This window comes from Elephas maximus, chromosome 2, assembly GCF_024166365.1.
Source record: "Elephas maximus indicus isolate mEleMax1 chromosome 2, mEleMax1 primary haplotype, whole genome shotgun sequence".
Taxonomy (NCBI): domain Eukaryota; kingdom Metazoa; phylum Chordata; class Mammalia; order Proboscidea; family Elephantidae; genus Elephas; species Elephas maximus.
The window spans coordinates 195,276,620-195,420,798 of NC_064820.1; the positions used below are offsets into that span (position 1 = coordinate 195,276,620).

Sequence of the window (144,179 nt, forward strand, 5' to 3'; positions counted from 1 at the left end):
TCATTGTCTAAGCTTGCCTTTGATGCTCAGGCCTCCCAGCTTGTCACAAATATACTCGTTTCACTTGTTTTTTCCGGTCTTTGTTGTAAAGAGGGCTCGAGGGAAGCTTCTGATTATTCTGCCATCTTGACTCTGCCTCCACCATCAGTTCTTGATCATCTGCATCTTGATCATATGAAATGGTTGAATGTCTACAATTTTTTTTTTTTTTTTTTTGGTACAGTAAGTCTGTGCATTCCTTCCATCTTCTTTTGGTGCTTCCTGTGTGATTCAATATTTTGCCCACAGAATTCTTCAAAATTTCAACTCAAGACTGAGTTTTCTGTCTCCATGTCCTTGGCACATCTCATTATAATATTTACTTTTTCTTCTTGAGCTGCCCTTTGAAATCTTCTGCTCAGCTCTTTTATGTAATCTTTTCTTCCTTTCGCTTTAGCTACTCTGCATTCAAGAGCAACTTTCAGAGTCTCTTCTGACATCCATTTTGGTGTTTTCTTTCTTTCCTGTCTTTTTAATAACCTCTTGCTTTCTTCATTTATAATGTCCTTGATATCATTCCACAACTCATCAGCTCTTCATTCATTAGAGTGCAGTGCATCAAATATATTCTTGATATGGTCTCTAAATTCAGGTGGGATATACCCAAGATCATACACACACACACACACACACACACACACATATATATATACACTAGAGATCATACATATATATATCTTAATCTCTAGTTCAATGAAATCCAAGTTGTGTCTCCAGGTGGGAGCATTACTCCTTTGGAACTAAGACCTCTAGACCCACAGAGCATAAGGTCATGGGACAGGAAGCAAAAATTTTGCAAGTGGGTCACTAAAGGTAGTAGTGAGTGATGCCGGTCCCATCTCTACCACCTGATTCCTGGAACAGTGAATCCTGGCTATTGGAAAAGCATCACCATATATTGGATGCTGGTTTAAAGCATATACAGTCTCCTGGAGAACATTGCCACAACCCTACAAAGTGTTGCTACCTAGCAGGTGTTGCAATTGTGTCTTTAGAAGGCCATCCCATTGTTCTATCAAGCCCATTGCTTCAGAATAATGGAGAACAGGGTAAAACCAGTGATTCCATGAGCATGGATCCATTGTCATACTTCATTTGCTGTGAAGTGAGTTCCTTGATCTGAGGCAATGCTGTGTGGGATACCATGACAGTGGGTAAGACATTCCATGAGTCCTGGATGGTGGTTGTAGCAGAGGCATTGCTTGAAGGGAAGACAAATCCATATCCAGAGTAAATGTCAATTCCAGTAAGAAAGAAATGTTGCCCTTTCCATGATGGAAGCACTCCAATGTAATCAACCTGCCACCAGTTTTCTGGCCAATCACCTTGAGGAATAGTGCCATATTGGGGAGGCAGCGCCAAGATGGCAGAGTAGTCAGACACTTCCTGTGGTACCTCTTACAACAAAGACCTGAAAAAACAAGTGAATCAATTGCATATGATAAGCTAAAAGCCCTGAACATCAAAGGCAAAGTTGAGGAATCAGACTGAGTAGCATGGGGAGAGATAAGTGGTTCAGTAGCAGCTAGGAGTTGCCAGATCTGACCCAGCAGGAACCCGCACCCTGCAGGTGTGAAAGCCATGAAACAAACAGTGGCATTCAGGATGCGTTTTCCATATTGAGAAAGAACGAGCAATGGAGAATCTGCTCAACCCTCCAGAAAAAAGTGAGAAGCAACCCTCAATTGGCAAATAGATAAGTACCTGTGTTTAACCTACCTCGAGGATACAAAAATACCCCTACGGGAAAAGCCTCTCCCCTACTTATCTGCTCCCTTCCCGCTCTGCACAGGGACCCAGTTGGCTGCATCACCTGGGCAGGAAGAATGACCCTGCACTCACCCTGATCCATTCTCCCAGCCTTGGAGAGGGAACAGGTGAAAAAATAATCTGCTGGCTCCCCTAAGCCAGGAACTCAGGGCAGAAACACCTCCTTTGCCAAGGCACAGGCATGAGGGGTCCACGGACTTTGAATGCTTTTCACCCCTGCACCAGCCTGGGTAGGCCCATTTCAACAGTGTAGGCCCTCAATAGCATAGTATGACATGGTATATACCTGAAGTCTAACTTCAACTGTTTCAGCTACATGGTGGAGAGGCAGGTACGTGACATTTGACACTGCTCTGCCTATTAATCAGGATCCTCACTTACCCACTACAGGGGCCTGAGGACTGGTGGCACCATACATGACACCTGGCCACCCATGACAATAGTCCAAGAAAAAGAGGTGCCTCCCAGTCCTTACAGACAACAGCATTGGGAGCCCATAGTCCACCTGCAAAACTCACCCACTTATGCACTCTAGGGAACAGGGGCACACTTTCCTCACAGATACTCAAGGGCAGTTGTCTGTGAGGAAACAGACATGTCTTCCTCAGTGCATGAACCCCTACTCCAGCCAGATACCTGTGTCTAAATCAATCACCCATGCTTACTTAGGACTGTAGGTGAGAGCTTGCACCACACACTTGGTGACTGACTATCTGGACACCTGAGCTGAATCCATGCCAGACAAGTGAATGGACTCTTGGGCCCATATACCATAGTAACAGCTCTCACCACCTGGTGACAAAAACATTAAGCTTCAAAGGTGTCAATAATCAAACTAACTCACTCAAGCAACCTATTTGGCATATCAAAACAAAACAAAACAAGAAGCTGGGACACAGTAAGCAAACATAAAATAAATAAACATAATAATTTATAAATGGCTTGGAGACAACGGTCAATATCAAATCACATAAAGAGGCAGGCCAAAATTGCTTAAGGAAGCTCCCAAAACAGAGAATCAAGAAATCTTCCAGATGAAGACAACTTCCTGGAATTACCAGAAGTAGAATACAGAAGATTAATATACAGAACTCTTCAAGAGAACAGGAAGGAAATCAAGCAAAACACAGAACAATCCAAGCAGCACACAGACAAAATGTTAGAAGAAATTAAACAGATTAGACAGAGCATAGAGAGAGAGAGCAAACAGAAATTCAGAAGATTAACAAATAAAATTTCAGAATTAGACAATTCATTAGAAAGTCATAAGAGCAGAATTGAGGTAATGGAAGTCAGTATTAGTGAGATTGAAGATAAAGCATCAAAAAATGATGAAACACTAAGAATTATGGGGGACTCTGTCAAGAGTGATTGGAGTACCACAACAGAGGGGGATAACAGAAAATACAGAGAGAATTGTTGAAGAATTGCTGGCAGAAAACTTCCCTGATATCTTGAAAAACGAGAAGATATCTACCCAAGATGCTCTTTGAACCCCACATAAGGCAGATCCCAAAAGAAAGTCACCAAAACATATTATAATCAAATTTGCCAAAACCAAAGATAAAGAGAGAATTTTAGGAGTGGCTAGGGATAAACGAAAAGTCACCTACAAAGGAGGGTCAGTAAAACCAAGCTCAGACTACTCAGTAGATCCATGCAGGCAAGAAGGCAATGGGATGACATACATAAAGCCTTGAAGGAAAAATATTGCCAGCCAAGGATTATACATCCTGCAAAATTGTCTCTCAAATATGATGGCAAAATTAGGAAATTTCTGGACAAAAATAAAAGTTTAGGGAATTTGCATAAACCAAACCAAAATTACAAGAAATACTAAAGGGAATCCTCCAGTTAGAAAGTCAATAACATCAGATAACAACCCAAAATTACAACACAGGACAGAGCAACCAGATGTCAACACAGATAGGGAAATCACAAAAATAAATCAAAGCTTTAAAACACTCAAAACAGGAAACATAGATATCATTATGTAAAAGATGGCAACATTAAAAGAAAAAAAGGGGGAATAAAAAATGTAGTCATAGATCTTTCAGATGGAGAGGAAGTTAAGGCAATATAGATACATAAAAGATTGGTTTAAACTTAGAAAAATAGAGATAAATATTAAGGTAACCACAAAGAAGACTAACAATCCCACACATCAAAATTAAAAAAAAAGAAGAAAAACATAAAAACTCTGCAAATGCAAAATCAACAACAATGAAAAAGAGGAAAAGAAAATATATGAAGAAAAATGACTCAGCACAGAAAATTAAGTGGAACAAAGAAACTGTCAACAACACACACACACACACACAAAAAGCATCAGAATGACAGCACTAAACTCATACTTATCAATAATTACGCTGAAAGTAGATGGACTAAATGCAGCAATAAACAGAGAGTGGCAAAATGCATTAAAAAAAATGATCCATTTACACGCTGCCTACAAGAGACACACCTTAGAGTTAAAGACAAAAACAAACTAAAACTCAAATGATGGAAAAAAATATATCAAGCAAACAACAGTCAAAAAAAAAGCAGGCATGAGAATTTTAATCTCTGACAAAATAGACTTTAAAGAAAAATCCACCACAGAGGCTAAGGAAGGATCAATACACCAGGTGGACATAACCATAATAAATATTTGCCAAGAAAAGGACTCCAAAATACATAATATAAACTCTAACAGCATTGAAAAAAGAGATGACAGATCCACAATATTACGAGACTTAGACACACCACTTTCCGTGAAGGACAGAATATCCAGAAGGAAGCTCAATAAAGACATGGAAAATCAAAATGCCACGATCAAACAACTTGACCTCTTGGGCCTATACAGAACACTCCAACCAACAGCAGCCAAGTATGCTTTCTTTTCCAACATGCAAGGAACATTCTCCAGAATAGACCACATATTAGGCCATAAAGCAAACCTTAACAGAATCCAAAACATCAAAACATTACAAAGCATCTTTTCCTGACCATAAAGCCATTAAAGTAGAAATCAATAACAGAAAAAGCAAGGGAAAAAAAACAAATGCATGGAAACTGAAAAACACCTTGCTAAAAACTATTGGGTTATAGAAGAAATTAAGAACAGAATGAATAAATGCATAGACTCAAATGAGAATGAAAACACATCCTACCAGAACCTTTGGAACACAGCAAAAGCCGTGCTCAGGGGTCAATTTATAGCAATAAATGCACACATCCAAAAAGAAGAAAGGGCCAAAATCAAAGAATTAGACATATAACTCTAACAAATAGGGAACAGCAAAAGAAGCCCTTGGGCACCGGAAGAAAGCAAATAATAAATATTAGAACAGAATTAAATTAAACAGAGACTAGAAAAACAATCGAAAGAGTTAACAAGACCAAAAGCTGGTTCTTTAAAAAGATCAATAACATCAATAAACCATTGACCGAACTAACAAAAGAAAAACATGACAGGAAGCAAATAGCCTGAGTAAGAAATAAGATGGATGATATCACACAAACCCAACTGAAATTCAAAGAATCATAACAAAATACTATGAAAAATTGTACTCCAACAAATTTGAAAACCTAGAGGAAATGGACAAATTTGTAGAAATGCACTTCCTGTCTAAACTAACACAAACAGAGGTAGAACAACTAAATAAACCTGCAACAAAAGAAGAGATTGAAAAGGTAATTTTAAAATTACCAAAAACAAGGAAAAAAAGGCCTGGCCTGATGGCTTCACTGGAGAATTCTATGAAACTTTCAGAGAACAGCTAACAGCACAACTACTAAAGGTATTTCAGAGCATAGAAAAGGATGGCATACTCCCAAACTCATTCTATGAAGCCAGCATATCCCTGATGCCAAAACCAGGTAAAGACATCACAAAAAAAAGAAAATTACAGACCTATATCCCTCATGAACTTAGATGCAAAAATCGTCAATAAAATTGTAGCCAATAGAATTCAACAACATATCAAAAAAATAATTCACCATGACCAAGTAGGATTCATACCAGGTATGCAGGGACAGTTCAACATTAGAAAAGCAATCAAAGTAACCCATCACATAAATAAAAGACAAAAACAACATAATCTTATCAATTGATGCAGAAAAGGCATTTGACAAAGTCCAACACCCAATCATGATCAAAACTTTCAGCAAAATAGGAATGGAAGGAAAATTCCTCAACATAACACAGGGCATTTATACAAAGCCAACAGCCAACATCATCCTAAGTGGAGAGAGTCTGAAAGTATTCCCCTTGAGATTGGGAACCAGACAAGGATGCCCTTTATCACCACTCTTTTACAACACTCTGCTGGAGGTCCTAGCCAGAGCAATTAGGCTAGAAAAAGAAATAAAGGGCATCCAAATGGTAAGGAAGAAGTAAAAGTATTTCTATTTGCAGATGATATGATCTTATACACAGAAAACCCTAAAGAATCCTCAAGAAAACTACTGCAACTAATAGAAGATTTCAGCAAATTATCAGGGTACAAGGTAAACATACAAAAATTAGTTGGGACTTCCGGCCAACTTGGCACCATAAACAGAAGCACTACACTGTCCCATCCACAGCAAAGACCTGAAAATTTTAGTAAAACAGAGAAAAACATCAGGTCTGGAACCTGAAGTGTCAAATGAAAAGACAAAGAATTTGGCCAAGCAACGATTGGAATAAGAAACTGACAGAGAACAGAGAATAAGGAGAGATACATGTGGAGGCCCCATATCAACTAGCGCAAGGATTCACCAACTTGGATTCCTGTCTAAGATCAGTGCACAGGGAGCAAGGGAAAGCAGCTTCACGGACCTCCCAGCAGCAGACAGAGCATCTGGTAATCAGCAATACATGCTTTTTCACCACCCATCCTCTCCACACTGCTCTACCTCTGTGCTTCCTGGTTGTCAGCAGTGGCTTGGCCAGCCAGGAATTGCAGGTTCTGTGCCGCTTGAATTCACCTCACCCACATTGGAAATCAGTGGACAGGGAGTACAGGAAAGTAGCTTCACGAAGTCCCCAGCAGTTGACAGAGCACCCAGTAACCAGAGATATACCCTTTCCTAACCCCCAACCTTCTTCCCTCCCCTGCACTGCCACCTCTGCTTCCTTCCAGCCACAGTCTCCTGGCCAGGAGGCAACTGCTTCAGCTGGTGACTGTTTGGATTCACCCCACCCACGCTGGTGGGCTCCCTGAGTGCCATTTCTCTGTTGCTGTTATTGCTTTTTTTCCATTTCTTTTGGTTTCTTCCATGCTTGCCACCACCTCCCCCTCCTTTCTCTCCAATGCCTGGCTCCATGTGCCATCTTTACTTCCTCTTGAAAGGTCATGAAGAGCCACTCAACTGGGGAACCACTCCCCCAGCCCAAGACACCAAGCTGGTGAAATCACTGGGGCTTTTTTTTTTTTTTTGCCATGTTTTGTTCTGCTTTGTTTACTTGTTCATTTTCTTTTTCTTTTCGTGGCTTGCAAGCCCCTTCTAGCTGGGCTGCACTGCATGACTTAGGAGCCACTCCCCCAATCTGTGCAGCCACATCGGTGGGATCCCTGGGCTCATTTCTTTTTTTCTTTCTCTTTTTTCCCTTTCTATTTTTCTTCACGTCTCAGTTCGTATCTCTCTGTACTTACCTGCTTTTCCTGTCTCCTGAATAGGTGCTGCTGTGTGACATCATGTATACCACCTCTAGATAGGCTGTACGGCACAGCCTGGCAGCCACTTCTCTGATATTTGCAGCCCCATTAGTGGGATCCCTGGGGGCTTTTCTTTTTTTTTTTTCTTCAAATTTTTAACAAGTGATTGTTTTTTTTCTTTTTCCCTTTTGTTTTTCTCCATTTTTCAGTTCCTCATCTCTGCATCCCAACAGCAAGCTCCCTTAGGGCCCTTTTTTGTTTGTTTGTTTTTGGATCTTGTTTCTCTCTCCTTTCTCTCCTCTTTCCCCTACAAATATAAGCTCCACACATCACAACCTCCCCCCTCCTGCCTGCCTACATGTACCATGCACTGAACATCACACCCCCAAGCAGCACAGGCATGGCCTGCCCTTCAGTTTCCCAGCCCACTCTGTTGACCCTAGTGCATACCACAAACAACCCATCCTAGCCCCTCCCCTTCAGCTGAGCCTGCCTTGCTGCACCATAGCTGAGCAACTGGTTCTGCCCATTGGACAAGGAGGTGAAAACTATCGTGACCACAGACAAGTAAGCAACAAAGAACACACAGCCTCACTCCTCAGACATAACCAAATAAAACAAAAAAGCAGGGTGAAACAAACAGAGGTACAATGAATAAATGAAGAAAATAACTACTGAATGTCCCAAAGACAAGAAACAATATAAAAAATAAAAAATAGTATGTTTCCAGTAGGCATCCAAAATAAAACACCAGGTGACTTTCCAGTAGAAGAAAAGACACTAGAGCCACATGATAGGGAACTCAAATCTCTAATATTCAGAGCTACCCAGGAGTTGAAATAAAAATCAGACAAAAATGAGGAAAAAATAGAGAAAGTCAAGAAAAAGTCAGGAAAATTCATGGAAAATACAGACCAAAAAAAATGGAAGATTTCAGCAAAATAATGCAGGAACAAAAAGCCAAAATAAATTCACAGCTTGAAATCATACAAAAACAATAATTAGAAATCCAAAGATAAACAGCAAGATTTCAGAAATGGACAGTGTCATAGAAGGGCTGAAGAGTAGGTTTGAAATGATGGGAGACAGAATCAGCAAAACTGAAGACAAACACTTGGATACAACTCTGTTTGAGGAAAAACCAGAAAAAAAGAATGAAGAAACCCTGAGAATTTTGTGGGATACAATCAAAAGCAAAAACTTGCAAGTGATCTGAGTTCCAGGACAGGGGGAGAAAATGGAAAACACAGAGAGGATCATGGAAGAATTGTTGACAGAAAACTTCCCTAATATCAAGAAAGATGAAAAGCTGACCATCCAAGAAGCTCAACGAACCCCATATAGGATAGACCCCAAAAGAAAATCACCAAGGCATATCATAATCACACTTGCTAAAACCAAAAAACAAGAAAAACCAAAGATGAAGGAAAAAATCCTCCTGGCAGCTCAAGAAAAACAAAAACTCACAAAAGGAGGAGAAACAATAAGACTACGATTATTCAGCAGAAACCATGCAGGCAAAAAGGCAAAGGGAGGACATATATAAAACTTGGAAAGAAAAAAGTTGCCAACCATGAATAAAGTATCCTGCAAAACTCTCATTCAAATATGATTGTGAAATTAGGACATTTCCAGACAAACAAAAATTAGGAAATATGTAAAAACCAAACCAAACTTATAAGAATTATTGAAGGGAGTCCTTCGGTCAGAGAATAAACAACATCAGACCACAGCCTGAATCTAGGATGCAAGATTGTACCAGCCAGGTGCCAACATAGGAAATTAGTTCTCAAGGACTATCCAAACCAAACAAAATACAGTAAGGAACCCAAGAGGTTACTGTGTACATGACAACAACATCAGAGTAATAAAAAAAAGGAATAAACTGTGTAGGTACAGAACATTCTAATGGAGAGGAAGAAAAAGTGATACCTAGGTTCAAACCTAGGAAGATAAGGGTAAATTTCAAGGTAACCACAAAGAAAGTTAACAAACCTACTCATCAAAATAAAGAAGAAAAACATAAAGTCTCAATTTAAAAAAAAATCTACAAAAACAAAAGAAATAAAAAAGAAATCCACAAACAAAAGGAACTCAGCACAAGAGAGTACAAGGAACAAAGAAAATGTTAAACCCAGTGCCATCAAGTTGATCCCAACTCATAGCGACCCTATAAGACAGAGTAGAACTAAATGTTAGCAGTACAAAAAACAAAAGGAATACAAAATGTCAGCAATAAACGCACACCTACCAATAATTACACTGAATGTAAATGGCCTAAATGCACCCATAAGGAGACATAGAGTAACAGAATGGATTAAAAAAAAAAGAAAACAAGATCCATCAATATGCTGTCTACAAGAAACAAAGACATAAATTTTTTAAAAATCAAAAGGATAGAAAAAATATATATCAAGTAAATAACTACCAAAAAAGAGCAGGAGTGGCAATACTAATTTCAGATAGAATGGACTTTTTAAAAAATCCACCATGAAAGACAAAGAAGGGCACTATATAATGATTAAACGGATGATCAATCATGAAGACTTAACCATAATAAACAGCTACATGCCCAATGACAGGGCTCCAAGATACATAAAACAAACTCTAAGAACACTGAATAGAGAAATTGACTGTTCCACAATAACAGAAGGAGTCTTCAACACACCACTCTCAGTAAAGGATAGAATATCTGGAAAGAAACTCAAAGATACAGAAGAGCTAAGAGCACAATCAGCCAACTTGGCCTCATAGACATATATAGAACACTTCACCCAACAGCTGCAAAGTACACATTCTTTTCCAATGCACATGGAACGTTTTCCAGAATAGAACAAATCTTAGACCACAGAGCAACCTTCGACAAAATATATAACATTGAAATAATACAAAGCATCTTCTCTAACCATAATACCATTAAAGTAGAAATTAACAACAGGAAGAGTAAGGAAAAAAAAGTCAATTCCATGGAAACCAAATAACACCCTGCTTAAAAACCACTGGGTAACAGAAGAAATCAGAGATGGAATAAAAAAATTCTTAGAATCAAATAAGAATGAAATCACATTATATCAAAAGCTTTGAGACACAGCAAAGGCAGTCCTCAGAGGTCAATTTATAGCAATAGAAGCACACATCAAAAAAGAAGAGTGGGACAAAATCAAAACATTTTCTACACAACTTGAACAAATAGAAAGAGAACAGCAAAAGAAGCCCACAGCCACCAGAAGAAAGGAAATAATAAAATCAGAGCAGAAATAAATGAAAGAGAGAATAGAAAAACAATAGAATCAACAAAACCCCAAGTTAGTTCTTTGAAATGATCCACAAAATCAACCATCCATGGACCAAACTGACAAAAGAAAAACAGGAGAGGACACAAATAACCCAAATAGGAAATGAAATGAGGGACATTACAACAGGCCCAGCTGAAATAAAAAGAATCATAACAGATATTATGAAAAACTATACTCCAACAAATTTTAAAACCTAGAGGAAATGGACAAATTTTTAGAAACATGCTACCTAACCAAACTAACACAAAATGATGTTGACAATCTGAACAGACCCAAAACAAGAAGCCCTGGCCCTGATGGCTTCACTGGAGAATTCTACCAAACATTCGGAGAAGAGCTTACACCAGTACTACTCAAACTATTTCAGAACATAGAAAAGGAAGCGATACTTCTGAATTCATTCTATGAAGCCAGCATAACCCTGATACTAAAACCAGGCAAAGACACCACAAAAAAAGAATATTATAGACCAATGTCTCTCATGAATATACATGCAAAAAATTCTCAACAAAATTCTAGCCAATAGAATTCAGCATCGTATCAAAGAAATAATGAACCATGACCAAGTAGGGTTCAAACCAGGTATGCAAGGATGGTTCAATATCAGAAAATCAACCAATGTAATCCACCATATAAACAAAAGGAAAGAAAAGAATCACATGATCATCTCAATAAAGCAGAAAAGGCATTTGGCAAAGTCCAACACCCATTCCTGATTAAAAAAACTCTCAATAATATAGGTATAGAAGGGACATTTCTCAACATAATAAAGGGCATCTATGCAAAACCAACGGTCTAATCATTCTCAATGGAGAGAGGCTGAAAACATTCCCCTTGAGAACAGGAACAAGGATGCCCTTTATCACTACTCCTGTTTAACAATATGTGGAAGTCCTACCTAGAGCAATAAGGAAAGAAACAGAAATGAAGGGCATTCGAATCGGTGATGAAGAAGTTAAACTTCCCCTGTTTGCAGATGATATGATACTATATGCAGAGAACCCAAAAGACCCCATGAGAAAACTACTGGAACTAATAGATTCAGCAGAGTAGCAAGATGCAAGATAAGCATACAAAAATCATTTGGATTCCTATATACCTATAAAGAGAATGATGAAAAGGAAATCAGGAGAACAATATCATTTAAAATAACCCCTAAAAAATAAAATACTTAGGAATAAATCTAACCAGAGATATAAAAGACCTATACAAAGAAAAGTACAAAACACTACTGCAAGAAACCAAAAGAGATCTATGTAGAAAAACATGCCATGCTCATGAATAGGTAGACTCAACATTGTGAAAATGACAATTCTACCCAAAGCAATTTACAAATACAATGCAATCTCGATCCAAATACCAGCAACATTCATTCTTTAAAGAGATGGAAAATCTTATCATTAATTTTATATGGAAAGGGGAGAAGCCCTGGATAAGTAAAGCACTATTGAAGAAGAATATAGTAGGAGGACTCGCACCTGACCTCAGAACCTACTATACCGCTACAGTAGTAGAAACGGCCTGGTACTTGTACAGCGACACATACATTGACCGATGGAACAGAATTGAGAACTCAGTTGTAAACCATCCACCTATCATTACCTGATCTTTGACAACAGCCCAAAGTACAACAAATGGTGAAAAGACTTTTTTTTAACAAATGGTGCTGGCAAAACTGGATGTCTAGCTGCAAAGAAATGAAACAGGACCCATATCTTACTCCATATACAAAAACTGATTCAAAATACGTCAAAGGCCTAACTATAAAGCCAAAAACTATGAAGTTCATAGGAAAAAATAGGATCAACACTAGACACATTAACAGGATAAAAACCACAACCAACAACACACAAGCTCCAGAAGATAAGCTAGATAACTGGGATCTTCTAAAAATTAAACACTTACACTCATCAAAAGACTTCACCAAAAAAGTAAAAAGGGAACCTACAGACTTGGGAAAAATTTTGGCTATTACAAGTCAGACAGAGGTCTAATCTCTAAAATCTAAAAGAAAGTCCAACACTTCTACAACAAAAAGACAATCCAATTTTAAAAAATGGCAAAGGAAATGAACAGACACTTTACCAAAGAAGACATTCAAGCAGCTAACAGACACATGAGGAAAAGCTCGAGATCACTAGCCATTAGAGAAATGGAAATCAAAACCACAATGAGATACCATCTCACCCCGGCATTACTGGCACGAATCAAAAAAACGAGAAATAACAAATGTTGGGGAGGCTGCAGGGAGATTGGAACTCTTATACATCCATCGCTGGTGGGAAAGCAAAATGATACAACCATTTTGGAAAATGATACGGCACTTCCTTAGAAAGCTAGAAATAGAAACATCATATGATTCAGCAATCCCACTCCTAGGAATATATCCTAGAGAAGTAAGAGTTGTCACACGAATAGACAAATGCACACCCACATTCATTGCAACATTGTTCACAATAGCAAAAAAGATGGAAACAACCTAGATACTCATCAACAGATGAATGGATAAACAAACTGTGGTATATACACACAATGGAGTATTACACAATGATAACTAACAACAATGAATCTGTGAAGCATCTCATAACATGGGTGAATCTGGAGGGCATTATGCTGAGTGAAATAAGTTAATCACAAAGGGACAAATATTGCATGAGACCACTATACTGAACCAGTTTACACACAAAAAGAAATAATCTTTGATGGTTACAAGGGGGGGGAGGAGTGGGGATGGGAAAACACCAAATAGAAAATATAAATGGTAACTCTGGTAAACAGTAAGACAGTGCACAATACTGGGGAAGCCAAGGCAACTTGTACAAGGCAAAGTCATGGAAGCTCCACAGACACATCCAAACTCCCTGAGGGACCGAATCTCTCTGCTGAGGGCGGTGGGGACCATGGTCTCGGGAAACATCTAGCTCAACTGGCATAACATAGTTTACAAAGAAAATATTCTGCATTCTACTTTGGTGAGTAGTGGGGTCTTAAAAGCCTGTGCACAGCCATCTGGGATATCCCACTGCTCTCACCCTTTCGGGAGCAAGGAGAATGACGAAAACTAAAGATACAAGGCAAAGATTAGTCCAAAGGACTAATGGACCACATCTACCACGGCCTCCACCAGACTAAGCCCAGTACAACTGGATGATGCCCGGCTACCACCACTGCCTGCTCTGACAGGGATCACAATAGAGGGTCCTGGACAGAGCTGGAAAAAAATGTAGAACAAAATTATAACTCAGAAAGACAAGACTAGCTGGCCTGACAGAGACTGGAGAAACCCTGAGAGTAGGGCCCACGGGCACCCTTTCAGCTCAGTAATGAAGTCACTCCTGAGGTTCACCCTTCACCCAAAGATTGAACAGGCCCATAAAACAAAATGAGACTAAAGGTGCACACCACCCCTAGGGCAAGGACTGGAAGACTGGAGGGGACAGGAAAGTTGACAATAGGGAACCCAAGATGGAGAAGAGAGAGTGCTGACATGTCATGGGGTTATTAACCAACGTCATAAAACAATATCTGTACTAACTTTTTAATGAGAAACTAGTTCGTTCTGTAAACATTCATCTAAAGTACAATAAAAGTAAATAAATAAAAATAACTTCACCTCCATATGCCCCTACTCTGACTGGTGGGACACAATGATGTTTTGGGTCTCCTGGAATTAGTATCTGTTCAGAGCCAGTCTCCAAAAGTCCCAAAAGTCTGATTACTTCCTTTTCCCCAGTGAACAGTCACTCTCATAAAAGGCCATAGATCCTTTTGTGGAAGGCTGGGAGAAAGATTAACAGTATAAATTTTTGGCAGTGTAGTGGGATCTTTCCTCAGGGGGACTGGCCTCCCTTCATTCAAGGGGTTGTGAGCCTGTAAACTGGTTCAAGTCTGGGAATTGATTGAGTGACCACAACCCTCTATTCTGGCCATTTGAGTTAGACTGCCATTCACTTGACCTAGAATTCTCCCACTTGTGCAGATTAGGTAAACATTTAGTAGATTTCCCGTCTATTTCACTCTTAGGTACACCATGACTAAGTAGCCAACTCCATAAGTTTATGCAAATCAGCCTATTTTGATTACTGCTTTGACTCTGCTGTCCATTACAGTCACCACACCCACCTTGTCTTTGTCGATTGAGTGCAGCACTTAGCCCCTACAACCACCGGGTCAAATCAGCCCCATTGTAGGTAGGTGTCTTAATTCAGTTAGGGGAATTTCCACTGCCAAAACTGACTTTTATAAAATAGCAATCCAGCAGTCTTCCAGGATGCTGGGACTCCCTTCACAAATTTGTTCCTTGCCATCATGGTAAAAGCTGTGTCCTCCATGTGTGGGCACTCCATGTGTGGATCTGTGGGTCTAACCTGATAAATCCGCTCTTACATGCCAATTTCCCTAAGCTTTTGGATACTTTCTTCTACAGTATAAGGCAGGTCTGGTACTTCAACTTGATTTAGTGTAGGCTGTCATGTAATCCATGCTTCAGCAAACCAATGAAATAAACTATGAGATCTTTTCCTAACTTCTCAAGCTAAAACATTTAATGAAGAACCTGTGCTTAGTGGGCCCATATCAATAAATGCAGATTGATCCAACTTTATGTTCCTTGCACCATTATCCCACACCCTTAATAACCATTCTCATACTTACTTCCCAGGTTTCTGGTTGTGCTTATTAGAAAAGTTGAGCAGTTCTTTGGGAGTGTAGCGTACCTCTTCCTGGGTCACACGTTGGGGCTTGCTGGGACTCAGTCTAGTTATAGGTCTGGAAGCAATATTGGGTGTTGAAGTGGGTCCTGGCAGGATTCTGCTGTGTCTTGTAAGGTATCTGCCCCAGGCAATGCCACAGGCACCACCCCAGGGAATATCTCAAAGAATCTTTAGGCACAGCTGGGTTTATCTCATCAGATGAGGGTGGAAAGGATAATGGTTTTATCGGGGAGATTTGGCTTAGCAGACAAAGATGGAGAGATCTCTTCAGATGCGAGTAAAAGGAGTAAAAGGGTTGGTTCTGTTGGTAGGAGTGATTCAACTGAATTTAGGCGCTCAGCGTCCCCAGCTTCCTGATTATCTGCCTGTATGTCCCCAACCCAAGTTTCAGGATCCCATTTCTTCCCAATGAATGTCCTCACTTTTACTTCAGACACCATTCAAGGTTGGGGATTCAAGTGGTGTGTAATTCAGCCACCCCTAAGATAAAACTCTGGATCTGGTTTTCAGCAACATCAGCTCAGTTACTACAAGAAATAAGACTTTTTTTCAGGGCACAAGCAGTAGCTTTCAGATCTTTTATGTGGTGCTTGATCTGTGACTCTGAAGCCCTGATTTCATCTCTTTCTTTGTCTTGTGAAAGTAAGACCAGCCAACCAGATTCCCTATGCTTCTTGTTCTGACAAAACTGTAGAAAAGTATCAAACATATGAACACCTATATCCTCACCTCTCACCAATACTTGATCTATTGGTGTGATCCTTTGCATATTAATAGTGCCACTTCATGTTATAGATTAGCAGCACCTTCTTTACTACTGGAGGCAGAGTCCATCAGTGCCTTTAAGACTAGTCAGGCTCGAGGACCAACTTAGAACACTCATCCTTATGATTTTGTTTCTCTAGAACCACTCTCAGTACCTCTAGGCTAGGTTCTCCAGAGAAGCAAAACCAGTGAAACATATATAGAGAGAGAGATTTAACTCAGGAAAATGGCTCATGCAGTTGTAGAGGCTGGGTAGTCCCACGTTTGTGGTTCAGGCATCAGGCTGGAGGCTTCTCCTAACTCCAGTAGCTGCCAGGCTGAAGAATCCAAGATCAGCAGGCAATATGGCAGGCCACTGGCTTACGTGCCCAGAAACCAGATTAGATGATGACGAGCTGTATGCAGGGTCCAGAACAAGCAAGCAAGCTTTGCTAGAATGTCCATATATATTGGATGCAGGCCACACCCACAAGGAAACTTCCCTCACCACTGATTGGCTGATCACATCAGATCACATCATGGAGGGTGACTACATCATTACATAACTGCCAAACTACATCATTACATAACTGCAAACCACTGAGAATCACAGCCCAGCCAAGTTGACATACCTTAACTATCACATTACCCCTTAGGGATCCAGTGAGGATTACAGAGGATGTTTGTCAAAGTGACTAGTACATACCCAACTCACAGGAGGCACCATCTACTATTCTTCCCCCACCTCCCTGCTTCTATAAGGCTCTACTGAGATGCTGGACCCAGAATCTCCAACACTTCACCTCCCCTGAGATTAAAACACACTAAAAACATACTGCATTAAACATGCATGAGTTGATAGTGTGGCAAGATGACCCTTACCAAGTTAAGTGGCTAATGATACAGCCACTCAATGGAATGCTCTACAGGTCATTCAACTGAGAAACGGCACCTTCCTCAGAGGCCTTCCCTCACCACACTCTTGCCACCCTTCTCTGCCTTATTTATTTACAGCACTTACCGCCTTCCAGCATGCTCTATGTTTTACTTATTCATCATGTTTACTATCTGTCTTCCACTGCTAGAATGTCAGCTGCACGAGGGGAGGGAACTAAGTTTGTTCAATTCAGTGTACAATCCCCAGAACCTGGAACAATTGCTAATCTACAATCAGTGTTTAATAAATGAGTGTTGCAAACAGTTAAGTGCTCAGCTACTAACCAAAAGGTTGGTAGTTTGAATCTACCCAGAGGTGCCTCGTGAGAAAGGTGTGGTGATCTATGTATAAAAGATCACCAAAAACCCCAGACTGGCCGTTGCTGAGTCATTCTGATTCATGGCAATCCCATGTGTTTCAGAGTAGAATTGTGTTTCGTAGAGTTTTCAATGGCAGTGACCTTTTGGATGTAGATCACCAGGCTTTTCTTCTGAGGCATCTCTAGACAGACTCAAACAGCCAACCTTTTAATTAGTAGCCAACCATTTACCGTTTATGTCACCCAGGGACTCCTTCCCCAAAAAGCAGAACATAAAAGATGTGCACTATGATTCCAACAACATATTTAGCAAATAAATGTCAAGTGTCAGACATTGTGCTAGGCACTGGGAATTGAAAATCGAATAAGACAGAGTTTCTTATTTCAAAGGGTCCATGGTCTAGAGATAAGCTACTAGTTGCCAATGACTAGACTCTGACTCCTGGAGACCCCTTCTGTGTCACAGCAGAACTGTGCTCCATAGGGTTTTCAATGGCCGATTTTCTTAGCAGCCAAGCGTGTTAACCATTTGCATCACCCAGGAACTCCCTAGAGAGAAGACAGGACTGTAAAAAAACATGGTAAAATACAATGTTGTAAGCACCAGCAGAGAGATTTAGAAGTGCTATAGGACCTGGAGACTTGGTGGCACAATGGTTAAGTGCTTGGCTGCTAACCAAAAGGTCGGCAGTTCTAATCCACCAGTCGCTCCTTGAAAGCCATATGGCACAGTTCTACTCTGTCCTATAGGGTCACTATGAATCGGAATCAACTCTACGGCAACAGGTATAGGTGCTGGAATGAGCCCTGATGGTGCAAATGCTTAAGTGCTTGGCTGCTAACTGAAAGGTTGGCAGTTCAAACCTACCCAGAGGCTCTGCAAGAGAAAGGCCTGGCAATCTCCTTCCAGAAGAATTATAGCCAAGAAAAACTGATGCAGTTCTACTCTGTCACATGGAGTTTCTATGAGTTGAAATCAACTCAACAGTACCTAACAACAACATAAGAACTGGAAAGCTGGAACACTGATAATAACCCAACCAAAAAAACCAAACCCATTGCTGTCGAGTTGAATTCCAACTCAGAGTGAACCTTTAGGACAGAGTAGAAGTGCCCCATAGGGTTTCCAAGGCTGTAAATCTTTACAGAAGCAGATTGCCACATCTCTCTCCCACGGAGTGGTTAGTAGGTTTAAACTGCCAACCTTTTGGTTAGCAGTCGAGCACTTACCCGCTGTACCAATGGCTCTCCATTACTGAGGCTCGTGGAGGGCCTGGTGCTATGCTAATCTCTGTACATACATAATTTCATGTAAACTTCACAACAGCCTCTGAGATAGGAGTTATCTTTATCCACACCTTAGAGGTGAAGAAGGGAAGGCACAGAGAGGTTAAGAAATGAATCATTTGTTTAGCGTCACATAGCCAGTAAGGCAGAGATGGAATGAGAACTCAAGTTGGCCTGGCCCCAGAATCTGCCGTCTTCAGCACTGGGCCATGTACTTCCCGATCACAGTTCACAGAGAACTGAAACTCTATCCCAAGAAAAAGAGAAGTTTGATGGGGCAGAAAAGAGAAGGAAGCACTGGAAGGAAATAACAGTAAAGCTTGCAGAAGCCAGAATCTGTGTAAAATGGAATCCTGCCAGAGAAGGGAAACTCAAATATTTTCAACAAAAAGGATAGAAAAGTGGTAAGACTGAACCCCGGGCAGTGTGAAGGATCACTTTTTTTTTTTTTTTTTAATAATTTTTATTGTGCTTTAAGTGAACCTTTACAAATCCAGTCAGTCTGTCACATATAAGCTTATATACACCTTACTCCATACTCCCACTTACTCTCCCCCAATGAGTCAGCCCTCTCCCTCCTTCCAGTCTCTCCTTTCATGACAATTTTGCCAGTTTCTAACCCTCTCTACCTTCCCATCTCCCCTCCAGACAGGAGATGCCAACACAGTCTCAAGTGTCCATCTGATACTAGTAGCTCACTCTTCGTCAGCATCTCTCCAACCCATTGTCCAGTCCCTTCCATGTCTGATGAGTTGCCTTCGGGAATGGTTCCTATCCTGGGCCAACAGAAGGTTTGGGGACCGTGACCACTGGGATTCTTCTAGTCTCAGTCAGACCATTAAGTCTGGTCTTTTTATGAGAATTTGGGGACTGCATCCCACTGATCTCCTGCTCCCTCAGGGGTTCTCTGTTGCGCTCCCTGTCAGGGCAGTCATCGGTTGTGGTGGGGCGCCATCTAGTTCTTCTGGTCTCAGGATGATGTAAGTCTCGCGTTCATGGGGCCCTTTCTGTCTGTTGGGCTCATAGTTATTGTGTGACCTTGGTGTTCTTCATTCTCCTTTGATCCAGGTGGATTGAGACCAATTGATGCATCTTAGATGGCCGCTTGTTAGCATTTAAGACCTCAGATGCCACATTTCAAAGTGGGATGCAGAATGTTTTCATAATAGAATTATTTTGCCAATTGACTTAGAAGTCCATTTAAGCCATAGTCCCCAACCCCCCGCCCTTGTTCTGCTGACCTTTGAAGCATTCAGTTTATCCCAGAAACTTCTTTGCTTTTGGTCTAGTCCAGTCGAGCTGACGAAGGATCACTTTTATGTGGTCTTTCTTCCCAACTGTATCCTGAGGATTCCTGAAGGGAGTTGTAACATGTTAGTTCCCAAGTAAATCCCACAATTGTGAGTATTTTCTGTGAGTTCTGTGTGGCCATTGCATTCACTTAGGTGAGACTGTGCAAATAAGGCAACTGTGGCCCACCAAAGGGACTGGTCAGTTTTGCCCTCCCACTAGGCTTAAAAAAGAGCCAGTTTTGGGGCAGAGAGAGGATCCCATCAAGCAAGGAGAACCAAGAGTGGAGCATGTCCTTTGGACCCAGAATTCCTGCACTAAGAAGCTCCTGGAACCACAGAACCAAAAGAGAGTGAGAGCTGTAACACTGAAGACATTGACAAGTGGTGGCAGAGAAATGGCGGCAGGAGAGACTGGCAGGAGATGGCATAGTGGTCTCCCCAGCCCATGGAGAGAGAAAGCTGAGTGCCTTTGGGCATTTGGCTTGCTGGCTGCATATAGTATCTTGGGGCACTTAAAGAGCTTTGTAACACCTGCCTCAGCAGGGCAGAGGCCCAGGGCCAGAAATAGGAATGCCTGGGAGCATGGCTGGAAAGAGGCTGTCCTGATGGAAGAGCTGTATCCTGAGTGTTCCTGAACCTGAATTGTAACCTGTTACTTCCCTAATAAACCCAATAATTGTGGGTATTCTCTGTGAGTTTTGTGTGACCATTGCAAGGAATTATTGAACCCAGCAGAGAAGGAGAGTGCCGAGGGAGGACAGTTGGTGTAAGAATTGGTAAAGATGGTGGAGAGAGGAGCCATGCCTGACCTTGGCCGCCTTGGGCTGTTGATCTTGATTCTCCATCTCTCTTGTGAAGTTAGAGGAGATAAGATACCACCTCCACACCATTTTTACACCCTGTTGAAGGCAGAAAACTTGTGAGACCTGGAAAACCAAGGCAGTCCAGTTGAGTTCTGGCTCTCACAGGTTTCACTGTATACTAAAAATCTAACAGGGAGACCGGGGAGGGGTAGCTTTGAGTGAATGCATGTACTTTTCTGTACATTTCAAATTCATACAGTGATTATGCATGTCTTTTATGATCAAAAATAACTTTGCTGGTATAATCTGGAAATGTAAAGTTTTCATGAAAAAGTTAACTTAAAAGTGAAAGAAGCTAATTCCCACCAGATTTCCTGTTGCACCATGAGTATGAGCATCTTGCAATATACTCGGCAAGATCTTTCTTCAGCTCATTGGACTTGGACTATGCTCAGAAATGTCCCCCCGTCTTTGCTGACTTGAGCTTTGTTCTGTTTTTGACATGCCCAGAACAGTTCAAAGTCCATAAAATGTGAAGGTTTTGCAACCTTGGTTGATGCAAGCCTAGCAAAAATTCCCAAGCACTTGACTTCGTTATCAACAAGGCTGGAAAACAGCACTTTAGCCTCAAGGAAGCTGTTTCTGAAAGACCTTTATTTAAAATGATGCTAGAAACATAATGTAGGTACCAGCTTTCATTTTTAATTCCTCGTCTCATTTCTTCTTTCTTTGGCCACCTACTTTTTCCTGGTTTTCCATATTCAGTTGCACTCAGCTCAAATATCTTCTCCTCTGTAACCACAGAGTCCAACTCAAAAGAGCTTGATTTTTTAAGTGTGTGTGTGTATTGGGGTGGGGGGTTATTGGCTCCCATAACTGGAGAGCCAGGCAGTAGATGCAGCTTCAGGCTTGGGCTGAACCCAGGGGCTGAAATGATGTCATCTGAACTCTGACTCTCTCACATCTTTCAGCTCTGTTTTCCTTTTGCAGACTGGCAAAAAAGACTACCCTGAAAGCCACTATTCCCCATTCTCCCAGCTTAGCAACCCCAGTGGAAACAAAATAAAGCACACAATGACTTTTCTTTTCCAGTGTCTATATATAAATTCAGGGCAGGATGCCGTTTGGGCCAGCTTGGGTCATGGTATCCACGACTGTGGCAGGTACGGGAAGATAAAGTCCTGTGATTGACAATCTGACCACATCAAAAGAAGTGAGAGAGTGGCAGCTTCTCAAAAGAAATTGGGATGCTGGGCAGGCAAAAACTACAAGTGACAGAATCTTTGGAATAATCTCCTCAATTCTCCACCTCTCGGTATACGCTCACCCTTTTACAATGTCTGTTTGCCTCAAGGGGGTAGCCTGTCTCCCCATTCCCTGAATCTGGACTAGTCTTGTGACTTGCTTTGGCCAACAGGATTCAGTAAAAGAAAAGGTGTGCCAGTTCCAAACTTCTGTCTCTCTCTCCCTCCCTCCCTCCTTCCCTACTTTCCTTTGTCTTCCCTCCCTTCATTTCTTCTGCCTTTGCCACTTGAACATGCCAGGACTAGCTTGCTAGAGCAATGAGATGTGGAGCAGAGCCAAGCCAGCCCACTTGCCCCCTCTGAGCCCCAGACACCTGAGAGAGCCAAGCCAAGATCAACAAAGCCACCTCCCACCCAGGGCTGACCACAGACATGTGAGTAAGCTCTGCAGAGCCCAGCTCAGAAAAGCAGGAAACCCAGCCAACCTGTAGACTCCTGAGCAAAAATAAATGCCTATTTTTGCATGTCCCTGAGGTTTTGTGATTGTTTATGATGTATCATTATTGTGGCAGCAGATAACTGATACACTTTGTATCTGGTATACCTCCCTTGCATTCCCATTCACAAGGTAAAGCTACTCTCTTAGCACTTAGTTGTATAGCCCACATCATAGTGTTGCAATTTTTCATTGACTTGTAATTATACATTGTAATTACTTGTTTACATGTCTATGTGTCTATCTCCTCTCCTTGCCCACAAGCTCTTTGAAGGGAGTAACTTCTTTGTTTTTAATCTTTTTTGAGCCCAGCACTTAGCACAGGGCATGGTAAAGAGCAAAGGTTGGTTACGCATTCATAGGAATTCTGAGGATGAGGAGTACCACCCAAAAACTATCTGTGAAACCTGTGCTGAGTGCCAAAATTTACTAGTCAGGTTGACTATCTTTTCTTCTGCTTCTGGATGGTTTTCTGTGAATTACCTGTCTTGGATTTTGCATGTTTTTCTCTTGGGTTGTTTCTCTTATTAATTTGTAAACTTTAAAAAATAGTTTCCAGATATGTATCCTTTACCAGATAAATGTGTCGAAAACATTTTCTCCCAGTCTGTGAACTACCATTTTTACTACGGCACCATTGATGAGTGTGAGATTTGAGTTTCAGTGAGGTCTAACTTATCAATCTTTCCTTTACATTTTGTAATTTTTGTTTTTATTTAAGAACGCCTGCTCTATCCCAAAGTCACAAACATATCCTCCTATATTGTGTGCTAAAAACTTGGAAGCTTTCCCTCCCTCCCCCCCCGCCCCCCACATTTCTGTCTTTAATCCACCTACAGTTGAGTTTTGCGTATGGTATAAGGTAGGGATCCTGTTGTCCCAGTACTGATTAATGGATATATAACCTTTGTCCCTTGATCTGTGATGCCAGCTTATACCAGGTTTCTGTTTATGCAGAGATTCATATCCGGTAACTCTATTTGGTTCCATTAGGCCCTTTGTTTATTCCTGCAGAAACACACTACCTCTCTTATTTACCATTTCTTAACAAGTTTTGTGCCTTATAGGGTGAGTCATTCCACCTTGCTCTTTTTCTTCAAAATCGTTTTAACTATTTCTGGCTCTTTATTTTCCCATATACATTTTATAGTCAGCTTGTCAAGTCATGCACACAGTTTCATACACACTTGTTGTTGTTAGGAGCTATCTAGTTGCCCCCAACTCATGGCCGCCCCATGCACAGTGGAAAGAAATGCTGCCTGTTCCTGCACTACCTTCATGATCAGTTTTGGATCAGACCATTAGGAGTCATAGGGTTTTCATTATCTGACTTTTCAGAAGAAGATTGCCAGGCCTTTCCTCCTAGTCTGTCTCAGTCTAGAAGCTCCACTAAAACTTATTCAGCATTGCAGCAAATCTAAGCTTCCATTGTCAGAGAGGTGATGGCAGCACATGAAGTTCATCGGCCGGGAATGGAACCTGTGTCTGTCACATGGAAGGCGAGAATTCTAGCACCAAACCAGTGCTGTCAGAATTTCGTTTAGTCCATTACATTTATAGGTTAACCTGGGAAGGATTTGTATATTTTACAATGGAATCTTCCTATACATGAACATGGTGTGTTTCACCACTTATGAAATTTAATCTGTTTTCAAAACATACCCAAGAATCAATGCTTCTCATCACCTTCAGTGTTGCCAACCTGGTCCAAGCCACCATCAACTCTCCTCTGGTTAACGCAGTAGCCTCACTACCGGCCTCCTAGTCTCTCGTACAGTCTGTTCTCCACACAGCGGCCAGAATGGTTCTTTTTAGGACATGTATCTGAGCGCGGCACTTGCCCCCTAAAATCATCTTGCAGCACCGTGGTGCCAGTTTCCACACTCTGGGAAACACCGGTTTAAGTGAATAAATGAGTGACTGAACGAATGCTGACTCCATGCAAGGCTCTGGATAAAGAAATGATTCAATAAGGAGTAGCCCATTAGGGGAAACCAAAACGGAAACCAATGGCATTTGCCTGAACAGAGTTCCACATGACTGTGAGGATGGACTTCGGAGTTGAGGATGGAGACGCGGAGCCTGGCGACGAGTCTGAAGCAACAGCGCGGGCCCTACTGGATGCGGCCTCAACCAGCAGCGAGGCTGGGTGATGGTGCAGAGATCTGGAGGCGGGTCCGGGGCATCCCGTGCGCGGCCGCAGGCGGGGCGCAGCCAGGCCTCTTGGTTCCGGGCCCGGGGCGCGCGCACGCGGAGACCCGCGGGGACGCGCTAGGGGCGGTGGCAGCTCGGGGCCGCAGTAGCGGGAGAAGCGTTTCCGGTGGCGGCGGAGGCGGCGCAGAGCTGGACCTGCGAGAGACGCTGGCGGCGGCCCAACGAAGCAGTGAGTGGCGGGTTGAGGGCTGGCAGGGCCGGGCTGGGAACGCGCGGTGAGCCTCACGGATGCGCGGGGCTGCCAGGAGACCTCCGGGCTCAGAGGTCGCAAGCCCCCTCGCGGTGCCAGGGGCGCCCCGGACCCGGAGTCTCTACACCTTAGGGACCCCTGCCATCCCGCTGCCTGACAGCTGTCCACCGCCAGCACCCTGAAGACCCCCTTCCCTCTGCGCCCCAAGGCGGGGCGGGCCTGTCCTTAGAGGGGAGGAGAGTTCAACCCATCCACGTCCCCGCGCGCTCTGCCATGCTGTCCCTTTGGGCAGCGTGACAAAATTCGCCGAGGGGAGGATACCCAAGATGGCTGCCGCGGGGAAAGGCCACCGTGTGCACAGCGCGATTGATTGCTAGGGGTGACCGGGTGGTCCCCGACCCCTCCAGGAGCCTCAAGCTCCTTAACTCTGGAGCTGCGCTGGAAGTCAGAGAGAAGACGTCACAGCCCCTGGCCTAGAACTTCAAGTCTGATAGGGAAGAGATAGGCAAGTGAGTAGTAATCACAAGGCCTTTCGTTTTCTTGCTGTCCTCCTGATCTTTCCCCATGTGTCTCAGCTCTCTAACTTTCCCTGAATGATAACCCCAGTACCTACTAAATGTGTCCCAGGCTATGTAGTTCCATTTACTTTTCCATTCTTTGGTCCTGCCAGATACTTGATGTTATCCCCATACTCCAGATGAGAAAGTTGAGGCACACAGAGGTTAAGTTGCTGAGGATCGCACAGCTGGCCATCCACAGAGCAAGGCCATCCGAGTCTCGGCTTAAGTGTTACCTCCTCAAAGATGCCTTCTCTGCTATGCTGTCTAAAATTGCTCCCCTGGTGCTCACATCCTTTGTTACATTAACCAAAACAATTCCCTTTGATTCCACTTCAGACACATGGTGACCTGGTATGTGTCAGAATAGAGCTGTGCCCCAGTGGGTGTTCAATAGCTAGATTGCCAGACCTTTCTTCTAAGATGCCTCTAGGTGCCTTTCTGATAACAGTCTAGTGTGTTAACATTTTGTACCACCCAAGGCTCACTTCGTGTTTTTTCTTTAATAATATTTGTTGCCAGTTGAAATTAACTGCTTGTTTTATTCTCTTCATGTGAGCAGGGACTGTTTGTCTCTTCACCACCTACATATCCCCTGCACCTAGCAAGTGTCTGCACAAAGTAGGCCTTTAATAAATATTTGTTGAGTGCCTGAATGAAAAAGCCTGGCTCTGTTTAATTTCAGAGCCAGTGTACTTAGCTACTCCATGAGCAACTGTCTTCTGAGCCCCATGGCATTTAGTCTGTACTTTTCGCACAGTCCTAATCCCCTATCCTGCCTTGCCTTCTAGATTTTGACTTGGGTGCCTCTGAATTTTATCTCCGTTTGTCCGTTCACAGTTTACTGAGTTTCTTCCATGTGCTAGGCATTGTAATAGGTGCAGGGGGTATGCAGGGAATAAGGGGCTTTGCAGCCCTTATGGTGCTGGATGAAGACTTGATACATAAGATATGTAAGATGAGACAGAAGTGACTGGGAGGATGAGTGGAGGCTTTACCAAGAAGTTCTGGAACCTGTTCGAGGTATCTGCAGGTGTCACCTTGCTTGCAAAAATGATGGTGTTTGGAGAGGAGGATTTATCAATTCCCACCCATCTCAAATGTAAAATTGCTCTAAATATGTATTCGAGAGTTAGATTGAGTGCACAGGTTTTTAGATCTTATGGATCTTCAGAAGAGGACAATATGAATGGTTGCAGTTGTCAGAGAGACAACCTGTATAGCCACTGGTCGTTATAATTCAGAGTCAGTAAAGCAGAAGGAGCCCTGTTGGTACAGTGGTTAAGCACTTGGCTGCTAACCTAAAGGTTGGCGGTTTGAACCCGCTTAGTGACTCCACAGAAGAAAGACCCGGTGATCTGCTTCCATAAAGATTATAGCCAAGAAAACCCTATGGGGCAGTCCTGCTCTGTCACATGGGGTTACTGTGAGTCAGAATTAACTTGATGGCATCTGACGACAAAATGTTTAGAATGCTCTGAATATTCTGTGAAAGTTTTATGAAATTCCATAGGGATGTATAAAGAAAGGTACCAACTGAGAGGGAACATCTCTTGGCCTTCCTCAATTTCCGGAAAGAAAGCTGAGGGGAAGACCAGGTTGGGAGGGATTGGAGAGGCAGCAGTGACCCCTAGAACAGAACCACCATGCAACTTCTTTGCTTTCCAATGCCTTAGAATAAAATACACCCTACTGTGCAAGCAGTGGTGAGATGCGTTTAGCAGGGAAATAATGAGTGAGACCAAACTTGCACTTGAGGTTATAGGTAAGAAATCAGTTGTAGTAGACCATTAAAAAAAAAAAAAAGGATGATTATCGTCTTAGAAAATGAAAAGCCATTAAGTCAGAATATGTATCAAACCTACTCTTACTGATAACAAAGTCCAAAGTTATTAAGTTTTTAAGTACTTAATTTGTAAAATATTTCCATAGGTTTCGGTATGTGTCATCTGTCAGTTGATTCTTTCAAGTGGGAGGTAATATAGTCAGCTGAGTACATCCAAAACATTACAGTTTGATAGAATGTTATCATTTTTACAGGCTGATGCCACCATCTAGAGTGGAAATCAATAGATTTTGTTTTGCTATGTTTTTTTGAAATGGATAAGAGCTTCACCCACCCTAAGGTGTTGCTTAAGAAACTTAAGCCCAAAGTTCTTCTTGAGGACTAGAATAAGAGCAATGATTGTCGTTTCACATGGGTGTTTTAAAGTTAACAGGAAGGTGGATCTGTATTGGAGGAAGTGGGGGAGAAAGACAGAAGACGGTAGTTCTCCATATGTCTTCCTGATTCTAGACAGGTCCCCAGTTCTTCACACAGAATTATAGTCAGGGTTCTCTAGAGAAATAGAACCAGTAATATATATATATATATATATCACAAATGGTTAGGTCCTTGACTACTAACCAAAAGGTTGTCAGTTCAAACCCACCCAGAGGTGACTCAGAAGATAGGCCTGGCAATCTGCTGAAAGGTCACAGCCTTGGAAACCATATAGAGGGTAGTTCTACTCTGACACACATGGGGTTGCCATGAGTTGGAATGGAATGGTTGGCAACCAACAACAACATGCACGCATGGAGAGACAGACTGAGATTGATTTACTTCAAGGGAGTGGCTCAGGAGATGGTGGGGGCCTGGCAAATCCAAAATCCATTGGTCAGGCAGCAGACTTAAGACTCGCACAAGCTTGCATCCCAAGAGCCATAGGTCAGGCAAAGGGAAGAACTCAGAGTAAGTAAGTAAATATATAAAGTATTTATATTCTGGAGACAGAACACACCCTAGGGAACCTTCTCAACTGATTGACTGGTTATATTACATTAGATTGCATGATGGAAGGTAATTACATTACAGTTTATATTAGATTACATTATGGAACGCAGCTAGACTAGTGTTTGGCCAAACAGCGTGCCAAAAAAAGCTAGGCGAGCTGACAAATAAAATTAACCATCACAACCTGGAACAGAGAACGTGCCACAGAAAGCCATTGCTGAGTGGAAATGCCTTTTGAAACAGCCTAACCCTTTGCCCACATTCAACTTCCTGATCTGTAATCTGACTTCCTGTGTGGCCACAGAAACCTTGCTGGCGTAGAGGTTAAGTGCTACGGCTGCTAACCAAAAGGTCAGCAGTTCTCATCCACTAGGCGCTCCTTGGAAACTCTATGGGGCAGCTCTACTCTGTCCTGTAGGGCCACTATGAGTCAGAATTGACTCAAGGGCAATGGGTTTGTTTGTTTGTTTGTTTGTTTCTTTGGTGTGGCCACACCCATAAGAAAGGAATGCTATGTGGGGATGACCAGCCCAAATCCTAATGGAAATTAGTAAATAGATTTCATAGGCTCCTTGACTTAGTGTGATTGTCCTTTGCAGACAGATCACCTCCGGCCTTTAAAGGGTCAGGGATGTGCTCCAAAGTCAGACAGACTTACTTCCCTGCTGGGTCACTTTCGGCATGGTATTGAATTTCTCTGAGTAGCTCTACAAAACAGAGGGAAGTATCCTGGAAGGCTGTTAGCAGGGTTAATGAGCTAATAATGCATGAAAAACCCAGTGTTTGGGACATAGTGGCACCCCACACACACCCCCAAAACAAAAACAGAAAAAAAATAGTTGACCTCAAGTCAGCTCTGACTCATGATGACCACATTCAAGTCTGAGTAGAACTGCTCCATAAGGCTTTCAATGGGAGATTGCCTTTTGGAAGCGGATTGCCAGACCTTTCTTCCAAGGACCCTCTGGGCAGGTTTAAACTGCCAACTCTTCAGTTAGTAGTTGAGTGCTTAACCCTCTGCATCACCCACCCAGTACACAGCAGTGACACTGAGAAGTTGCTTAACACCTGCCCAGCCCTAACAAAACAAAGTGGGCACTTAGAGCCTTTTTGTAACTCTTTCAAATGCAACAGTTTTACCCAACACCAAATTTCCAGTTTAACAACTTAGTTATTGTCAATTTTAGTCAGGGTTAAAGGCCATTGTTACTAATTTCCGGATGAGGCACATTCCTTGCTAACCTGTTTCCTGTGAAATTTTGGAAAATCCTTTTTTCTGGCAGGTAAGCATTGTCTTAGCATGTAGCTAAAAGCTTGAAATACAGTTTATTTTGGAGGAAAAAAGAACCAGTTTCTTAGACATTTCTGATTGTCTTCTTTGGAAAGCCCAGGCAGCTCAGCTCTCCATTTCCCCCATCTCCCCCAACCACCACCACCACCACCAATGGCGTTCATGGGCAGGATTTCAGCCAAGGAGGACCAGCAGGGGCTTCCACTGGTAGAGGACTGGCTTGTTAAAAAGGATTCCTACCCAAAGGCATAGACACCAAAACTTACTAGTGGCTACCAGGCATGAGTTGGGGGTCAGGGGAAGTTACTGCTTAAGGGACACTGAGTTTCTGTTGATGAAAAAAATTGAAAACAGGTAACAGTGATGGTTGTACAACATGGTGAACATAATGTCACTGAATAAACCAAAAAAAAACAAGCCCATTGCCGTCGAGTCGATTCTAACTCATAGCAACCCTATAGGACAGAGTTGAACTGCCCCATAGAGTTCCCAAGGAGTGCCTGGTGGATTTGAACTGCTGACCTTTTGGTTAGCAGCCATAGCACTTAACCACTACACCACCAGGGTTTCCAGTGTCACTGAATAGAACACGTAAAAATGTTGAAATGGCAAATGTTTTGTTATATATATTTTTACCACAATAAAAAGAAAGATTTCCTCAGATACGCCCCCCTAAAAAAAGTCTCTACCTTTGTTTAGCACTTTACAATTATTAATAATAACCTAACCTGCCATCAAGTCAATTAGGACTCATGGCAACTCCTTGGGTTACAGAGTAGAAAAGTTCAGTTGGGTTTTCTTGGCTGTAACGTTCACAGAAGCAGATCGCCAGGTCTTTCTTCCACAGTGTTGCTGGTTGGGTTTGAACCACCAGCCTTTAGATTAGTAGTTGAGTGCAGACTGCTTGTGCCACCCCAAAAAACCAAACCCACTGCTGTCAAGTTGATTCTGACTCCTAGCGACCCTATAGCACAGAGTAGAACTGCCTGATAGAGTTTCCAAGGAGCGCCTAGAGGATTCGAACTGCCAACCTCTTGGTTAGCAGCCGTAGCACTTAACCACTATGCCACCAGGGTTTCCTAGTGCCACCCAGGGACCTTTTAATAAAGATTAACAGAGGCATTTTATATACCCCAGTTTGCTAATTCTGCCAGCTCTGAGAGCCAACTCTTGTCTCCATTTCATAGATGAAAAACTTGAGGTCCTAGAAAGGAAGTGAGAGAATCAGTACTCAAATCCAGACCGTTTTCATTCCAGTCCAGTTCTCATTCCAGAGGTTGTCAGGGTAAGCTGTCAGGAGCATGGGCCTCAGGACAGGAAGCCTCCTTCTGCAGGAACCAACCAGAAATACTTGGTCCAGCAAACTGAGTGAATAGCCATGGAGCCTTCTGAACATTTATATTGCCTCTGGCATGGGGATAAAAGCTTCCCTTAATAGTAGATCATCTGTGTACACACACAGACACACACACATACACATATATGTATATATGTATACATATTTACATTCTGCCCAACATAGCATTTCCCAAAAATACCTGACCACAGGAGGATTTTAATATACTTCCTAAAAATCTGATTCCTAGCCCCCACCTCAAATCTACTGAATCAGAGGCTCCAAAGAGAGTCTTTACATGCTCACCACCACCTCTTGAGGGAGACATTGTGGAATAGAGGTTAAAAGCAGGGGTTCTGGAGCCAGACTAGCTAGGTTCACATCCTAGCACTACCACTTACCTGAGCAAGTTAACAGTTATGCCCTGTGCCTCACTGTCCTCATCTATAAAAAGGAATGGTAACTGTCTTAGTCATCTAGTGCTGCTATAACAGAAATCCCACAAGTGGATGGCTTTAACAAACAGAAATTTATTCTTTCAGTCTACTAGGCTAGCAGTCCAAATTCAGGGGATCAGCTCTAGAGGTAGGCACTCTCTGTCTGTGGTTCTGGGGGACGGTTCTTGTCATCAATCTTCCCCTGGTCTAGGAGCTTCTCAGCACAGGAACCCCAAGTCCAAAGGATACACTGTGCTCCTGGCGCTGCTTTCCTCATGGTATGTGGTCCCCCTGTCTCTCTGCTGGCTTCTCTCTTTTATATCTCGAAAGAGATTGACTTAAAACACAATCCAATCTTATAGATTGAGTCCTGCCTCATTGATGTAACTGCCTCTAATCCTGCCTTATTAACATCATAGAGGTAGGATTTACAACACGTAGGAAAATCACATCAGATGAAAAAATGGTGGACAATCATGTAATACTGGGAGTCACAGCCTAGCCAAGTTGACACACATTTTGAGGGGACACAATTCAATCCATGTCAGTAACTGTATCTTTTTCAAAGAATTGTTATGAGAATTAGAGGAGATAATATAAGGAAAGATCTTAGAGTAAGTGATCATTAAATGTTAGTGGCCGTGATTAGGAAATATACTAATTTTATTGATAAAGAAACTTGGAGTAGTTGGATAGTGTGTACAAAGTCACACAGAGTGGTTGGCAGAGCTGGGATTTGAACTCAGGTCTGCTGCCTCCCAAAGCACATACTCATCACCACTACCCAACGGTACCTCTCCTATACACCCTCCATCCAGAGATTCTAATTTACAGAGCAGCTCACTGAGGTTAGGGGTGTACAGCTTGGAGCCAGGAATTCAAGTTTAACTAGCTAGTCCCGTGAACATCTCCGGAAACTACCCAGATTGCCCTGGTCTAACTGCAGCAGACTCTTACCCTGCCCTGACGGCTTATGTGTGGTAGGAGGTGCTCCAGGGCCTTGGAGTCAGTGGATGGTGGCCCTTGCTGACTGTGATCTCAGGCGATTTGAACAACTTTAAACAAAGGCAAAGTGAATACTGGAGTATTTCATGAGGATCCTGTAAAAGCACTTTGTAATTTATAAAATGGGTTAGGTTTGAGTTTATATTCCTATAGATTTTAATAATGACTTGAAAAGATGGAGCTAGTCAACATTTCTAGTAGACCTAGCTCTAGTGAAAGGAGCCCCGGCAGTGCAGTGATTAAAGCACTCGGCTGATCACCAAAAGGTCACCAGGCACTCCATGGGAGTTTCCTAGTGCTGCCATAACAAATTACTACAGCTTTAATAGCTTAATACAACCCACACTTATTTATTCTTTTACAGTTCTGGAGGTCAGAGTCTAAAATGAGTCAGCAGGGCTGCTTTCCTTCTGGAGGCTCCAGGGAAGAATCGGTATCCTTGCCTTTTCCAGCTTCTATAGGTGACCCCGTTCCCTGTCTGTGGCCCGCACCCCTGCTGCTGACCTTGGCTTCCGTCATCACTTCTCGTGTCTCACTCTGACCTTCCTGTCTCCCCCTTTCTCTGATTAGGTCCCTTGTGATTACACGGGGCTCATCCAGATAATCCAGGATAATCTCCCCATCTCGAGATCCTAACTTCATCTCATCTGCAAAGTCCTTTGCCGTGTGTGTACGGCAGCATATTCACAGTGTCGGGGGTTAGGATGTGGGCATCCTGGGGAGCCATTATCCTGCCCACCACCGTGCTTACAAGGCCAGCTGATACGGGCTTTCAGTGTCCGGTTCCGAGCGAGGGCTCAGCCTGGATGGAGCCTGAAGATCGACAGTTGGATTCAGAGTCCCTGTGCATTTTACAGAAAAAGAAAGTAAAAGCCTAAGATGGAACTTGTAGCCACTCCCCCTTATGTTAAGCATAAAAGAGAAATAGTGACAATGAGAAATATCCTTTAAAAGGAAGAAAATTATTTGGAATTATTACTTTGGTACTCAATTTTATAAGCAAAAAATAGGCATCAGACATCCCCCGGAAAAACCCCCCAGATGGCCTAGGCCTGAAGGAAGACACAGTCAGGACAGAGAAAGATGCAGGGAAGAAATGGCTGATGACTTCGTGTGCAGACACAGCCTGGTGCGGAGAGAGCTGGAGCTCTGTGCCAGGAGTCCCGGGTAGAATCACTGCCCGACCTTGTGCTAGACCCACTGCATCAGAGTCTCCAGAAGGGAGATAGCAGTCGTCCTGGCATAAAGCTCTTCAGGTGATTTTGATGTCTTCTTTTGGTTAAGAACCACTAATCTGCGCCAGTGGCTTTGTAGGAATAAACGGTTCCACCCGTGGGTCAGGTCGGCGGGTAGCAGCCGTAGGCTCAGGATTCTGCACAACTTCCTGCGTTTCAGGGAGTGCTCCTCGTGAAATGTTTTTGCTTCTCTTTCTCTGGAGAGTCTCTCTCTCTAGCCCCCTAGGACTAGGTCACAAGCTAGAAGGACTCAACTCTTCTTCCTCAGCAGTCTGTGCTGCCTTTCCCTATCACCCAGCCACCCAGAGCTGGGCCCGCACAAATCTATTGCCTGCACAGCCTTTGTCCGAATTAGCCGCCCCGATCTAAGTCAGAGACCCGTTGCTCTTGTGGGTTCATTAATTCTCTATGCACCTTCTCCTCACTTATCGGCTGCCCTGTTATCTGACATTTCCTGTTTACGACAATAGTAAAAAATCTACTATCCATCCAAATATTTTGTGCATTAGCAATGTACATCTGGCAGTAATGAACACCAAGGCGTGAGGCAAGAGTAGTGTTGGCTTTAATGGTCAAGATTATGTGTCAACTTGGCTGGGCCATGATTCTCAGTGGCTTGGCAGTTATGTAAGATGTAATTTGGCAATTATGTAATGATGTAGTCATCCTCCATTTTGTGCTCTGATGTGGTCACCCTCCATTTTCACATAACACCAATTTCCATTAACAACCTGGTCTTTGGAACCTAACCATGTCAATAAATGAGGACAGGGTGTAATGGCTTACAAAATTCATGGAGGCTATTACTTATGCTTACAGTTACCCATTTATTATAACGAGAAAGAATACAAGCAAAGAGATGCATCCGGCAACATCTGGGAGAGGTCATGGCACGAGTCATCTGCTGTCCCCAAAGACGTGCCACTCTCTCACATGCATGGATGTTCTCACCAACCCAGGAAGCGCTGAAAAGAGAGCTCCAAGGTCCAGGGTCCCTCAGTGCATACGTATGACTCAGTGAATTTACATGGTTGACAGCATCATCATGCCCTCTTTCCTTCTTGGGTGTGGTCCTTAGGGATCCCACTACATTTGCACATCAAGGCACCTCCATTGCTGGCAGGTTCCAAGGGTTATTTACAGGAAACCAGTCATAGGCCAAACCAAGTTCTTTGTCCCACCAGAGTCATACATTTTCTTTCTCTCGCCCCCCACGTCCAGTCATCAGAAAATCTTGTTGGTTCCATCAATAGAATATCCACAAGCCCAGTACTTCTCACCACTTTCATGCCACCACCCAGGTCTGAGCACCGTCACCGCTTGCCTAGATGACTGTAGTTGCCTCGCGATTGGTCCTTCTGCTTCCACTCTTTGCCTCCCCACAGTCTGTTCTCCACATGGCAGCCAGAGATACCCTTTTAAAGTTTCAGTCAAATTATTTTATTCCTCCAAGTAGAACCATCCAGTGACTCCCCATTTCCTTTAGAGTAGAATTCAAGGGCCTGATAGTGACATACAAGGCCCTACACAGCCCAGTTCCAACTTCAAACCTCTCCCCATGACAGTAGCAGTGATTATTTCAGAGTGGATGGAGTATGGGTGATTTTGTTTTTTATTGCTTATTTTCTATAATAAGCATATATTTTGCAGAATACTGCAATAACCATGTCTTACAATAATACAGTGCATTTTAAAATAAGTATGTATTACTCAGAAAAAGAAATTAATTACTTTTGGAAAAAAACTAATAGCTCTTAGCCAGAAAATAGAAAATTTATGATGGAAATTATATGCTACTGTGTTATACCTGAGTGTGTGGTTCATGGAGTCGTCCCTATGTACCTGGTAAGTTCAGAACATAGTTTTAAATTTTTGATTGGCAGTTAATGTCCAGAACAAGGTGGAATGAATCTGAATCTCTTTAAATGTATTATGTTTAGCATTTAAACCTCTATACCTAATTAGTCACTTATACTAGTAGGAGGAGCCCTAGTGGCACAGTGGTTAAGTACTCAACTGCTAACTGAAGGGTCAGGCATTCAAACCCACCAGCCACTCTGCAGGAAAAAGATATGGCAGCCTTCTTCCGTAAAGATTACAGCCTTAGAAACCCTATGGGGCAGTTCTACTCTGTCCTGTAAGGTCTCTATGAATCAGCATCAGTTCGATGGCAGAGAGCGCCTGGTGAGTTCAAACTGCCGACCTTTCGGTTAGCAGCCCTAGCTTTTAAACACTAGGTCACCAGGGTTTCCCCTTGAAGATTATCGTGCCTATAATGTGTAGTGACATTGCAACCTTTAGTGAACTTACCTTTTTGATCCTCCGTAGTCTCAGACGATGTCGGGAGAACTACCACTAAACATCAATATTAAGGAGCCTCGATGGGACCAAAGCACTTTTGTTGGACGAGCCAATCATTTCTTCACCGTAACTGATCCCAGGAATATCCTGTTAACCAACAAACAACTAGAGAATGCAAGGAAAATAATACATGATTACAGGTAACGTTGATCATCGTGTTAACCTGTTGCCTTTAAACCTGCACTTAGTGATTTTACAACTTGTTTTTCATTGGAATCCTTTAAAAAAGAAAGGGAGGGAAAGAAGAAGGTAGGAAGGGAGGGAGGAAGGAAAGAAGAGCAAAGGAAAGGAAAGAAAGAAGGAAGGAACACCTGTTTTCTTTCCACGTTGCTTACCTTAACGTAGGTATCCAGGGTTCATACCAGCTGCTGTTGAGTCAGCTCTGTCTCCTGGTGACCCCATGTGTGTCAGAATAGAACTGTGTGCCATATAGTTTTCAATGGCTGATTTTTCAGATGTAGGTCACCAGACCTTTCTTTCAAGGCACCTAGGAGTGGACTCGAACCTCCGACTTTTCAGTTAGCAGCTGAGCATGTTAACTGTTTGCACCATGCAGGGGCTTCATCCAGGGTTCACCTGAAAAAGAGAAAAGCATCCTTCCAACCCATAGGTACCAATCTCTGAAGTTGCCTTTCCCAGCACCCTGTCTCTTCTTCCCAATACAACCACCCTGTGCACCTGTCTATATTCAAACACAGTGTCATGCAAAAAAAAAAAAAAAAAAAGCTGGCAAGAATTAAGGGAGATTGGTTGTCTCTGAGATACAGCTCCCTTACATAAAGCTTTGCAGGTAGGAGCTCTGATGGGAAGGATGCTGGTGGCAGTGCCTGCACGGATTTATAGGTCTGAGGAGCACTCCGTGAGTTCAGAGAACCAGGCACGAGGTAACGGAAGATGCTATAGATATACCCTAAGTCAGGGGTTGGCAAACTTTTTCTCTAAAGGACTGTTTAATAAATATTTCAGGCTTTGTGGGCCATAAAGGGCATATTCCTCTTGCTTTTTACTTTGTTGTTGTTGGTTGCCATTTAGCCAGTTCCAACTGTACAACAGAACAAAACATTGCCTGATCTCATGCCATGTTCACAATCACTGGTATGCTTGAGTCCATTGTTACAGCCACTGTGTATTTTGAGCACCTTCCAACCTAATGAGCGCATCTTCCAGCACTATATCAGAACTTTCTATAAGTAGAGCACGAGACCTTTCTTCCTAGTCTGCCTTGTTCTGGAAGCCCCACCGAAACCTGTCCACCATGGGTGACCATGTTGTGTATTTGAAATACCAGTGGCATACCTTCCAGCATTAATAGCAAAATGCAAGCCGCCACCAAATACAACAAACTGGCATTCAGGTGGTGGGTTTTGTTTTACAGCCCTTTAAAAACTATAAAAAAAAAAAAACACTCTTAGGTAGCAGAACATAGAGACCATAGACAGTAGTTTGCTGACTTCTGTTCTAGGGGAAGGTCAGCTAGAAGGTGGAAATTAGGTTAATGGGAGTCCTGGGTGGTGCAAACAGTTTGCACTTTCTTCAAATACTAATTGAAAGGTTGGTGGTTTGAACCCACCCAGTGGTGCCATGGAAGAAAACCCTGGCGATCTGCTTCTGTAAAGATTACAGGCAAAAAAAAAAACCCCTATGGAGCAGTTCTACTCTGTCACCCATGGGGTTGCCATGAGTCAGAACTGACTCGACAGCAACAAGTTTGGTTTCTTGGTTTTTACCAAAAAGTCAGCAGTTTGAATTCACCAGCTGCTCCTTGGAAACCCTATGGGACAATTCTGCTCTGTACTATACTGTCACTGTGAGCCGGAATGGACTCCACAGCAACGAGTTAAATGTACCTGTTATAAATACACCTGAAAGGGGTACTTCACTGTTGTGTAGGCGATTGGAGGGACAACCAAGGACAACCTATAAACATTGTTGCCAATCACGGAGTCAGGCCAGCTATTACCCTGTGCCGATGTAAACAAAGAGGGCACATACAGACAACAGAGCGTCCTGGAGCCTTACGAAAAAGTACTGAAGAACAAGGAGAAGGAAGACTCAGCAGGAGCATGTTTTCAGGAATTAAGGAAAATGAATGTTCTTTGTGTGTCTGGAACGAAAAGCCATAAAAAGAGAAGTTGAGATGAAAGGACAGCTAGATGAGTTGTAAAAAGATGATGACATAAGGAAGAATTGCAAAGAACCTAAGAATGTAAGAGCAAAATGAAATTCTTCATTGGAGATTGGTATAGAACTAAACAGCAGAGTTGGCACAGTGCAAAAGTAGAAACAGAGATGCAGAGAATAAACCTAAGAAGCTCCCCAAGGATGTAGATCAGAGGTCAGCAAACTTTTTCTGTAAAGGTTGTTGTGGCCTTCGAGTCGATTCCAACTCATAGCGACCCTATATGACAGGGTAGAACTGCCCCACAGGGTTTCCTAGGCCGTAATCTTTATGAGAGCAGATCACCAGGTCTTTTCTCCTGTATAATACCTGGTGGGTTGGAACCACCGACCTTTCGGTTAGCAGCTGAGCACTTAACCATTGTGCCACCGGGGCACCTTTTTCTGTAAAGGACCAGATGGCAAATATTTTAGGCTTTACTGGCCACATAAGGTCATTGTCACATATTCTTCTGTGTTTGCTTGTTTAATACAAGTTGTGCTCAAGTTGACTCTGACTCATGGTGACCCTACGTATGTCAAAGCAGAACTGTGCTCCATAGGGTTTTCAGTGCGTGATTCTTCAGAAGCAGATTGCCAGGCCTTTCTTCTGAGGTGTCTCTGGGTGGACTTGAACATCCAGCCTTTCTGTTAGCAGCTGAGTGTGTAAACCACCTGCACCACTCAGAGACTCCAGCTTGTTTTATAACCCTTTAAAGGTGTAAAACCATTCTTAGCACACAGACTACTCAGAAACAGACTGTGGGCTGTAATTTGCCAACCTTTGATACAGGTGAAAAGGAGAAAGGTATGAAAAAGACTATATGTAAGGGGAAGAGAGAATGGAGAGTGAATATATAATTAATTGATACTCCTAAAGTAGAAACAAGAAAAAAAATGCAAAAGAGGCAATTTAAAATATATAACAGAGAAATTTTCCTCAAGCGAGGAAGGACCACCCTGTTTAATTCATTTTTCCAAACTTGAACACGGGCCCTTTGTTTTTTCCCTGTAACCTCTGTGAACATCCAAGGAAACGTTCCCCTGGAATTGTTGCATTATGAGCCATTCTCATTAAGGAAGGAGCAAGTCAGAGACGCTTTAATCTTCACTATTATATAGCATTGTTCCAGAAGACCTAACCAATTCAGTAAGACATAGAAAAATAAATATATTGAAAAGATAAGGCAGTATTTTCATTACTTGTAAATGATGACAGTCTCAACCATCAATTGAAAAAACAATAGAGCTAATAAGAGAATACCATAAAGTGGCTGCTTATTAGACACACAGAAAATCAGTAGTTTCCTACCAACCAGCAACAATTAGACAGTGTTTTTAAATTGTATTCATAACTGTATTCATAAAAACAATAAAAATGTTAAATACGTTGGAGTAAACTTACCCAGAAGTGTATGGCAGCTACAAACCCACTGCAAAACATTGAAAGAACCTTCTAGTAACAAGAGACAGGAGTAGTCCTGGATAACCGTAAGTATAACCCATTGCCATCGAGTCGATTCCGACTCACAGCGACCCTAAAGGACAGAGTAGAACTGCCACATAGGATTTCCAAGGAGCAACTGGTGGATTCGAACTGCTTACCCTTTGGTTAGCATCCAAGTTCTTAACCACTGTGCCACCAGGGGCTCCAGCCCTGGATAGAAAGTCCCAACATTGTAGAGGTGCCAGTTCTCTCCAGACTAATACAATTCCAGTCAAAATACTGTTGTGATTGCCTGTAAACTGCCAAAATGAGTCTAAGGTTTATCTGGAAGAATAAATTGAGTTAAGCACTTGGGAGGAAAGAAGGAAAAGAAGAGTAATGGAATGAGGAATACTGCTCCACCAAATATTAAAATAGACTGTCAAAGTGGTGGGTGTTGGCACCAGAACATAGAATTGGTTTAAATAGTGATAACTGATAATGATGAAGGTAATGATGCTGCTGATGAAAAAAAAAAAAAGACACACTCAAGTAGAGAAAACCAGCAGAAGACATAAGTCAGGTCTTAATATGAGGGTAAATGAAAAAGTATTGCTACAAAACCTTAGAAACCTTTGTTAGACAAACAGATCAAAATATGTAGCTATCGTTTCTCGACATATCCTCCATCTAGATCTATACATTTCTGAAGGCAGTGAGTCCCTCTCTCTAACCCCTCCCAAAGAATTCTGCATCCTAGATGGACTCTAATCATGTTCCTTTTAAATGTTCTTTGAGTTTTGGGAACAAAAAGAAGTCTGAAGGGGCAAGACCAGGGCTGTAGGGTAGATGGGGTAAGGTTTCCCAGTGAAATTCTCGTGCGACAGCCCTTGCTACCCTCGAAGAATGACAGGTGCTTTGTCGTGATGGAAAAAAGTTCCTCAACACAACTTTCCTGGCCTTTTCCTCGCCAATACAGTTTTCAGTTTTCTTAAAACTTCTTTGTAATAAGACCGGGTGATCATCCTGTGTCCTTCAAGAAAAGCTGTCAAGATTACCCCTTTGGAATTCCAAAAAACAGTCACCAAAACCTTCTGAGCAGTCTTCCCTCTCTTGGCTCGTCTTTGATGTCTTCCTGACCTTCTCTAAAATGCTTGATCCATCTAAAAACTATTGCTTGATGTGGGGCAGCATTCCCGTAAACTTCCTGCAAAGCTTCAATGATTTGGGCAGATGTCCACTTGAATTTTGTTTAAAATTTAATATTAGCCCTGACCTCAAAATCATTTTTTTTCTTGGCACGAAAAGTATCCTTTTTATTGAAGGCAACCCAATGAGACTAAGACAAGTGTATTACTGAGAGAACTTGTCTGCAGCCATCCACCGATCGCAGAGAAATGTTTAAACACGTTTTATTTGGAATAAACTCGTGCCTGTGTGAACCAGAACCCTGCTAGCAATACTTTTTGACTTACTCTCATATTTTACATAGCATTTGTCTTATCAAATATACTCATTTCTTTCAAAATAACCTTGGATGTGGGCAAAGATTTACTCAGGAGGGTATTTACCTCCTCATAATTTACAAATGCAAAAAAAAAAAAAAAAAATTTTACAATGTCCAGCAATAGAGGACGAGTATATTATTTTATGATCATATGGTACAATGCAATGCAGCATTTAAAAGATGATGCAGAGAAGTGTTCACAATATATTATTGAGTTTAAAACGTGATTATACAGCAGCAGGTACAGTGTGACACCTGTAAACAACCACATGGCACATAGACATAAAAGAGAAACTGAAAGTGCACTCGCCAGAACATTAACAGTGGTGATGAGGAAGTAAAGGCTTGGGTGATTTCAGTTGTTTTCATGCATTTTTGCATTAGGACAATTAAAATTTTCAAAAATTTCTAGCAATGAACATGTGTTTATTAATAAGGTGAAAAATAATAAACGTGAACCTAACTTTTTTTTTTTTTAACTCAAGTATCTAATCTAGGCTTTCAAACTATTGGGTTAAAAAGGAATTCATATTCTTGATGGCCATAACTTGTCTTATTGGTTAAAAATATTTTAGAGTTCACAGAGTTCAAAAGAGATTTTTAACTATGTAATTCAAAACAAAGACTGTTTCAGAGTTGGATACTTCTTTCTCATACAGGGCAAGTGTTCTTCCAAATCACGGGTAATTTCAGAATGGGTTTGAAATGTTCATTTTAAGAATTTGTTGGCTTTTGTGTTACTAAGATTTTACTGACTACACGTACTAGTCAGATTCGTGTTACCCCATCCAGGCACAGTTGTTTCAGAGATGTGTAAGCTTATAAAAACACAGCGGCTACCTGCGTCTAGGACACTGTGAGATATTTAAAATGAACAGCTGCCATGTTATTTTTTTTTTTTTTCCCCAGACAAGGAATTGTGCCACCAGGTCTTACAGAAAATGAGCTGTGGAGAGCAAAGTACATCTATGATTCAGCTTTTCATCCTGACACTGGTGAAAAAATGATTTTGATAGGAAGAATGTCAGCTCAGGTTCCAATGAACATGACCATCACAGGCTGCATGATGACATTTTATAAGTAAGTTGTGTTCACTTCATACTACAGAAGCTTCAGGTACATTTTATACATGTAAATAATTTTATTGAGATAATATGTCACTTCATTTTTAGCTCTGTTTTATATAAAGGTTGCAATCCTAGGGATCTGCTTTAATTTTTCCCTCTGCATTCTCTTTGTTACTCAGGGAGGCCCCAGGTGGTGCAATTAACGAGCTTGGTTGCTAACCAAAAAGTTAACAGCTCAAGTCCACCCAGAGGCACCTTGGAAGAAAAGCCTGGCATCCTACTTCTAAAAACTCAGCCATTGAAATCTCTCTATTGTGCACAGTTCTACTCAGACACACATAAAACCAAAAAACCAAACCCAATGCTGTCGAGTCAATTCCGACTCATAGCGACCCTACAGGACAGAGTAGAACTGCCCCATAGAGTTTCCAAGGAGCGCCTGGTGGATTTGAACTGCCAACCCTTTCGTTAGCAGCCATAGCACCTAACCAGGAAACCCCGCCAGGGTTTCCCAGACACACATAGGGTCCCCATAAATCAGAATGAACTTGGTGGCAGCTGGTTTTTATTGTTCGAAAGAAGGTTAAAGTTTTCCCGAAATCTTAAACCCAAAAGAAAATGAGATAGGAGAGAAAACAAAGAATCATTAAGCAATTCTTTTTAATTTATTCAAATAGGCATAGACAGAGATGATTACAGTTAGGAAGAATCAGAACCGTTTAGCCTACAAATGTCTTTTTTTGTTTTTTCCCCCAAAAGAAGGGATCTGATATTTATTGAGTGCCTACTTTGTGCCCGTATGATGCAGACAGTTAAATGTTTGGCTGCCAACTGAAAGGTTAGTGGTTTGAACCTACCCAGAGGAACCTCAGAAGAAAGGCCTGGTGATCCGCTTTCAAAAAATCACAGCGACAAAATTCCTGTGAAACAGTTCTCCTCTGCACGCACGTGGGGTTGCTGTGAGCTGGAGTCAACATCGGTTGTATTTTTTTTGTTTTTTGCTTTTTTTTTTTTTACTCTGTGCCAGGCTGTCTACAAATGCTATCTCACTTCATCCTCAGAGCCACCCTCCGAGCTTGGTGTTGCCCACATCCAGTGAACGAGGACATAGGCTCAGAGGACAGAAATCTGCTCAGCCACGATACCCTCAGTCAGGAACCTGAATGCAGTCATTTGCCCAGCATTCTCCCTTCTCCAGCACATCTCCTCTTTGGTTGCTGATATTCACCTGTTCTGTTCTGGATGGCCGTGAGGTCACAAGTGATACTGGTGACGTGACGAGTTGTTCTGTTTTAGGTCTACACCGGCAGTGTTCTTCTGGCAGTGGGTCAACCAGTCCTTCAATGCGGTTGTCAATTACACCAACAGAAGCGGAGATGCCCCTCTCAGTGTAAAGTAAGACTTCAGGGTTCAGCCGTTTCCTTCAGCTCTCCATCTTGCGTGGGATTAAGTGCTGACATTCTCCTGTTTAAAAAAGCATATTTGTACAAATTGTTTATATTGTTCAGAATATTCTGTAGCATCTTTTTGAATCAAGTGTTTCTTTTCTTCCTTTTCTATTAAGATAGCTGTTTTTTCAGCCTGCCTTCTCAGACATCAGATTCCAACTTGGGCAGGTGCCATGGAAGAAAGGCCATGGAAAACCATAAGGAGTGCAGTTCTACTCAACACATGTGGGGTCACCATGAGTGGAAATTGAGTTTGGTTTTTTGGGTTTTTTTGTTTTTCTCCGGCATTACTCGCAGGATTCAAGTGGTGCTGATAGGTTGATCCGTCTCCCACACCCTCAAGCTCACTCCCCCTGCAGAGCACACAGCAGGCAGCTCAGCCATGGCCTATGGGACATGACAAGCCATATCCCCATCAACCTTGAGCACGTGACAGCCACCAACATCAAAAGTAGCTGGGTCAACCAAAATGTATTAGTTTTTACCAGGCGTGGCACGGAAGGAAAAAGGGGGCATTAGTATTTAGGAAGCATTGAGTTTCTGTTTATGGTGATGGAAAATTTGGCGATGGATATTGGTGATGGTTGTACCATATGGTTAATGTAATTGATGTCACTAAATTGTACATGTGAAAAAAACATTAAATCGGCAAATGCTGTGATGTATATATCTTGACAACAGTAAACACAAATGTAGCTGGGTCAGCACAGCGTGGGTACTGCAGAAATTAAGGGGAGACCTTGGCAGCATGACTATTACTTTTGTTTTTTAAACAGATAATCTGTGGAGTCAAAAGGAAAGTATAAATGGTTTTGCTGTTGTTGTTGTTTTTTAATAGTATTTTATTGTGTTGTCAATGAGGGTTTACACAGCAGTTTAGGTTCCCATTCAACAATTTCTACACAAGTTGTTCAGTGACATTGGTTACGTTATTCACAATGTGTAAACATTTTCATTTCCATTCTCATTGCTTCGGTTCCATTAATCTAGTTTCCCAGCCCCCTTACATTCTCATCTTTGTTTTAAAGTAAATGTTGGCTATTTGGTCTCATATAGGTGATTTTTTAAAGGAGCACAGTACTTACAGATGATATTCATTATTTTTTTGAACCAATTTATTATTTAGCTACAAGGTAGTCTCAGGGGTTAAGTTTTGGTTCAAGGTTCAAGGAGTGACTCAGGGCAGTAGTCTCAGGGAGTCCTCTAGTCTCAATCAGTCCAGTAGGCTTGTTTTTGTTTTTGTTTTGTTCTGTTGTAGGAATTTGAGGTTCTGTTCCACATTTTTCTCCCATTCTATCAGGGTCCATCTATTGTGGCCTTGAATAGAATGGTCGGTAGTGATAGCCAGGCACCATTTAGATTTTCTGGACTCAGGGTAGATGAGGCCGTGGTTCATGTAGACTGTCCTATAGACTAGTTTCTTCTTTGAGTCTTTGGGTTCCTTCTTTCTCTTTTACTCCAGACAAATAGAGACTGATAGTCGTATCTTAGATGGCCGCTCAACAAGCTTTCAAGACCCCAGACAATACCAAACTAGGATGTAGAACATAACTTTATGAACTATATTATGCCAGTTGACCAAAATGTCCCATGAGACTATGGCACTAATCTTTTAAACCCAGAAATCCAGTCCCGCAAGGTGTTTGTTTATATCTAAGAAATACTCATAACTGTGCCCCCGATGTGCTTTATTATATGTATATGAATATATATGCATCCAGTCATGTGGGTGCATACACGTATGCATATGCCTGTATATACACATACATATACACATACCTGTATACATATATGCCTACATAATACATACATACCCACATATATATTTTTTGGTTGTTTTGCTGTTGTTTCAAAATTATATATGCCACAGCAATTACCAACAGGTCCTTTTCTCTTGTGTATTTTTTAGTGACATTGTTTACCTTCGTCAAGCTGTGTACACTTCACCCTTGTTCGGTATTACCTTTCCCTTCACCAAAAATAACAAGTGTCTACTGTGTACTACTATAAATCCGCCTCTATCCTGATTCCTTGTAACCACTAATGAACATTAGTTTCTGTGTGTTTACTTGTTCATATCATTTCATAAAAATGAGAAATTAGAATTTTTTTTTTTGATTGACTTATTTTGCTCAACATGATGTCCTCCAGGTTCATCCGTGTTCCAAGGTGTTTTGGGAACTCATTTTTCTTAATCACTGAGTAGTATTCCATTATATGTATGTTCCACATTGTACTTATCCATTCATCCATTGATGGGCACTTAGGTTGTTTTCATCTTTTTACTATTGTGAATAGTGAAAAAGTATAAATGGCTTTAAAATTTGGGTCCTGTAAGAATATTTTAGATAGGCTAGAGAGATTAGTTAACCAAAATCATAGCATAACTTACATGTCACTTGAAAGAAGAGTTTGTTTTCTCACTTAAAATTTCTTTTGATAATCCATGTTCTTTGGCTATCATCATGTGAGACTAAGGATATTGAAATCTGCCACCTAGCAGTTTTTATCACACCTTCATTTCCTCCAGACCTTGAATCTTAACTTTTCTTAAAAGATAGTTGGGTTTGCTTAATTGCATTTTGAAGATGAGACTTCTAGTATTTTTATAAAAAGCCCAGTGCCGTTGAGTCGATTCTGACTCATAGCGACTCTATAGGACTGAGTAGAACTGCCCCACAGAGTTTCCAAGGAGTGCCTGGCAGATTCGAACTGCCGACCCTTCGGTTAGCAGCCGTAGCACTTAACCACTATGCCCTCAGGGTTTCCTGTATTTTTATACAGTGAGATATAATTTTAGAATTGGCAGTGTTGTATTTTTACTTTCAGTATGTATATTAATATTTTGAGAAGTATTTTTTTTTTAATTTAAGTAAATATGCTACAAACGTCTACCCAATAGGCATATTTCTACGTTCGTAGGTGCCTACATTCCCACAGCTCCGCTCCTATCTCCACCCCGTGCACACGTATTCTATATGTCTACCTCTGTTAGGCTGTATCGAGGTTATATGTGAAGAATCACATTTTTTATGGGTACACTTGCTTTTTCCCTAGATGTCTGTACATATTGAGTGATAATGAATGTGTTTTTGTGGACTCTCCATTCTTAGTTGAGGTCGTTTACATTTCCTCCTTCCTCTCTTCAGAGCTGTTGTCCCGAAGTTTCCTCATCTACACGTTCGGTTTACATAGTGTTCTTTTTCTTTTCAGAGAATTGGGAACAGCCTATGTTTCTGCAACAACTGGTGCTGTAGCAACAGCTCTAGGACTTAATGCGCTAACCAAGGTATGCTGATTTTTATTTCCATGGTGAAGCTTCTTATTTTGTTCTCACCTGCCTGGCTCTAAATCCGTCTGTTATTTATAAACATGGCTCCAGTCATAATATAGCTATCTTCTTATAGTTATTAGAGTCCCTGGGTGGTACAAATGGTTAAGATGCTTGGCTGCCAACCAAAAGGTTGGAGATTTGAGTCTACTTAGAGGCATCTCAGAAGAAAGGCCTGGTGGTCTGCTTCCAAAAAATCTGCCATGAAAAACCCTGTGGAGCATGGTTCTACTCTAACACACATGGGGTCACCATAAGTTGGAATCGACTCGGAGGTAAATAGTTATTAAGGTACATATTTTTAATTGTATCTTCCTCTAAGCTTGCGAAGGGTTATGACCAGTAACATTGACCAAGACCCTGGTCAGTGCCTGACATTGGGTATTAAGTGCTAAATGCTCACCCAGCCTCAGAGCCCCTCTGAGGCTGTGTAGTCTCAGGTCGTGCATCTGAAGAGATGGAGGAGCCAGCATCTGAGCCCAGAACTATGAGATCCCAAAGTCCATACTCTCTGAGCCACACTGAGCTGTAAAAATGTCTTATAAGTCTGCATTATCCCAGTATGACCATGCTAGAAATATAAAAATAGCCCTAGGACACAAGTTTTGACAGTAACCAGTCTCTGAATAGAGATGGATTGATAGCTGCCGTGAAGTCAGCTCCGACTCATGGCAATCCCACATACAACAGAGTAAAACATTGCCCGGTCCTCATGATCCTCAAAATATCCAGCATTTTCAAGTCCACCATTGCGGCCGTTGTGCCAGTCCGTCTCACCAAGGGTCTCCCTTGCCCTCCTTGGCCCTCTACATCACCAGACATGATGTCCTCCTCCAGCACTTGTTCCCTCCTGATGATGTGTCCAAAGCAAGTTAGACAATGTTGTATTGTGATCCATACGGTTTTTATTGGTTTGTTTTCTGGAAGTAGATCCCCAGACCTTTTTTTCCTAGTTTGTCCCAGTCTGGAAGCTCCTCTGAAACCTGTCCACCATGGGTAACTCTGCTGGTATTTGAAATACCAATGTCATAGCTTCCAGCATCATAGCAACACACAAGCCACCACAGTACAACAAGCTGACAGGTGGGTGGTGGCTACACAGATAACATTCTGAAATCTTATCAGTTTTCATGAACATAAATAAGTGTCTCCATTCTGTAATACAGGAAAAGTAAGATAATGTTTTGTAATTATCTTTTCTGCAGCATGTCTCACCCCTGATAGGACGCTTTGTCCCCTTTGCTGCCGTGGCTGCTGCTAATTGCATTAATATTCCATTAATGAGGCAAAGGTGAGATTAATTTACACTCTGAGAAAGGACTTGTGCTTGATCGTAGAGTCTCTTTTATAATAATTAACTCTGTCGAATGCATTTAAAATTTTTATGTTAATATTTACAAATGAAATTATATGAAATATGGAATTTGCTTCAAAATAATGTGGGGATTGCTATGAGTCAGAACTGACTCGAGAGCAACAGGTTTGTGTTTTTTGGTTGGGGATGGAGAAGGGTCTCTGGATGGCATAAATGGTTTGCGCTTGGCAACTTTCAACCTACTCGGGGCATCATGGAAGAAAGACCTGGCAATCTTCTTCCATAAGGATTGCAGCCAAGAAAACCCTATGGAGCACAGTTCTACTCTGTAACACATGGGGTTGTCATGAGTTGGAATCAACTCGACAATGACAGGTTTGGCATTTTTTGTTTTTTTGGTGGTGAGGAATGGGATGGGTCCATAGATGAAACAAGATTAGCCATGAGCTGCTAATTCTTGAAGCGGGGTGATAGGTACCAGGGAGTTTAGTTTGATCTTTACTTCTGTATAATAAAAAGCTTTAAAAATATAGTTTAATTCTTCTATGTAGTTGTGTAGGACTAGGCAAAGAAGATCTGTGCAAAGAAAGCTTATTCTCTAAAATAGGTTCTTTTACATTCCCTAGAATTTTCTTTTTCGGTTTCAAGTAGTATTAATCAATATCTTTGGGAGTCTTTTTAGAGCTGGAAAAGTTAAAGGAGAAGAAAGAACAAGAAGCGGTTTTGGATTGGTTACCGAAAAACAGAGTAAAAATAGGAGTTACAGCGTTAGTAACTATGGTTCATAAACACACAACAGTGCCGTGTACTAGTGACTCCCTCTATGTCAGCATAATTAGTTTACTTACAATGCCATTTCTCATTTGGAAAGTTGCTCAAAGTTCCACACGAACATAGGAATTAGCCTTATCTTTAAGTTAGCATATTCACTCTTTAAATCATATTGTTATTGGAAAAATTCCACCTTTTTTTAAACATTTACTAGTGTTATCTTACTTTTGTGTCTATCACAAAATGCTCATGGTATTAAAAAATAGGCTTGTCAATGCCAAAAACCAACACTTCAGGGGAAGTTTGATTAAGTAGGGACTTGATCATTCCTTTAGGGTCGCTTTGAGTCGGAATTGACACTACAGCAACGGGTTTGTTTTTTTGTTTGTTTGTTTTGATCCTTCCTAACAGTAATATCTCAAGCCGTTTCATGAAGACATTTGTGAGCTTCTTTACATGTGTTTTGCTCTTCAGGGAACTCAAAGTTGGTATTCCCGTCACAGATGAAAATGGGAACCGCTTGGGAGAGTCGGCAAATGCTGCAAAACAAGCCATCGCCCAAGTCGTTGTCTCCAGGATTCTCATGGCAGCCCCTGGCATGGGTCAGTGGAACCTTGTCATTATTCGCTTATTCCATACATAGATGTCAGACAGCCTTTATGCATCAGTGAACGACAACAAGGAATCACTTCCCTGGTGGAACTTACATTCCACTGGGAGAGGCAGAAAACAAACAAAATAAATAAGTAAGACGTATAGCATGTAAGATGATGACGAGGGCTGTCTTAGTCTCCGAGTACTGCTGTAATGGAAATACCACAAGTGGCTGGCTTTAATGAACAGAAATTTATCTTCTCACAGTTCAGGGGGCTGGACGCCTGAATTCAGGGTGAGACTGTAGGGAGAGGGCCTTCTTTGTCTATTTCAGCTTCTGAATCGAACAGAACTTGTTGCCGTCGAGTCGATTCTGACTCATAGCCATCCTATAGGACAGAGCAGAACTGTCCCACAGGGTTCCTAGGGAGCAGCCAGTGGATTCAAACTGCTGACCCTTGGTTAGCAGCCAAGCTCTTAACCACTGCACCACCAGGCTCCAATCCTTGGAGTTCCTGGACTTGGAGATTCATCCTTCTTCATTAGATAGAGTCTGTCTTCCTCCATTTGTGCTTCCTTTTGTGTCTGATCTGCTCTTTTTATAACTCAGAAGTGATTAGGTTTAAGAAATGGCCTGCACTGATACGGCCTCATTAACATAATAAAGCCAACCTATCGCCAAACAGGGTTAACACCCACAGGTATTGGGATTAGGGTTCCAACACGTATTTGGGGGGTGGGGGAACATAATTCAATCCATAACAAGGGCTAAGGAGGAAAAAAGGGCTAAGGAATGTTGGGGTGGAAGTAGATAGGATGGCCAGGATGGAGGGGAGAGAATGAGCCAAGTGGCTATCAGGGGATGAATGTTCTGGACGGAAGGAACAGCAAGAGAGGTGGGGCTTGCCTTGCCTTTGAAGCAGTGCAAGGGGGCAGGTGGAGTGGAGAGAGCAAGGTGGGGAACAGCAGGAAGGGAGTCAGTGAAACCCCAGAAGGCAGAATGTGGATGTCCTGCAGGCTTTTAATCTAAGGGGTAAGAAGTCATGGAGGGCTCTGAAGAGAGGAGTGACCTAATCCAATTTTCGTTTTAACTGCTTGACTCCAGCTCCTGTGATGAGCATAGACTGGAGGACGAGAGTGTTTGGGAGGAGACGGGTTGCAGTACTCCGGGCAAGAGCTGATGATGGGTTGGGCCAACCAAGGCGGTAGCCCAGAAGGTGGCAAAAATTTGAAGGGAGAGAATTTGATCTTCATAAATCTTGAAAAGAAACTTCAAAAAGCCCTTGGATTGGAGTAATTTCTATAGAAGATTTATTTGTACCCATTGTAAATCCTTGGAACACAGACCAAGCTGGAATGATTAGAGCAGGTATTAATGAGTACCAAGCTACTACTTGGTTTTGTCCATAGGGCTTGGAGTCATTGTGAACAAAAGGAGAAAATCTACATTGTTTTTAGTTCCACTGAGAAGCTCTGGTCCCACCCCTAAGGCTCCTTAGAACTGCCTTCAGACCAGGGGCCTAGAGAAGGTTCTCAGAGTTATTCAGAAATCAGAGTACCTGGGAGTTAGAAAAAAAATAGTGTGTTTAATTTAATCATATAAACTGAATGAAAATAGCATTTGCCAATTAAAACTAAGCTTTCAAATGAAGCACACTGAATCAACCATTGACAAGTTTTCCCTCTAGCCCTGTTTGCTGTTTTTAAGTTTTTTGTCACAGTGAGTGCATGTTAGTGGGAGTTAGCACCAAAAGTTGGAGAAAAATGCATGAAGGACACCTGGAGGCACATTATGCTGGCATTCCTGCTACTAGGGAAAGACTCCCACTATCTGACTTAACAAAGGAGCCCCTCCCGGTGTGCACTGTGGAGTGGCTATGAAGCAGTCTTGGATATAGTCCTCTGAGTCCAGGACCAGCTTGTATAGTGTTTGAAGGACGTCAGAGTTAAACAAGGAAAAAGATATGACCACAAGATGGCAGTGTTGCAAAGCTATTTATTGGGGCCAACCTGTCAATAGGTTTTGCATGGGGTGGGGAGGGAGATTCCTCACAACACATTCCAAAAGGAGATGGTACAGAGTTGGGTAAAGCACCAGAAGAGAAAGAGAAGAGGACTCCCGGGGGACATGTCTAGGTGATGTCACTCAGCAGCACAATGGGAAATCTCTGGATCAGAGAGCTCCAAGGGACAGCACCAGTTTGGGGTCTTTCTAACTGCAGGGCTTTATCTTGTCTTTGCCTATGTTGGGCACAGTTTTGATGCTGGCTGGGCACAGTTTTGCAGAGTATGCAGACAGGCTCTAAATGGCGAAAATCTGCTTTTGGGGCTATTTTTTAAAGCAACTGGATATGTAAAAATTTGAATTTGGCACTAGTGGGCTTTTTTGGCTAGTACACCCCAGCCTTCTGTGAAGAAGTAAACAGCCTAGGGCCAGTCAGTACACAGAGGCTCATTGATGTAACAGCTTGTCGCTAACCTATGATAGAGGAGATGTGGAATTCCCCACAGTTGTGGCTGCTGAGCCCACATTTTTCTGGGAACGGCAGTTCTCATGTTGAGGCAGCAGTTCTAGCTCCTATCCTGGGTTTGCTCTTGGTTTTGTCTTTTTCCAGTTTTAAAGTCCTGGCTCTTGTTGGGGTTCACCCAGTACAACAGATCACTTTCCAGTAACTCAGTTATTTTAAACACTGTTTAGTTTCCAGAGAAAAAACATAATCTTCTAGTTCTAGTGAAATTTATAAAAGTAATTGAATTACTAGAATAGTTGATAACCGTTTAGCTTGATAAAAGTTGTGAGTACATGAACTAACACAGCCCACCACATATCAGACAGTTTATGTGTGTAACCGCATTTAGTCATCACAGTGTTGCCGGAAACTCTGGCTTCTGCTTGGCACAACTGGGTCTGGGGCCAAAAAGACAGAGATCGAGTTGGGGAAAATGAAAGGCAACTTTATTTTTTGGCCAAGCAAGGAGACATTTGGAGCTAAGGGCCTTCTGAGACTGCTTGTAGGCAGCTTGCTGAGACTGGTTTATATAGGCAAGATCAGTTACAAAATACAAAATGGCATGCTCACAGGTACAGAGCATTCCAAAATGAGTAAACATTTTCCTAGGGCCTGGGTTTGATTCCCCGAGCAGGAAATTAATTATTTTTGTTCATTAGCATGTTAGCTCCCCACCCAGGGGTAGAGAATTTACCATGCATGAGGCAGTTAACGAGCTAAAGGTTATCTGGAGTGCCAAGATGGAGGGCAGGACCTGTTTATGACAGTTCCAGCTAGCCAGTGGCTGTTTCTTTTCCAAGAAGTTCTGAGGAGAAAAACAACTTCCGGAAATGGGGTGGGTGAGGGGCTGTCCTGAGGAGACAACGATTTTAGGAAAATGGCTCTAGCCCTCTCTTAACAGCAAGTTTGATGCAGTTCCCCTCATTTTGTGGATGAGGAAAACAGAAGACTGAGGCTCAGAGAAGCTAGGGGACTTTTCCAGGATCACCCAGTTAGCAAGTGATCTAACCATGTCCATTTCTTCTGTGGGCCCCTCTCCTAGTTTCTGGTAGTTGCCACCAGTCCTTGGGGTTCCTTTGCTGCTTACACATGTATCTGCCTCTGTCATCACATGGCATTGGTCTTCCCGTGTATCTGTCTGTCTCTGTGTCTCTTTTCCCTTTTAATAAGGTACCACTCAGAAAGGATTAGATTTAGGACCCACCTGCTCTGATACAACTTCATTACCATAACAAAAAACCCTATTTCCAAACAGGGTCATATTTACAGGTACAAGAATAGAACTTCAAAATGACTTTTGGGGGATACAATTCAACCCATAACATCAGGGAAGTTTGCATTTGCTTATTTAATATGGAAGGGAAAAGTTCCTGATGCTTGTACTACTGCATGTTTAAAGCTAAATGTAAAATTCTCTTCAAGATTCTAAAGCTTTCTGGCTGGCAAAAGGCATTACCTTATGTCTTAGTTATCCAGTGCGGCTATAACAGAAATACCACAGGTAGGTGGCTTTAACAAACAGAAATACATTTTCTCACAGCTTAATAGGATGAAAGTCTGAATTCAGAGTGCTGGCTCTGGGGAGAACTTTCTCTCTCTGTTGGCTCTGAGGGAATGTCCTTGTCTCTTCAGCTTCTCTGCCTAGGTTCTTTGGTGATCTTCATGTGGCATGACATCTGTCTTCCCCCATCTCTGCTTGCTGAATCTGCTTCTTTTATATCTCGGAAGAGAAGACTTAAAACCACACCCTACACTAATACTGCCTTATTAACATATCAAAGAAAACCCATTCCCAAATGGAATTATAACCACAGGTATCCAAAACAAAAACAAATCAAATCCATTCCAACTCATAGCAACCCTATAGGACAGAGTAGAACTACCCCATAAGTTTCCCAGGAGTGGCTGGTGGATTCAAACTGCCGACCTTTTTGTTAGCACCCAAGCTCTTAACCACTGCACCACCAGGATTCCAATCACAAGTACACACACACACACACACAAACAAAAACCCATTGCTGTTGAGTCAATTCCAACTCATAGGGACCCTGTGGAGCACAGTAGAACTGCCCCATGAGGTTTCCAAGGAGCAGCCGGCAGATTTGAACAGTTGACCTTTTGGTTAGCAGAAGACGTTTTAACCACTACACCATCAGGGCTGTACCACAGATATAGGGGTTAGGATTGACAATGCAATTCAATCCATAACACCTTATTTTTCAAAAATCTAGGAAATGGGAACAGAGTTTTTTTTTTCTTTTCTTTTCTTTTTTTTTTAAGTATTTTAAAGAATTATTGCAAATACTTTTTACTCTGCTAGTGCAAAAGCAGCTTAGAAGCAGAATAAGTCTTTAATCAAATTATTGGGGAGGGGGGATGTGAGCTGAAAACAGACACTAAATAAAGATTTAAGTGGATCTCTCTTTGCTTCCAGCAATCCCTCCATTTATCATGAACACTTTGGAAAAGAAAGCCTTCTTAAAGGTAAGTCCCAGTTCTATTTGTCATCGTTTCAATCCTCTCGATTCCTTTTTTAGGCTTTTAACTATACAGAATATTCTCTACATAAATAGTGAGTGACAAATTTGAAGGCCAGTCTTTCTCAGACACTAAGTAAAAAAGATGTTTCCGGGAACATTTTATTTCTAATCTCAGATATTTGAAAAAGCTTTCACAAATGAAGACTGCTGCCCCCTTGTGTTTAACTAGGTTATACACTTGTCTTCATCATCAGTTGGATACCTACCAAGGTAAAAATGAGGAAATGGTGTGAATTTGGAATGATGTGTTTCTGTGATTAGAAATCACTATGTGTATGAAGTTTTTATAGGTCACTATCCATACTATAGTTCCTTATAGGAGCCCTGGTGGCACAGTGGTTAAGTGCTCGCCTACTAACCAAAAGGTCGGTGGTTCGAACCGACCAGCTGCTCTGCAGGAGAGACATGCAATAGTCTACTTCCGTAAAAATCTACAGCCTTGTAAACCCTATGGGGCCGTTCTCCTCTGTCCTATAGGGATGCTAGGAGTCGGAATTGGATTCATCGGCAATGGGTTTGAGTTTGGGGTTTATCCATAAGACTTATGGATAGAAATAATAATTTATCCATACTAGATGGAAACCCTGGTGTCGTAGTGCTTAAGTGCTGCAGCTGTTAACGAAGAGGTCGGCAGTTTGAATCCACCAGGCGCTCCTTGGAAACTCAATGGGGCAGTTCTACTCTGTCCTATAGGGTAGCTATGAGTCGGAATCGACTCGACAGCAGTGAGTTTATATATGGATAGAAATAATAGTAGCTTCATGGAACATTGAATTAGTACCCCAGTTTTTTTTTTCTAATCGTTGTAAAAATATTACCAACACCCAAACCCATTGCTGTGGAGTTGATTTCAACTCATAACGACCCTATAGGAGAGAGTAGAACTGCTCCATAGGGTTTCCAAGGAGTGGCTGGTAGATTTGAACTGCCAGCCTTCTGGTTAACAGCTGAGCTCTTAAACACTACACAATCAGGATTCCATAGATAACACAGCATTAGCCAATTCAACATTTTTTGCGTATACAATCAGTTGCATCAATCATGTTGTGCAACCATCTCCAATACCCTCTGCCAAATTTTCCAGCCCCATAAGTAAAACTCAGTGCTTCCTAAACAATATTTCTTCCCATATTTGATGATCATATCTAATACTTCATTAATCTACCAGTCACTTCCCTTCGGGGTGTGAAAATATTAGAGGATGAAATTTTAACCAAGAAATCTCATGGCACCATATACATTCTTTTTACATTGTTTTTTGTAGAATCCATGATTTAATGCCATATTATTTTTTGCTTAACCTTAGTTTTCCGATTTTTATAACAAGCAGGAGACAGTGGGATCGGGTGACTCTTTTGGCTCGTGCTGTGTTTGGAACCTGACAGGAGAAAGGGATCAGGTTCCCCTCAGTAGGAGCAGGTGCGTCATGGTGATGAGGGCAGCTCTTTGGGGTAAATTGTTTGAGGTCTTAGAAACAGAACTGTAACAATGAGGAGACACTCTACAGCTTTGAAAAGAGGACATAGTTTACAGACAAAGCACTTCTTGGATGATTTCAGTTATTAGAATTCTAAATGTCAAATTCTAATTGTTTATTGACCTGTATACTTCTTATGGGGACATTGGTGGTTCAGTGGTAGAATTCTCACCTGTCACACGGAGACCCGGGTTTGATTCCCAACCAATGTACCTCATGCTTAGCTACCACCCATCTGTCAGGTGGAGGCTTTGCGTATTGCTGTGATGCTTGAACAGACTTCAGGGGAGCGTCTAGACTAAGATGAACTAGGGAGAAAGGCTTGGTGAGCTACATCTGAAAATCAGCCAAAGAAAACCTGTGGACCACAGGGTCTAATTAGCGACCAGTCGTGGGGATGGTGCAGCACCAGGCAGTGTTTGGTTTCATCGTGCGTGGGGTCACCGTGAGTCAGGGGCCAACTCAGCAACAGTAACAACAACAACATACTGTCTATGGGTCCTAAATCGGAAAACTAAGGTAAATGCTAAGTGAGCACCTTGTCAGCCCTTTCAATGAAGCTATATTCTTAGAAAAATAAGTTAAGCAAGTTGTCATGGATTGAATTATGTCCCCCAAAAACTGTACGTATCAATTTGGGCCATGATTCCCAGTATTGTGTGATTTTCCTATATGTTGTAAATCCTGCCTCTGATGTTAATGAGGGAGGATGGGCGGCAGTTGTGTTAGTGAGGCAGGACTCAATCTACAAAACTGGATTGTGTCTTGAGGCAATCTCTTGAGATATAAAAGAGAGAAGCGAACAGAGAGACAGGGGACATCATAACACCAAGAAAGCAGTGCTGGCAATGCTGGGGAAGCCAGGACAACCTGTACAAGGGACGGCTATGGTAGCTCCATAGACACATCCAAACTCCCTGAGGGACCCAATTGTTGGGCTGAGAGCTGTGGGGACCATGGTCTCAGGGAACATCTAGCTCAATTGGCATAACAGAGTTTAGAAAGAAAAATATTCTACATTCTACTTTGGTGAGTAGCATCTGGGGTCTTAAAAGACGGTGAGCGGCCATCTAGGATACTCCACTGGTCTCACCCTCCAGGAACAAGAAAGAATAAAGAAAACTAAAGATACAAGGGAAAGATTAGTCCAAAGGACTAATGGACCACATCTACCACGGCCTCCGCCAAACTGAGTCCAGAACAACAGGGATCACAATAGAGGGTCCCGGACAAAGCTGGAGAAAAATGTAGAACAAAATCCTACCTCAAAAAGAAAGACTGGACTTGCTGGTCTGACAGAGACTGGAGAAACCCTGAGAGCGTGGCCGCCAGACACCCTTTGAGCTCAGTAATGAGCCCACCCCTGAAGTTCACCCTTCAGCCAGAGATTGAACAGGCCCATGGAACAAAACAAGACTAAAGGGGCGCACCAGCCCTGAGGCAGGGACTGAAAGGCAGGAGGGAACAGGAAAGCTGTAACAGGGAACCCAGGGTTGAGAAGGGAGAGTGTATGACATGTTAACCAATGTCATAGAACAATGTGTGTACTAACTATCTGATGAGAAACTAGTTTGTTCTGTAAACCTTCATCTAAAGTTCAATAAAAAAATTTTAGAAAGAAAGAAAGCTGGGAGCAGAGCGGATCCTTTGGACCCGGGATCCCTGTGCAAAGAAGCTCCTAGTCTGGGGAAATGTTGATGAGAAAACTGACAGAGAAAGCCTTTTCCTGGAGCTGACACCCTGAATTTGGACTTTTAGCCTACTTTACTGTGAAAAAATAATCTTCTCTTTGTTAAAGCCGTCCACTTGTGGTAGTTCTGTTATAGCAGGACTAGATAACTAAGATATAAGTATGCTATTAAGAGGCAGTAATATTGAGAACCTCATTTGAAGGATGTGTCCAGGTTGTTATATATCAGTGCCCAAACCACTGTGGGGAAAAGGGGACATTCTTTCTCCTATCCATTATGTTATTTTTATTGCATTATTTTATACTACATTACACCCCCTTTCAACTTCTTTCTTTGAACCTTTGGAGAGGTGGAGGAATTATATTCCCCGAGCTTTAGTTTTTGGAACTGCTGCCTCTAGCAATCTGACATGTCAATGTGAAATGTGGGAAAGAGTGTCCTGGTGGCTCTGTAGGGACTGATTAGTTCCTTTGCTCTTTGGGAGGGGCGAGGGGGTTCTGGGGAAATCTGCAGAGCCTTGTGCCACTCCAGGAAGCCATGTCCTTGAAAACCTTCTGATTCCCCATGTACCTTCTTTGTGTGTTTCTGCAGTCTTAATCATAGGATTAAACCAAATATACCTTTTGGGAATACAAAGCAGATACTTGTATTTAAGCAGTAAAGTTAGTGTGGGCCAGAATCTAATTGTGGCTTCATTTGTCATTTTGCCTACTTAAATATACTCTCGGTTTGAGGACTCATAAAAAAGTTTTGTCAAAGTCTCTTTCTGGTGTTGAAAAAAGACTGTTAACCATTTAAAGTTTCTAAAGGATTAGCATATGTGCTGCAACAGTGACTATACCTTAAAATTACCAGAGTATGTCATGATCTTGAATTCACCAACTTTATATTGCAGTGATTTACAGGTAAACTGAAAAAAAAAAAATTCATGGCCTTTCTCTGTCCTTCCCTGCTTGACTTACAGAAGGTGATTTAGACTTTAAGGGAGACTTATATAAGTTTAGAATGGGAACCATCAACATCCTTCTCCATAACCCTGGTAATAAGTGGCCAATCTTGTGGATCTGTGACTTTACAGACATTGAGCCGATGCCTGTATTAGTCTCTGCTGACTCTTGCTCTGCTAAGTCATTAAAAAAAAATGTCATTACGTTTATAGTATTCCCCTAGGGTATGTGTTGATCCAAGCCACTTTTTGACATACCAGGTAGTTGGCAAACTTCTTGCCTATTATAAATTCTTAAGGTTTTGGCATGGGCAACTTTGGGAGCAACGGGGCATCAGGAAACACATCTAATAAACCAAACCATCCCTTCTGCTGAATTTAAGCAAAATCGGATTTTTAAGGCAAGTCCAGATTTCTTGGTGGATGCAAGGCTTGGAAATTGTCATCTTATTATATTAGTTTGTCTGATATAAAAACGACAGTTTTGCAAGAGAGGAGTAGTAAATGCGGATTACTCAGCCAACGGTATAACAAGGTTATGATTGTCACAAATTTGCTGGTGACCATAAATGCATTGGACTTCATCTTCAGTGGCAACATCCCCAGCATTTAAGCTTTCCTGTTCCTTTCACAGTGCCTCTCAAATGCCACCTAACACCCAGTTCGCAGAAAGATCTTGGCAACTGGCTCTGGAGCAGAGGCTGGAATCTCCTGTCCACTTTCCACTGCTGGTGGTACATTGTTCCATGGAGCCTGGCCCCTGCATGTGGACACGGGCACACTGCTCTACTAACATGTGTCCTGATCCCACTTGGGATTCCAGGAAGTTCATAAGGAAGTCCTCTTTTCAGCCTACATTGATACTGAAAAGTCAGGATACCTGTGATGCGAGTTGAAAGCATGTAAAATGAAGTTGTTACTTTATCATTGTAACTTCTCTCTGCCTTGGAACTCCTCCTGGAGTTGCAGTGTTGCTACAGTTACAGCAATCATTGACAAGCACTGGACAGGAGACTGTGGGCATGTTACATAATTGTCTTGTTATGACAGACAGAAATTGCTGTAGATGTAGCCCGGCATTTTCTCATATGCAGAAACTGGCAAATGATGCAAGCAGTTAGCCCCATCTTCTATAAGATCACAGCCATTGAAAACCCTATGGAGCGCAGTTCTACTCTGATACAGGAGGGGTTGCCATGACTTGGAGTTGTCTTGATGGTTTTGTTCTTTTTTGTTGTTCTTGTTTAGCCCATCACTGCCACACTACTCCAGGCTTTTTCAGAAGAGTAAAATGAATAAGCATTGAGTTTTCCTCCCCTCTCTTAGCTTTGCTTAGTATTGTGGCCTTCTGTAATAACTTGGAAGTGAACTGCCATGCTTCCCATCTCCACAGAAGCCCTCTGCCTACCCCACTCCCCGCAGGCAGGGCTTCGCCTGGAGCAAGGAGAGGGCACCAGCTTCAGCACCCCTGTGCAGAGCTCAGGAAGGGCAGACCAATCAGCCTGAGAGCCTTACTAGCTACAGAGGGTCCAATGGAAGATTTTGCTTTGAAAAGTAATGGCTACATACTGTTTGGAGTCCCTGGGTGGTGCAAATAGCTAATGCGCTTGGCTGCTACCCAAAAAGCTGGGGGTTCAGGTCCACCCAGAAGCACCTTGGAAGAAAGGCCTGGCAATATCTATTTCTGAAAAATCAACCATTGAACATCCTATGGAGTAAAATTCTGCTGTGACACACATGAGGTCACCATGAGTCAGAAACAACTCAGTGGCAGCTAGGTTAACATACTGTCCAGGTACCCATGCCCTCTTCATACTCCCAAGTTCAGGGTTGCTGTTACATTTAGATATTTCATTTTGCCCAGGTAATGAGGACCTTAGGACTTAATTGATATGATATACCAAATATACCAGTTGTGGTCCAGTCAATTCCAACTCATGGCTACCACATGTGTTAGAATAGAACTGTGTTCCATAGGGCTTTCAATGACTGCGATGTTATGGAATTAGATTGCCAGGCTTTTCTTCTGTGGTGCATCTAGGTGGATTTGAACTGCCAACCTTTCTATTAGTAGCCAAGTGCTTAACCATTTGTTTCACCCAGGCTGCCTGTCAATAGGATAAGTACTGCTAAAAGATAGGCAACAGAAGCTTATGTTAATGCCCCTATCTTTCCATTTTCAAAGCACTTTCACATACCATTTGAAAAGGCAGACTATACTGTACCCCTTTCACAATGGCTCCTAAGATTTTTTCCTTAGCAGCTGACAGTACCCTTGTGAGTGGGTGGCGCTCTGCTGTGATGTACTTATCTGGGCTTTTATCTTGGAAATGACCAGGCTCCTCAGCAAACAAAACTAATTGAACATTCTGGGCTTTTTTAAGGGTGATGCTTGGGGAGCATTCAGCCTGACTCATCTTTCCCCCTACGCCTTATCTTTTCCCAAGTGAAGTGCTGAAAAAAAGCATCAGCTGTGGGCAGGTGACTCATGGAAATTTTTGCAGTAAACTAAAAATTCGCTGCCTAAACTCTGGTGATCCAACTCTTCCTGAAGACTAGTTCCTGTGATTTCTTTACCTTAGGTCATTCTTGCTGACACTTCTATTGGCAATGTAATTGAAAGGGTTTCAGTCAGATAATATTTGCCTCATTCCTTAACTTGCAGTTCTTTTATACTCCCGTTAACAAAGGTGGCCTTCTCTGTCCACTCAGCGGATTTCCAAGATTGCCTGCTAACTGAATGTGAAGGTAGCATTTATTTTTTTCGTTTATTTACTCATTCATTTAGCAGTCCTTTGCTGAAGTATTGCTTTTCGAGCAATGTGCTAGGCCCTGTTGTTGTTATTAGGTTCTGTCCCCATCACAAGAGGACTCCATGCTCAGAGGAGCAGAATGCTGCCCAGTCCTGTGCCATCCCCATGACTGGTTACAGATTGAACCATTGTGATCCATAGGGCTTTCAATGGCTGATTTCCAGAAGTAGATCTCTAGGCCTTTCTTCCTAGTCTGTCTTCTTCTGGAAGCTCCTCTGAAACTTGTTCAGCATCATAGCAACAAACAATCCTTCAATGACAAATGGTGGTGACTGCCCATGAAGGGTATTAGTTGGGGACTCAAACCCAGGTCTCCCACATAGAAGGTGAGAATTGAACCACTGAACCACCAAGGCCTCATGTGCTAGACCCTAAAGTCACAGAAATAGGGTGTGCACCCTACTTTCAGTGAGCATGTAGCATGGGGGGAAAGAGACATAGGAACAGGTGATGACAGTAAGTGCTAATTACAGCACCGGGCACAGCGGAGGTATCGTACCAAACGGGGGTAGGTAGGGAGAGGTTTGCAGAGAACTGACCGAGGGTACGTGTTCTGCAGAAGCTCAGAGAGGACACAGAGCATGGTTTATAGGAGGGTTTGCAGATAGTTACGTTGGCTGGGATGCAGGCTGTGTGTAGGCAATTGACTGTACCATGTATAAAAATTAACTCACAGTGAAGCATAGACCTAAATGTAAGAATCTACAACTATAAAACTTCTAGAAGAAAACATAGCAGAAGATCTTAGAGACCTTGGCAAATGTTTCTTAGCCACACTATCAAAAGCACAGTCCTAAAAAGAAAAATCGATACATTGGACTTCATCAAAGTTAAAAGTATATGTTCACCGAAAGACTCTAGGAGGAGAGTGAAAAGACAAGCTGCAGACTGGGGGAAAAAAAATTGCAAAGCATATATCTGATGTATACATTCTGCCTTGTATCCAGAATCCTCAGCACTCATTCATAAAACAACGTACTTTTAAAAACGGTCAAAAGGATACTTTACCAAAGAAGATATACAGATGTCAAATAAGCATAGGAGAAGATGCTCAATATCTTTAGCCATTAGGGAAATTGAAATTAAAACTGCAATGAGCTGCCACTACATACCCATGAGGATAAGTTAAAAGGTATTGCTCCTAGGCTTCCAGTTCATACATACCCTGGTTTATTCCAAAGAAAACGTGTTTAAGGGTGTCTATGTGATCAGAGCTGCAAACAAGCTCTCTCAGCAGTAAACTAGGTTTTAGTCTCATTAGGGTGCCTTCAAAAAAAAAGGATACTTTTTGTGCCACGGAAAAAAACAATTTTGAGGTCAGGGCTAATATCAAATTTTTAACAAAACTCAAGTGGATGTTTTCTCAAATCATGGAAGCTTTACAACAAGTTTATGGGAATGCTGCCCCAAATAAAACAACAGTTTTTAGACTGATCAAGTATTTTAAGGAAGCTGGGGAAGACCTCGAAGATGAGCCAAGAGGGGGAAGATGGCTCAGAACGTTATGGTGACCGTGTTTTGGGGATTCCCAAGGGGTAATCTTGATTGACGCTTACTGTGAAGAAGTTTTAAGAAAATTAAAAACTGCATTGGTGAGAAAAAGGCCAGGAAAGTTGCGCCAAGGAATTTTTTTCCATCATGACAATGTGCTGCTCATTCTTTGAGGGTACCAAAGGCTGCCCTATGAGAATTGCATTGGGAAACCTTACCCCATCCACCTTACAGCCCTGATCTCGTCCCTTCAGACTTCTTTTTGTTCCCAAAACTCAAAGTAGCATTATTTGAGTCCCTCAAGGATACAGAACTCTTCAGGGAAGGGTTAGAGAGATGGAAACACTGCCTTCAGAAGTGTGTAGACCTCGATGGAGGATGTGTCAAGAAACAATGGCTTCACATTTTGATCTTTTTGTTTAATAAAAGTTGCTATGATTTTGTAGCAATACTTTATGACCCAGCCTCATATTGGAATGGCTGAAATTAAAGACTGAGCATAACAAGTGTTGGCGAGGATATGGAGGACTGGAACTCTCATATCCTGCTGGTGGGAATGTTGAATGATTTATCCCCTTTAGAAAATAGTTTGGCAGTTTCTTAATAAATTAAACATATGCCTACCATATGATCCAGCCATTCCACTTCTAGGTATTTATTTAAGAAAAATGAAAGCTTATGTCCATAAAAAACACCTGCGTGTTCATAGCAGCTTTATTTGTAATAGCTAAAAATTGGGAAGGAAAAAAATGCTCTTCAGTAGAAGAACAGATAAATAAATTGTGGTACATCCGTTGGTTTTTTTCCCACACAATGGAAGACTTAACTCAGCAAGAAAAAAGAGTGATACGCACAACAACAGGAACGAATCTCAAACTAATTATACAATATAGTAGATACCATATGTAAAACTCTAGAAAGTAGAAACTAATTTCTAGTGATAGAAAGCAGATCACTGGTTGCCAGGGAATGAGGTAGGAGGCTTAGGGGATGGGGAGGGACTGCTCTGGGGCATCGGCAAGGAAAATTTTAGGGGTGATAGATATGTTCATTATCTTAATTTTGGTAATGGTTTCACAGGTGTAGACATCTATCAAAAGATGTACGCTTGAATTATATGCATTTTATTGTGTGTCATTGAAGATCATGAGGAGAAAAAGCGTTGAGTAATACCAACTTTTTCATCTTTTTACGTCATTGAATATTGAATTCAGTGAATTCACTGAATATATATTTTCTAAACTTGTAATCAGAGTCTTTAATTTTTATTTGTAACATCTTTTTTTGCACAGTTCTGTGCTAAGCAAAACCTGTCCCTACCCTGAGGAATTTTGTCAGTTTATAGTGGAAGATAAAACATACAGCTCACCAATTTAGTCTCGGACTCAGTTCTACCTAAGAAATACCAGTTTTATAGCATGGAGTCCTTGGTGATGTGAACAGTTAACAAGCTCAGCTGCTAACTGAAAGGTCTGACATTTGAGTCCACCTAGAGGCACCACAGAAGAAAGGCCTGGCTATCTATTTTCGAAAACCAGCTGTTGGAAACACAATGGAGCACGGTTCCACTCTGACACACATGGGGGCACCATGAGTCAGAACTGACTGAGGGCAGCGGTTTTTATTTTTGTTTTATTGGTTTTAAAGTGTGTAGGAGCATAAAAATGAGGGATGAATTAGGCAGGAGAGAGAGCTAGAGAAGGAGTCAGGCGAAGGGATGACAGCCAGGCTAGGCTTTGCACGTTACATTGGAATTCTCCAGGATCCTTTTCATTACCAGAGATGAGGAATGTGGAGGTTTTCCATCAGAACCCTCTGAATGAGCCAGAGTCCACACTGTGTCTGTAGACATCCGTCTTTGAGATTACATGCAGCTCTTCCCTTTGGGATACCAGGTTAGCCCTGTTGCTGTGGACAAGTGTCCTCTTGAAAGAGGAAGCTACTCTCACCTGTACAAGCTCATCGCCCTACAGGATTTCATACAGCATTTAGTTTCCCTTGCCACCCCCAGCAATACCTGGGAGAAACCTAGGGCAACAATCGACCTTTTCCTTAAGAAAATTCTTCGTCATCATCAGAGCCGGTTGCCCAAGATAAAACATTTTCCTTTCCTTTCTGTGCTTTGAGGGATGGAGCCCCTCTGCCTCACCTCATGGATCCGTCTCCTCTTGACGTCTTTTCTCCCTTCCCCCCTAGTCTGTGCCACTCTCGCCCCACACTGACCCTTGTGATATGCCTTTTTGCCAGAAGAGTATGCCTCTCATGAAAGCCTCATTGTGACCATTATCACTGAACAGCTTGTGTTGACTCTTAACTAACTTGGCTGACTTCGTTACAACCAGTTTACAACTTGATCATAGCTATTTCTGTGGCCTTATTTATATGATAGAAGTTCTTGGGTGGTACAAATGACTAAGTGCTTGGCTACTAACCAAAAAGTTGGTGGTTTGATTCCACCCAAAGGCACCTCAGAAGAAAGTCCTGGGTTAATTTTGAAAGATCTAAAGCCAAAAAAAAAAATCCATCGCCATTGAGTCCATTCTGACTCTTAGTGACCCTATAGGACAGAGTAGAACTGTCTCATAGGGTTTCCAAGGCTGTAAATCTATCCAGAAGCAGACCACCACGTCATTCTCCCGCAGAGCAGCTAGTGGATTCGCACGGCCGACCTTTCAGTTAGCAGCCAAGTGCTTAACCACTGCACCACCAGGGCTTCTCTCTGAAAGATCACAGCCACTGAAAACCCTATGGAGCGTGGGGCTGTATTCTGACACACATGGGGTCACCTTGAGTCAGATTGGCTCAACGGCAACTGGTTGGTTTTTATTAAAAAAGACTAACCAACTCACTCATTTTCATTAAAAAGAAAATGCAACTACCAAAAATGTTTTATGCCAGAAATAGTTTCAACCATGCTAACAAATGACTATGACCAAGAAAGGAAGGGAATAGGGAATGAAAAATTTGTTAGATTTCTGCTCTGTTCCAGGCACTGTACTACTGTTTTATGAATGTTATTTGGTATATCTTCACCCACACACCTTTAGGAAGCTGTTTTCATCCCCATTTTAAAGATAAGGGAGCCAAAGCTTGGAGAACTTGGGCTCTGCGTTCCCTCTCTCCACAGCAGGGAACTGGCTGGAAGGGCAAAGATTGAAATGCAAGTTGATTTGACTTCAGAGCCCTTGGGTAGTCCAAATGGTTTACACACTCAGCTGCTAACCAAAAGGTTGGAAGTTTGAGTCCACCCACAAGCATCTTAGAAGAAAGGCCTGGTGATTTACTTCCAAAAAATCAGCCACTGAAAACTCTATGGAGCACAGTTCTACTCTGACACATCTAAGTCAGAGTCAATTCCACGGAAACTGGTTTTGATTTGACTTTGAGTCTTGGCACCGGGCCATACCGTACATAAACCAGAGACTCCATCAGCCTGAGACCGGAAGAAATAGATGGTGCCCAGCTAGCACCAGTGACGGCCCTGACAGGGAACAGAACAGAGAGTCCCTGACGGAACAGGAGAAAAGTGGGATGCAGAGCTCAAATTCTAGCCAAAAGACCAGACTTAATGGCCTGACAGACTGGAGGGACCCCAGAAGACATGGCCCTGGACTCTCTGTTAGCCAAGAACTAAAACCATTTCAGAAGCCAACTCTTCAGACAAAAATTAGACTGGACTATGAGACATAAAATGATAACTTGTGAAAAGAGTGCTTCTTAGCTCAAGTATTAGATACATGAGACTAAATGGGCAGCTCCTATCCAGAGGTGAGATGAGAAGGCAAAAAGGGACAGGAGGTGGTTGAATGGACGTGGGAAATCCAGGGTGGAAAGGAGGAGTGTGCTGTCTCATAGGGAGAGCAACTAGGGTCACATAACAATGTGTGTACAAATTTTTGTATGAGAAATTAACTTGAACTGTAAATTTTCACTTAAAGCGCAGTTAAAAACAAAAAATCTTGGCACCAGGCCATACTGCTTCCCCACCTGGGAGTCAACTTATAATTAAATGAAAGCTATTTCTCCACCTCCTCTATATAGCCAAACGTCACTCAGCTTATATGTGCAATGGGAAAAAATTTCTCAAGGAACTTGATCATTGCATGTCTGTTTACTTACTCATCACGAAGCATTAAGGGAGGTCAAGACTAACGTGCTTGTGCAATGTTACCCCAAAATTTTACTAATCACATTGCATCTGGATATTGTGATGGGGAGTGTTTTCTTTTGGTTTATTGGCAGAAAAAATTGCCTCTAAAAGTCTGTATAAAACGTATTCAAAGTAACATATGTCTTAACACAGAGGTTCCCCTGGATGAGCGCGCCCATTCAAGTTGGACTGGTTGGCTTCTGGTGAGTAGTTTACTTTTATATCATTAATTGCTTTTTTAAAAGATAAATATGCAGCATATGAAAAGTAAGGGAAGGGATAGATAATATGGGACATGAGTTTTGAAAATGAGACTGGCCCAGAACAATTTGGAATTCCTGGTCCCAGTAATTAGATATAAATAGATTGTCTTTGAGAGCACTGGTGGTTCGGTGGTAGAATCCTCGCCTTCCATGAGGGAGACCTGGTTCAAATCCCAGCCACTGCAACTCATGCACAGCCGGCACCTGTCTCTCAGTGGAGGCTTGCATGTTGCTATGATGCTGAACAGGTCTCATTGGAGCTTCCAAAGATGTACTAAGAAGAAAAGCCTGGTGATCTACTTCCAAAAATCATCCAATGAAAATTCCATGGATCGCAACGGTTGGGTTGGTAACCGATCATGGGGATGGCGCAGGACCAAGCAGCATTTTGTTCCACTGTGCGTGGGATCACCCTGAGTCAGGGGCCAACTCAACAACAGCTAACAACACCATGCTGTCTTTAGAAAAACCTACAACATTTGGGACTGCTATTTCTGAGGGCCTTTTTTAAATTCCCATTATCTCGTTCTTTTTTTTTTTCCCCCTCATCATTTTGGCAGTCCTAGGTAATAAAATTATACAAACAGGACATATTCGTGCGAGGGAATATGAGCCTCTAAAGAAAGAAAGGGAATTATTACATTAATAAAGTGGGGGGAAAAAAAACCCTGAAAAGTCAACCTTTTCTAAGATGCTCTGACTTGTCTTTTTCTTTCCTTTTTTAAGTTTGGTATTTGCCACACCTCTCTGTTGTGCTCTGTTTCCCCAGAAAAGGTACGTATATGTTCCTCTTCAGAGTGATCATGATTTTTAATCCTAAAGATCAATCAGATAACAGCAGGAGCTATTATTTCATGCCACTGATAGGGAAGTTGAGACTAAAAAAGATGATCAGCAAAGCCAAGGTCTCTAAAGGAAAGGTAGAGGCAGAAATCAAACCCAAGTCTGTCTAATTTCGAAACACCTTACCAGCTTGTTTCTACTCCTTACTGTTGAATTGGAAAATGCTTTACTCTTTAGTAAGAGCCAGGTTAACTCTGGTGCAAATTTGCTCTTATAAAAATTTAAATATAGCTCACTGTGGTCCAATCCTTTGGCAAATGCGTCTGTAATGCAGATATATTAGAATTTAATTTTTGCCCCCAGGGATGGCAATTATATGCACTTAGTTTAGGTAGTTGGTATATTTGCTTCCCTTCTTCCTATTTCATTTTTTAGTCTTAAAAGCCTTAATGCGCACATGTCTTTTATCACAAGCTGCCCTTGAATCCTGCCTCTGATGTGAAAATTGGATTGACAGGCATTAAATCAGCATTATGTAAATCTAGGTCGTCTGCTTCCTCCTAATCCAGCATGAAGGCACCGGAGAAGCAGCGTCTTCTTGTTTTTGTTGTTGTTGGTTTTTTCTTTCTTTCTTTTTTAATGCTACCAGGCTCCAGCCTTTGTAATATCTTTTCCTTCATGGGCCAAATGGTCCCAAACATACAATCTTTAACGCCCTAGGCTTTCCAAGTAGGTTTGAGATGAGGTGTTCTATTCCACAGCTAACTTTATCAGTTTTCTCTCCCTGATAAAGAACCCTACCTTTCATCTGCTTTTCTATTTCTGTCTTTGACCCCCACTGTTCTTGAATGAAAAGGAGCCCTGATGGCACAGTGGTTAAAGCACTTGAACTCTAACCAAAATGTTGGTGGTTTGAAACCACCAGTGGCTCTTCGGGAGAAAGATGTGGCAGTCTGCTTCCGTAGAGATTTACAGCCTTGGAAAACCTAAGGGGTCTCTATGAATTGGAATTGACTCATCAGCAGTGAGTTTGGTTTGGTTTTGGTTTGGTTTTGAATAGAACCCTGGTGGTACAGTGGTTAAAGGGCTTGGCTGCTAGCCAAAAGATTGATGGTTCAAACCCACCAGCCACTCCATGGCAGAAAAATGTGGCAGTCTGCTTCTGTACAGATTACAGCTTTGGAAACCCTTTGGGGGCAGTTCTACTCTGTCCTATAGGGTCACTGTGAGTCAGAATCAACTAAATGGCAGTGGGTTTTTGTTCTTGAATAAGGAGTCCCTGGGTGGTACAAGGAGCCCTGGTTGCAAAGTGGTTAAGTGCTCGGCTGCTAACTAAAAGGTCAGTGGTTAGAACCCACCAGCTACTCCATGGGAGAAAGATGTGGCAGTCTGCTTCTGTAAAGATTCCATCATTAGAAACCCTATGGGGCAGTTCTACTCTGTCCTATAGGGTCGCTATGAATTGGAGTTGATGCAACAGCAATGGGCTTGGAGGTTAGAGCCTACCCAGAGCACCTTGGAAGAAAGGCCTGGAAATCTTCTTCCCAAAGGTCAGTCATGAAAACCCTATGGAGCACAGTGCTACTCTGACACACATGGGGTTGCCATATGTCGGAGTTGACTCATTGGTGACTGGTTTCACCCTTGAATAGGAATTCACATATCAGGGAAAGAGAGTTCTTCATAACCCTAATGCCTACAGACGAGCCCATGAAGAGGGCAGTACCTTCAGAATCTATTCTCTAAGCCCATCTGTAGACTGGAGAAATGATCCCTATTTAATTGTACAAACCCCAGAATCTGGTACTTAAGCTAAGGGAATTTTTAGTGAGTAACTATTGAACCCCAGGGCCCAGCAGTTGGTCTTGCACTCTGTGGTTTAGAAACAGTGTTTGTAAAATGCTGAGTAGAGTACCTGATGCTAAGTAAACTTCACTAAATGTCACTGTTGTTATTTTGAAATTAAAAGACTTTCAGATTTGAAAATCAGTAAAGAACCTCCCTGCTTAGGCCTTGGTTTCGCTTAAAGATTTTGTTTGAGAAAAACAGTATCTTCCTTTCAGCATTTATTTTTATGGTGATTTTAACTGTAGGTATGGAAACTAAAAGCTTTCTGTCACTGGAAATGTCATGAAGTCAAGTAGCCTTAAAGAATACATGCTTTTACATTTAGGAGACCAAGAATCCTCTTTTCTTTCTCTGTTTAAAAATGAAGCTCATTAGTCTGTTTTCCTTTTGTTTATCTGTGTGTTTGTATGTTTGTTTTTCTTGCAGTCTTTGTTTTTTTCTTGCTTCTCAATTGCAGGGAATAAGATTAATCATATTCCTTGATTCATAGCACACTGTCCTCATTGGTCCAAACATGATCTTATTTTATTATTTTTTTTAATTTTTAATTATTTTTATTTTATTTTAATGCTGTGGTGAACATCCATGAATCCACTGCTTAATCCATGAGAAAAATTATACCTATAAACTACATCTACTTATGGACTCCTCCCATCCTTTCTCCATGCCTCCCTTGTAGACTTAATGATGACTCTGAATTTTCTGTTTATCATGCTATTGCATTTTAAAGTTTTTATCACATATGTGTGTCTAACACATTGTTGTTGTTTAGTTTTGTTTCTTTTAGAACTTTTCAGAAAAGGGTATGATATTATATATAGTTTTCTGGCACTTGCTCTTTTTACTCAATGTCATATAATCACGATTCGTCGGCATTGTTGCTTATAGCTACAGCGCTTTCATTCATACTGCTGTGTAACAGCCCATGGCATGAATACACCATAATTATCCATTCTCCGGCATGAATGAGCGATAATGAAAACACTCCTTATCACAACTATCCAGGAAGCAACAAAAGTGTTGCTGTGAGAGAAATTTATAGCTTTAAATGCTTATAGTAGAAAGGAAGAATGGCTGAAAATCAGTGCATTAAATGTCCAACCTTAGTTAAGGAAAAAAAAGAACAAAAGAATAAACTCCAGGAAAAAAAAGCAGAAGCATGGAGATATTAAGATAAGAGCAGGAAAAAAAAAAAAAGATAATAAAAATAAAGGATTGACAAAATCAGAAGTTGGTTCTTTGAAAAAATAGCAACAAAATAGGTGATTGTCTGGTGAGATGAATCAAACAAAAAGACAGAAGGCACAAATAAATAATACTATGAATGAAGAAGGAGGCATTATTATAGATTCAGCAGGGATTAAAAGGATATTAAGAGAATATTTTCAGAATCATTATACCCATAGATCTGAAAACAGGTGAAATGTACAGATTCCTAGAAAAATGTTAGCAACACTGAAAAATTAGTAAGTCTGAATAGGCTTAGAGAAGTTGAAGCATTATTTCAACTTCCTCCCACAGAGAAAACACAAGAACTAGGTGGTTTTACAGATGGATTTTACCCAACTGTCAAACAGATTATTTCCATTTTAAACAAACTCTGCTTGAAGATAAAAAGAGAAAGCTCTCCGCCTCCCATTGAGATGGGAATAACTTTAATTCCAAAATCAGACTTGGCCTTTAGAAAATAATAATAGTTATTATAGACATGTATATACCAACAGAAAAACCAAGAAGCAGTATAGCTTGGCAGTTAAACACAGCATTGCTTTTGGACTGAGAAAGACCTGGCTTCAAATTCTGGTTACACTTCAGGTTTCCTTATCTGTAAAGTGAGGATAATACCTGGCTTTCAGGGTTTTTATAAGGATTAAAATGCGTGATGTCTGGCCCAATGAATGATCAATACATCATAACATTATTGTATCAGCAGCAGCAGGATCACTGTCACCCTTTCAAAATTACCCAAAGACCTACTACATGGAAAATAGGACCTGTTAGCAATATAGTATTTTTTTCTAGATTTGTAATTTTTCTTTTGTTTTACATAGTTCTTATGCAAATTTACAATCTGACTTTTTTTTACTTCACGTTTTACCACATCTCAACTATATTAAAAACCAAATATTTGGAAAAACTAATTACATAGCAAAGTGTAAACAATTTTTTGTGTAGGGATTCTGGACAATTTTCCTTTATAGTTTTTATAAAGCAAGTATGTATTTATAATAATAATTTTAAAAAAACCTTCCATAGGTACTCGTACAATACTTTCAAATACACTGTTTAAATGCATGTGCAAAGATTGTGGTGCACGTGGTTAACGCGTTGGCTGCTAACTGAAAGGTTGGTGGTTTGAGTCCACCCACAGATGCCTTGGAAGAAAGGCCCGGTGATCTACTTCCAAAAAATTGGGCATCGAAAACCCTATGGAGTGAAGACCTCCTCTGGCACACGTGGGGTCACCATGACTTGAAATCAACTCCATGACAATGGTTTGGGGTTTTTTGTTTTTTGTGTTTTTTTTTTTTTTTTTTTTGGTATTAGTGATAGGACTATGAGTGCTGTTTTTCTCATACATCTTAATATTTCACAAAAATTTTATAGTAAGTGTGTATAATACAATAAAAAGAGAGGCTTTACTGTAAACACATTTTTGGTGTTATGTATATAAATTCCCTTGAGCATATATGTCATTTTCTTTTTTTATTAGTGGTGAACATTTTTTATTTTTTGGGGGAGTGGTATTGCCACAGATTGCTTTCCCCACCCCAGCAGTGTCTAGGAGTATCAACCACTGACAGGAATGAGTGGTTTTTAATCTTTTAATAATATGAGAGGTGAAAAAAAGATATCTTGGTGTTGGTTTCTTAAGGTGCATTTCTTTGATTACTAGCAGCAGTTCATTTTCTAGAAGGAATGGGATCCAGTTTCCAGCCACCTGAAGCACATTTCAAACAGGACCCTGTTTCCCTGCATCCAACTTTGGGGTCCTCTCACCTGCCCCCCCGCCCCCCATGCCCTGCTCTGGTTTCCATCTCTGACCAAGTAATAACTCTTGTCATTTCTCCCTGCTCCCAGTTCCATGTCTGTGACAAGTTTGGAGGCTGATCTGCAAGCCAAGATCCGCGAGGCCCATCCAGAATTACGACGTGTGTACTTTAACAAGGGATTGTAAAGTAGGAAACGGAACCTCTGAGGCTAATCTTGCCAACCACATGCCTGGTGTAGCCGTGGTGGCGAGGAAAACATTGTTCGACCTGTGTTCTCCTAATTACCCAAACATTTCCAAGATCTACCTTAGCCTTGTAGAGGGATGCTGCTACTTGGAGCACAGAACCTGGTGCAGCTGGACACCCGACACCTGGTGGGTCCTTCCAATTGCGCTCTTCTGGTTGAATCACATAATTTACAGAAATACCCTTCCCTTAGATTTTATAGCCATTATTTTTTAAAGACAATGTCTTACCTTCACCCAGGATTTCAAAAAGCGCTGCTATGCATAGAGTAGGTGCTCAGTATATGCTCAATAAATATTTACTATCAATCAGTGAAAAGGAAATTTGTTTAAAATATTGTATGTTCATCCCACTCTTGTTTCAAATCAAGGAGATCTCAGATGTGATTTAGGAAAAGACAAAAGTTCTGAGGCCAAACTGTAAAAATTGCCCTTAAATATTGAGAGTAGTTTGCTTCCAGTTTGGGCAGTGAGCAGGTCCCAAGTAGATGACAAATTTTTTGGATTTGTAACATACAGGCTCCCTCTTAGTTAGACCTTCCAAAATCATGGTAACAGATCAGGGCAATAGGACTTCTCTGCTGCCCACAACCAAATACATCCATATTGTTGGTTAATTTCTTTGGAGGACTGTTAACTTTCTTCCGTTTTAAACTCTTATGACGATGTGGACCCTATACCTTGCAGTCATTGATTTTATACTCAATTATTCACTTCAGATAATCAAATAAGTGACATTTGCAAATGTCAAGTTTTAAAAATACATCCAACACCATCCCTGTATGACTGGGTTGAATCTGGGTGAAACTGGTCTGGCTCATTTTTTTAGATAGTTCAGCTAGCTCCATATCTTTTCTTATCATTCTCATAGATTACGTTTCAGGAAGATACAGAGACCATGTGTTTATGAATCAATAACTAAATGAATTTGACTTGAATGTTGTATATTACATTCCACCCTGTTTGAAAGTAACAAATCCATATACCACTGTTTACAGGATCTCTAGTGATTCCACATATACTATATTTTATATAATGGAGAAATTATGTTTCAAGTATATTAATGTTGAAAGTGATAATACAGGGTGGTCATTTCACTGAGTGCTGATCATTGTAACTCAGACACGAGTTAAGTGAAAAAAAAAATGTAGAAATCAATTTAGTTTGGGCAGATTTTCCAGACAATGTGACCAGACTGAATTTCTTCATAAAGAGAAAATGGTTTGCCTTGTGTCTGTGCTTCTCTTTTCTCTGAAAGGATCAATGGATCTGAAGCTTTGGATGACTTTAAGCCTTCCTTTATGCCACTAGGATTTTCTCCTTTAGAATTTCTGTCTTAAACCATTGGAAGCAAAATGGCTTCTCCATGACATGCTGGCCTTCAGTGTATTTTGTTGCCATAGATTTTTCTCTTTAAAAAGTAGTATAGGCCTGGAATTCAAGACGGATCTCCATGAGGTACTTAAAAGGTGCTTTTAGCAAAAGGCAGCATTCAAAGCACTTGAGTGTCTGCCTACTCTACTCACTGCAGCTAATCTCAGAACCCTTACACCAGTTAATTTGTAGGTGTATTTCAGAATGGTAACCATCGTCATTGAAAGATTGATGAACTAACTAAAACTGTACACACACAAGGAAGATAGGACCAAAGCATAGTTATGAGGGATACTGAAAATGGAGATGTGTCTTTTTAAAAGTTGTTTGTTGAAGCTTCAGTCTCTCAATGCTTTTATATAGAAATACTAACTGTATAGTTTAATCACAGTTTATAATTAAAAAAAAAAAAAAAGAAGAACAAATGAACCAAGATTGGCAACCTTTGCTCATCTAGACATAACCTTTCAGGGGAAGAATTCACATGAAATGCAATAAGTTTGTAAAGATTAATAGTCATTGATATTTCTCTTAACAGGATATAAAGAATTATGATTGTAAGTACTTACTGGCAGTGTTTATTTCAGTATTAGCACAATGTCTGGCCACTGTTGGAGCCAATGTGTTGTTTCAGGTCAACTTGGATGAAATGTTAAATAAACTCAGAATGAAATTAAATTCTGTCTTTTATTTGTATTTAAAGAATCATGAAATTTCTATATTGCAGTCGATGGTACCTCCCGTTCAAACTTAATACCCAGGGGTACCATCAGTAACTCCTAATAAAAAAATACTTTTGTTTTACACCTTCAGCAGGAATCGTTTCTAGTTTTGGCTACCAGTAACCCACCTTCTTGAACACAATACACACAGAGGCTCACACCCCCAGCAGCACACCAATGTCATTCAAGGAACAGTAAGTATGAGCACAGGGAAGACAGGAGGTTCTGCTTCAGATCTTGAGAACACCACTGCTCACAGTGGTGAATTCAGTTTGCTTTGGTGTAGTTTATCAGATTCTGACACGGAAATAGCATTTGCTGAGGTTAACAAAGTCTAAATTAACCCAAGATTAGGGAATGCCTCACTAATAGATTTAATAAAGAACTGAGTGTTTGGTCAGGTCTCAGCATCCATTTGCTCCTACCACTCTGTTAGTCACTTAAATGGTTTGACTCTGTTCGAGAGCATGGGTTTAGGGGTCAGAATCAGGTGCAGCCTTGGCAGTACCCACTTATAAAATGCATGCCTTTGGGCTAGTGACGTTCTCTGTAACCTGCAGTTTTTTGGGTTTTGTCTGTTTTGTTTGTGTTTGGGCGGGGGTGGGGAATAATTGAATCTACCTCATAGAGTTTTCAACATGAAGCAAGAGGATCCCTGTACACCAGTTAGCATATTGCCTGGCACACTGTAAACGTTCAGTAAATGCTTGCCTGCTGTATACTTAGCCTAGAGACACAGGACATGCAAAGTGCCAGTATGTCATCGCTAATGCTAACATTTCAAAGCCAAGCAACTTCCCTAGAGGTGACCTACAACAACGAAAAATAACGTCAGAATGGTCAAACGGAGACACTTGAATCCATCCCTTAAAAATGCCGTAACAATTAAGATTTCCCTGACTGAGACAAAGGCAGGAAAAGTCTCTGCTCACAGATCAAAAAGCTGGGGTTTCCAGGACTGAGGCGCATGCTCAAGGCTGCTCCTGATCACCTGGAAACTATCACAGACCCCAGAGCCGACACTCAACATGCAGCCTGTCCAAAATGTGGGCCACTAGAATAATAAATTCAGTTTTTCCCTTGTGTAGTCATAGTGTCTGAGTCAGAGCCAACTTAACACCACTAGCAACAACGTTCGTAGTTTCACGGCAAGTAGAGGAAAAATAAGGTTACATTTGTTGGTAGTGAAATGACAGAAGATAGATAGATCGTTGCATAGCTGGTGTCGAGTTGACTCTCACTCATGGCAGCTTTATGTACAACAGAACAAAATGTTGCCCAGTCCTGTGCCATCCTCACGATTGCCACTATGCTTGAGTCCATCCCGTTGCAGCTGTTATGTTAATCCATCTGACCAAGGGTCTCCCTTGCCCTTGCTGGCCCTCTATTTCACCCAATATGATGTTCTCCTCCAGGGATTGATCCTTCCTATTGAGGCGTTAGAAGCAAGTAGACAATGTTCTGTGATCCAAAAGGTTTTCACTGGCTGATTTTCAGAAGTAGATTATCAGGCCTTTCTTTCTAGTCTGTCTTAGTCCAGAAGCTCTGCTAAAATCTGTCTCATGGGTTACCCTGCTGGTATTTGAAATACCGGTGCCATAGCTTCCAGCATCATAGCAACACACAAGCCATCACAGTACAACAAACTGACAGACGGGTGTTGGGGTAATGATATAGGCATCGCCTAAACCCTAGATCCTCAAAGTGTGGTCCAGGACTAGCAGCATCCAAGCTTCTTAGAAACGGAAATTCTTGGACCCCAACCCAGACCCACTGAACCAGAATCTTTATAGCGACAAGAGCCCCAGGTGACCTCTGCACCCATCAGAGCTTGAGAAGTGCCACATATAACCACACCTAGGTGTTCCCAGTGGTCAGGGAGCTTCACTGGGTCAATGTGAGGTCCACTTGTGATTTTCTACAAATATGAGTACTTACTCCTCCCCAGATTCGAAGAAAGCATCAGGGTCAATTTCTGACATCCTTGGAAACACATTGTCAAAAAGTTTACTGACTTCTGCCTGTTGCCCTATCTCCAGCATCTAGAACAGCTTCCCTTAGCTAATCATCCATGTGGCCACTGGGTTCAAATTGGACTCTGTTTACAAATCTGAAGAATGTCCTCACATTCTATCTAGTTGTAGAAAAGAACCCATTTTTTGTCTCGGAGAAGACCTCACCCAGATCTGGAAAGAACAGGGAATATGAAGTTTTCCTGGGAACACAGCTGGGAATGACCATTACTCTGGGAATCTGGAGGGGAAATGGCAGTGAGCAACCAAGTAGTAAGCATTGTCCTTTCCTCACTAAGGATACCAGGGCTTCGAGAGCTTCTAGAGCGGAAAGAGGGCTAGGGACGATACACGTAGGGTTTTGTTTAAACTTCAAAGAGCCATCGTTGTTAGCTGCCCTTGAATTGGTCCCCACTCATAGCGACTCCACGCACAACAGAAAGAAGTGCTGCCCACCTGTGCCATCCCCACAATTGATTTGAATCAGACTGTTGTGATCCATAAGGTTTTCATTGGCTGATTTTCTAAAGTAGATCCCCAGGCCTTTCTTCCTAGTCTTAGTCCAGAAGCTCCACTGAAACCTGTTCACCTTCATAGCAAAATGAAAACCTCCACTGACAGATGGGTGGTGGCTGCACATGAGGTGCATTGGCAGTGAATCCATTCATGTGACAGCACAGGTGACTCGGGGCTCTCCCACATGTAAGGCAAAAATTCTACCAACTGAACCACAATTGCCCTCAAGGAAACTGTAATATTCCCTTTTTTTGTTTTGTTTTGTTTTTGCTCTCTTACTGTGCTTTAGGTAAAATTTACAGCTCTAATTAGTTAAAAAAAAAATTTTTTTTTTTAATTAGTTTCTCATAAGAAAATTTATACACACATTTTCATGTGACCCTAGGTGCTATCCCTATAATGTGACAGCACACTCCCCCTTTCCACCCTGGATTTCCCGTGTCCATTCAACCAGCTCCTATCCCTTTTTTGCCTTCTTATCTAGCCCCCAGATGGGAGCCGCCCATTTAGTCTTGTGTACCTACTTGGACTAAGAAGCAGACTTTTCACAAGTATCATTTTATGTCTTATAGGTCCAGTCTAAATTTTGTCTGAAGAGTTGGCTTCAGAAATGGTTTTAGTCCTGGGTTAACAGAGAGTCCAGGGGCCGAGTCTTCTAGGGTTCCTCCAGTCTCAGCCAGACCATTAAGTCTGGTCTTTTTACTAGAATTTGAGATCTGCACCCCACTTTTCTCTGGCTCTGTCAGGGACTCTCTGTTGTATTCCTTGTCAGGATGGTCATTGGTGGTAGCTGGGCTCCATCTAGTTCTTCTGGTCTTAGGCTGATGGAGTCTCTGATTTATGTGGCCAGTTTTTGCCTCTTGGTCTAATATTTTCCTTGCATCTTTGGTGTTCTTCATTCTCCTTTCTCCAGGTGGGTTGGGACCAACTGATGCATCTTAGTTGGACGCTGCCTAGCTTTTAAGACCCCAGACGCCCCTGGGATGCCGTGGGATGCAGAACATTTTCTTAATAAACTTTGTTATGTGAATTGACCTAGACATCTCCCAAAACCATGGTCCACAGACCCCAGCCCCTGCTACTCTGTCCCTCGAAGCATTTAGTTATGTTCAGGAAACTTCTTAGCTTTTGGTTTAGTCCAGTTGTGCTGACTTCTCCTGTACTGTATGTTTTCCTTCCCTTCACCTAAGATAATTCTTGTCTATTATCTAGTTAGTGAATTCCCCTCTCCCTGAGTCCCCACCCTTGTAACCATCAAAGAATGTTTTCTTCTGTGCTTAAACCTTTTCTTGAGTTCTTATAATAGTGGTCTCATACAATAATTGTCCTTTTGCAACTAATTTCACTCAACATAACGACTTCCAGATTCATCCATGTTATGAGGTCTTTGTTCTTTATTGTTGGGTAGTATTCCATTGTGTGAATATGCCACAATTTTTTTATTCATTCATCCTTTGATGGGCACCTAGGTTGTTTCCATCGTTTTGCAGTTGTGAACAGTGCTGCAATGAACATGGGTCTGGATATATCCATTTGTGTGATGGCTCTTACTTCTCTAGGATATATTCCGAGAAGTGGGATTGCTGTATCGTATGGTACTTCTATTTCTAGCTTTTTAAGGAAGTGTCAAATCGATTTTCAAATTAGTTGAACTTTTTTACATTCCCACCAGTAGTGAATAAGTGTTCCAGTTTCTCCTCGACCTCTCCAACATTTATTATTTTGTGTTTTCTGTATTAGTGCCAGCCTTGTTGGGGTGAGATGTTATCTGATTGTAGTCTCAATTTCCATTTCTCTAAAGGCTAATGATCGTGAGCATTTCCTCATGTATCTGTTAGCCATCCGAATGCCTGTTTAGTGAAGTGCCTGTTCATATCCTTTGCCCATTTTTTAGTTATTTGTCTTTTTGTTGTTGAAGTTTAGCAGTATCTTGTAGATTTTAGAGATTGGACACTGATTGGATATGTTGTAATAAAAAGTTTTTTCCAGTCTTTAGGTTGTCTTTTGTTAAAGTCTTTTGATGAGCATAAATGTTTGAATTTTAAGAGCTCCTAGTTATCTGGTTTCTCTTCTGTCGTTTGTGCATTGTTAATTATGGTTTGTACTCTGTTTATGCCATGTATTAGGGCTCCTAGCATTGTCCCTACATTTTTTTACCACGATCTTTATTGTTTTAGATTTAATATTTATGTCTTTGATCCATTTTGAGTCAGTTTTTGTACATGGTGTGAGGTATGGGTCTTGTTTCATTTTTTTGCAGATGGATATCCAGTTATGCCAGCATCAATTGTTAAAGAAACTGTCTTTTCCCCATTTAAAGGAATTTGGGCGTTTGTCAAATATCAGCTGCTCATAGGTGGATGAAATTACATTGGGATGCTCAATTCTGTTCCACTGGTCTATGTATCTGTTGTATGAATGCCAGGCCGTTTTGACTACCATGGAGGTATAAGTTCTAAAATCAGATAGTGTGAGGCCTCCCACTGTGTTCTTCTTTTTCAGTAAAGCTTTACTTTTCCAGGGCCTCTTCAATTTCCATATGAAGTTGGTGATTTTTTTCTCCATCTCCTTAAAAAATGTCATAGGAATTTGGATCAGGATTGCATTATATCTGTAGATTGCTTTGGGTAGAATTGACATTTTCACAATGTTGAGTCTTCCTACCCATGAGCAAGGTATGTTTTTCCACTTATGTAGGCTTCTTTTGGTTTCTTGCAGTAGTGTCTTGTAGTTTTCTTTGTGTAGGACTTTTACTCCTCTGGTTAGATTTACTCCTAAGTATTTTACCTTCTTGGGGGTTATCATAAATGGTACTGATTTGGTGATTTCCTCTTCGACATTCTCTTTGTTGGTGCAGAGGAATCCAGCTGATTTTTGTATATTTATCCTGTATCGTGATGCTTTGCTAAACTCTTCTATTAGTTCCAGTAGTTTTCTTGTGGATTCTTTGGGATTTTCTATGTATAAGATCATACCATCCACAAATAGGGGTACTTGTACTTCTTCCTTACCCATTTGGATGCCCTTTATTTCTTTTTCTTGCCTAATTCCTCTGGCTAGAATCTCCAGCACAATGTTGAGTAAGAGTGGAAATAAAGGGCATCCTTGTCTGGTTCCCAATCTCAAGGGGAATGCTTTCACACTCCTTCCATTTAGGATGATGTTGGCTGTTGGCTTTGTATAAATGTCCTTTGTTATGTGGAGGAATTTCCTTTCTATTCATATTTTGCTGAGAGTTTTTTTCATTAATAGGGTGTTGGACTTTGTCAAATGCCTTTTCTGCATCAATTGATAAGATCATGTACTTCTTGTCTTTTGTCTTATTTATGTGGTAGATTACATTGATTGTTTTTCTAATGTTGAACCATCCCTGCATACCTGGTATGAATTCCACTTGGTCGTGGTGAATTATTTTTTTGATATGTATTGAATTCTATTGGCTAGAATTTTGTTGAGGATTTTGCATCTAAGTTCTTGAGGGATTTCAGTCTGTTATATTCTTTTATTGTGGTGTCTTTACCTGGTTTTAGTGTCAGGGTTATGCTGGCTTCATAGAATGAGTTTGGGAGTATTCCATCCTTTTCTATGCTCTGAAAGACCATTAGTAGTAGTGGTGTTAACTCTTCTCTGAAAGTTTGGTGGAATTCTCCAGTGAAGCTGTCAGGGCCAGGGATTTTTTGTTGTTGTTGTTAGCAGTTTTTAAATTATCTTTTCAATCTCTTCTTTTGTTATGGGTTTATTTAGTTGTTCTACCTCTGTTTGTGTTAGTTTAGGTAGGTGATATGTTTCTAGAAATTTGTCCGTCTCCTCTAGGTTTTCAAATTTGTTACAGTACAAATTTTGTAGTATTCTGTTATGATTCTTTTAATTTCAGTTGGGTGTGTTGTGATATCACCCACTTCATTTCTTGTTCAGGTTATTTGCTTCCCCATTGTTTTTCTTTTGTCAGTTCGGCCAATGGTTTATCGATTTTGTTGATCTTTCCAAAGAAATAGCTTTTGGTCTTATTAACTCTTTCAATTGTTTTTCTATTTCTCTTAATTATGCTCTAACTTTTATTATTTGCTTTCTTCGGGTGCCCAAGGGCTTCTTTTGCTGCTGTCTTTCTATTTGTTCAAATCGTAGGGTTAATGTTTTGGTTTTGGCCCTCTATTCCTTTTGGATGTGTGCGTTTATTGCTATAAATTGATCTCTGAGCACTGCTTTTGCTGTGTACCAAAAGTTCTGGTTGTTGTTGTTGTTGATAGGTGTCGTCAAGTCAGTTCCAACTCATAGTGACCCTATGCACAACAGAACGAAACACTGGCCAGTCCTGAGCCATCCTTACAATCGTTGTTATGCTTGAGCTCATTGCGGCAGCCACTGGGTCAATCCACCTCGCTGAGGGTCTTCCTCTTTTCCGCTGACCCTGTACTCTGCCAAGCATGATGTTCTTCTCCAGGAACTGATCCCTCATAACAACATGTCCAAAGTATATAAGGTGCAGTCTTACCATCCTTGCTTCTAAGGAGCATTCAGGTTGTACTTCTTTTAAGATGTATTTGTTCGTTCTTTTGGTAGTCCATGGTATATTCAACATTGTTAGCCAACACCACAATTCAAAGGCGTCAATTCTTCTTCGGTCTTCCTTATTCATTGTCCAGCTTTCACATGCATATGACGTGACTGAAAATACCATGGCTTGGGTCAGGCACACCTTAGTCCTCAGGGTGACATCTTGTCAACACTTTAAAGAGGTCCTTGTAGCAGATTTACCCAATGCACAATGTGTCTTTTGATTTCTTGACTGCCACTTCCATGGCTGTTGATTGTGGATTCGAGTAAAATGAAATCCTTGACAACTTCGATCTTTTCTCCGTTTATCATGATGTTGCTCATTGGTCCAGTTGTGAGGATGTTTGTTTTCTTTATGTTGAGGTGCAATCCATACTGAAGGCTGTGGTCTTTGATCTTCATTAGTAAGTGCTTCAAGTCCTCTTCACTTTCAGCAAGCAAGGTTGTGTCATCTGCATAATGCAGATTATTAATGAGTCTTCCTCCAATCCTGATGCCCTGTTCTTCTTCATATGGCCCACCTTCTCGGATTATTTACTCAGCATACAGATTGAATAGGTATGGTGAAAGAATACAACCCTGACACACACCTTTCCTGGCTTTAAAACAATCAGTACCCCCTTGTTCTGTCCAAACAACTGTCTCTTGATCTATGTAAAGTTTTCTCATGAGCACAATTAAGTGTTCTGGAATTCCCATTCTTCGCAATGTTATCCATAATTTGTTGTGATCCACAGAGTTGAATGCCTTTGCAATAATACACAGGTAAACATCCTTCTGGTATTCTCTGTTTTCAGCCAGGATCCATCTGACATCAGCCGTGATATCCCTGGTTCCACGTCCTCTTCTGAAACTGGCCTGAATTTCTGGCAGTTCCCTGTCAATATACTGCTGCAGCCATTTTTGAATGATCTTCAGCAGAATTTTGCTTGCATGTGATATTAATGATATTGTTCTATAATTTCCACATTCGTTTGGTTCACCTCTGTTGGGAATCAGCATAAATATGGATCTTTTCCAGTCAGTTGGCCAGGAAACTGTCTTCCATATTTCTTGGCATAGATGAGTGAGCACCTCCAGCACTGCATCTGTTTGTTGAAACATCTCAATTGATATTCCATCAATTCCTGGAGCCTTGTTTTTCGCCAATGCCTTCAGAGCATCTTGGACTTCTTCCTTCAATACCATCGGTTCCTGATCATATGCTACCTCTTGAAATGGTTGAATATTGACTAATTCTTTTTGTTATAATGACTCTGTGTATTCCTTCCATCTTCTTTTGATGCCTCCTGCATCATTTAATATTTTCCCCATAGATCCTTTACTATTGCAACTTAAGGCTTAAATTTTTTCCTCAGTTCTTTCAGCTTGAGAAATGCCGAGGGTGTTCTTCCCTTTTGGTTTTGCATTTCCAGCTCTTTGCACATGTCATTATAATACTTTACTTTGTCTTCTCGAGATGCCTTTTGAAATCTTCTGTTCAGTTCTTTTACTTCATCAATTCTTCCTTTTGCTTAGCTGCTTGACGTTTGAGAGCAAGTTTCAGAGTTTCCTCTGACATCCATCTTGGCCTTTTCTTTCTTTCCTATCTTTTCAATCACCTCTTGCTTTCTTCATGTATGATGTCCTGATGTCATTCCACAACTCGTCTGGTCTTCAGTCACTAGTGTTCAATGCATCAAATCTATTCTTCAGATGGTCTCTAAATTCAGGTGGAATGTACTTAAGGTCATATTTTGGCTCTCGTGGACTTGCTCTGATTTTCTTCAGTTTCAGCTTGAACTTGCATATGAGCAATTGATGGTCTGTTCCACAGTTGGCCCCTGGCCTTGTTCTGACTGATGATATTGAGCTTTTCCATCGTCTCTTTCCACACATGTAGTCAATTTGATTTCTGTGTGTTCCATCTGGCGAGGTCCATGTGTATTGTCACCATTTATGTTGGTGAAAGAAGGTATTTGCAATGAAGAAGTCATTAGTCTTGCAAAATTCTATCATTCGATCTCCAGCATTGTCTCTATCACCAAGGCCATATTTTGCAACTACTGATCCTTCTTCTTTGTTTCCAACTTTCTCCTTCCAATCACCAGTAATTATCAATGCATCTTGATTGCATGTTCTATCAATTTCAGACTGCAGCAGCTGACAAAAATCTTCTATTTCTTCGTCTTTGGCTCTAGTGGTTGGTGTTTAAATTTGAATAAGAGTTGTATTAACTGGTCTTCCTTGTAGGCGTATGGATATTATCCTATCACTGACAGCGTTGTACTTCAGGATAGACCTTGAAATGTTTTTTTTGACGATGAATGCAACACCATTCCTCTTCGAGTTGTCATTCCCAGCATAGTAGACTATATGATTGTCCAACTGAAAATGGCCAATACCAGTCCATTTCAGCTCACTAATGCTTAGGATATTGATGTTTATGCATTCCATTTCATTTTTGACAGTTTCCAATTTTCCTAGATTCATACTTCATACATTCCAGGTTCCAATTGTTAATGGATGTTTGCAGCTGTTTCTTCTCATTTTGAGTCGCACCACATCAGCGAATGAAGGTCCCAAAAGCTTTACTCCACCCATGTCAGTAAGGTCGACTCTACTTTGAGGAGGCAGCTCTTCCCCAGTCATCTATTGAGTGTCTTCCAACCTGGGGGGCTCATCTTCCAGCACTATATCAGACAATGTTCTGCTGCTATTCATAAGGTTTTCACTGGCTAATGCTTTTCGGAAGTAGACTGCCGGTTCCTTCTTCTTAGTCTGTGTTAGTCTGGAAGCTCAGCTGAAACCTGTCTGCCATGGGTGACCCTGCTGGTATCTGAACACTGGTGGCAGGTATCTGAACACTGGTGGCATAGCTACCAGCATCACAGCAACACACAAGCACGCACAGTACTACAAACTGACAGACTCGTGGGGGAAAAGTTCTGGTAGGATGTGTTTTCATTCTCATTTGATTTTGTGGAATTTTTTATTCCGTCCTTAATTTTTTCTATAACCCAGTAGCTTCTGAGCAAGATTTTTTTCCATTTCTGTGTATTTGATTTTTTTTTTCCTTGATCGTTTTGTTACTGATTTCTACTTTTATGACTTTATGGTCAGAAAAGATGCTTTGTAATATTTTGATGTTTTGGATTCTTTTCAAGTTGGCTTTGTGTCCTAATATGTGCTCTATTCCGGAGAATGTTCCATGTGCATTGGAAAAGAAAGTTTCCTTGGCTGCTGTTGGGTGGAGTGTTCTGTATATGTCTATGATGTCACGTTGGTTTATTGTGGTATTTAAACCTTCCGTGTCTTTACTGAGGTTCTTTCTGGATGCTCTGGCCTTCACTGAAAGTTGTGTTTTGAAGTTATCTACTATTATTGTGGAGCTGTCTATTTCTTTTTTCAATGCTGTTAGAGTTTGCTTTATGTATTTTGGAGCACTGTCATTGGGTGCGTAAATATTTATTATGGTCATGTCCTTCCGGTGTACTGACCCTTTAATGATTACATAATGTCCTTCCGTATCTTTTGTGGTAGATTTTGCTTTAAAGTCTATTTTGTAAGAGATTAATATTGCCATTCTTGCTCTGTTTTGATTGTTGTTTGCTTGATATATTTTTTCCCATCCTTTGGGTTTTAGTTTCTTTGAGTCTAAGGTGTGTCTCTTGTAGACAGCTTATAGTTTTTTTTTGTTTCGTTTTTGTTTTTAATACATTCTGCCGCTCTCTTTCTCTGTATTGGTACGTTTAGTCCATTTACATTCAGCATAATTATTTTTTTTTATGAGTTTAGTGCTGTCATTTTGGTGTATTTTTTGCATGTGTTGTTGACAGTTTCTTTGTTCCACTTAATTTCCTGTGCTGAGTTCTTTTTCATTATGTATTTTCTTTTCATGTTTTTCATTGTTGTTGATTTTGTATTTGCTGAGTCTTTATATTTTTCTTGTGTTTTATTTTAATGTGGAGGATTATTAGTTTCCTTTCTGGTTACCTTAATATTTACCTCTATTTTTTCTAAGTTTAAACCAGTCTTTTTTCTCTTGATATCACCTTGGCATCTTCTCCAAAGGAAATATCTATGACTACATTTTTTAAAAAATTAGTCCCTCTTTTTTGTTCCAATGTTGTCATCTTTTGCGTACTGGCATCTCTGTTTCCTTATTTTCAGGGTTTTAGCTTTGATTTATTTTTGTGACTTCCCTATCTGGGTTGATATCGCATTGTTCTGTCCTGTGTTCTAGTCTTGGGTTGTTATCTGATGTTATTGATTTTCTAACCGGAGAACCCCGTTTAGAATTTCTTGTAATTTTGGTTTTGTTTTTACGAATTCCCTAAACTTCTGTTTATCTCGAAATGCCCTAATTTCGCCATCATATTTGAGAGACAGTTTTGCTGGATATATAATTCTTGGCTGGCATTTTTTTTCCTTTAAGGCTTTATGTATGTAATCTCACTGCCTTCTTGCTGGCATGATTTCTGTTTAGTAGTCAGAGTTTAGTCTTATTGGCTGTCCTTTATAGATAACTTTTTGTTTATCCCTAGGCTGCTCTTAAAATTCTCTCTTTATCTTTGGTTTTGGCAAGTTTGATTATGTTTCTTGGTGACTCTCTTTGGGGATCTACCTTGTGCCGGGTTCGATGAGCTTCCTGGATAGATATCTTCTTATCTTTCACAGTATCAGGGAAGTTTTCTACCAACAAATCTTCAACAATTCTTTCTGTATTTTCTGTTATCCCCCTCTGTTCTGGTAATGCAGTCACTCGTAGGGTGTTCCATTTTGATAGAGTCCCACATTATTCCTAGGGTTTCTTTGTTTTTTTAAAATTCTTTTAACTGATTTTTCCTCAAATATGGTGGTGTCAAGTGCTTTGCTTCAGTCTTACTAATTCTGACTTCCATTGTCTCAGTTCTGCTCCTATGACTTTCTATTGAGTTGTCTAATTCTGAAATTTCATTGTTAATCTTTTGGATTTCTTTTTGCTGTCTCTCTATGGATTTTTGCAGCCTGTTAAATTTGTCCTTATGCTCTTGTATAACCTTCTTAAGTTCCTCTATTGCGTCGTCTGTGTGTTCCTTGGCTTGTTATACATTTTGCCTGATCTCGTTCCTGATCTGACGAAGAGCTCTGTATATTAATCTTTTGAATTCTACCTCCAGTAATTCCAAGAAATTATCTTCCTTCAGAAGGTTTTTTGATTCTTTGATAGCTTGCTGAGGCCATCATGATCTGCCTTTTTATGTGATTTGATATTGACTGTTGTCTCTGAGCCATCAATAAGTTATTATATTTATTTATTTTATGTTTGCTTACTGTGTCCTAGCTTCTTGTTTTGTTTTGTTTTGATATGCCCAAATAGGCTGTTTGTGTAAGCTGATTTGATTATTGGTGTCTTTGAAGCTCTTACTTCCTATCACCAGGTGGTTAGAGCTATTACTAGGCATGTGAGCCAGGAGTCCATTTACTTTTCTTGTGTGAATTCATTTCAGATGTCCATGTTGTTGGTCACAGAGTGTGTGGTGTAGGCTCTCACCGCCAGTCTTAGATGGGCAAGGGTGATTGGAGTAGGTACAGGTCTCTGGCTGCAGTAGGGGGTTATGCGCTGAGCAAGGCAGGGGGCTCGTGGTTGCTCCTGAGTGTCTGGGTGGAAGGTGTGTCCCTGTTCCCTATAGTGGGTAGATGGGTGGGTTTTGTAGCTGGACTATGGGCACCCAATGCTGTTGGCTGTAAGGACTGGGAAAAGGACTGGGAGGCACCACTTATTCTTGGACCCCTGTTGCGGGTGTCCAGGTGGAGTGTGTGGAGCCACCAGTGGTCAGGCCCCTGATGTGGGTAGGAGAGGCCTTTGCTTAATGGGCAGGGCAGTGTCAAATGTCATGAATCAGCCACTCCCCCTTACAGCTGATGTAATTGAGAATAGGCTTCAGATATATACCCTGTTGTACTGTGCTAATGAGGGCCTACGCTGTTGAAATGGACCCACACAGTTTTGTGCAGGGGTGAAAGGCATTCAGAGTCCATGAACCCCTTATGCCTATGTGTAGGCAAAGGGGCTGTGCCTGCCCTGAGTTCCCACCTCAGGAGAGCTGGCAGATTATTTTTTCCTGTTTGTTAATTTGCTCTCTCTCCAAAGCTGGAAGAATGGCTCAGGGTGCAGGACAGGTCCTACTTCCAGCCCAGGGTGTGCAGCAATCACTGAAGCTGGACCAGGACCCAGAACAGAGCAGGGAGGGGGCAGGTAAAAGGGGGAGAGGTACTTCCCAAAAGGGAGGCTTTGATCTACACAGTAGGTTAGATGCCTGCACTTATCTTTCACCAATTGAGTGCCACTTCTTGCTGGTTCTGAAGGCTTGAGCAGACTCTCTACCACTTGGTTTCTCTCGATGTGGAGAATGCATACAGGGCACCACTACTTGCCTCGCCCTGCATGCACCTGCTGATCCAACCTGCAGGGTGCTAGTGCCAGCCAGGTCAGGCCTGGAAACTCCTCACTGCTTCTGAACTGTCTCTCCCTCCCCTGCTGCTCGGTCCAATTTTCTTAACTTTGTTTTTGATGTTCAGGCCTCCTAGATTGCCACGTATAATCAATTCATTTGTTTTTTCAGGTCTTGTTGTAAGAGGGACCACAGGAAGCAACGAACTACTCCACCATCTTGGCCCCACTTCCTCTCCATTTTTTAAGAAAAGAAATTTGAGACTCTGAGAAGTGAATGGATTTGTCTTATGTCCTGTGGTGTCCAAACCACAACCTCAGTTCAGGCCTGTCCAACTTCAAAGTGCTTTCCACTGAACCCACAACTTCTCAATCAGTAGGAGTAACTGTGACTCACTTTTATATGGCATTTTATAACTTGCAAAGTATTTTGTGCATACATTATGCCTTGTAACCCCCCAAGGGTTCACTGAGCATCATCTCCATCAAAAAGGTGGAGAAACTGAATCTCAAAGATCATTTGGCAGAGCCACGTATCTTACTTGGGGCGTTCAAAGGATTATGAAAAGGTTCTAATCAACTACCCCCCCAACACACATACACAAAGTTTGTAGGCCACATATAGTTAAAATGAAGACCCAACAAAGGTCAAAGGTACCAGGTAGGGCCCCACATTAGAGTACTAGGAACAACGGTTCTCCACAGGTAGTACTGGACCAGCAGCATCGGCATCACTGGGAACTTAGAAATGCAAATTCTGAGGGCCACCCCAGGCTTACTGCATCAGAAGCCATGGAGGGGGGCCCAGGCAACTTTTAACAAGTCATCTGAGTGATTCTGATGAACATCCAAATTTGAGAACCACTGGTTAGGAGGCTGAATGCTGGAGATGGACCTCTGGGCTTGAATTCAGCTCAGTTTTTTAAATTGAGTAGGTTAATGTCTCTTAAGATCCCAGGATGGTGCAAATGGTTTCCACTGTGTTACTAACCAAAAGGTTGGAGGTTCAAATACTCCCAGTGGTGCTGAAGAAGAAAGGCCTGGCAATCACTTCCAAAAACTCAGATATTGAAAACTCTATGGAGCACAGTTCTACTCTGACACACATAGGGTTGCAATGAGCCAGGACCAACTGGCTGGCAATGGGTTTTTTTTGTTTTTTTTTTAAATCTGTCTAAAGCTCTGTTTCCTCATCTGTAAAATGAAGATAATACTACTTCCCTTGTTCGGTTATCATGAGGATTGAATGAGTATTAATAAGTCCCTGGGTGTTATAAATAGTTAATACACTCAACTGCTACCTGGAAGATTAGAGGTTTGAATCCACCCAGAGGCAACTCAGAAGAAAGGCCTGGTGATGTCTTGTGAAATAGATGTATATATAAATAACAGTTGATCATGACAGATGTAAACTAAACTGGAAAGAAAGGCTGTGTCTAGATGATGAGATTCACAGTTTTTTAATTTTCTCTTTTATGCTTTTCTGATTTTCCAGATTGTCTTCTGCTTCTGAACTCAGGGCATAATAAATGCTATTTTTAAAAACTGTATACAGTATAATCCCAATTTTATAATAATACATGTGTTGATATGTATAAAAGACATTAGGAGGATATGAACCATAATTGTTAATAATTGGTGTCTTTAGGTTTTTTTTTTTTTTTTTAGGTTTACAGATAACCTTTATTTTCTTCACAGCTTTCTGTCTCTCAGAGTCTCTGGAATACACCTGCATTTGTTTTATAATCAGAACAAAGTCAAGTTCAGTGTTGTTTCTTAATGTTGCAGCTGACGCACCGGGTAGTCCTCCCCAGAAGTGTATGAGCGGTGTTCTCTGCTCAGGCATGGGAGCAGGCAGTCCTGGCCGAAGCCCAGCTCCCCCACTCACACGCCTGGGTTCCTGAGCCATCATCAGCCCCCTGTAGAGCCCACCTCCCCACCTGGAAGCCATGGAAGTAATACTGATTGTGAGATGTTAAGCCCTGCTCTGTGGTTCCTGAGCTCTGGGCCAGGAAAGAGGCGCAGTGCTGAGAAGCAACGCCAGGGTGCAGCATTGCCTGCAAGATCGCGAGGCTGGAGCTCTGCGCTCCTGGGAGTCCTTGGCAGGCGGCCCAAGGTTATAGACTCTGGCATATGAATGTGGATCTCTGGATTTCCTAGCAAAGTCTGGAAGGGGCTGAAGGAAGCCATGAGAAAGATGTGGTCTCTCCAGCTGCAGCAAATTGGAAAGATGCCCTGGTTGGGCGTCAGACAAGCAGGAATGGATTTATCATTTCCATATGCATTTTTGGGGGGGTATTTTTATATCATAGAGGGCACCTGGTTCAGGGATGGGAGAGGTGGGAGGGGCAGAACACAGAATATTGGCGGACCAGACCCAGCCCTACTGCTCAGTGCAATCAGTACTATGACACCAGTCAATGATATTAGGTGCTTCCAGAGCCCAGAACCCAGAGATGAGTTCTGAACCTATGGGGGAAGGGTAGTGGGAAATTGTGAGGGCTTTAGAAGTGACACCTCAGTTGACACCAGAATTACTCACTGGGAGGAGAAAACAGGCAAGAAGGAAACCAGGGCTTCCAGGTAGAGGGAACAGCCCATGCAGAGACTTGGAGGCCAGGAAAGGTGCCACTGAATATAGTATGCAGGAAAGGGGCAGTGCAGGAAGACACTGCCAGGTTGGCAGGGTGTCAAGTTGTGAGGGCCCTTCAGGATCCAGCAAAGGATCATGGACTTCATCCTGAAAGCTGAGCTAATTTGAAGAGTTTTGTGCAGGGGGGAAACAGTAGGCAAATCCTACCTCTGCCACTTAACTATTTGTATGATATGAGACAAGCCAGTTTTCCTCTCTGAGCCTCAATTTCCTCATCTGTAAAATGGACCAATGAAACCTACCTTTGCAGTCTTCTTGTGCAGTTTAAAAAGGAGAAAATGGGGTACTCTAAGTCAGTGTCCAATACACTTGACTTTCCTTCCCTTGTCCTTTTATTTCTTTGCAATGATATTCAAATTGAAAAGACAGCGAAGCAGGGCATTTCCCCGTATGGCTGCACAGTCAGCTTGGCAAAAATTAGTAGTCCAGGAGAATCCTCCCAGTTGGTTTCCAGGAGCCAGAGATCATTTTTATCATGTTCAAATGCAATCATGAACAAGGTCTGCCCTCTTAGTTCCTCTTTAAAAAAAAAAAGTGTATTTTATCCTGATTATAGACATAATATGTGCAACCTCCAGGAGAGATGGTAGCAAAAGAGAACAATTTTAAAAACAACAACTTTAAAAATAGAGAAGAAAATGTCAACTCCATCGAAATACGAAAAGACACAATCTCATGACACGAGTGCTGAATAATAATTTTGGTCCAGAATGTAGGAGGAAGGATGATGGGAACCCATTTCCCAAGCAGAGCTGTGTCAGGAGAAGGTGGAGGAGGGTCTAGACGTTGGGTGGCTTTCTGAGTGAGACAGTGGGACAGACAGGCTCTGGGAACAAACAGACTGCAGGAAAGACAGACACAGGAAGGACAGATGCAGGAAGGACAGGAAGCACTGTATCAAGACCCACATCCCATGGGCACAGCCTCAGAATGGAGAACAATGCTTCCCTAAGCAGAACTTTTTCCTCCAACCAGCCTCTAACCCAGGGGATGAGTCACATCAGGAAACCCAGCCAGGCTGATCGCATGAGGAGGAAGAAGATGCTGTAACCCAGAGAGAAACTGGGACTGCATCCCACTTCCCAGCGAACCTCAGTTTCCCAGCGCTCCTTTACGAAGCAAAATCTGGGAAATGGAGGAAAAACAAAGGGCTCCCAAGCAGCTAAATAGACCGTCACAGTAAAGAGCTGAGGTAGTAAGAAAAGGACATGGACAGAAAGCTGCCTGGACAGAGTGTCATCAGCAAATTTCTAAGTCTGGGAGTTGAGGGTGAGCAAGAAAGGGCTTGGTTGGGTGAACTCTGGGTGGTGCAAACAATTAATGCCCTTGGCTGCTAACAGAAGGGTTGGCGGTTCAAACTCACCCAAAGGCACCTTACAAGAAAGGCCTGGAGGTCTACTTCTGAAAAATCAGCCATTAAAAATGCTACAGAGCACAGTTCTCCTCTGACACACATGGGGTTTTCATGAGCCAGAGTCAACTTAACAGTAACTGCTGTGGCTTGGTTTTGGGTTGAGGGGGTAGAGGGGGAGTGTTATGGATTGAATTGCATCCCCCAAAAATGTGTGTCAACTTGGCTAGGCCATGATTCCCAGCATTGTGTGGTTGTCTTCCATTTTGTGATCTGGTGTAATTACCTATGTGTTGTAAATCCTAACTTCTAAGATATTAAAGAGGCAAAATTAGACAGGACACAATCTACAGGATTAGGTTGTATCTTGATTCAGTCTCTTCTGAGATAAAAAAAGAAACTAGCAAAGAAGAAAAGGACCTCATACCACCAAAAATGAAGCACTGGGGACAGAGTGTGTCCTTTGGACCCGGGGTCCCTGTGGTGAGAAACTCCTAGACCAGGGAAAGATTGATGACAACGAGCTTCGCCCAGAGCAGACAGGGAGAGAAAGCCTTCCCCGGGAGCTGGCACCCTGAATTCGGACCTTTAGTCTCCTAGACTGTGAGAGAATATATTTCTTTCTGATAAATCCATTCACTTGTATTTCTGTTACAGCAGCACTAGATAACTAAGACAGGGAGACACCACCTTTAAAAGCTGGCTGAGCATGGAGTTTGCACCCCCTTTTTCACCTAGAGCAGGGTTTCTCATCCCTGACTTGATCACCTGGGGAGCATTAAAAAAAAAAAAAAGCCATTGCTCAGGGGTTGCATCTGAATATCTGAGAGATGCCTGGAAATCAGCATTTTATGCTCCCCAGGATTCAGATGCAACCAGGATTGAGAGCTGGTGTTCTAGAGATTCAGTATTGCTTTGAAATACATTAATGACCTTGTGGTGCTGAACGATGTTTTTTTAATGCACTACAGTGATGCTTCGAATGCTAGCATTCACATTTAAATACAGTCTCTCTTTTAAATGTACCCAACTACCACTCAGTTGCCTTTGAGTGGATTCCAACTTTTATTTTATTTTTTACTGTGCTTAGGTGAAAGTTTACAGAGCAAACTAGTTTACCATTCAATAGTTTGTCCATAAAGTGTCTGCATGACCTTGATTGCATTCCCCTATGTACCCACAAATTATTGTTTGTTAATACTATTGTTGCAGGATTGTCTATGTTATAGTAATTACCGTAGTTGCACTTTATACTTTCATTCCTGTCAGTGTCCTCCTTTGCCCTGGTCATGTTGTGCTGACTTCTCCCATATTGCATATTGCCTTTTCTTTACAAATATTAACATACGTCTTCTATCTAGTTAGTAATTTTCCCTCCTTCCTCCTCCCATCACTAGTAACCATCAAAGAATTTTTTTTCTTGTGTGTAAATCTTTTATTTTTTTTATAATAGTGGCCTCAATATTTGTCCTTTTGTTGTTGACTTATTTCACTCAGCATAATGTCCTCCAAAGTCATCTATGTTGTGAGATGTTTTGCAGATTTGTCATTATTCTTTATCATTGCGTAGTATTTCGTTGTGTGTATATACCCCAGTTTTTTTAATACATTCATCCATTGATGGGGCACTTAAATCGTTTCCATCTTTTTGCTCTTGTGAACAATGCTGCATTGAACATGGGTGTGCGTATGTCTATTAGTGTGATGACTCTTATTTCTCTAGGGTATCTTCCTAGGAGTGGGATTGCTGGATCATGTGGTATTTCTATTTCTGGCTTTTTAAGGAAGCATCATACTGTTTTGCATAACAGGTGTATAATTTTATATTCCCATCAGCACTGCATAAGAGTTCCAATCTTCCCATAACCTCGCCAACATTTGTTCTTTTTTTTTTTTTAGTGTCATCATTGCCAGGGTGATATGGTACTTCATTGTAGTTTTGATTTTCAGCTCTCTAATTGGCTAATGGAAACCCTGGTGGTGTAGTGGTTAAGTGCTATGGCAGCTAACCAAAGGGTCAGCAGTTCGAATCTACCAGGTGCTCCTTGGAAACTCTATGGGGCAGTTCTACTCTGTCCTATAGGATCGTTATGGGTCGGAATCTACTCAACGGCACTGGTTTTTGTGTTTTTTTTTTTTTTTAATTGGCTAATGCTAGGAAACCCTGGTGGCATAGTGGTTAAGAGCTATGACTGCTAACCCAAAGGTTCACAGTTCAAGTCCACCAGACGCTCCTTGGAAACCCTATGGGGCAGTTCTACTCTGTCCTATAGGGTCGCTATGAGTTGGAATCGAATTGAGGGCAGTGGATTTGTTTGTTTTTAATGGCTAATGATTGCGAGCATTTCTTCATGTGTTTGTTAGCAGCCTGAATGTCTTCTTTGGTGAAGCTCCTGTTCATATCCTTTGCCCATTTTTTAATTGTATTGTTTGTCTTTTTGTTGTTGAGGTGTTGAAGCTTTCCATAAATTTTAGAGATTAGACGTTTTTCAGATGTCATAGCCAAAAAATTTTTCCCAGTCTGTAGGTTTCTTTTTTTAATCTCTTGGAAAAGTATTTTGGTGAACATAAAGTGTTTAATTTTTAGAAAGTCCCATTTATCTAGTTCATCATCTGGTTTTTGTATATTTTTAGTTATGTTTATTTATGCCATATATTAAGGTCCTCAGCATTGTGCCTGTTTTTTCTTCCATGATCTCTATAGTTTTAGGTTTAGATCTTTGATCCACTTTTGAGTTAGTTTTTGAGTATGGTGTGAGGCATGAATCCTGTTTCATTTTTCTACAAATAGACATCCAGTTATGCCAGCACCATTTGTTAAAGGGACCGTCTCTTCCCCATTTAATGGACTTTGGCCCTTTGTCAAAGATCAACTGTCCATTGGTGGATGGATTTACATTGGGGTTCTCAATTCTGTTCCATTGGTCTATGTGTCTGTTGTTCCACCAGTACCAAGCTCTTTTGAATACCTTGGCTGTATAGTAGGTTCTGAGATCAGGTAATGTGAGGCCTTCTGTTTCCTTCTTCTTCAATAATACTTTACTTATCCAGGGCCTCTTTCCTTTCCATATGTCTTGGTTATCTAGTGCTGCTATAACAGAAATACCACAACTGGATGACTTTAACAAAGAGAAAAATTTATTCTTTCATAGTCTATTAGGCTACAAATCCAAATTCAGGGCATCAGCTCCAGAGGGAGGCTTTCTCTGTCAGCTCTAGAGGAAGGTCTGTGTCATCAATCCTCCCTTGGCCTAGGAGCTTCTCTGAGCAGAAACCTCAGGTCCAAAGGACATGCTCTGCTCCTGGCACTAATTTCTTGGTGGTACGAGGTCCCCAAATCTCTCTTTTATATCTCAAAAGAGAAAGACTTAAGATACTATCTAATCTTGTAGATCTCATCAATATAACTGCTACTAATCCATCTCATTACATCATAGTGATAGGATTTACAACACAGTGGGAAATCACGTCAGATGACAAAATGGTAGACTATCATACGACATTGGGAATCATTACCTAGTCAAGTTGACAGATATTTTGGGGGGACACAATTCAATCTGTGACACCATATAAAGTTGATGATTAGTTTTTCCATCTCGCTAAAGAATGCTGTTGGAATCTGGATTGGGATTGCATTGTATCTATAGATTGCTTTGGGTAGTATTGACATTTTCACAGTGTTAAATCTTCCTATCCATAAGCATGGTATGTTTTTCCATTTATGTAGTTCTTTTTTGGTTTCTTTCAGTAGTGTTTTGTAGTTTTCTTTGTATAGGTCTTTTACATCCCTAGTTAGATTTATTCCTAAGTATTTTATCTTTTTGGAGAGCTATTTGTTTCCCTGATTTTCTTTTCAAAGTTCTCTATTGGTATAGAGGAATCCAACTGACTTGTGTGTTGATCTCATATCCTGCTATTCTGCTGAATCCTTCTATTAGTTCCAGTAGCTTTTTTGTGGGCTCTTTGGAATTTTCTATGTATAGGATCATTTCTTCTGTGAATAGGGATAGTTTTACTTCTTCCTTACCAATTTGAATGCTCTTTATATCCTTTTCTTGCCTTATTGCTCTAGCTAGGACTTTCAGTACAATGTTGGATTAGAGTGGCGATAAAGGGCATCTTTGTCTGGTTTCCGTTCTCAAGGGGAATTCTTTTAGTCTGTTTCTGTTGAGAATAATGTTGGCTGTTGATTCTGTATAATTGCCCTTTATTATGCTGAGGAATTTTCCTTCTGTTCCGATTTTATTTAGAGTTTTTATCAGGAATAGGTGTTGGACTTTATCGAATGTCTTTTCCATTGAGATGATTATGTGATTCTTTTGTTTTATTTATATTGGTGGATTATATTGATTGATTTTCTAATGTTGAACCATCCCTGCATACCTGATATGAATCTCACTTGGTCATGAAGTATTATTTTTTTTATATGCTTTTGAATTCTATTGGCTAGAATTTTGTTGTCTGTAAGGTGTCTGTCAGTTTTTTGTACCGTGGGGGCTTGCGTGTTGCTGTGATGCTGAAAGCTATGCCACTGGTATTCAAATACCAGCATGGTCACCCATGGTATACAGGTTTCAGTGGAGCTTCCAGACTAAGACAGACTAGACAGACTATGAAGAAGGATCCGGTGATCTACTCCTTGAAAAAAAATTAGCTAGTGAAAGCCTTATGAAAAGCAGCAGAACGCTGTCTGAAGTAGTGACAGAAGATGAGCCCCTCAGGTTGGAAGGCACGCAAAATACGACTAGGTATGGATTGACACAGTGGCTACAACAATAGACTCAAGCATAACACCAATCATGAGGATGGCGCAGGACCAGGCAATGTTTCGTTCTGTGGTACATAGGGTCACTACGAGTCAGAGCCAACTCAATGATACCTAACAACAACAGAATTTTGTTGAGAGCTTTTACATCTATATTCATGAGGGATATTTGTCTGAAATTTTCTTTTTTTTGTGGTGTCTGTGTTAGGCTTTAGTGTCATGGTTATACTGGCTTCGTGGAATGAGTTTGGGAATGTTCTTTCCTTCTCTATGCTCTAAAAATACTGTGAGTAGTATTGGTGTGAGCTGTTCTCTGAATGTATTGTAGAATTTCTCCAGTGAAGCCACTGGGCCAGGGCTTTTTATTGTTGGCAGTTTTTTTTTAATTACCTCTTCAATCTCTTCTCTTGTTATGGGTCTGTTTGGTTTTTCTACCTCTTTGTGTTAGTTTAGGTAGGTAGTGTGTTTCTAGAAATTCATTCATTTCCACTAGGTTTTCAAATTTGTTGGAGTACAATTTTTTATAGTATCCTGGTATGATCCTTTTTATTTCAGTTGTTTCTGCTGTAATGTCACCCATCTCATTTCTTATTTGGGTTTTTTGCATCTTCTCTTGCTTTTCTTTTGTTAATTTTGTCAGTAGTTTGTTGATTTTATTGATCCTTTCAGAGAACCAACTTGAGGTCTTATTGATTTTTCTATTGTTTTCTGTTCTTCGTTTCATTTATTTCTTCTCTAAACTATTATTTTCTTTCTTTTGGTGCCTGTGGACTTCTTTTGCTGCTCTTTCTATTTGTTCTAGTTGTAGGGTTAATGTTTTGATTTTGGCCCTTTGTTCTTTTTTCGGTGTGTGCATTTATTGCTATAAATTGAGCTCTGAGTGCTACTTTTGCTGCATCCCAAAGGTTTTGGTGTGTCATGTTTTCATTCTCATTTGATTCTAGGAATTTTTTTTATTTCATCTTTGATTTCTTCTGTTACCACTGGTTTTTAAGCAAGCTGTTATTCAGTTTCCATATATTTGGTTTTTTTTCCCTTTGTCTTCCTGTTATTGATTTCTACTTTTATAGCATTGTGATTGTATTTTTCAAAGTTTTGGATTTTACTGAAGCTTGCTTTGTGGCCTAAAATGTCATCTATTCTAGAGAATGATTCACGTGTGTTGCAAAAGAACGTATACTTTGCTGCTCTTAGGTGTAATGTTATATACATGTCTATGTCGTGGATTGAATTATGTCCCCTCGAAAATGTGTGTATCAACTTGGTTAGGCCATGATTCCCAGTATTGTGTGGTTGTCCTCCATTTTGTGATTGTAGTTTTATGTTAAGAGGATTAGGGTGGGATTGTAATACCACCCTTACTCAGGTCACCTCCCTGATTCAATGTGGAGGGAGTTTCCCTGCAGTGTGTCTTATACCACATTATATCTCTCAAGAGATAAAAGGAAAGGGAGGCAAGCAGAGTAGGGGACCTCATACCACCAAGAAAGCAGTGCCAGGAGCAGAGCACATCTTTGGGACCCAGGGTTCCTATACAATGAAGCTCCTAGTCTGGGGGAAAATTGATAAGAAGGCTGACAGAAAAAGAAAGCATTCTCCTGGAGCTGACACCCTGAATTTGGACTTTTAGCCATCTTTACTGTGAGAAAAATAAACTTCTCTTTGTTAAATCCATCCACCTGTGGTATTTCTGTTATAGCAGCACTAGATGACTAAGACAGTCTATGAGGTCAAGTTGGTTATTGTGGTATTTAGATCTTCTGTATCTTTTGTTGAGTTTCTTTCCAGTTGTTCTTTCCTTCACTGAAAGTGATGTGTCAAAATCTCCTGCTACTATTGTGGGACTGTCTATTTCTCTTTTCAATTGCTGTTAGAGTTTGATTTATGTATTGTGGAACCATGTAATTGCTCATGTATATATTTATTGTGGTTAATTGACAATCAAACTTGTCAAAACCAAAGACAAAGAAGAATCCAGAAAGCAGCTCAGAAAAATGAAAAATCACCTGCAAGGGGAATCCATAAGACTAAATTCTGATCACTCAGCAGAAACCATACAGGCAAGAAGTAAATGGAAGGACATGTATAAAACCCTGAAAGAAAAACTCTGCCAACCAAGAATTATATATCCAGCAATATTGTTTCGGTGAATTGATCCTTTAATCATTACATAATGTCCTTCCTTATATGTAATGGTGGATTTTGCCTCAAAGCCTATTTTATCAGAGATCGATAGTGCCACTCCTGCTCTTTTTTAGTTATTGCTTACTTGATATAATTTTTTTCCATCCTTTAGGTTTTAGTTTATTTATGTCTTTGTGTCTAAGGTGTGTTTCTTGTAGACGGTATATTGATGGGTCATGCTTTTTTAATCCATTCTGCCACTTTCTGTCTTTATTGGTGCATTTAAGCTATTTACATTCAGTGTGATTATCAGTAGGCATTAGTTTACTGCTGTCCTTTTGTTGTGGTTTTTTTGTGGTGTTGACTGTTTCTTTGTTCCCCTTAATTTTCTGTGTTGAGGTTTTTCTTTTTATTTCTTTCATTGTTGCTTATTTTGTGTCTATTGAGTCTTTAAGTTTTTCTTCTTTTTTATTTTTATGAGTAGGTTTGTTAACTTTCTTTATGGTTACCTTGAAATTTACCTTTATCTTCCTAAGTTTAATGCACTCTTTTATTTCTGTGTATCACCTTGACTTTCTCTCCACATGAAAGTTCTATAACTACACCAATTATTCCCCCCCTCCCCTTTTGTTTTGATGTTGTCATCATTTACACATTGACATCTCTGGTTCTCTGTTTTCAGTCTTTATTTCTGAGAGTTCTTTATCTGGGTTGGTATCTGGCTGATGCTGTCCTGTGTCCAAATCTCCAGTTGTTGTCTGATGTTGTTTGTTCTCTGATCAAAGGATTCCCTTTAATATTTCTTAAAAGGTTGGTATGGTTTTTACAAATTCCCTTAATTTCTATTTGGAAATGTCATTTTTTTACCATTGTATTTGAGAGACAATATTGCTGGATATACAATTTTTGGTTGGCAGAGTTTTTCTTTCAGGGTTTTATATATGTCATTCCATTTACTTCTTGCCTGTGTGGTTTCTGCTGAGTGATCAGAATTTAGTCTTATGGATTCCCCTTTGTAGGTGATTTTTCATTTTTTCTGAGCTGCTTTCTGGATTCTTCTTTGTCTTTGGTTTTGACAAGTTTGATTGTGATATGTCTTGGTCACTTTTTGCGGGGTCTGTCCTGAATGGAGTTCATTAGCTTCTTGAATGGATATCTTTTCAACTTTCATGATATTAGGGAATTTTTTTGCCAGCAAATCTGCGACAATTCTGGTCTGTTTTTTCTCCTACTGTTCTGTAATTCCCATCATGTGTAAATTTTTTCTCCTGATAGTGTCCCACGTAATTCTTAGACTTTCCTCTTTTTCTTCATCCTTTTCTCTGATTTTTCCTCAAACAAATTGGTGTCAAGGCATTTGTCCTCTATTTCACTGATTCTGTCTTCCATTGATTCAATTCTACTCCTATGCCCTTCTATTTAGTTGTCTGTTTCTGAAATTTTATTGTTAAGCTTTTGGATTTCTAGTTGCTATTTTCGTATGGTTTCTAATTATCTATTTTGTCATTGTATTCTTGTATTGTTTTCATGAATTCTTTTATTGTTTGTCTGTGTTTTCCTTGGTTTTGCCTGGGTTTTCCTTGATCTCTTACAGAAAACTATATATTGGTTTTTTTAATTCCTCATCAGGCAGTTCTATTACTATTTCTTTCTCTGGAAGGTTTTCTAGTTCTTTATTTTGTTTGCTCACTGGAGCCATCTTTTCCTGTTTCTTTATGTGATTTGATATTGTCTGTTATCTCCAAGGAAACCCTGGTGGCATAGTGGTTAAGTGCTATGGATGTTAACCAAGAGATTGGCAGTTTGAATCTGCCAGGTGCTTCTTGGAAGCTCTACGGTGCCATTCTACTCTGTCCTATACAGTCACTATGAGTCTGAATCGACTCGATGGCAGTGGGTTTGGTTTTTGGTTTTGGTTGTCTCCAAGGCATTAAGGTGTCATTTTATTTATTTATTTATCGTGTGTGTGTGTGTGTGTGTTTGCTGCATCCTGGTTTTTTGTTTTGTTTTGATATATTTAAGTAGGTGGGGCATGTTGCTACTCTGGTTGATAGTATGGCCACACTGGAGCTCTCATCACCTGTCTCCAAGTGGTTGGGACAGCGGCTCGGTGCGTGAGCATGGGCTCTGTTAGCTGGTCTTGTGGGGTGGCTGAGGTTGTAGCTGACATTGCTGGTGAGGTGATGTGTCTGTCTACCTGGTCACCTGGGTGTGAGTGCAGGGAGTATTCCCACCAGTTGATGGGCTGGGTGTTGTGTGTGAATGCTGTCAGTCGCCGTGTGGTCAGGGTGAGGGTGCCCAAATCATCAGTCACTGGGTGGGTGGTATGAAAACTCTAACCTACAGTGTCAGGTGGGCAGGGCTGCGTGGGGGTGGTTGGAGCAGGCATAAGCCCCTGGTTGCAGAGGATTGGTGGGAGGGAGAGGGAAGGGAATTCCACCAGTCCATGGATGCCCACTAAGAGAGTGTGCCACTATCTATTGAAGCATGACGTGGGAGAAGGTGTACCATTGGCCATTGGGCGCTGGCGCAAGTAGCTGGAAGGAGTAGGAGGTGCTGTTGGTATGCAGACCACCAGCACATGTGACAGGGAATAGGAGTGGGCACCTCTGGTTCACAAGTCGCAGTGCCAGTGGCTGAGTGGAGTATTGGGCACCACTTGTCCATGGGCCCCCAGTGCAAGCAGCTGGGTGTAGGAGCAGGTGCCAGTGGTTCTTGGGCCTCTGATGTAGGTGGCTGGGCAGAAGAGGGGGTGCTGCTGGTCCCCAGTCCACCAGCACCAGTGGCCAGGTGGAAAAACAGATGCTGCCACCATGTGGGCCCTGGTTCAGGAGTAGGTGTCACTGCTCCATGATCCTGCAGCAAGGGTGAGTGTGTGCAAGAGGGGACACCATCTGTCCACAGGCCACCAACACAGATGGCACAGCAGAGGAGCAGGTGCTGCTGTTCCACTGGCTCCCAGTACCAGTGGCCAGGCAGAAAGTCTGGCACTGCTGGCCCATGTGTCCCTGGCACTAATGGCTGAGCAAAGGGGCTGGCACCACCAGCTCATGGGTCCCCGACTCAGGGCACAAGATGATGGTGGGTGCAGCCAGACTGTGATCATGTGCAGGCTAGGATAGATGGTTGGGGGGGGCAGTCATCGCAGGTCCACAGGTCTCCCTCATCAGAGGCTGGGGGTTATGGTGGGTGAGGTGAGTGCACTTAACTTCTGCAGGGTGGGGAGCACTCCTGTCAGGCTCTGGACATGGGTTCAGAGTAGCTCCTGTTTAGGTACACTAGGTGATGGGGGCTTCAGCAGGGAATGCTGCTTACTTTGCTTCAATATGGCCTCACTGTGCAGGTTTGGCTGGCAGAGTATCAGTGACCCAGAATTTTTCCTGTTTGCTGTTTTTATATAGTCTGTCTTCCCACTTTGTACCCAGTCCAATTCTTCAGCCTTGCCTTTGATGCTCAGTGTTCCAAATCTGTCATCTGTATCCAATTCATTTGTTTCCTCAAGTCTTTGTCATAAGAGGTATGTTAGGAGGTATCTGACTATGCCACCATCTTGGACTGCCTCCTTGGGACTCCACCTTATGGTGACCCCCTGTGTGTCAGAGTGGAATGTGCTCCATAGGGTTTTCAGTGGCTGATTTTTTGGAAACAGATCACCAGACCTTTCTTCTTAAGCACCCCAGGGATGTCTCAAGCCTCCAAACTTTTGGTTACTGGCTAAGCTCATTAACCATTTGTACCACCCAGAGACTTCACTTAATTGTCCAATAAGCCCCAATTTACAGATAATGATGGCTAACATTCATTGAGCAGTCACTTTGCCCTAGGCATCACCTCATTTAATCTTACAACAACCTATTAAATACCTGCTATATTTGTACAGCCAGAATGCTCCTTAGAAGCAAGAATGGTGAGACTTCGTCTCACACAGTGTCATGGATTGAACCGTGCCCCCCAAAAATATGTGTATCAATTTGGCTAGGCTGTGATTCCCAGTACTGTGTGATTGTCTACCATTTTGTCATCTGATGTTATTTTCCTGTGTGTTGTAGATCCTATCACTATGATGTTAATGAGATGGACCAGTAGCAGTTATGTTGATGAAATCAACATAAGGGTTGATCTTATGTTGATTAGGGTTGTCTTAAGTCAATCTCTTTTGAGATATAAAAGAGAGAATCAAGCAGAGAGACAGGGGCACCTCATACCACCAAAAAAGCCGTGCTGGGAGCAGAGCACATCCTTTGGACCCAAGGCTCCTGCTCAGAGAAACTCCTAAAGGGGAAGACTGGTGACAAGGATCTTCCTCCAGAGCTGACAGAGAAAACCCTCCCCTGGAGCTGAATTTGGACTTCTAGCCTACTAAACTGTGAGAGAATAAACTTCTGTTTGTTGAAGCCATCCACTTGTGGTATTTCTGTTATAGTAGCACTAGGTGACTAAGACACATACTTTGGACCCATTATCAGGAGGGACTAGTCCCTGGAGAAGGACATTATACTTGGTAGAGGATCAGCAAAAAAGAGGAAGACCCTCAACAAGATGGACTGACACGGTGGCTGCAACAATGGGTTCAAACATAGCAATGACTGTGAGAATGGCGCAGGACTGGGCAGTGTTTCATTCTGTTGAGTCAGAACTGACGCAAGGTTCCGTCGTTGTGTGCCATCCAGTCAATTCTGACTCATAGCGACCCTATAGGACAGAGTGGAACTGCCCCATTGCATTTCCAAGGAGCACCTGGTGGATTCGGACTGTCTACCTTTTGGTTAGCAGTCGTAGCACTTAACCACTATGCCACCAGGGTTTTTACTCCAGCAATAGGACTCATTTCCTCACCCTCCCCAGCATAGGATTATCTTGGTTAAGTTTTGAAAATCTAAAGGTACGTCTTTTTCAGGCGACCTCCAAAGCCACCACCCTTTCTTAGGCCGTTGTCTGTCCCACTGGGACCACAGCTCCTCCTGCCAGGCTTCCACCCTCCAGTCTACACTCCACACTGCCTGAGCAGGCACAGCCTCTACTGAAGTGCTTTGATCTTGCCCCATCACTTTCAGGATAAAGTCATAGCTTATTGGTCTGATACCTGAGGCACTCCAAGACCTCACTCCTATCAGCCTATCCAGATCAGTATCTTTTCTTGGGCCCTTCTCTCCCTTTCCTGTCAGCCTTTGTAAATCATGCCTGTTGTGGATTGAATTGTATATCTATGGATGTAATATGTTTTGAGAACTGCATTTTCTCTGATATATTAATGAGGTCGTATCAGGAGAAGGCATGTCCTAAACCTAATCACTTCCGAGTTATAAGGAGCATAGAGACAAAGAAGCACAAATGGGGGAAGATAGATGTCAGACGAGGATCGCCAAGGAACCAAGGAATACAGGGGCAACGGAAGTTGAAAGAGATAAAGATCTTCCCCAGAGCCTACACAGAGAGAGCCTTCGCCTAGAACTGGTGTTCCGAATTCAGAATTCTGACCTCCTGAAGAATTTCTGTTCTTTAAATCCACTCACTTGCAAGTTCACATCGCTGTGCCTGTGCACATGCCATTTCTTCTTTCTGGGAGGCCTTTACATCTTTGCTTTGCCTGGTAAACTCCTACTTATCCTCAAGGATCAGTCCAAATGGCCCTTTTCGAAGGTGGATAAAACCAAGAAGGAGAACATCAAATTTTTAATAGTGACAATGAGACTGCAAGTGACATTTATTTCTGTGCTATACTTTTTTGTGCTTTCCAATTTTTTTTCAATGAGTTGCCATGACTTTAATCATTAGAAAAAATAAAAGGACTTTAATTTCTGAGCATCTTTCAGTTGAAATGTCTGAGTCTATGCTTTATGAAGTAGTGCTTTAGAGCCCTGACCTACATGATCCTAAATTGCTTTCTGAGAGGAATCTTGTTCTTGCCCCTTGGTTTATATCTGTGTCAAGGTAGATGTCTTCTACGAAAATTTCCAAGATGCTTGGCACATAATTGACCCTCAATACGTGGTTGCTGAATTAATTAATTAACAAAAATTCAAACTCACATACCTTGGCTGACTTCTAAAACGTAAGTTCCTCATGTGTCCAGAAGAATGGCCCCTCCCTGTTGGGATTTTATGTCTTAGAAAATTAATAGAGAGATACTCAAGTTTATATGCACAAACTCATTTAGTTTATTGCAAGGTAGTCATAGCAAGGCATGCAAATAAGACCTCATAACATTCATTTAGAACTGGAGAATCAGCACTAACAATTACAATGTTAGTTCAATGGTTAGAGTTCAAATCTTTAGACTTCAGGTTTTTACCTTTAACAAGAGGTCTCCTAACCATGGCTCTAGAACTCAGAAAAGTCTCTTGTAGATAGGGTTCAAGGGCAGTGGTGGGCAGAATATCAGTTCCATCTCAGTCTTCTCTCAGTGAGTGAGCAGAAATTTATGGTTTATATGTGAATTTGTCACCTTGGCTCCACACAACAAGAACCAGTGTGACATCAAAGACTCGTATGTCTTTTTTAAAAGGTTAAAGAGTAGCCAAATGATACATCTTTTCTTCAAGGTTAGAAACTAGGGAAGTTGTTTAGATGTATGTTATGTTGTCTTGCATGCTGGGTCAAAGTGGACTTAAAGGTTGTTGATGTACTTTACATATTCCACATGCTTCTGTGTTTCTATGTCTAAGTTCAGAAATTTTCTAAACAGCTTTCTTATGACTTACAGGTTTCTAATGATTTATAGTTAATATTAGAGAGCCTTACAAAAGTAGACATATTTCTATTTCTAAGTGCTTACACATATGTATTTTGAAAGCGTAATACTGACTTAAAGATTATCAGATTGGAGATCATTATAGAAACATACGGAACATTCCCTGTCCGACTCTCGCACAGAAACTGGGGATGGGCAGGACCTTTAAAAAACCTTATCCAGTTGCTATGGAGTGGACGCTGACTCATGTGTATTAGAGTAGAAATGTGCTCCATAGGGTTTTCAATGGCTAATTTTTCAGAAGTAGATAACCAGGTCTTTCTTTCGAGGTGACTTTGGATGGACTTGAACCTCAACATTTCAGTTGGCAACTGAGTGCATTAATCGTTTACACTACCCAGAGACCCCTAAGCAAACCCTTACATGCAGTAATCTCAGAGTTTCTCTGAGTCTTGGGCAGCTAAGCAAGCACATGTTACATAATTGGATCAGCAATCAACCTGTCTCTCATTCCTGAATTCGGGAGGCACAGCTTGAGAGCTGAGGGATGGCGCAGAGGGACTGAGGGACAGGATGTGAAATTCTGTCCTCTTGGTGTGAGGAGTTATATTTTAGAAAATTAATACATATACTCAGGTTTATATGCATAAACTCATTTAGTTTATTATAAGGTAGTCATGGCAAGGCATGAAGACCTTACAATATTCTTTTAGAGCCAGAGAATCAGAATTAACAATTCCAATGTTAATTCAGTGGTTAGAGTTCAAGTACCTTGCATACTATGCAACAGCTAGGAAACATGTCTCTTCCCCTAATGGGTTTAAATGGTAAAGTTTCAGAGAATCGTCTTTACTCCTTGGAACTATTGACACGGGTACATGGTTATCAGTTATTTGGAGTCCGTGGGTGGTGAAAATGGTTAAACACTGGACTCCTAACCCAAAGGCTGACTGTTCAAATCCACCCAAAGCATCTTAGAAGAAAGGCCTGGAGACCTAGTTCTGAAAAATCATCCATTGAAAACCCTAAGAAGCACAAATCTATTCTGATACACACTGGGTCTCTGTGAGTCAGAGTCAACTCCACTTCAACTTGTTTGGTTTGTGTAATGGTCAGTAAGCATTAGGGTAGTAACTTAAAGAACTTAAAATGGAGTCTGAACTGATGTCAGGACTAAAGATGGAGTTAGGGCTCCAGCTGTAGACCCCAGCCTTCTAAAAACCAAGTGCCTCAGAATTTAGGCTATCATACATTTCCTCCTTTTGATCAAAGATTTTACTTAAAATTCTTTGATCACACTTAAAAAAGAGAAAAAACCTGTTGCCTTGGAGTCAAATTGAACTCATATAGCAATACTATAGGCCAAAGCAGAACTGCCCCATAGGGTTCCCAAGGGGTGGCTGGTGGATTCGAACTGCTGACCTTTTGGTTAGTGGCCTGAGCTCTTAACTACCATACCCACCCAGGCTCCTTTATCACACTTAGGTTTTTGTTTTTGTATGAACTAGTTGACAGCTCATTTAGATTGCTACTCATTTTAGACAAGATTTTAAGACCCCAGACACTAACTTTTTAGATAGCTGGACACTATTTGATTTTTTTACAGTGTTTTATCATAGCACCAGTCTTCAGTGAAAGCCGTATGAGTTTAAATATGGAGCAAGACCCCACTGGAGGAACTGTTTGACCTGTGGTCAGGCTATAAGCCTTAAAGTGAGAGTGTAAGTCTAATCTGTGGAATCTATTTTGTCAGTACATACAAGTTGTTTTATGGGCAGTATGTTAGTTTTTTGAGAAATTGCATTAGAAGTAATTTTTATATAACATTTGATAGTTTAAATAATAATGACAATTACAATGACTATCATTGATCCAGTCAGTAATATAGATTTAATTTAAGAGCCCATATCTTTGGGCAATTAGCTAAAGATATTAAGGAAAGGGGACTTAGCTTGGGGAGGTATACATGCAGCCACTTTGCAGGTTTGTTTAATGTCCTGTTTCATCTCACCAGAGATATTAATTTTAATGTAGTAAGAAGTATTAGTAATGGTATAACCTCTGTCTTGTTGAGCTAAAAGGAAACCTAAGGCTATTTTGCCATCTAGTTCAACATTGGAAAGGGAATTTAAAGATTTTTCCTTGGCTGACATAACAGTAATGTCACCAGTTATCTTTTTTATAGTGCCAGACAGATTGTGGATAGCATGTTTTAAGTCTGCGTCATGGATTGAATTGTGTCCCTCCGAAAAATGTATGTCAACTTGGCTAGGTCATGATTCTCGGTATTGTGTAGTTGTCCTCCATTTTGTGATCTGATGTAATTGTCCTATGTGTTGTAAATCCTAATCTCTGCCTGTGGTTAACGAAACAAGATTAGGTTATGTTAAAGAGGATTAGGGTGGGATGCCATACACTTTCAGGTCACAGGCTGAAAGATATCAAGAGGGATAAAAACAGTGTATTGAAAGATAAGTGGGAAAGTAGGTGGGTGTCATTGTTTAATGCAAACTGCTCTTTTAACAGTGGCATTAGGGGTAATAGTGACAGGGGGCCCAAGACTGTAATCTAGTATTGGAGTTGATAAGGGGTCTGAATTCTCGTGTATAGTTTGTGGTAAGGGATGACAAATTTAACATTTAGTTAAACTGACTGTATTAACTACAGATTGTATTAATTTAACAAAAATTTTTCAAGTCAAGCATTAATGGAGATTATGAGTATTAGGAGAAGATATCTTAAGGAGAGCTTTATAATGAAGAAAGAGTGTCCAAAAATAGTATATAAGGATGAAAAGTATATAAATTATGGCTATAACAAAATAAATTGTTTCTAGTACTGGCATAAAGGAAGATATGAAAATGAATAAGAGAAATAATAAAATAGTTATTGTAATATTAAATGTAAAGAGATCTATCAAGACTTTTGTGTTTATTATAAAGTAACCCTAAGAGCTAGTGTTTAAAGTAAGAGGTTTAGAGGTACAGGGAAAGAATAAGATGTAAGGTAAGGGAAAACACTGATATAGTGTCTAGAATAGTAAGTAATATTATCATTAGAAAAAAAAGTCTAAGCACCCTGACAGGTTGTATGAAGTCTTATTCAGAAAGTCTTAGGATCAGCTGTCTACTTATGAGGTCATCTGTTTCTGGCCATCAGGGCTGCGAAAGGTGACTTTTATTTCTCTGGTGGTGCGATGGTTAAGTTTGTGTGTCAACTTGGCTGGGCTATGATTCTCAGTAGTTGGCAGTTATAGTTTGACAGCAATGTAATGATGCAATCACTTTTGTAATGAGATCTGATATAATGTAATCACCTCCATGATGAGATCTACTATGAGCAGCCAATCAGTTGAAAGGGAGTTTCCTTGGGAGTGTGTCCTGCATCCAGTATATGTGGGCTTTCTGGCAAAGCTTACAGGCTTTTGCTGTCTCTGGATCCTGCATCTGACCTCTAGTTCTTAGGTCTTAAGCTAACAGTTTACCTGCCGATTTGGGATTTGTCAGCCTCCACAACCTATGAGCCAATGGCCTGCCATCTTGCCTGAAGATCTTGGGATTCGTCAGCTTTCACAGCCTGTGAGCCAGAGGCCTGCTGTCTGACCTGCCCATCTTGGGTTCACCAGGCCTTGCAGCTACATGAGTCAGGAGAAGCCTTCAGCCTGACCACAGACTTAGGACTTTCCAACCTTTTAGGTATCTAGAGCTGCTATAACAGAAGTACCACAAGAGAATGGCTCTAACAAAGAGGATTTTATTCTCTCACAGTTTAGAAGGCTACAAGTCTGAATTCATGGTGGCAGCTCCAGAGGAAGGCTTTCTCTCTATGTCAGCTCTAGGGGATGTCCTTGTCATCAATCCTCCCCAGTTGAGGAGCTTCTCAGTGCAGGGAACCCAGGTCCAAAGGACACGTTATTCTCCTGGCTCTTTTTTATTGGTGGCATGAGGTCCCCATGTCTCTCTGCTCACTTCTCTCTTTTATATCTCAAAAGACATAGTCTTAAGACACAACCTAATCTTGTAAATTGAGTCCTGCATCATTGACATAACTGCCTCTAATCCTGCCTCTTTAACACCATAGAGGTATGATTTACAACACGCAGGAAAATTACATCAGATAACATAATGGTGGATAACCACACAATACTAAGAATCATGGCCTAGCCAAGTTCACACATTTCATGGGAGGACGCAATTCAATCCATGGCTCAGCCTGTACAACTTCATGAGCCACTTCCTTGATATATATACACATCACTATTTTTGCTTCTTTAGAAAACCCAGACTAAGACAGGTGGGCTCACTCTTCCATAGTGAAGGTGGCTGTTGAGATTTTTTAAGCTGTGAAAGGTGAACTTAAGAACTTTTTTTACTTATCAAATTTTTTTTTGTTCTTTAAGTCAAAGTTTACAATCCAAGTCAGTTTCTTATACAAAAGCTTATACACACATTGTTATGTGACCCTATTTGCTCTCCTTATCACGTGACAGCACACTCCTTCCCTCCACCCTGTATTTCCTGTTTCCATTCATCTAGCTCCAGTTCCCCCCACCTTCTCATCTCACCTCCGAACAGGAGCTGCCCACATAGTCTCATGTGCCTACTTGAGCTAAGAAGCACACTCCTCACCAGTATCCTTTTATGTCTTTTAGTCCAGCCTAATCTTTGAAGAGTTGGCTTTGAGAACAGTTCTGGTTTTGGGCTAACAGAGAGTCCAGGGACCATGTCCTCTGGGGTCCCTCCAGTCTCAGTCAGACCATTACATTTGGTCTTTTCACTAGAATTTGAGTTCTGCACCCCACTTTTCTTCTGCTCCATCAGGGACTTTCTGTTGTGTTCCCTGTCAGGGCAGTCATTGGTAGTAGCCAGGCATCATCTAGTTCTTCTGGCCTCAGAGCGATGGAGTCTCTGGTTTATGTGGCCCTTTCTGTCTGTTGGATTCATATTTTCCTTATGTCTTTGGTGTTCTTCACTCTTTGCTTCAGGTGGGTTGGGACCAATTGATGCATCTTAAGTGGTTGCCTGTTAGCTTTTAAGACCCCAGACACTATTCACCAAAGTAAAATGCAGAAGATTTTCTTAATAAACTTTGTTATGCCAATTGACCTAGATGTCCCCTGAAACCATGGTCCCCAGGCCCCCATCCCTGTTACTCTGTCCCTCGAAGTGTTTGGTTGTATTCAGGAAACTTCTTAGCTTTTGGTTTAGTCTGGTTGTGCTGACTTCCCCTGTATTGTGTGTTGTCCTTCCCTTCACCTAAAATAATTCTTGTCTACTATCTAGCGAATGCCCTTCTCCCTCCCTCCCCATCCTTGTAACCATCAAGTAAAGTTTCCTGCGTTTAAGCCTTTTCTTGAGGTCTTATAATAGTGGCCTCATGCAATATTTGTCCTTTTGCAAGTGACTAATTTCACTCAGCTTAATGCCTTCCAGATTCAGCCATGTTCTGAGAATTTCATGGACTAATCATTGGGTAGTATTCCATTGAGTGAATATACCATAATTTATCCATTCAACCATTGATGGGCACCAAGGTTGTTTCCACCCTTTTGGTATCGTAAATAGTGCTGCAATGAACATGGGTATGTATATATCTATTTGTGTGACGGCTCTTATTTCTCTAGGATATATTCCAAGAGGAAACCCTGGTTGCATAGTGGTTAAACGCTACGGCTGCTAACCAAAGGGTTGGCAGTTCAAATCTGCCAGGAGCTCCTTGGAAACTCTATAGGGGCAGTTCTACTCTGTCCTATAAGGTCACTATGAATTGGAATCGACTTGACGGCACTGGGTTTTTTGGTTTTATATTCCAAGTAGTAAGATTGCTAGGTCGTATAGTACTTTTATTTCTAGCTTTCTAAGGAAGCACCAAAACTATTTCCAAACTGGTGGTACCATTTGACATTCCCACCAGCAGTGTATAAGTGTCCCAGTGTCTCCACAACCTCTCCAAAATGTATTATTTTGTGTTTTCTGGATTAATGCTAGCCTTGATAGGGTGAGATGGTATCACATTGTAGTTTTGATTTGCATTTCTCTTATGACTAATGATGGTGAGCATTTCCTCATGTATCTGTTAGGCGCCTGAATGTCTTCTTTGGTGAAGTGCTTGTTCATAACCTTTTTTAATTCAGTTATTTGTCTTTTTGTTTTTGAGTTTTTGCAGTATCTTGTAGATTTTAGAGATTAGACACTGATCGAATTTGTCTTAGCCAAAAACTTTTTCCCAGTCTGTAGGTTCTCTTTTTACTCTTTTGGTGAAGTCTTTGGATGAGCATAAGTGTTTGATTTTTAGGAGCTCCCACTTACCTAGTTTCTCTTCTGGTGTTTGTGCATTGTTAGTAATGATTTGTATACCGTCTATGCCATGTATTAGGTGTCCTAGTGTTGTCCCTATTTTTTCTTCTATGATCTTTATCGTTTTAGATTTTATGTGTAGGTCTTTGATGAATTTTGAGTTAGTTTTTGTGCATGGCATAAGGTATGGGTCTTGTTTCATTTTTTTTTGCAGATGAATATCCAGTTATGCCAGCACCATTTGTTAAAGAGACTGTCTTTTCCCTAGTTAACAGACTTTGGGCCTTTGTCAAATATCAGCTGCTCTTATGTGGATGAATTTCCATCTGGATTCTCTGTTCTGTTCCATCGGTCTATGTGTCAGTTGTTGTACCAGTACCAGGGTGTTCTGACAAGCGTGGCAGTATAATAGGTTCTAAAATCAGGTAGCGCGAGGCCTCCTGCTTTCTTCTTCTTCAGTAATGATTTGCTCATCAAGGGCCTCTTTCCCTTCCATATGAAATAGGTGATTTGTTTCTCCGTCTCATTAAAAAATCCCATTGGAATTTGGATCAGGATTGCATTGTATCTATAGATCACTTTGGGTAGAATAGACATTTTCACAATGTTGAGTCTTCCTATCCATGAGCAAGGTGTGTTTTTCCACTGATGTAGGTCTTTTTTGGTTTCTTGTAGGAGTGTCTTGTAGTTTCATTCTATAGGTCTTTTATGTCTCTAGTTAGATTTATTTCTAAGTATTTTACCTTCCTTGGGGGCTATTATAAACTGCATTGATTTGGTAATTTCCTTTTCAAAGTTCTCTTTGTAGGTGTAGAGAAATCCAAATAATTTTTTTATGTCTATCTTGTATCCTAAGACTTTGCTGGACTCTCCTACTAGTTCCAGTAGTTTTCTTGTGGATTCTTTGGGGTTTTCTGTATATAAAATCATTTCATCTGCAAATAGAAATACTTTTACTTCCCTATCAGTTTGAATGCTCTTTATTTCTTTTTCTTGCCTAATTGTTCTGGCTAGGACCTCCAGCACAATGTTGAATAAGAGTGGTGAAAAAGGGCATCCTTCTTTGCTCCCTGATCTCAAGGGAAATGCTTTCAGACTCTCTCCATGTAGGATGATGTTAGCTGTTGGCTTTGTATGAATGCCTTTTATTATGTTGAGGAATTTCCCTTCTGTTCATATTTTGCTGAGAAGTTTTATCATGTATGGGTGTTAGACTTGTCAAATGCCTTTTCTGCATCAGTTGTCTTTTGTTTTATTTATGTGATGGACTACGTTGATTGTTTTTCTAATGTGGAACCATTCCTGCATACCTGGTATGAATATCACTTGGTCTTGGTGAATTATTTTCTTGATATGTTGTTGAATTCTATTGGCTAGAATTTTGTTGAGGATTTTTGCATCTAAATTCATGAGGGATATAGGTCTGTAATTTTCTTTGTATATGATGTCTTTACCTGGTTTTGGTATCAGGGTTATGCTGGCTTCGTAGAATGAGTTTGGTAGTATTCCATCCTTTTCTATGCTCTGAAATACTTTTAGTAGTAGTGGTGTTAACTCTTCTCTGAAAGTTTTGTAGAATTCTCCAGTGAAGATACCAGGGCCAGGACTTTTTTTTTTTTTTGGGAATTTTTTAGTTACTTTTTCAATCTCTTCCTCTGTTATAGGTTTATTTAGTTGTTCTACCTCTGTTTGTGTTGGTTTAGGTAGGTAATGTGTTTCTAGAAATTTCTCCATTTCCTCTAGGTTTTCAAATTTGTTGGAGTACAATTTTTCACAGTATTCTGTTATGATTATTTTAATTTCTGTTGGTTCTGTTGTGATATCACCCATCTCATTTTTTATTTGGGTTATTTGCTTCCTCTCCTGTTTTTCTTTTGTCAGTTTGGCCAATGGTTTTTCGATTTTCTTCATCTTTTCAAAGAATCAGCTTTTCATGTTGTTAACTCTTTCAATTGTTTTTCTATTCTCTATTTCATTTAATTCTGCTCTAATTTTTATTATTTGCTTTCTTCTGGTGCCTGAAGGCTTCTTTTGCTACTCACTTTCTATTTGTTTGAGTCATAGGATTAATGCTCTGAATTTGGCCCTTTCTTCTCTTTGGATGTTTGCATTTATTTCTGTAAATTGACCTCTAAGCACTGCTTTTGCTGTGTCTCAAAGGTTCTGGTAGGATGTTTTCATTCTCACTTGATTCTATGAATTTTTTAACTTCATCCAATATCTTCTATAATCCAGTAGTTTTTGAGCAAGATGTTTTTCAGTTTCCATGTATTCGATATTTTTTTCCTTGCTTTTTCTGTTATTGATTTCTACTTTCATGATTTTATGGTCAGAAAAGATGTTTTGTAATATTTTGATGCTTTTAATTCTGTTAAGGCTTGCTTTATGGCCTAATATGTGGTCTATTCTGGAGAATGTTCCATGTGCATTAGAAAAGAAAGCATACTTGGCTGCTGTTGGGTGGAGTATTCTGTATATGTCTATGAGGTCAAGTGGGTTGATTGTGGCATTTAGATCTTCTGTGTCTTTATTGAACTTCTTTGTGGATGTTCCGTCCTTCACCGAAAGTGGCATATTGAAGTCTCCTACTATTATTTTGGAGCTACCTCTCTTTTTAATGCTGTTATAGTTTTTTAAATGTATTTTGGAGCCCTGTCTTTGGGTGGATAAATATTTATTATGGTTATGTCCTCCTGGTGTATTGACCCTTTAACCATTATATAGTGTCCTTCCTTATCCTTTGTGGTAGGTTTTACTTTATAAAGTTTATTTTGTCAGAAATTAATATTGCCACTTCTACTCTGTTTTGATTGTTGTTTTCTTGATTTTTCTTTTTCCTTTAAGTTTTAGTTTGTGTCTTTAAGTCTAAGATGTGTCGTAGACAGCGTATATTTGGATCAGGTTTTTTTTTTAATCCTTTCAAAAAAAAAATTTTTTTTTTTTACCACTCTGTCTCTTTATTGGTGTGTTTAGTCTGTTTACATTCTGTGTAATTATGGATAGGTATGAGTTTGGTGCTATCATTTTGGTGTCTTTTTTTGCATGTTGTTGACAGTTTCTTTTTTCCACTTAATTTTCTGTGCTGAGTCATTTTGCTTTATATATTTTGTTTTCCTCTTTTTCATTGTTGTAGATTTTGTATTTGCTGAGTCTTTGTGTTTTTCTTGTTTTTTACTTTGATGTGTCGGATTGTTAGTTTCCTTTGTGGTTACCTTAATATTTATCCCTATTTTTCTAAGTTTAAACCAATTTTTTATTTCTTTATATTGCCTTGACTTCCTCTCCATATGAGAAATCCATGACTACATTTTTTAGTCCCCCTTCTTTGCTTTAATGTTTTTGTGTTTTACATAATGACATCTCTGTTTCCCTGTTCTGAGTGTTTTAGTGTTGATTCAGTTTTGTGATTTCCCTATGTGACTTAATATTCAGTTGCTCTGCCCCATGTTCCAGTCTTGGATTGTTCTCTGAAGTTACTGATTTTCTAACTGAAGGATTCCCTTTAGTATTTCTTGTAATTTTGGTTTGGTTTTTGCAAATTCCCTAAACTTCTGTTAATCTAGAAATGTCCAAATTTTGCCTTCATATTTGAGAGACAGTTTTGCTGGATATATAATCCTTGACTGGTACTTTTTTTCCTTCAAGACTTAATATATGTCATTCCATTGCTTTCTTGCCCTCATAGTTTCTGCTGAGTAAAAAAAACTGCTGAGTAGCCTGAGCTTATTCTCTTTGACTCTTCTTTGTAGGTGACTTTTTGTTTATCCCTAGCTGCTCTTAAAATTCTCTCCCTTTCTTTGGTATTGGCAAGTTTGATTATAATATGTCTTGGTGACTTTCTTTTAGGATCTACCTTGTGTGGGATTCAATGAGTATCTTGGATAGATAACTTTGCATCTTTCATGACGTTAGGGAAGTTTTCTGCAAACAAATCTTCAACAATTCTCTCTGTATTTTCTGTTACCCGCCCCCCCTTCTGGTACTGTAATCACTCTTAGCCTATTCCTCTTGATAGAGCCCCACATAATTCTTAGGATTCTTCATTTTTTTAAAGTCTTTTATCTGATTTTTCTTCAAATATGTTGGTGTCAAGTGTTTTATCTTCAGTCTCACTAATTCTCACTTCCATTGCCTAATTCTGTTCCTATGACTTTCTATTGAGTTGTCTAATCTAATTCTGAAATTTTGTTGTTAATCTTCTGGATTTTTGTTTGCTGTCTCTCTATGGATTCTTGAAGCCTATTAAATTTGTCTTTATGCTCTTGTATAACCTTTGTAAGTTCCTCTATTGCTTTGTCTGTGTGCTCCTTGGCCTGTTCTTTGTTTTGCCTGATGTCTTGAAGAGTTCCGTATATTAATCTTTTGTATTCTACCTCTCTTAATTCCAGGAAGTTCTCTTCATTAGAAGATTTATTGATTCTTTGGGAGCTTGCTGAAGCCATCACTGTCTGCCTCTTTGTGTGATTTGATATTGACTGTGTCTTCGAGCCATCAATAAGTTATTTATTTATTTATTTATTTTATGTTTGCTTACTGTGTCCTATCTTCCTTTTTTGTTTTGTTTTGACATGCCCACATAGGATGCTCAAGTGAGCTAGTTTGATTATTGGCACCTTTGAAGCTGTAATGTCCTGTCACCATGTGTTTAGAGCTGTTACTAAGTATGTGAGCCCAGGAGTCCATTTACTTTTATGGATTCAACTCAGGTGTCCAGGTGGTCGATCTCCAAGTGTGTGATGCAGGCTGTCACCTACGGTCTAGATGGGCAGGAGTGATTGGTGCAGATGCAGGTATCTCATTGCAATGGGTGGTCACACACTGAGCAAGGCAGGGGGGCTGACAACCACCCCTGAGTGTCTGTGAGGAAAGCATTTCCCTGTTTCTTACAGTGCTTAACTGGGTGGGTTTTGCAGCTGGATTATAGGCACCCAGTGCTGTTGTCTGTAAGGACTGGGAGGCACCACTTTTTCTTAGACCCCTGTCACAGGTGGCTAGGTGGCATGGTGGAGCCACCAGTCCTCAGGCCCATGATGTGGGTTGGTGAGGATCCTACTTACTAGGCAGAGTGGTGTCAAATGTCATGAACATACCTTTCCACCATATAGCTGAAATAGTTGAAGTTAGACTTCAGGTATATACCCTGTTGTACTGTGCTAATGAGGGCCTACAATGTTGAAATGGGCCCACACATGTCTATGCAGGAGTGAAAGGCATTCAAAGTCTGTGGACTGCTTATGCCCCTGCCTAGGCAAAGGAACCATTTCTGCCCTGCGTTCTCAGCTTAGGGGAGCCAGCAGATTATTTTTTCCCTGTTTTTTAATTCGTTCCCTCTCCAAGGCCAGGTGAATGGCTGAGGGCTTGTGACGGGTCCTACTTCTGGCCCAGGGTACATGGCAATCTCAAGCCAGGTCAGGCCCAGTGCACAGTGGGAAGGAAGCAGGTAAGTGGGAGAGAGTTTTTTCCCAAAGGGGCAATTTTAGGCCCCCATAGTAGGTAGACTCATGTACTTATCTTTTGCCGATTGAGCTCCTCTTTTCATTGATTCTCCTTCACTCAGTCTTTTGCAATGTGGAAAATGTGTCCTGAGTGCCACTGCTTGCCTCACTAGTGGCACCAGCCAATCCTGGCCTACAGGGTGCCACTTTCCACTGGGTCAGGTCTGGCAACTCCTCCCTGCTTCTGAACAATCTCTCTCTCCCCCTGCCACTTTTTCTGATTCCTCAACTTTGCCTTTGATGTTCAGAGCTCCTAGATTGTCATGTATAATAGATTCTTTTGTTTTTTCAGGTTTGCTGTAAGAGGGACACAGGAAGTGTCTGACTACTCCACCATCTTGGTCCCACCTTGAACCTAAGAATTTACTTCTTTTAGTTTGGCAGCACAGGGATTGTTTAAAAAAAAAAAAAAAAAAAAAGGACTAAATGCAGTTCTTTTTAGCGAGGCTCCAAAGAACCTTTGGATTGGTGTCATTTTTAATATATGTAATCACTCTGAAGGATGTTAGGCTTATCAAGGAGCTCAGGTTCTTATTTATCAAAGGTATCTGGAATTTGAGAATGATATTCCCAGGAATATGTTATTAGGGACTGGCAATATTTTAAAAGATCAAGTTGGGCAATATTAGAGTGGCTATAACTAAAATATGGAAGGCTCACAGGCCTCCCAGTAATAATTTTATATGGAGTAAGTTTGTGAGCTCCAAAGGGTGTAGTTCTGAAATGTAATAAAATCAAAGGGAGGATCTTGGTCCAAGGTAAACCTAAGGATGCACAAAGTTTAGCCAGTTGAGTTTCAATTATGTCTTTTATTCTTTTAACTAGACAAGAGAACTGTGGTTGATAGGTGCAGTGCAAGCTCTGTATAATGGAAAATTCCTTGATGACTTGTCTAGTAAGATGAGTTCTTTGATCACTATAAAGAATAATCAGAGATTGCCAAGTAGGAATGTTGTTTTCAAGAAGCTTTTTAGCATTGTGGCAAGGGAAAGTTTCCACTGAATGAGAAAACTTTTAAATTATTAACAAAATATATTTGTATCAACTCAAAGGTGGTAACTGTATAAAAATAGTCATTTTAAGTCTTTTGTTACTATGGGATTAACAGCATAACAGCCACTTTTTATGCCTCTGGACCTCAGTGGTAAGGTGTTATTACCATCCTAATGCATTTAGCATCAACATGGGTCCCTTTTGGAATGTGTTAAGCTTAGCAAACGGGAGTTGCAGCCTCATGGTTGTGTAGGCTGAGTATTCTATTAGGTGATGGTTCCTGGATGTATTAGTTTTGTAAATGTTTTCCTTTTTTCACTTTATTTCTGTGAGATAAGGCTTCCAAGCATAATTATGACTTTCCTGTGTGATAGTTAGGGAGCCCTGATGGTTTTGTTTTGATTTTTCTGTTTCACATTTGGAAAACCAGAGGCTCCCCCATGTAACCTAATGGAAAGGCACCCACAATGAATTATCTATATAGCTTTCACTGGTTTACTGTCACATCACAGATTAGTGGTACCACAGTGCCACTTATCTCATTGTTGGCTTGTATTACCAGATCTTATTTCTCAAAATCCATATTACCAACCAAAAATTTAAATATGCTGTATTAGTAAGCATGCGTTCCAATCCTGAAAACACATGCCATCAAAATGAAAAGAAAGAAAGAAAATTAAGGAGAGAAAATGTAGTAATGAAAGGGTTAACATAGGTCTAGAGGGTAGGGGATATTGTCTAGGCAATATTTTAACATGTTTTACTGGATTGATTGAAGGACAGAAGGTGTATTGGGAAACCACGTGTTCAATGGCCTTAGAATAGTTTCCCCACCAATGCTTCTGTAAAATTTTACTGATTTTCTCTTTTCCTAAATGGATATTTATATGTAAGGCTCATGCCATTGGCACGTGTAACGACTTTGGGAGGACAGGTAAACCATTTGGTTTTTCCCAAAGGTGTGTGTTCCAATTAATTTTACATCTTGTCTTTGTCCAAAGCTCTTGTGCTTTTTTGTTTGTTTTAAGTCGTAACTTGTTTAGAAAACAGGCTTGTGGTAGGAAAAAATTTTTATCAATAATTGCTCTGGGGTAGGAAGAGTGTCTATATCATGACTTAAAAATTTTTAATAACAAGAGTAGCCTCTTCATTTGCCAACTTGACTGTATGATGTTCTTTAATTCCTTTTTATGACAATTTTGCAGGTCAAGACCATGTATGAAAATTTTTTTTAAGTATAGAAGCTTGGGGGATTTGGGAAGTAGCTCTTTTGGCTGTTGTATCTGTTAAATTGTTGCCCTTATTTTTTTTTTTAAGTTTGGGGTATTCTTTTTGGTTGACAGGCCTGTATTTTGACAACAGTAATTGTAGAGGGGAGTAATAAAGCCTCTAGAAGGTCAGCCACCAGTGGGCCATTTTTAATCTGGGTTCTGGCTGATGTAAGGAATCCCCTTTGTCTTCAAAGCATTCCAAAGTCATAAATATCTCTGAATACATACGTGAAATCTGTAAAAATTCTTACTGACTACCTGAAAGCCAGTGTGTAAGCCCTTGTAATTGTAATTAATTCAGTTTGTTGAGTGGAAGTGACTTTAGAGGGGGAGCCACTTTCAAGAACAGCCGTGGAAGTAGTCTCTGGTAATGAGAACTAGACAGGACAGGTCTTAAATAAGAGTCATTAATAAATAAAGTTAAACCTGGGTTAACCGGAGATTTTTGTAAATCATTTAGTATGCGCCAGGAACTGTGCTAAGTGATCTACATACACAGTGATCCTATGAGGTAGAAACCAATATCATACCCATTTTATAGATGAAGAATCTGAGGAGCAGAAAGATTATGTGGCTCACTGAGCGCCACAGGTGGTAAGAAGTAGAGCCAGGAGATAGATCTGCAGCCATCAAAGGGAGGACTGATGTGGCTCTTCAGTATTCTCACTGCTTTGTCCACTCACCTGGATGTTTTACAGATTCTAATTTCCTCTAGATTTTAAAAACATGCTTTTCTTCTTGGAATTTGCCTTATTTTGGAAAGCAGTTTCCTGGTAATATGTTATACATTCATAACTTCAGTAGCAAGAGCTAAACTTAAGGATTTTCCCCCCAGAAAGTTCCATGACCTTAGGGATCTGACTTTGATCATGTAAAAAAAAAATACTTAGTTTGCATGTAGCAATGGGAGAGCTATCTAGATCTCCCCACAGTTGCCAATGCATGAAGATAGAAGACCTGAGTTTGGGGGATGCTATAGATTGGAGGAGGAAGAGCGTTTGTCGACCCCTACCATCAGAGATGTACTTCCAGGAATGACAGAGGGAAGTTCTCTAAATGGTGCCTGCTTCGTGGAAGGGGTACAGAGAGAGTTGTTCCTATTTGCCCCAAGGATAGTAAAGGAGACAGAAAATGGCCTCTGTTAGGGAATATCTGTCTTGTTATTATTTGCCTCTAATAACATCATCAGAATATGATGATAGCCTCTCCCATAAGCCTCCAGGAGAGACTTAGCTCTTCTATGGATCAGAATCCCGATTTCATCTATGTCTCATGATCCCGGATTATTGACTTGGAGATTTCTATGGTCTACTAAGGATTTTCCAATCCACTATCACCCCCAGGGAGATGGTTTCCAAAATTCCCTCTAAATAAGAGATTCCTTACACATAAATTCACTGAATTCTATGGTAGAATGGATGAGATAGTCAACTGGTTTCTGGTCCAAGTTATTGTGTCCTGAAAATAACCAGATTCCTGTGTGAACTTGGAAAAATCACTTAACCTCAACCACTTTGAGCCTCAGTTTTCTCATCTGTAAAATGGATATAATAATAGTACCTTCCTCATACAGTTTTCATGAGAATCACATTCAGTAGTGCTTATAAAGTGCTCAGTTCAGCACCTGGCACACAGCCAGCACTTAATATATGTTAGTTAACATCTCAGTTTGTTTCTCAAGCAGTAGGTTCATGGTTTATATATGAGGTGATCTCAGGAAAACAAGTGAAGACCTGGAAGAGTAAAAGGAGAAAAGCCAGTAAAGGGTGTCATTCTGTCAGGGCTTCTGCTGTGGGCAAATGGGGCTTAGTCCCTCTTGGAGCCCTCAGAGAAACAGTGTGGAATGCACAACAGAAACACCCTTCCAGGGGCTGGGAGGTTGGGGCACTGCATAAAGTTTGCCCTATGAACCAGTAGCAAGCCCCACTGTATTTCTAGGTGTACCTACATGAGGCTAGAAGCCCTCTGCAGAGAAAAGAGACACACATGTTTAAAGGGAGGGATTGGGATAGTTAATTTTATGTGTCAATTCCCTAGGCTACTGTTTCCAGTTGTTTGGCCAAACACTAGTTTAACTGCTGTTCCATAATGTAACCTAATATAAACTGTAAGGAAATCTAATGTAATGCAGTCAATCAGTCAGTTGAAAGGGGACTTTCCCCAGGGTGTGATTTGCCTCCAGAATACAAATATTGTGGCAGAACTCTCTCTCTTTCCACTCTGCCACACTGTTCCTTCCTGTCGCCTGACTTATGGATCTTAGGATGCAAGCCTGCAGGAGTCTCCTGCCTGTCATGTGTCCTGTAAATTTTGGACTTGCCAGCCCCCACAACTCCATGAGCCAATTCCTTGAAGTAAATCTCAAACTCTCTCTCTCTCTCTCGAGGAGCAAAATCAGTGAAGTATGTATAAACATATAAAAAACATATATAGAGAGAAATTTACTTCAAAGAATGGCTCATAAAATTGTGGGGGCTAGTAAGTCCCCAATTCATAGATCAGGCAGGGGCTGAGGAAACCAAAATCTGCAGGGCAGGCAGGAGCCTGAGGGCCTGATGGCCCACGGGTTTGTGAGAGCTGACAAATTCAAAATCTGCAGGTTAGGTGACAGGCCAGAGACTTCTGCAGGCTTATGTCCCAAGAACTGGAGGTCAGGCGATGAGAAGAGTGCAGGGTTGAGAAAGAGAGTGAGCTTTGCTAAAACAACCGTTTATGTACTGGAGGCAGCCCACATCCCCAAGGAAATTCCCTGTCATGGATTGAATTGTGTCCCCTGAAAATATGTGTTAACTTGGTTAGGCTGTGATTCCCAGTATTGTGTGGTTGTCCTCCATTTTGTGATTTTCCTATGTGTTATAAATCATAATCTCTGCCTGTGGTTAAAGAGTATTAGGGTGGGACATAACACCCTTGCTCAGATCACATCCCTGATCCAACGTAAAGGGAGTTTCCCTGGAGTGTGGCTTGTACCACCTTTTATCTTACAAGAGATAAAAGGAAAGGGAAGCAAGCAGAGAGTTGGGGACCTCATACCACCAAGAAAGAAACACTGGGAGCAGAGCGCATCCTTTGGACCTGGGGTTTCTGCATGGAGAAGCTTCTAGTCCAGGGGAGGATTAATGAAAGGCACCTTCTTCCAGAGTCGACAGAGAAAACCTTTGCCTGGAGCTGCCACCCTCAATTTGGACTTTTAGCCTATGAGAAGATAAATTTCTCTTTGTGAAAGCCATCTGCTTGTGGTATTTTTCCCCTTTCAACTGATGGACTCCTCACATCAGATCACAAAATGGAAGGTGATTACATAGCCTGCCAAACCACTGAGAATCAGAGTCTAGCCAAGTTGACACATGACATTAACCATCACACTGTTTCTCTAGAGAACCCTAAGACAGGTATCAACTCAGGAGGCCAAGGACGTGTGGAGTGGAACATCAATAGCTTCTGTTCCAGTGATCATTATTATCAATAAGGACAAGCACGTGTAACAGGGTATATTATCTTGCATGACCCACTTAAATAAAACAGACTACTACAATCAACCCAATTTTTATCACGTCTTCTGTGGTGCTTGAATGTCAATAAATACTTGAGCCAACTCTATGGTTCACAGTAAAGGAACAAAGGCTTTTGTGTACTGTGTTAAGCAATCCTCACAGAACTCGTGAAACTGAGTATTCATATCACCATTTCACAGGGAACAAAATAGAAGCATAGAGAGGATATTTATCTTACACAAGTTCATACAGCCTAAAAGAGGCAGAAATGGGATTCAAATACATAAAATAAGACTCCGGAGTCAATTCCCTCACCCAATTTACACACTTAGAACTAGGAAGCATTCAGGTTGACTTGGTTGGCTTCCAGTCTCAATTATCTTGGTTTGGATAATAAATGGTCTCCCTATAAAAATGCTATTAAGTTATTAATACTATTGTAATAGTATTATCATCATTATACATAATAATAATATCATTAATGCTGTTAATGAAGAGCTTCCATGCTGATTATTTTTGTTTAATACTCCACAGTTTGAGAGGGAGCTGTCTCTGGTACCATTTGACAGAGGAACAAAGTGAGACAGAGAGGTTAGACAACTTGCCCAAGGCCACACAGCTAGTCCATAGTCAGGCTGAGACTGGAACCCAGATATCTGATCCCCAAACCCATGATCTTTCTGCCAAACTGTCTGTCTTAGCTACCTAGTGTGGGCCTAACACAAATACCACTAGTAGGTGGATTTAAAGAACAGAAATTTATTTTCTTCCAGTTCAGGAGGCTAGAAGTCCAAATTCAGGGCATGACTTTAGAGGACGATTCTTCCTTGTCTATTTCAGCTTCCAGTAGTTGCCAACGATCATTGTAGATGCATCTGTCTCCATTGTCTGTCTTCCTCTTCTCCCTGTATTTGTGTTGTTACCCAGCTCAAGCTCTGGGTTCAGGCCCGGTGCCCCTTTTTCCAAAAAAGACAATACCAGGGTAAGGAACAAAAAGGGTATTCTCAGCTTGTGCACAAGCTGAGGCAGAGAGGAATGCCGTCCTCAGATTCTGCCTGTCTTGGGTTACACAGGTCAGAGCTTTTATACTCTGGGGAAGGAGGATTTTCTTAACAAATCATATAACTACAGGTTTCTACATTTTCTAACATGCTACACAAGCGCAACACAATCCTAGCCCCATTATAATGTTAGCATGTCTCATTACCCTGTTAGGCCTCTGCCTAGGGGAGTGACTTTTACTATATTAATGAGCCCTTCTCTGACCTTTGGGCTCAAGGTTCTGCTACACCAGTTAATATTTGACAGTTGGCCTCTTGTAGATATTGTTCTGAAATTTTAATAGGGCGTTGCTGTTTTGTTCTTAGCAAGCTTTGTGTAAACTAGGCTCTTTCGGGACATGGTATCGGTGTCTGTATCCGTAACTCAGAAGTGATTAGATTTAGAATCCATCCTACTCTAGCATAACCTCATTAACATGACCAAGAACATCCTATTTACAAACAGGATCATATTTACAGGTATAAAACCAGAAAACCAAATCCAGATGATTCTAGCTCATGGAAAACCCATGTGTTACAGCACAGAACTGCTCCATAGGGTTTTCGTGGCTGTAGTCTTTACAGAGGCAGATCGCCAGGCCTTTCTTCTGTGCAGTTACTGGGTGGGTTTGAGCTGCCAACTTTTTGGTTAACAGTTGTGTCATGGATTGAATTGCGTCCCCCCCCAAAATATGTGTCAACTCAGGCCATGATTCCCAGTATTGTATGGTTGTCCTCCATTTTGTGATTGTACTTTTATGCTAAAGAGGATTAGGGTGGGATTTTAACACCCTTACCGAGGTCACATCTCTGATCCAATGTAAAGGGAGTTTCCCTGGAGTGTGGCCTGAACCACCTTTTATCTTACAAAAGATAAAAGGAAAGGGAAGCAAGCAGAGAGTGGGGGACCTCATACCACCAAGAAAGCAGTGTCAGGAGCAGAGCTCGTCCTTTGGACCCAGGGTTTCTGTACAGAGAAGCTCCTAGTCCAGGGAAAGATTGATGAGAAGGCTGACAGAGAGGGAAGGCCTTCCTTCCCCTGGAGCTGATGCCCTGAACTTGGACTTCTAGCCTACTTTCCTCTGAGGAAATAAGCTTCTCTTTGTTAAAGCCATCCACTTGTGGTATTTCAGCTATAGCAACACTAGATGACTAAAACAAGCTGAATGCAAACCATTTGTGTTGCACGTGGACCATTTACAGGATTAGGAGCCAGGATTAAAATACATATTTTGGAGGGACAAAATTCAATCCATAACACCATCCTGTTATGTGAGGTCTTAGGAGTACTCATGCCTTCATTCATTCATTCACTCACTCATTCATTCTTTTTCGTTTGACCACATTGTGCCAGTCCTCTAGTTTGGCTCTGCTTGTAGAAGCTCAGGATCCAGAATAAAACAAAAACCAGGGTTGGCCCCTGCCCCAAAGCCCATGGAATTCTGCACACGTTGTGAGGTCGCTCCAACTCTTCGAAACTGCTCTGGGTTTACATCCTGGTTCTGATGTTTCCCAGCTGAGAGACTCCACCTGGGAAAGGCGCAGGTTCCTCATCGGCAAAATAAGATTATAGGAGCAAGTGCCCACCTTCTGCATCTGTTGGGAGGCTGGAACGAGATGACGCTTGGCCCAGACCCTGGCCCACAGGAAGCACTCAGTAAAAATGTGAGCCATTATTCCCTTTATCAGGCAGGAAACACCACTCAGATTTGAACCTGGATGATGAGAGCAGCTTGAGGGAATCAGGGGATTTGGATTTTGTTTTTAGCTCTTAGACGGGAACATTCAAAAAATTAATTTTCTCCAGGGAACACGGGCTTTGTTCCAGAGAAAACAACTGGGGCTGTGGGGAGGGGAGCGGCTTGGCTTCAGAGGAAAGAGGGCTTGAGAAATGTTGAACTTTTATTTCTGCATCTGTGCTCCATTTATCCTTAGAGTCTCCGTTTAATCATCAATTGAAGGCAGAATCAAAGGGGATATATTTGCATAATAAAAGAGGCGATTGAATTCAAACGTGTGGAGTCTTTACCTTTCAGAGGCTCTAATCCTTTTGTTCCTCTTCTAGTCAATTCTGGCAGTTTTTTAAAAGGCTAAAAAATATGGCACGGGGAGATATCAATTCAAGAGACAAAATATGGTCATAAAAGGGATTAATTCGAATTATGGGCAGAAAGCTTTTTTTTTTTCTTTCTCTTTTCCCTTTCCTATAAGGGACCCTGACCCACAGAGGGAGAGAAATAATCATAGGTGGCAAAAGTGGAAAAAAAAAAAAAATCAACTGAATGCCTGGTTTCCTTTTCTTTTCTTTTTTGATGGGGGTGTTTTTTAAAAGAGAGATTTAAGATAAAACAAAAAGAACTATAAAGCTATTCATCAAATACAAACAAGACACTTTAAAATGTACTTCAGTTTCAATATTATGACCAGTTGTAGGGACAGAAATTCTTTGATGGAGTACCTACCACATACGTACTTAATCTTCTCAAAGTCCTTGAAGTGTTTATTATTTGTTCTGATTTACAAACAAGGAAATTGAGGTTTTCAGAGTTAAAGAAAGTCACTGGGAAATGCCTGAGGAAGGGATTGAATGCCACTCTTTTCACTGTGAAATAAGCCTGATGGCTCAAGTTGTCTGCAATTGGCTGCTAACCTAAAGATTGGCGGTTTGATCCCACCCAGCATCTCTGTGGAAAAAAGGCCTGACAACCTGCTTCCATAAAGATTACAGCCCAGAAAACCCTATGGAGCAGTTCTAGACTGTAACACATGTGGTCGTTGTGAGTCAGAATGGACCCAATGGCAGCTAATAACAACAACAAAGAAGGCATTATAGAAAAAGACAAAAAGTGGTATCTCCCTAAAAAAAATAAAAATAAAAGGTAGAACGCTTTTTAGGTGTTAGACAAAAATATAAACTGATGGATTCTGAGACACACACTGTACCAGAAACTGAGTGTCAAAAACAGACTGAGAGAGACAAAGGTGATATGGAAATAGACCTGGAGATAAGGTGGGTAATATGTAGCAAGGAAGGGAGCAAGGTGGCCTGGAGGGTTCTGTGGTGCCGTTGACAGCATGTGACCCCTCTGAAAAGGCCTAGCCAAGATGGTGGAAGCTGTGGCGGTATAGTTTATCTCCCTGAGCCCTTTTACAAGCATACACAGAATGATTTTTTTTAAACTGTTGTTAGCTGCTGTCAAGTCAGCCCTGACTCATGGTGACCCCATGCACAATAGGATAAAATGCTGCTCAGTCCTGCGCCATCCCCATGATCAGTTGCAGATTGAACCATTGTGAGCGATAGGGTTTTGGCTAATTTTCAGATGTCGATTGCCAGGCCTTTCTTCCTAGCCTGGCCTAGTCTGGATGCTCCACTGAAACCTGTCCAGCGTCATAGCAACATGCAACATGCAAGCCTCCACTGGCAGACGAGTGGTGACTATGTAGGAGGTGCATTGGCCAGAAATCCAACCCAGGTTTCCTGCATAGAAAGCAAGAATTCTATCACTTAACCACCAATGCCATCATAGAAAAACTAGGATACTAGGTTAGTAAAAGGAAAAGAGCTGCAGACAATATATATAAACAAACCAGATGATCATGTAGCCCAGAATAGGGGTGCCTGGAGCCCTGGTGGTGCAGTGGTTAAGAGTATGGCTGCTAACCAAAAGGTCAGCAGTTCAAATCCACCAGCTGCTCCTTGGAAACCCTATGCTGCAGTTCTACCCTGTCCTATAGGGTTGCTATGAGTTGGAATCGACTGGATGGCAGCCAAGAGCTGCCTGGGTTAGTAGCTATGTGGCAGCAAGAGGAGGGAAACTAAAGGTTTTTAAAGTTCCTACCAAAAACAAAACCAAACCCAGTGCCATCGAGTCGATTCCTACTCGTAGCAACCCTATAGGACAGAGTAGAACTGCCCCATAGAGTTTCCAAGGAGTGCCTGGCGGATTTGAACTGCTGACTCTTTGGTTAGCAGCCATAACACTTAACCACTACACCACCAGGGTTTCCCTAAAGATCCTAATCGCTGGGAAATACAGAAATCACCAGCAACTAGTCTCCCTGGAAAGAAGTCCCTGGAAACAGAACTGCGGGGAGGCTATATAGGCTCTAATTGATAGGTGACTCTAAGGGGACTGAGGAAGGGTCTATGGGAGCTGGGGAGGCCTGGAACCTCTGAGCCCTCTGAGATGTGTAGAAGAAAAACTTGTACCAGGCAATGCTGAAACAGGTAAGGACAACTTTATTCAAAAGAATTATTCTAAGAGAGGGGAAAGGACTAAGAGAAACCAAAACCAGAAAACAAACGAGTTGCCATCAAGCCGATTCTGATTCATGGAGACCCCGTGTGTGTCACGTTAGAACCGTGCTCCATAGAGTTTTCATTGGCCAATTTTTTGAAAGTAGATTGTCAGGCCTTTCTTCCAGGTTGCCTCTGGATGAATTCAAATATCCAACCTTTTGGTTAGCAGCTGAGCATGTTGAAGGGAGGGGAAAAAACACCTCACTAGGAGGAGGGATGCTATGGCAGGCAGAAGAGAGGCCTTCAAGGCTTTTAAAAGGGATACTGATCACTGGGATGGTGAGTGATTTACGGAAGTTGCAGTTAAGACCATTATGTTTTCTTATGATAAGACCACGTGAGGGAGAGGGAGCTATTCTCTGGTTAGGCACCTAGAGACTGTAAAGGCTGAGGGAGAGAGGAAAGTTGGGGAGATGAGGTAGGAAAAAAGCCTATTGTAAAGTTTATTTAAACAGTCGTGACTGGCTATGGAGTTGGGCTGACTCATGGCGACCCCACACACAACCCCTGACCCAGTCCCAGGCCATTGGGCCATTGTGATCCATACTGTTTTCACTGGCTGATTTTTGGATGTAGATTGCCAGGCCTTTCTTCCTAGTCTGTCTTAGTCTGAAAGCTCCACTGAGTCCTGTTCAGCATCACAGCAACATACAAGCCTCCACTGACAGACAGGTGGTGGCTGCACTTGAGGTACATTGGCTGGGAATTGAACCTGGGCCTCCTACACGGAAGGTGAGAATTCTACCACAGAACCACCACTGCCTCTGTTTAAACGGCGGGGGTCATTAAGTCTGTCTTGGTCAGTTGTTTATAGCAAGCTGTTTTCTGGAGAAAAAGGGAGGAGGGATTTTTTTTTAACCACCACTGTTCTCCAAAATCCCAGGACTCAGGCAAAATCTGACTCTGTCAGATGCCAAGGTAAAGCTTCACTAGGAGAAACTGCTGGACACAGAATGCAAAACGACCAGGACAGGAACTTTGTGAGTGAAGGTCGGAATAGGTTTAGATATTCATGGGGAGAAGGCCAGAGGAGGTAGGTCTCTGAAAGTACTGGAGAAGTGGCTGCAGCTGACAGTCATGTCTTTCAATACTTTGTGGTAGCAACAGAAGAGACAGCCCTAGAGCTGTGGAGCTAGGAAAGCTGGCCCAGCAACTACCTCCTACACAATGTGGAAAAGAAGTTTATATTTCTTTGGAAAACGATGCATTGTCTAAAGCACGCTGTTCTGCCTTATTAGATCCTGAATCTATGAGAGCTATTTTACAACACTGTAAGTAGTACGTGACTGATAGACATGTAAATTCTGTCCTAGCAGGTAGAGTTTGAATTGACTTCCCTCACCCCCTTCAAAAAAAAAAAAAAAAGTTTTGCCTTCGTTTGTAATTCCTTTATACCATACAAATTTGTGCTTTTTTGACTTTTCCTTTGAAGTAGTTAAAATGTCTGCCTGATTCCCTCATTGCGTAACACGTACAGTCAGTCCCTGGGTTATGAACATCCAATTTACGTACAACCTGTAGTTATGAACCAACCCCCGTAAAGCCTATTTTATTAAAAATTCGAGGCACATGCAATGATTTGTAATAACGAAGAGGCACTACTTTGAAATGCACCTCAAAACATCATTATTATTATTATCACCGTATTATTATGTTGGATCCCTGGTGGCACAGTGGTTAAGAGCTCAGCTGGTAACCAAAATGTTGGCAGTCCAAATTCACCAGCCACTCCTTGGAAACCCTATGGGGGAGTTCTACTCTGTCCTGTAGGGTCCCTATGAGTCGGAATCGACTCAATGGCAATGAGTTTGTTGTTTTTGTTTTGCTTATTATATTCAAGATGTTTTAGTGTATCTGGAAGTGTTTCTTTAATGTTTATTATGCATAAAAAGGTATACTATATACCATGTACTAAGACAAACATTTGACTACCTGATGTTAGATATGAACCGTACCCAACTGTTGCAACTTATATACAAATTCAACTTAAAGACAGATTTAAGAACAGAACTCTTTTGTAATCCATAATCCAAGGACTGCCTGTACAATAAAATTGTTAACATGTATTCATGTTTATATCTAGATGAGATTCATGTTTTTACCTTTTTCTGAAAATTAGCTTTTAACAACAGAAACATCCTCCTAAAAGTACAGGGAACTTGACATGAGATAACAGAGAACAATTGTGGTTAACCAGTAAGATAACAAATGGAATAACGTATCTACGAAAAATAAAAACAAATGAGAAAGACATGGACTCCGAGCACTCAAAGAAAACAGTAGCCTAATATTTTCAAAATGAGCTAGAGGGCATTTAAATACATAGCAGTTATGAAAGAAAAACATAATATAGAATCAGAAAATCTAGGAATGAGATGGCTAGGCAAAAGGAAGAGATAGGGAGCAAGTGCTGATAGAGATCAGGAAAGAGTTAAAAAGAAAATTTTAAAGTTCAAAAATGAAGACCAAGAAGGACCACAGCAGTGAGTAGATGCCATAGAAAATACTGTTAAAAAATATAGAGGCTCAAAGCAGGGAAAAATGAAGGAAAAAAAAAAAAAAAAAGGAACAGAAATGAAGAAAAGGGTTAAAAAATAGGGAAAATGATATAGAAAACCAATTAGGATATTCAACATGTCCTTAAAGAAGAAAAACAAGGCAACAGAAGAGAGCAAATAGTAAAAAATAAAATTCAAGAAAGCTTTTTGGAAATAAAAGAATGTTTGAATCATGTAACCCCAAAGAACAAGCCAAAATGGTCAACACTGAGACATATTTTACTAAAATGGTTGGACTGCAAAAAAAAAAAAAAAAAGGATGTTGGACACCCAGATAAAATGAACAAAGTATTTAAAAAAAAAAAAAATTTTTTTTTTTTTTTAAGAGGGAAAGAAAATCAGCTTGGCATCAAACTTGCCAGCTGAAATGCTTTATGTCAGAATTCTAGACAGTAATATACTTAAGAAATTAAAAAAAAGAAAATGAGAGCCAAGGATTTTATATCCAGTAAACCGAACAAACTGATCTTCAAGTAAAAAGACTATCATGAACATGTGGGAACTCTATGATCGTTTTCTGGGAAATCTACTTGAGAACATGCCTCAGACAATTAGGAAATGAATAAAGAAGACTCAGCATAAGGGCTGGTGAAGAGCATTGAATGTGTTTAACAATAGAACTAAGCTTAAATGATAAGGGCTAAAAATAATAAAATAGTACATTATTGTTATATGCTCTGACAATTAGATATAATGCAATTATAAAATATGGAGAAAGAAGGAGAAGAATATTTGAAAAGTCCTCATTGGTATTAATTGGGAGTAAAATGGTGTTATTTTAAAACATATACTGAGGAAGAGGGAGGAGAGGATTAAAAAAAGGTTCTTAGTTCATTTCAATATTTCTCATAGTAGGAAACCAATAGACAGTAACTAATAAGGAAGGGGCTGAGTGTATTACATAAAAAGTATCAATATAGAGGTTATTTTATTAGAACAAAAACAGCCTCCAAAATACTGACGATGTTGAATTTTACCTCAATCCTGTGATCCTTGAAAACCGTGTGTTCTGGAAAACAGCTTACTGCAAAGAACTGCCATGTGACTTAGATAAGACTCAAGGATGCCTCTTGTTTATCTATGACAAGATCCAGACATAGATCCTTCAAATTTCCATTCTTTGTCTCATACATGTTCAGCTGAACTACTTGTCCCTGCTGATCAATCAGAAACAAAGTGTTTGTTAACAAAATTTTGGTTAAGCTTCTCTGCCTTTCCCAGGTCCCTGATATTTGGCCCACTCTCAGCCCAAGCCAACATACATGTAGCTCCACACTAAGGACCCTTCCCAGAGACTAGGCTGGCCTCAGTGTAAACCATCCCACTTTCCTACACCCAATTCTTTCTAGCCTTGTTTACTCTTATCTCTATAAACACTTTTTGCCTAATTCTTAAAGTTCTTTCTGATGGTTAAGGTTGTGTGTCAAATTGGCTGGGCCATGATTCTCAGTGATTTGGCAGTTGTAGTTTGGCAGCTATGTAATGATATAATCACTTCCACAATGAGATCTGATATAATGTAATCACCTCCATGATTAGATGTGCTATGAGGAGCCCATCAGTTGAAAGGGATTTTCGTTAGGGGTGTGCCCTGCATTCAGTATATGTGGACTTTTTCTGGCAAAGCTTGCTGAATTTTGTTCACTCTGGATCCTGCAGCTGGCTTTTATTCATCTGACCTCCAGTTCTCAGGATTTGAGCTAGCAGCTTACCTCTTGTGAGGACAAATGCAAAGGGAAAATAAGAGGTTTTACTTCTCCTATTTAAAAACGAGGGAAAAGGCTTCCCTCCTCCCCTGTTCTTTCAGAATTCACTTTAGATAACCTGTAATTGTGAATTCTTTGTCTGTTTCTTTGAAAAGTATGTAAATCAAGGCTAGGAGTCAGAATCAACTCAACAGGAATGAGTTTGGTTTGGTGGCAAACATCTGTTGAAATGTAAAAATCAAGGAAGATCACCCCTATCTTCCAATTTCCTCGAAGGAGGATAATAGTAATATTATCTTGAGAACATTAATGTAACAGGTTGTATCTACTCAGCTACATAAAGGTTGGGAATCCCCGGGTGGTACAAACAAATGGTTAAGCACTTCACTACTTGCCAAAATGTTAGCCAGAGGTTTGAACCCACCCAGAGGTGCTCAGAAGACAGGCTTGGCAATCACCTTCTGAAAGGTCACAGCCTTAAAAACACCATGAAGCAGTTCTACTTTGCACACATGGAGTCACCGTGAGTTGGAATCGACTGAATGGGAACTGTGATCATTAAGGTTGTGTGTCAACTTGGCTGGGACATGATTCTCAGTGGTTTGTCAGTTATGATGTAGTCTGGCAGAAGTATGATGTTGTGATCATGTCCATGATGAGATTTTATATAATATGATCACCTCCATGATGGGATCTGCTGTGAGTAGCCAATCAATTGAAAGGGAGTTTCCTTGTGGGTGCGGCCTGCATAGAACATAAGCCGTCTTTCTGACAAAGCTCATGGGCCTTTACTCACCCTGGACCCTGCAGTTGGCTCCTGTTTTTCTGATCTCCAGTTCTTGGGACTTGAGCTAGCAGCTTACCTGCTGTCTTGCCTACTGATCTTGGGATTCATCAGCCTTTGCAGCTGTGAGAAAGAGCTCTACTGCCTGACTTGCCAATCTTGGGTTCGCCAGCCCCTGCGCTGGCTACGTGAATCAGGAGAAGCATCCAGCCCTACCCACATTCCAGCCTCTACAACCATATGAGCCATTTCCTTGATACGAATCTCTGTATGTACTTATATGTTTTACTTCTTTAGGCAACCCAGCCTAAGACAGGAGCTGACAACAACAAATATGAAGGGAAATATTTCTTTCTTGTATTTGTAATCTCTTTAGCAGATTGCCTGGTTTAATGTTTATTCCATAACAAAACTTTTCTTTCTCTCTTCTACTTTTGTGGGGAGGTTTCCTCTTTTGGGAATAGATTTTATTTTTAGTAAATTTTCCCAAACATTCTTGCTTCCTCTAGTCCATACAGAGTGGGGCTCCCAGTGTTCTGTGCTCAGCTTCTGTTACTCACACTGTCATGGGCAAGTGCCCATAATTGAGTTACCACCTTTGTGCTGACAACTCCTAAGTCCACTTCTCCGGCTCAGCCTGCTCTCCTGCTGGTTCCCCAAGCCATCTATAGCACTCCCTGCTGGACACCCCAAAGGCATCTCAGCTGCAGTATGTTTCAACTCAGAGCATCATCTTCGTTTCCACACCACTTCCCTCTCCTGAAGTCACTCTCTGTGAGACAGCATGCTCAGAAATTATAAGAAGGATGTTACATATCTGTATTGGCCCAATCTTGGGTTTGAATTCCTTCCTTCATTCATGCAAAAAATATTTATTGAGTGCCTACTATGTGTCAGGGGTTGTCTGGGGGCTTGGAATACAGCAGTGAACAAGACAAGGTATCTGACCGTATCAAGCTGACAATAAACAGACCGACAAATACATAATACAGTATGTTAGGTAGCGTTAAGTTCTAGGAAGAATAAAGCAGGGAAAAGTGATAGAGAGTGACAGTGCTGACACAGGGAAGGTGACATTTTAGCAGAGACTTGCATGAAGTGAGGGAATGAGCTATCTGGTGAATGAGGATTTCAGGCAGAGGGACCAGCCAATGCAAAAGCCCTGAGATAGAAACAAGCTTGGTAAATTTCAAGAAGAGCAAGTAAACCAGTGAGGCTGAAATCTAGTGCATGCAAGGGGATTGATAGTACATGAGATAAGAGAAGTAGCAAGGACCTGCTGGTGCAAGGCTTTGTAGGCCACGGGAAAGACTCTGGGTTTTGGTCTGGGTGAAATGGGAAGGCTTTGGAGGGTGTTGAGCAAGGAAACGACATTAATTCTTTTTTTTTTTTCTAATTTTTATTATTTGTTTTCTTCTGGTGCCTGATGGATTCTTTTGTTGCTCACTTTCTATTTGTTCAAGTTGTAGGGACAGTTCTCTGATTTGGGCTCTTTCTTCTTTATGTGTATGTGCATTTATCGATATAAATTGACCTCTGAGCACTGCTTTTGCTGTGTCCCAGAGGTTTTGATAGGAAGAATTTTCATTCTCATTGCATTCTATGAATTTCTTTATTCCCTCCTTAATGTCTTCTATAACCCAGTCTTTTTTGAGCAGGGTATTGTTCAGTTTCCAAGTATTTGATTTCTTTTCCCTGATTTTTCTGTTATTGATTTCCAGTTTTATGGCCTTGTGGTCTGAGAAGATGCTTTGTAAAATTTCGATGTTTTGGATTCTGCAAAGGTTTGTTTTATGACGTAATATGTGATCTATTCTAGAGAATGTTCCATGCTCACTAGAAAAAAAAGTATACCGTGCAACTGTTGGGTGGAGTGTTCTGTATAAGTCTATGAGGTCAAGTTGGTTGATTGTAGCAATTAGGTCTTCCGTGTCTCTATTGAGCTTCTTACCGGAAATCCCATCCTTCTCTGAAAGTGGCATGTTGAAGTCTACTATAATTGTGGAGGTGTCTATCTCACTTTTCAGCTCTGTTAAAGTTTGTTTTATGTATCTTGCAGCCCTGTCATTGGGTGCATAAATATTTAATATGGTTTTATCTTCCTGGTAAATTGTCCCTTTTATCATTATGTAGTGTCCTTCTTTATCCTTTGTGGTGGATTTAACTTTAAAGTCTATTTTGTCAGAAATTAATATTGCCACTGCTGCTCTTTTTTGATTGATATATTTTTTTCCATCCTTTGAGTTTTAGTTTGTTTGTGTCTCTAAGTCTAAGGTGTGTCTCTTATAGGCAGCATATAGAAGGTTCTTGTTTTTTAATCCATTCTGCCACTCTCTGTCTCTTTATTGGTACATTTAGTCCATTTACATTCAGCATAATTATATATAAGTAAGAGTTTCGTGCTGTCATTTTGATGCCTTTTTGTGTGTGTTGTTGACAATTTCATTTTTCCACTTACTTTTTTGTGCTAAGATGTTTTTCTTTTGAAAATGTGTGTTCCTCATTTTCATAGTAGTTGAATTTATGTTTGCTGAGTCATTATGTTTTTCTTGGTTTTTATTTTGAATTATGGAATTGTTAGACCTCTTTGTGGTTACCTTAATATTTACTCCTATTTTTCTAAGTAAAAACCTAACTTGTATCGTCCTATATCACCTTGTTTTCCTCTCCATATGGAAGATCTATGACTCTTGTATTTAGTCCCTCTTTTTGATTATTGTGATCTTTTACGTAATGACTTCAATGATTCCCTGTTTTGAGCATTTTTTTCTTTTTAAAATTACTCTTATTTGTTTTTGTGATTTCCATATTTGAGTTGATATCAGAATGTTCTGTTCTGTGACCTTGTGTTGTGTTGGTGTCTGATATTATTGATTTTCTGACCAAACAATTTCCTTTAGTAATTCTTGTAGCTTTGGTTTGATTTTTGCAAATTCTCTAAGCTTGCGTTTCTCTGTAAGTGTTTTAATTTCACCTTCATATTTGAGAGAGAGTTTTGCTGGATATATGACCCTTGGCTGGCAGTGTTTCTCCTTCAGTGCTCTATATATGTCATTTCATTGCCTTCTTACCTGCATGGTTTCTGCTGAGTAGTCTGAACTTATTCTTATTGATTCTCCTTTGTAGGAGACTTTTATCCCTGGCTGCTTTTAAAATTTTCTCTTAATCTTTGGTTTTGGCAAGTTAGATGATAATATGCCTTGGTGATTTTCTTTTTGGACCAGTCTCATATGGGGTTCGATGAGCATCTTGGATAGATATCCTTTCATCTTTCATGATGCCGGGGAAGTTTTCTGTCACAGATCTTCAACTATTCTCTCTGTATTTTCTGTTATCCCTCCCTGTTCTGGAACCCCAATCATACGCAAGTTATTCTTCTTGATAGAGGCCCACGTGATTCTTTGGGTTTCTTCTTTCTTTTTTTTTTTTTTAATTCTTTTATCTGATTTTTCTTCAACTATATTGGTGTCAATTGCCTTATCCTCCAGCTCCCCCACTCTGCATTCCAAGTGCTCGAGTCTGCTCCTCTGACTTCCTGTTGAGTTGTCTAATTCTGTAATTTTACTGTTAATCTTTTATATTTCTGAATGCTGTCTGTCTATGGATTCTTGCAGCTTATTAATTTTTCCACTATGTTCTTGAATAATCTTTTTGATTTCTTCAACTGCTTTATCAGTGTGTTCCTTGGCTTTTTCTGTAGATTGCCTTATTTCATTTCTGAGGTTATTCCTGATGTCTTGAAGCATTCTGTAAATTAGTTTTTTATGTTCTGCATCTGGCAATTCCAGGATTGTATCTTCATTTGTATTCTGCCTCTGGCAATTCCAGGACTGTATCTTCATTTGGGAAAGATTTTGATTCTTTAATTTGGGGAGTTGTAGAAGCAATCATGGTCTGCTTCTTTATGTGGTTTGATATCGACTGCTGTCTCTGAGCCATCTATAATATATTGTAATGATTTATTTTATATTTGCTCACTGAGTCTTATCTTGTTTTGTTTTCTTTCAATATACACAGATGGGCTACTAGATCGTGCTGTCTTGATTGTTGTAGTCTTTGAATCACTTATGTCCTATTACCAGCTGGTTTGGGCTGTTACCAGATATATAAGCCTAAGAGTCCATTCACTCTTCTTGAATAGAATCAGCTTGGGTGTTCTGATTTTGGGTCACCAAGTGTGTGGTGTAGACTGTCACCTATTAACTTAGAGGAGTAGTGGTGATAGTTGTGTGCACCAGATTCTAGTAGCAGCAGGGGGTCACACTCCAGGGGGTGCAGGATGCTGACAGCCTTCCTCCATGTGCCAGTGAGGTAGGTGTGTTTCTATTCCTAAAGCACTTTGGTGGGTGGGCTCTGCAGCTGTACCTTAGGCACCCGATGCATGTACCTCTAAAGACTGGTAGGTGTCAGTATCCTCAAACCCCTTTGGCAGGTGGCTAGGTGTTTCGGGTGGAGCTTTGGCCCTCAGTTCCCCGTTGAGGATCAGTGAGGGCTCTGTTTAATAGGTAGAGATATCAGACCTGGGAAACTTGTCTTTCCAGTGATCCACTAAACAATTACAGTCAGAGCTGTATCAGAATTGCCTTTGCATTATAATAGCTACCTTGGTACCTGTAGCAATGAAAGCCAAAGACTGTGGATCTCATATGCTTGGCTGGAGCTGGTTCTGTATTTTTATTTCAATTTAGGGAAGTCAGGGAAGTACTTTTTGTCCCTGGATTTTTAGTAGCTGCTTCTCTCAGGCCGGGAGAATGGGTTAGGAAAAGAAAAAACAAAAACTGCAGAGCACTTCACTCCCTGGCCCAGGAAATTCCAATGTTAACGAAGTCTCCTGGGGCAGGGAGGGGAGGGATCAGATAGATAGGAGAGAGTAGCACCCAGCAATATAGACAAAGTTACTTATCTTGCTTGGTGATGACTGTTTTATCTGAGATTCCCGAAGGGCATGTAGCCTGTGTGCGCTGGCTAGGTTGAGATTGCCCCCGAGGGTCAGGCCTGTGTCCTGTGCTTGTGCTGTCTCAGAAGCCATGGTCAGCTCCTCCGCTCCCATTCCAAAGCCCAGTGCCAAGGTTCCCTGGCTGGGACGCTGCACTCCAGGCTCCAAAACCAGTCACTGCCTCCTGGTGACTTCTCCTCCTGTCAGCCACATCGTTGCGCTGCCTGCATGCACTGGTTGGGCTTCCCCCGAGGTCACTTCAGGGGGCTAAGGCTGCGTCCCATGTTTGGGCCGTCTCAGGAAGCTATGCTCAGCTCCCCTGTGGCCAGTCCAAAGCCCAGCTCCAAGGTTTTCTGACTGGGACGATGGCTCCAGGCTCCACAAACAGCTGCTCCTTCCCCACGGTTGCTTGTTCTCTCGTTAACCACATCAGTGTGCAGCCTTCTTGCGCTGGCTAAGCCTCCACTGAGGTTACCCCTGGAGGCTAAGGGTTAGGGCTGTGTCCCGTGCCTGCCCCGCTTCAGCAAGCTGCAATCAACCCCGGCACTCGGCACCCGGGAACCACGAGGTCTCAAGGCTGTGGAGCAGGATGCAGGTTCCAGAGGCTGTTGCTGCTTCAGGGTGCAGCTTTTCTCTCTCCTGTCACTCAGATCAACTCTTTAGATCTGTATTTGATGGTCAGGGTTTGTAGATTGTCATGTATGTGATCAATTCACTTGTTGCAAGAGGGATCTGAGGTAGCTTCTACCTAGTCAGCCGTCTTGGCCCCCCCATTAATTCATTTTTATATTTGTAACATCTCTCTGGTTTCTGATTGGAGAATAAACCACTGGAGGACAAGAGTAGAAGCGAGGAAACTAGTGAATTTTGTCTTCATGAAAACTTCATCTAAAAGAGGCAGGGTCAAGTTGGCGGAGTAGTCAGGCACTTCCGGTGATCAATCTTACAACAAAGACCCCCCCCCCAAAAAAAACCAAGTGAAATGATTATACATATGACAAGCTATGAGCCCTGAACATCAAAGGCAAAGTTGGGAAATCTGACTAAGCAGCAGAGGGAGGGAGAGATGGTTCAGAAGGAGTGAGGAGTTGCTGGACCTAACTCGGTGAGAACAGAACCCCCAGGCACGAAATCCTGGAGTGACTATGGTGGGGCTAGGGGTTGTAGTCAGGATGTGGTTTCCTCAGGTAAAGACAGTGAGCTGCACAGTCTACTCGCATCTCTGGAACCAGAAAAGAACAGCAATGTTGACAAAAGCTAAGTACTTACACTTATTTTACTGCACCCCCAGCCTCCAAGCCAGCTTCAGTGGTTGTCGATTTCCCTGGGCCTGAGATAGGTCCTTCTGTGTGTCCTGAACAATTCTCCTCACCTTGGAGAAGGAATAAACTAACAATTGGGGGAAAGGATAATCTGCCAGCTCCACTAAGCTGGGAAGCTCAGGACAGAAGTAAATCCTGTCCAGGCACAAAGGGTCCATGGACTTTGAATACCTTTCACCCCTGCATAAACTTGTGTGGGCCCACTTTAGGAGATTAGGTCCTTGTTGGCAGACTGCAACGGTGTATGTGCTTGAGATCTGACTTCAACTGTTCCAGCTGTGTGGTGGAGAGGTATGTTTTTGATGTTTGACACTGCTGTGCCTATTAAACAGGGTCCTTACCTACCAACATCAGGGCTCCACACAAGTCACCTACCCATCCAGGACAGGCTTCCAAGGAAAAGTGGTGCCTCCCAGTTCTTACAACCAAAAGCACCAGGTGCCCATGGTCCAGATGCAGAACCCACATACCTGTGTGCTTTAGAGAACAGGGACGTGTTTTCCTCACAGACTCTTGAGGGACAGTTGTCATCACCCTGCCTTGTTCAGAGTGTGATGCCCTGCTGCAACCACATACCTGTGCATATGCCAATCACCCCTGCCTCTCTAAGACTAGGACAGAGCCTGTACCACACACTTGATGACCAACTACCTGGACACCTGAGCTGAATCCATACAAGAAAAGTGACTGGACTCCTAGGTTCATACATATGGTAACAGCTCTAGCCATCTAGTGACAGGATGTTAGGGTGTCAAAGGCACAAATAATTAAGCTATCTCACTCAAGCAGCCCATTTGGAAATATCAAAACAAAACGAAGCAAGCAGCTATGACACAGCAAGCAAACATAAAATAAATTAATACGATAACTTATCGATCGCTTGGAGACAACAGTCAATATCAAATCACATAAAGAAGCAGACCATGATTGCTTCAACAAGCTCTCAAAACAAAGAATCATGGAATCTTCCAGATGAAGATGTATTCCTGGGATTACCAGATGTAGAACACAAAAGATTAATATACAGAACTCTTCAAGAGATCAGGAAGGAGATCAGACAAAACACAGAACAAGCCCAGGAACACACAGATAAAGCAGTAGAAGAAATTAAAAAGGTTATTCAAGAACATGATGAAAATTTAATAAGCTGCAAGAATCCATAGAGAGACAACGATCAGAAATTCAGAAGATTAACAATAAAATTACAGAATTAGATGACTCAATAGAAAGTCAGAGGAGCAGAATTGAGGAAATGGAAGTGAGAATTAGTGAGATGGAAGATAAAACACTTGGCATCAATATATTCGAAGAAAAGATCAGATAAAAGAATTAAAAAAGAAAGAAAGAAAGAAAGAAACCCCATGAATCATGTGGGACTCTATCAAGAGAAATAACCTACAAGTGATTGGAGTACCAGAACAGGGAGGGATAATAGAAAATACAGAGAGAATTGTCGAAGATCTGTTGGCAGAAAACTTCCCTGATATTGTGAAAGATGAGAAGATACCTATGCAAGATGCTCATCAAACCCCACATAAGGTAGATCTCAAAAGAAAGTCACCAAGACATAATCAACTTGCCAAAACCAAAGATAAGGAAAGAATTTTAAGAGAGGCTAGAGATAAAAGAAAAGTCACCTACAAAAGACAGTCAATAAGAATAAGCTCAGACTACTTGGCATAAACCATAAAGGCAAGAAGGCAATGGAATGACTTATATAAAGCATTGAAGCAAAAAAATTGCCAGGCAAGAATCATATATCCAGCAAAACTGCCTCTCAAATATGAAGGCGAAACTAAGACATTTCCAGATAAACAGGAGTTTAAAGAATTCGTGAAAACCAAACGAAAACTACAAGAAATACTAAAGGGATTTCTCTGGTTAGAAAATTAATAATAAAGGATATCACCACAAGACTAGAGCACAGGGCAGAGCAACCGGGTATCAACCCAGATAGGGAAATCATGAAAATAAATCAAGATAAAAAAAATACTCAAAACTGGGACACAGCAATGTCATTGTGTAAAACATGACAATATTAAAACAATAAAGAGGAACTAAAAAATGTAGTCATAGATCTTTCAAATAGAGAGGAAGTCAAGGCAATATAAAGAAATAAAAATTTGGTTTAAACTTAGAAAAAAAAGGGTAAATATTCAAGTAACCACAAAGGAGACTAACAATCCTACACATCAAAATAAAATACAAGAAAAACATAAAGATTCTGCAAAAACAAAATCAACAATGACAACAAATAAGAGGAAAAGACAATATATAACGAAAAACTACTCAGCGTAAAAAATTAAGTGGAAAAAATCTGTCAAAAACACAGAAAAAGACATCAAAATGACAGCACTAACTCACGCCTATCTATTATTACACAGAACATAAATGGACTAAATGCAGCAATAAGGAGATAGAGAGTGGCTGAATGAATTAAAAAACACGATCCATCTATATGCTGCCTACAAGAGACACACTCTAGACTTAAAGGCACAAACCAACTAAAGCTCAAAGGATGGAAAAAATATATCAAGCAAACAACAATCAAAAAAGAACAGAGTGGCAATATTAATTTCTGACAAAATAGACTTTAAAGTTAAATCCACAACAAAGGATAAGGAAGGACACAATATGATGATTAAAGGACAATATACCAGAAGGATATAACCATATTAAATATTTACACACCCAAAGACAGGGCTTCAAGATACATAAAACAAACTCTAACAGCATTGAAAAGTGAGATAGACAGCTCACAATAATAGTAGGAGACTTCAACACACCACTTCCAGTGAAGGACAGAACATCCAGAAAGAAGGTCAGTAAAGACACAGAAGATCTAATGCCACAATCAACCAACTTGATCTCATAGACATATACAGAACATTCCACTCAACAGCATCCAAGTATACTTTCTTTTCTAAAGCACATGGAACATTGTCTAGAATAGACCACATATTAGGTAATAAAGCAAGCCTTAACAGAATCCAAAAGGTCAAAATACTACAAAGCATCTTCTCTGACCATAAGGCCATAAAAGTGAAATCAGTAACAGAAAAAGCAGGGAAGAGAAATCAAACACTTGGAAATGGAACAACACCCTGCTCAGAAACAAGTGGATTATAGAAGAAATTAAGGATGGAATCAAGAAATTCATAGAATCCAATGAGAATGAAAACACTTCCTCTCAGAACCTTTGGGGCACGGCTAAAGCAGTACACAGAGGTCAATTTATAGCAACAAATGCACACATCCAAAAAGAAGAAAGGGCCAAAATCAAAGAATTATCCCTACAAATTGAACAAATAGAAAGACAGCAACAAAAGAAACCTTCAGGCACCAGAAGAAAGCAAATGATAAAAATCACAGCAGAATTAAATGAAACAGAGAACATAACAACAATTGAAAGAGTCAACAATACTAAAAGCTGGGTCTTTGAAAAAATTAACAAAATAGATAAACCATTGGCC

At 41.0% G+C, this 144,179-nt stretch overlaps 1 protein-coding gene across 4 annotated transcripts; it reads left to right on the forward strand.

Annotated features, from left to right (window-relative positions):
- Nucleotides 1–24,843: 24,843 nt before the first annotated feature.
- On the forward strand, nt 24,844–75,383 carry SFXN1 (sideroflexin 1). Of its 4 annotated transcripts, XM_049874352.1 has the most exons (12): nt 24,953–25,476; nt 32,940–33,625; nt 35,933–36,105; nt 41,965–42,135; nt 43,419–43,517; nt 46,784–46,859; nt 48,107–48,192; nt 49,462–49,589; nt 54,526–54,575; nt 67,353–67,402; nt 68,189–68,236; nt 73,175–75,383. In XM_049874352.1, exons 3-12 carry the CDS (start codon nt 35,942–35,944, stop codon nt 73,269–73,271), a joined length of 969 nt encoding a protein of 322 aa, XP_049730309.1. In that variant the 5' UTR covers nt 24,953–25,476; nt 32,940–33,625; nt 35,933–35,941; the 3' UTR covers nt 73,272–75,383. The 4 variants fall into 4 exon arrangements, with proteins under 4 accessions (XP_049730312.1, XP_049730308.1, XP_049730309.1 ...); XM_049874351.1 differs by lacking the exons at nt 24,953–25,476; nt 32,940–33,625 and adding an exon at nt 24,845–24,946; XM_049874354.1 differs by lacking the exon at nt 32,940–33,625.
- Nucleotides 75,384–144,179: the final 68,796 nt, after the last annotated feature.

What these genes read in the sequence shown, in the direction of transcription:
- SFXN1 (XM_049874351.1), top strand. Translation starts at nt 35,942, where the DNA reads ATGTCGGGAGAACTACCACTAAACATCAATATTAAGGAGCCTCGATGG. An exon ending in GACTTAATGCGCTAACCAAG is followed by an intron (nt 46,860 to 48,106) that starts GTATGCTGATTT and finishes TCTTTTCTGCAG; the next exon opens with CATGTCTCACCCCTGATAGG. An exon ending in GCTCTGTTTCCCCAGAAAAG is followed by an intron (nt 68,237 to 73,174) that starts GTACGTATATGT and finishes CCCTGCTCCCAG; the next exon opens with TTCCATGTCTGTGACAAGTT.